The 129,263-nt window shown below is 40.4% G+C and overlaps 13 protein-coding genes and 6 pseudogenes across 24 annotated transcripts; 10 read left to right on the top strand and 9 right to left on the bottom strand.

Moving 5' to 3' along the window:
* Nucleotides 1-9,378: 9,378 nt before the first annotated feature.
* On the bottom strand, nt 9,379-13,184 carry LOC115665928 (cysteine-rich receptor-like protein kinase 26; annotated as a pseudogene).
* Nucleotides 13,185-23,593: 10,409 nt separating this feature from the next.
* LOC130135247 (cysteine-rich receptor-like protein kinase 10) lies at nt 23,594-24,695 on the bottom strand (the record flags this gene model as incomplete). Its single annotated transcript, XM_056303895.1, has 3 exons — nt 23,594-24,029; nt 24,158-24,308; nt 24,445-24,695. Coding segments are annotated over 3 exons (738 nt in total), but the record flags the coding sequence as incomplete, so codon positions are not given.
* Nucleotides 24,696-25,767: 1,072 nt separating this feature from the next.
* Nucleotides 25,768-26,507, bottom strand: LOC130135197 (cysteine-rich receptor-like protein kinase 8). The gene is made up of 3 exons (XM_056303744.1): nt 26,419-26,507; nt 26,206-26,282; nt 25,768-26,006 (listed from the first exon to the last, which is right to left on the bottom strand). The coding sequence occupies exons 1-3, from the start codon at nt 26,505-26,507 to the stop codon at nt 25,768-25,770; spliced, it is 405 nt and encodes a 134-aa protein (XP_056159719.1).
* A 557-nt stretch (nt 26,508-27,064) lies between these two features.
* On the top strand, nt 27,065-27,837 carry LOC115667301 (cysteine-rich repeat secretory protein 38-like; annotated as a pseudogene).
* A 449-nt stretch (nt 27,838-28,286) lies between these two features.
* On the top strand, nt 28,287-30,236 carry LOC115667300 (cysteine-rich repeat secretory protein 38-like; annotated as a pseudogene).
* Nucleotides 30,237-38,708: 8,472 nt separating this feature from the next.
* On the top strand, nt 38,709-42,097 carry LOC115677836 (sulfite exporter TauE/SafE family protein 5-like). The gene is made up of 4 exons (XM_030601057.2): nt 38,709-39,530; nt 40,857-40,991; nt 41,090-41,239; nt 41,447-42,097. Exons 1-4 carry the CDS (start codon nt 38,724-38,726, stop codon nt 41,762-41,764), a joined length of 1,410 nt encoding a protein of 469 aa, XP_030456917.2. The 5' UTR covers nt 38,709-38,723; the 3' UTR covers nt 41,765-42,097.
* Nucleotides 42,098-46,378: 4,281 nt separating this feature from the next.
* On the top strand, nt 46,379-50,007 carry LOC115677835 (sulfite exporter TauE/SafE family protein 5-like; annotated as a pseudogene).
* Nucleotides 50,008-56,326: 6,319 nt separating this feature from the next.
* Nucleotides 56,327-59,139, top strand: LOC115677839 (sulfite exporter TauE/SafE family protein 5-like; annotated as a pseudogene).
* Nucleotides 59,140-59,477: 338 nt separating this feature from the next.
* Nucleotides 59,478-61,240, bottom strand: LOC115677838 (thioredoxin-like protein CXXS1). Of its 2 annotated transcripts, none has more exons than XM_030601060.2 (3): nt 61,077-61,240; nt 60,670-60,792; nt 59,478-59,824 (listed from the first exon to the last, which is right to left on the bottom strand). In XM_030601060.2, exons 1-3 carry the CDS (start codon nt 61,176-61,178, stop codon nt 59,672-59,674), a joined length of 378 nt encoding a protein of 125 aa, XP_030456920.1. In that variant the 5' UTR covers nt 61,179-61,240; the 3' UTR covers nt 59,478-59,671. The 2 variants fall into 2 exon arrangements, with proteins under 2 accessions (XP_030456920.1, XP_056159793.1); XM_056303818.1 differs by having other exon boundaries at nt 61,137-61,221.
* A 3,076-nt stretch (nt 61,241-64,316) lies between these two features.
* Nucleotides 64,317-65,903, top strand: LOC115677837 (oxygen-evolving enhancer protein 3-2, chloroplastic-like). Its single transcript, XM_030601059.2, has 3 exons — nt 64,317-64,720; nt 65,324-65,619; nt 65,722-65,903. Exons 1-3 carry the CDS (start codon nt 64,420-64,422, stop codon nt 65,818-65,820), a joined length of 696 nt encoding a protein of 231 aa, XP_030456919.1. The 5' UTR covers nt 64,317-64,419; the 3' UTR covers nt 65,821-65,903.
* Nucleotides 65,904-68,668: 2,765 nt separating this feature from the next.
* On the bottom strand, nt 68,669-70,203 carry LOC115677930 (GLABROUS1 enhancer-binding protein-like). Its single transcript, XM_030601172.2, has one exon. It carries the CDS (start codon nt 70,150-70,152, stop codon nt 68,848-68,850), a length of 1,305 nt encoding a protein of 434 aa, XP_030457032.2. The 5' UTR covers nt 70,153-70,203; the 3' UTR covers nt 68,669-68,847.
* A 1,461-nt stretch (nt 70,204-71,664) lies between these two features.
* Nucleotides 71,665-103,081, top strand: LOC115677882 (protein HEAT-STRESS-ASSOCIATED 32). Of its 10 annotated transcripts, none has more exons than XR_008814705.1 (8): nt 71,665-71,883; nt 72,354-72,545; nt 72,638-72,848; nt 73,643-73,863; nt 73,956-74,084; nt 74,592-74,692; nt 75,353-75,983; nt 102,917-103,081. XR_008814705.1 is itself a non-coding variant. In XM_030601125.2 (5 exons), exons 1-5 carry the CDS (start codon nt 71,761-71,763, stop codon nt 74,064-74,066), a joined length of 858 nt encoding a protein of 285 aa, XP_030456985.1. In that variant the 5' UTR covers nt 71,666-71,760; the 3' UTR covers nt 74,067-74,224. The 10 variants fall into 10 exon arrangements, 1 of the variants encoding a protein (XP_030456985.1); XR_008814704.1 differs by having other exon boundaries at nt 75,323-75,983; XR_008814701.1 differs by having other exon boundaries at nt 75,179-75,983.
* Nucleotides 77,876-80,528, bottom strand: LOC115677792 (chorismate mutase 2-like; annotated as a pseudogene).
* Nucleotides 88,022-88,825, top strand: LOC130135196 (secreted RxLR effector protein 161-like). Its single transcript, XM_056303743.1, has 2 exons — nt 88,022-88,439; nt 88,557-88,825. The coding sequence occupies exons 1-2, from the start codon at nt 88,022-88,024 to the stop codon at nt 88,823-88,825; spliced, it is 687 nt and encodes a 228-aa protein (XP_056159718.1).
* Nucleotides 92,745-93,687, bottom strand: LOC115677790 (B3 domain-containing protein At4g34400-like). The gene is made up of 2 exons (XM_056303742.1): nt 93,268-93,687; nt 92,745-92,999 (listed from the first exon to the last, which is right to left on the bottom strand). Exons 1-2 carry the CDS (start codon nt 93,685-93,687, stop codon nt 92,745-92,747), a joined length of 675 nt encoding a protein of 224 aa, XP_056159717.1.
* Nucleotides 96,256-97,169, bottom strand: LOC115677883 (magnesium-chelatase subunit ChlD, chloroplastic-like). Its single transcript, XM_056303876.1, has 2 exons — nt 96,697-97,169; nt 96,256-96,610 (listed from the first exon to the last, which is right to left on the bottom strand). Exons 1-2 carry the CDS (start codon nt 96,874-96,876, stop codon nt 96,470-96,472), a joined length of 321 nt encoding a protein of 106 aa, XP_056159851.1. The 5' UTR covers nt 96,877-97,169; the 3' UTR covers nt 96,256-96,469.
* Nucleotides 97,470-99,342, bottom strand: LOC115677789 (magnesium-chelatase subunit ChlD, chloroplastic-like). Its single transcript, XM_056303875.1, has 3 exons — nt 99,164-99,342; nt 98,973-99,096; nt 97,470-98,342 (listed from the first exon to the last, which is right to left on the bottom strand). The coding sequence occupies exons 1-3, from the start codon at nt 99,301-99,303 to the stop codon at nt 98,193-98,195; spliced, it is 414 nt and encodes a 137-aa protein (XP_056159850.1). The 5' UTR covers nt 99,304-99,342; the 3' UTR covers nt 97,470-98,192.
* Nucleotides 103,082-104,050: 969 nt separating the features above from the next.
* On the top strand, nt 104,051-106,354 carry LOC115677962 (uncharacterized). Of its 2 annotated transcripts, XM_056303923.1 has the most exons (3): nt 104,051-104,921; nt 105,169-105,782; nt 105,927-106,354. In XM_056303923.1, exons 1-3 carry the CDS (start codon nt 104,300-104,302, stop codon nt 105,939-105,941), a joined length of 1,251 nt encoding a protein of 416 aa, XP_056159898.1. In that variant the 5' UTR covers nt 104,051-104,299; the 3' UTR covers nt 105,942-106,354. The 2 variants fall into 2 exon arrangements, with proteins under 2 accessions (XP_056159898.1, XP_030457076.2); XM_030601216.2 differs by lacking the exon at nt 105,927-106,354 and having other exon boundaries at nt 104,052-104,921; nt 105,169-105,925.
* Nucleotides 106,355-111,515: 5,161 nt separating this feature from the next.
* On the top strand, nt 111,516-113,948 carry LOC115677966 (anthocyanidin reductase ((2S)-flavan-3-ol-forming)). Its single transcript, XM_056303724.1, has 6 exons — nt 111,516-111,792; nt 112,316-112,482; nt 112,573-112,773; nt 112,868-113,027; nt 113,168-113,381; nt 113,498-113,948. Exons 1-6 carry the CDS (start codon nt 111,666-111,668, stop codon nt 113,640-113,642), a joined length of 1,014 nt encoding a protein of 337 aa, XP_056159699.1. The 5' UTR covers nt 111,516-111,665; the 3' UTR covers nt 113,643-113,948.
* Nucleotides 113,949-129,263: the final 15,315 nt, after the last annotated feature.

Here is a 129,263-nt window from a genome sequence, read left to right as displayed (position 1 = left end):
AAAATGAACTATTGTGCTTTAAATTGAATTGAAAGCACAATAGTTCATTATTCACGAGAACAAGTCTCCATCTACCTGTTCTCGATACTGTGCTCTCTACTTATTTTCGAATTTTAAAAGTTATTTATCTCAATATCAACTGTTCGATATTAATCTTGTCTAATCTTGTCTTTCACTCATCATTTTTCTCTATCAATAGGCATCTTACTAACTTAATACAATAATATTGTAAACTAGTTTTAATATAACTAATATTATTAATTGTAACATATATTCCCCTTTCAGATCCACTATCATGATCTCTGCTTTTGGGCTAATTCCAACTTGCCGTCTGTAGTTTCATGGTTTTCTCGGTCAATGCCGCGTTATTTCTTTGCTCAGTCAACACCGTATACTTTGGTTTTTTGTCTCAGTCCGACTCAAAATTCTTCACATACTCAATTTCCGATCATTCGGCCAATTAGTCGGCTTACACTGTTTTTTATCGATATAATTGTCCAAAAAATGATAAACCTATTGCTCAACGGACAATTTAGTTCTAAACTTTTTATTTTGGCTAATTTAGTCCTAAACCATTTGACAATTTACTAATTTAGTTTTTCTGATCAATTTTGATCGGAAATCGCTCACGTAGGCGTCGGCTATCTTATGTCGCACAGTCAGCATTGTCGTAGAAGATTTTTGCAATTTTTTATTAAAATTTTTAAAGATTTTTGCAATGGCCGGTTACTGGCCACGGGTAGAATAATTCGATTACAAAGTAACTCCAACACAAGTGCCACTCATCCAACGGTGATTGTGTAAGAATTTTTTCTACATGAATAGTGGACGTAACAATAATTCGAATGATTAACATGTAAATTTGACTAAGTAGTAGTTTTGTTTTTTGATCGGGTAGTAAGTGGTAGTTTAAGAAGGAACAAATTGTGAATCCATTACCTTTTCTAAATCACGCACTTCACAAATTTCCGTTCACATTTAAGTATATGAATATGTCGGTTGCTATTCATCTTTTATTTGAACATTAGCTTTAAGTAATTGAAATCAGACTTTGACTATAAAAGTAACAATCTCAAGCCCAATCTGCAGAAGGCTATGAAGTCTAACTTTTGAACTTCTTCACAGAATTTCTAGGACACTTATTAAACAACTAATAATTAGAGAAATTTTGCAGTTTCAAAATGCTTTCTCGTGTTATATAAAGTTTTGAAAAATAGAAGTTATTCCATATAAAATATGCTTAATTGAATGTTTCGAAGGCACTCGTTAACATGGCTCTTAATATAAAAATAAAGATATGTCTAGATCTCAATAGTCAAGAAAAGTTTATACTAGCGATGTTTCTAAGGATTCATCTCACAATCTTCTGTTGTCTTTCCTTTATATTAAAAAAAAAAGGCTGCAGTTTTGATTCCTGAAATTTGCACTCGAAATTGCGTAAATCATCCATTTTGTAAATGAAAGATATTATGGTAAACGAACCTAAATTATCATAAATCCCACCTTGCCTCTTCCAATCACCCAGTAACAATTTCGTCATGTCTGTTATCCTCTCTCTCTTTTCAATCATCGCGGCTATTGTTTGACGAATGTGAATGCCCGTCATACAAGTTAGGAGTAAGAACAACGTTCAACTGATATGACCGGAAAATAGAGCAAAGAAAGCAACAGCACTGGAAGATTTCATGAGCAAAGACTTTGACTGAACAAAAGCTCTATAAAAACAAAAGGAGAGAAGAGAGCGAATGGACGAGAGATGTTCGACCGTCATGTCAGGAAAATTGAGCAAAGAAAGCAACAGCACTGGAGGATTTCACGAGCAAAGACTTTGACTGACCAAAATCTCTATAAAAACAAAAGGAGAGAAGAGAATGAAAGGACGAGAGATGTTCAACTAGTCATGGCCACGGTTCAGGAACCGCCGGTTCCAGTTTAGAACTGGTGGTTCCAGTTCCTGTTCGGAACCGTCCGGTTCCGGGCCGGTTCCGGTTCCGAGCCGGAACCGGCCCGGTTCAGGGTCGGTTTAGGTCCGGTTCCGGTTCCGGGCCGGTTCATTCCGGTCCCGGTCCCGGTTCCGGTTCCTACCGGTTCCGGTTCATAATTTAAAATTTTTTAAAAAAATTATTAAATAAAAAAAATAATGAAATTATGAAATAATGAATTATTCAATATAAATTGTAATCAAAATGTAAATTGTAATCAAATTTGGGGACAAAAAGAGAGAATGAGGGGGCTTGAACTTAATAAATTATCATTAAGCGCCTTACAATTCGTTACAATGATCTATAAAAAAAAAATGAGCACAATATATATGCCCTAAAATGACCCAAAAACCTAAGCCTATCCGAACCCCCGCATTCCGTGTGCAGGGGTCACATGTCGTCGGATTATACTTCGGTTTCCCTAAGCCCACGTGGGCGTGCCCGGTATGAGAAACAAGGGTCCCCGAAATATTTGCCAACTCCAACAGTTCTTTTATCCTCAGTCGTCGCTACCCGTTCCGGTTCCGGTACCGGTGGTATCTCCGTCGTTAAAGAATTCGGATTCATTATTCCGATCTATCTCTTGTTGTCGGTATTGAGCCTTCGTCCAATCATCGACACAAGCTTGCATCTCCACTGATTCCGGAGCTAATCTTGAACGATGTTCGTCCATAATATTACCTCCCGCACTGAATGCTTGTTCGACGGCAACTGTGGAACAAGGGGTTGCAAAATTTTGTTTTGCAATAAGAGAAAGGATTGGGTATTGGCTTGCATGCTTCTTCCACCAATCCAAAATTAAAAAAACATGTACTACCTTCGGATTCGGAATCAGTAAACTCAAAGGAGACGGTTAGATAAATCTCTAATTCAGAAATATTTCCTATTGCTCCATTTTGTTTTTTGTGTCTGTTTAATAAAAGTTGGTACCCTCTACTAATTTTACCTGTACTCTCATTTTGTGTCTCGGTAGATTGAGAAGATCCAATATCACCGAAATTATATTTAGTAGAAAATTCATTATATAATTCTATTACTACGTTTTTAACCTCACGTACTATGGTTGTAACATTTATCGCATCATAATGTAAATATTGATAATACGTATGCAAACAATCACTTAAACCATCTAATTTGCAAAGCGGATAAAAAACACAAGCAACTAAATAAATAATGGGAATTTCGCCATAATAATGTAGCCACTTCATTTTCATTGTTACTATAGTATGTTGTAATTCAATATCATTTTCATATTCGTCAAAAATTCCGACAATATTAATACACTCTAATAAAAATAAATGCGTAGTAGGATAATAAACACCGGATAAAGTATAAGTTGCATCATTAAAAACCTTTAAAATATCTAAAAAAATTTTGCAAATACCCCACTTTTGTGGGTATAAATTAATCTAAGGTATATTATTAGAAATGAATGCATATAATAAATCTTTATATTCATAAGATTCACCAAGCAAGTGAAAAGTAGAATTCCAACGAATTGGAACATCTCTTGGAAATCTTTTTGGCTTTCTGGCATTTTTTCTACAAAATTTACCCCATTCTCTCATTTTTTGGTGATGTTTCCATAAAAATTGAATCGCCGTTTTTATTAGTTCAAGAAAAATATCAAGAGTTTTCAAACCATCTTGTACACATAAATTTAAAACATGACAAGCACATCTAACGTGAAAAAATTTCCCGCCAAAAGCGGGTTTACAAATATTTTCTAAATCGGCAATTGAAGCGGTATTTGCCGCGGCATTATCAAAACCAATTGAAAAAATTTTGTTAAGCAAATAATATTCTTCTAAAATTTGCCTAATCATTCTATAAATATTATTTGCCGTATGCTTATCATCGAAAACTCTAAATGCAACAATTCTTTTTTGAATACTCCAATCGTCATCTATCCAATGACATGTTATGCCCATGTAAGAATGCGTTTGCCAATGATCACTCCAAATATCACTACCTATATGCACGCGTCCATTAAATTGCATAAAAAAGTTTTGTAAATCCTTTTTTTCCATTTCTGTAAAGATCTTTAATTATTCGTTTAAGTGAATTTCTAGGAACACGTTTTGCTTGTGGAGCACATGCTTTTTGTACAAATTGATTAAAACCAAATCTTTCTCCAAAACTAAATGATAAATGCTCAACAGAAACAAATTTACCTAATTCTTCCTTATAAGTTTTTTCATTAAAATGAAATAAAGGGGAAGTGTTAGGATTGACGTACCCGGAAATTTGTTGTTGCCTGATATCGATTCCCGCTTGGGTTGGATGTTTGCTCCTAAGATGTCGTTTGAATGTTCCATATCCTTGTCCACCTGTATATTTATATATTTTCCCACAATGTTTACAAATATATCATACCTTTTTTCACCAATATCAAACCTTTCCATTTTCGTGAAGTGATCCCAAATGTCAGATGTAAGTTCCTGCTCCGCCTCCTTTGTTGTAGATATTTGGGCAGGAGGATGAAAACTTTCTTGCGTCGGGACGCGCTCCACATCGGGAAAAATGTTGATTTCATCATCTTGAAAATCTGCATAATCACGAGAATCAAAAGAATGATGTGATTCCGTCATGATATTCTTACCTTTGCCAGTTTGCACTCGACTTCCACTTGCCATTTTTCGAGTGGATTGAGAGAATTGAGCAGATTGATTGGGAGAATTAAGAGAGAATTGCGCGGTTGAGAAAATTGAGAGAATTTAAGAGAATTTGAGAAAATTTAGAGTATTGAGAAAATTTGAGAGAAGAGAATTTGAGAGAATTTGAGAGAATTGAGACTTGAGAGTATTAAGAGAATATGAGAGAATTTTAGAGAATTTATAAGAAAAAAAAATGAGAAGAAAATTTAGGATAAAAAAAAAAGCTAGATAACCGTTGCATTGCAACGGTTATCTTTTTAATTTTTAATTTTTTTTTTAATTTTTTTTACTTTTGGGGCTTTTGCCCGTTGCCAAGGCAGCCTTTCTGGCAACGGGCCGCAGCAAGGCCTGCAGACGTGCAGGCCCTGCTGTAGGTTTTTTTTTTTTTTTTAAATTTTTGGAACCGGGCCCGGAACTGGCGGTTCCGGGCCGGTTCCAAAATTTCTGGAACCGGAACCGGGCCCGTAGGCCACGGGCCGGATCCAGTTCCGAACCGCGAGCCCGATCAACGGGCCGGGCCCGGGTTTGACCGAGCCGATTCCGGGCCGAAACCGGCCCGTGGCCATGACTATGTTCAACTGTTATGTTGGGAAAATTGAGCAAATAAAACGCTTAGCTGACTGTCTGCACCTCACAATTTCCCAAAGAAACTGGATGACTTCTTTGTCCGGTTTCCTAGGGAAATCAAAATCCCACTCCGTGGGATTTGGTTCCCATAAGTAACAAAAAGTAAGTTTAAAGGGAAAAAAACCGAAAATTATCAATGATCAAAATTTAAATAATCACAATATCGAAACGATATTTAGTTGATTTAATTCTTAAAGAAAATTGATTAACTAACGGCACCGATACTCTAAACATTTTGTTATTTTGGATTTCTAAGACTCAGTTAGAAAAATTCTCACCATTTTTAGACAACCGAAATGATTTAACTGAAGCTTTTTTAATATTGCGCCTTTAGCAAATGCAATGGAAAATTGCACGTAACAGTTCATAAATATATAGATTGATGACTATTGGATTTATCAAGTAAATTTGTCAGTTTGCAGTCAAAGGCAAAAGAGCTCGATAAAATTAAGAGAATTGGTAAGTCTTTCTTTTCTCCCTATAAAGAGATATTAACTTTTATTTCGTAGTGTAAATAATAGAGTTTTTTTGTTGTTGTATATGTTAATGCACCAAACAAAGAAAATTGTAAATCCATAGAATATATTATCTGTGTCGTGAATATTTACTTTCCTCATTGCGTTGATAATGATATATAACTTTTTTTATATATTTTCAAGTTAAAATTTTCTGTTCAGATTCTCATAGATTTTTTCCTAGGAGGACATCACTAAATTTGTTTTCTCAATATGACATCCATTGGAACTGATGCTCTTCCATGGCTGTTTTCTCCGGTTGCCCACCCCTTGCAAGATGAAACGTGCGACTCTCCTCGCACCGTTACTAGAAGAAAATGACGGCTCCGTTACGCTAGAAAGGTCCTTCATGAATACCTTTCACATTAATTAGGAACGAAACTTGTCTGCAATTTCTAAGTTTTTGACATTTTTAGCGAGTATCGTAAAAAAAAAAAATGAACCATTGTGCTTTAGATTGAATTGAAAGCATAACAGTTCATTATTCACGAGAACTAGTCTCCATCCTAAGCATTTCTATCGATACAATGCTCCCTACTTATTTTCAGATTTTAAAAGTTATTTATCTTAGTACCAACTGTTCGATATTAATCTTGTCTAACCTTGTCTTTCACTCATCATTTTTCTCTATCAATAGGCATCTTACTAACTTAATGCAATAATATTGTAAACTAGTTTTAATATAACTAACATTACTAATTGTAACATATATTCTCCATTCAGATCCATTATCATCATCTCTGCTCTTGGGCTAATTCCAACTTGCCCTTTGTATTTTCGTGGTTGTCTCAGTCAATGCCTCGTCATTTCTCTGCTCAGTCAACACCGTATACTTTGGTTTTTTTTCAGTCCGACCCAAAATTCTTCACATGCTCAATTTCCGTTCATTTGGCAAAATAGTCGGCTTACATTGTTTTTCATCGAGATAATTGTTCAACAAATCCTAAACCTATGGTGCAACGGACAATTCAATCCGAAACTTTTTATTTTGGCCAATTTAGTCTTAAACTTTTTGACGATTTACCAATTTAATTCTTCTGGCCAATTATGATCGGAAATTGCTCATGTAGGCGCCAGCTATCTTACATGGCACACCCGGCACTGTCGTAGAAGATTTTGCATATTTTTTATTAAAATTTTCTGAATTTCTTTTATTATCATTTTTTATTTTTTCTTATTCTGTTTTCTTTCTTTTGTTTTGTTTTTCCTTTTCTTTTCTTTTTTTCTTTTCCTTTTCGCTTGTAGCCAGCTCAACAATGGCCGGCGATCGGCCATGGGTAGAATAATTCAATTACAAAGTAAGTCCAAACACAAGCGCCGCTCATCCAACGATGATTGTGTAAGAATTTTTCTACAAGAATAGTGGACGCAACAATAATTCGAATGAGTAACATGTACATTTTACTAAGTGGTAGTTTAAGAAGGAACAAATTGTGAATCCAGTAGCTTTTCTAAATCATGCACTTCACAAATTTCCGTTCACATTTAAGTATATGAATATGTCGGTCGCTATTCATCTTTTATTTGAACATTAGGTTTAAGTATTTGAAATCAGACTTTGACTATAAAAGTAACAATCTCAAGCCCAATCTGCAAAAGGCTATGAAGTCTGACATTTGAACTTCTTCACAGAATTTCCGGGACACTTATTGAACAACCAACAATTAGAGAAATTTTGCAGTTTCGAAATGCATTCTCGTGTTATGTAAAGTTTTGAAAATAGAAGTTATTCCATATAAAATATGCTTAATAAACTCGTTAACATGACTCTTAATATAAAAATAAAGATATATCTAGATCTCAACCGTCAAGAAAAATTTATACTGGCGATGTTTCTAAGGATTCATCTCACAGCCTTCTGTTATCTTTCCTTTATATTGAGAAAAAAAGCGGCGGTTTTGATTCCTGAAATTTGCACATGAAATTCCGCAAATGATTTATTTTGCAAATGAAAGATGATATGGTAAACGAACCTAAATGATCATAAACCTTTACAACAATTTCATCATATCTGTTATCCTCTCTCTCTCTCTTTTCAATCATCGCCACTATTGTCTGACGAGTGTGAATGCCCTTTACACAAGTTGGGAGTAAGAAGCAACAGCACTGGATGTTTTTATGAGCAAAGACTTTGACCGAACAAAATCTCTACAAATACAAGAGGAGAGGAGAGGGAGGGGACGAGAGATGTTCAAGTGTCACGTCAGGAAAATAGAGCAAAGAAAGCAACAGCACTGGAAGATATCACGAGCAAAGTCTTTGACCTACCAAAATCTCTATAAAAATAAGGATTAATATAACGAAAAATTTTAAAGCTTTACATATATGACAAATTTATCCTCAATTAATTTTCGTTAAATTTTATTGTCAAATTGCTAAGTTGAATGATGCGTGACAGTTGATGGGTGTACCGATTTAGGATTTTACCCCTCATTTTGTCACAATTTTACCAGTTTGTGATTTTTTGTAGTATTAATCCAATTTAACGGAGGATAAATTTATCACAAGTATACCAATTTAGGGTTTTCGGTAGTCAAAAAATTAGTTAGGGGTAAATTTGTCACAGGTATATTAGTTTAGGATTTTTTGTAGTAAAAAAAATTAGTTTAGGATAAATTTATTATATGTGTACTAATTTGGGATTTTCGTGGTATTAACTCTAAAAACAAAAAGAGAAAAGAGAGTGAGAGGACGAGAGATGTTTATCTGTTATGTCAGGAAAATAGAGCAAAGAAAGCAATAGCACTGGAAGATTTCACGAGCAAAGACTTTGACTGAACAAAATCTCTATAAAAACAAGGATTAATACCACGAAAAACTCCAAACTGATACACTTATGACAGTTTATCCTAAACTAATTTTATGACCACCAAAAATTGAACTAGTATATTTGTGACAAATTTACCCTTTGTTAAATTAGATTAATACAAAAAAAATCACAAATTAGTATACCTGTGACAATCAAAGGGTAAAATCTTAAACAGGTACATCCGTCAACTGCTACGTGTCATTTAACTTAGTAATTTGATGATAAAATTTAACGGAAATTAATAGAGAGTGAATTTGTCATGGATGTACCAATTTAGGGTTTTTAGTAGTCAAAAAATTAATTTGAGGTAAATTTATCACAGGTATATCAGTTTGGGATTTTTCATGATATTAACCCTAAAAGCAAAGGGAGAGAAGAGAGTGAAAGGACAAGAGATGTTCAACTGTCGGCTCATAGAAATCCTTGTCATGTGAAATTTGCATATCTACCTGTGCAATTTCTACTTTATTTTTTTTTTTTTGGTTAGAATACTTTAGTTTTTATTTTTTGTCAAAGTTAGAATACTTTAGTTTGATAGGTGCTGGCATTGCTCAGTCTTGACATCAAAATCAATAAGTATATCGATACAACCAATTAATAAGCTCTTTTCTTTTGCGTCAATCTAAATAGAATTTGAACTAAAGATATAATGTGATTCTATTCATATATTTATAATTGCAAGGAAATATTTTACGTATGTATTGACATTTGCATCTTATCCAATATTCAACGCATTGATATCACCCCGTAGTTGACTCGTGGGAAGTTTCGTAGACATAAAGAAAATGAATTTAACACAATGGAACAGAAGAAGCACACATGTCTAGGCTCTAATATGTGATCATCGAGGGTATAACTCAGTGATGGAAGCCTCGTTCACTGATTCTTGGATTTGTCTGTTTCTGGATTGATCCGAATGAGTTGCTGTCCCCCGCAACGCTGTGTCAGATTCAGGGATACTGTGCATAATGAATGCAGGTCGTGATGGTACTGGCATGGTGGTGGAGTAACTATTGAGCATCAAAACCACTGCACCCATGGTTGGTCTCTCGGCCTCGATTTCTTGAACACACAACAATCCAACATGAATGCACCTCAACTTTTCGGTCCTCGAACCATTGGCCAAATTAGGATCTATGAGATTTGAGGGGGTCCCTTCCCTCCAACTGCTCCATGCCTGCAATGAATCACAAACGCAAACTCGGTATGGTAAAAATAGTTGCTCGACTTATTCAAGTTAGGGTCCACCACTCTTTTCCAGTGATTCTTTGGGGGAAGGAGAGTGATTGAAGGATATTTTCTTACATAGCTAAGAAGGTCCTCCGTGGTATCCCCGTTGCAGAAGCGGCTACTTTTTTTACCACTTACAATCTCTAGTAGCAACACCCCAAAACTAAAGACATCTTACTTGACTGAGAACGATCCATGCATCACATACTCTAGAGCCATGTACCCACTACATCACAGGAATAATGAGCACTTTCAACACAATTCCAATAATTATGCCGTGCCTTATCTGCAATCTGTTCAGATTATATGGAGAGTAGTATAGGAATTAACCGGATTTATTTAAGATATTCTGCTATCCGTTACTTCCTAAGTGCCGACAATCTTGCTTGTGGCGTTTTGAGTTTGATCCACCATAAATAGCCTTCTTGTACCAAAATCTGAAATTTTGGGGGTCATCTCTGCCTCTAGCAAAATATTGCTCGCTTTAAGATCCCGATGAATGATTCGGAGTCGAGAATCCTCATGAAGCTAAAGAAGCCCACGAGCAATGCCTCCTATTATCTTTCGATGCCTTTCGCAATCCAGCTACCTATGCCTAATGGGATCTGCATAGCATATTCGCGATAGGTTATAGCTGATGGAACTAATGCAAGGTGGCTTTCTAAATGCAAATTAGCAAAATGCACTTCAATAACTCTTGAATCGGATGATGCTGGAACAGAATTGCATGACCATACCATATATAAAGTGGTCCAGGCTTGAGTTTGGTACGAATTCATATATAAGATGCCTTTCTCTTCCCACCAGGCAAAAACCTAAGAGCCTAACCAAATTCCGGTGTTGAAGCCTTGCAACCAAGAGGACCTCGTTCTTAAATTCTTGATCACCTTGTCCCAAATCTGCAAACAGCCTTTTTACTGCTACAACTTTTCCATCGGCCAATGTTCCCTGAAAAAGAATGCGAAAGGCAGCCATATACATGTGAATGTTTCAAATTCTCTCGTTATTTTAGGAATAAACAATTTGTAGTGATTAGCTTGTAAACTGTGCCAAATCCACCTTGTCCCAGCTTATTTGCGTCAGAGAAGTCATTTGTTGCCGCTCTAATGGTATTCAAGTCGTACTGCAGGGATTTTGCAGTTCTGATTTCATCTACAGGTAAAGCTACAAAGTGGAAAATCCAAAGTTGCTTATTGTATAATTCCACATTATCAGTACGCTAGATTTAACAGTTAAGAGTAAATCATTCTTACTTAACAGTAAATCCATTCAAAGAAAATTTTGTCCTCTGGGTGAAGGTAGCAAATAAAAGGTTTTCCAGATCAATCAAGGAACTTTGATATCTATAGCCCACATTGAATCTGTCCTCGTTTTAATCAGAAATCACCGACCTCTGAATTTGTGAAATGTTACTGGCTTTTGCACATGAAGACTGAACCTATTGGCTGCTAATCTATTTCACATAGGTTGTATTCACCCAGTATTTTATGAAAATCAGTTACGCGAAAGTAATCAGAACTTACGTTCAAATTTTTTCTCCAATCTTCTGGACCTCAAACTGATGCATAATATTCCAGCAATTAAAAGAGATAATCCAACAGCTGGGATTGTGATAATGAGGGCAATACGACCGAAGTTAGTATCCTTTCCTGAAAAAGGAAGAGCTCTTATGTTAGACAAGAAACTCACAGAGGGCAGCGTGTAGACCCAATAACCAAAAATAGTTTTTACGAGGGGTTGCACATTTGAAGCGGTCCTTGGTGTTATTCTATCAGTTTTCCGATGAAATTACTTTAGACAGTGATACTTAAACTGAAAGAAAGAAAGACTCATGATGCATCAGAAATCTCATTAATTTCTCGTCTGCTAGTTATTTCATGCTTATATCTCATTCAAGAGGAAACATAAGTGTCTCAGGAACTTATTACACTCCGAATCAAAAGTTGAATTACATCATGCTTTAAAATCCACTTAATGTGACCATACTCAGAGAGGAGCAGGGGAAGGAGGGGAAGGAGACTTACAACCCCTAGTCTCTTGTTCCTAGGAGGAGCTCAATGAAGTTAAACTTGCCCAAACTTATTATTATGTTTGTCCTACAGACAATTGAAAACACAAATAGAATGCTCTGGCATAGGTAACTGAACATTAAAAGGAAGTACCTTTAGTGGATGTGTTATTCGTTGAAGTCGGTGTAGGAGAAACTGGCGACTGTGGTGCTAGTGGTGGTGATGGTGGTGGCTCATAAGCCGAAGGATCAAAAAAGGGGTATACTTCAAACCTAAGATTGCAACTGGGAGTAATAACCCTCCCTCCTTGTTTCTGATTACAACACCGAGGAATTTGTCCGATAATGCTCACCAAACAATCGTCGCAATGTTGCTGCGACAAGTCTGGAGTGCACTGCACAAATCCAAACAGAGTTTGGAAGTTTGGAGCCATCGCGTTCCCCGCGGCAAATTTCCTCGTCGAATTGCCATTTGCAGCTCGGTCTCTCAAACCATCCGTCAGATTTCTCAGATCCTAGAAAACAGAACCAAAACTATAAGCTACTGTCAGGACAAGAAAACAAGAATCAGTACTTCGTCATGACCCAAACCGTAAAATCCTACTCAATCTTTAATGCAATATGAATTGTTAGCTGCTACCCAAGAATGATACCTAAAACCAAATGCTCCCGTGAGCTCATAATACCCTGAAAAGCTATGTGCCAATCCCAATGGCTTACCGGAAACACAAAGTTCAAGAATTCAAGGAGCATGCCCTCTGCTTTCATGGAACAACAACTGATTCATGCAAGTCCTTTTCAATGAAACATGTTGATCATAAGCATGTGAGAATTAGCTTCCAGTTCTTGAACCTGATTGAACTGATCGACGTTGCCGGTGACGTTGTAGGTAGGCGAACCGTCCACGACCCCGAAAATGGATTGGTTCGAGTACCGGAGCATGCAGTAGTCGTACCAGAGGATCGCCTCCTTCTGCACCGGGCACTGGCGGGCGATCTCGGCAGCGGCATCGTTCAGGCAGCTCTGGCAGTCGGCGGCCCTGACGTCGCCCCCGGCAGAGGGCGATGGCGTTGACGGTGTCGGGGCTCCGGCCGGCGGAGAGGTTGTAGAATCCCTAGTCGGCGTCGTTCGCGTTTGCGGCGGCGGCCGCGGAGGCAAGGAGGGCGCTGAGGCTGGCCGCGTAGGTGCCGTTGGCGGTGAAGTTGCCGGTGCTCCCGCCGGCGACGAACAGAGGGTCGGCGCCGTGGACGGAGGCGGTGAGTGCGAGGAGCGGGAGGACGACGGCGACGGCGACGACGGAACGCGGCGGAGCGACCATCGGAAAGCTCGTCGGAGTGTTCCAGTTCCGTCGGAGAGAGAGAGAGAGAGCGGGGGGGGTTGTGATTCGGTGCGGAAAGCCACACGGCTTTGAAACCGATTAGCACTGACCGTTGACATCTGACCGTTGACTCCGACTGGCAAAGAGAAAGCCCGAAATGACAGGGGAAATTACTATTCTGACACTACGACGATTGCGACGGGAGTCCATATTGGATATCAAAGAGAGAGAATCGTACGCGTTCTTCTTGTTTGCATCCGTTGGGGTCAATTCTTTGCGCTTCCTAGAAGATTAGACATCGAAAATTCCGAAACCCGATCGGATTAGGACTGTGTTTGTTTCGCGAGAAAAATTTGACAAATAGAGGTCGCACAGAAGAAATAAAAGGAATAGAATGTGGCTCCGACGTTATGTCAGAAGGTCCAATCTGAAAACAGGTGAAGGAAGAACATACATATATAAAGAGTATGTAAATCTCATAAACAAGCAGGGTGAGAGACTATAACACAAGTACCTTCCATACTGTCCTCAAAAAGTACAAGTCGCACATAGCTCGGGTAAGTAGAAATCCAATAATCTATCGAGATAAGATCCTGAGTGATGGTACTCTGTAAAGGTAATGTTATGTATGCTCAACAACTCATATTTTCAATATGTTATTCAAAACTAGGAATCAATCCCTCGTTTCTCTTCTTCCTTGGCAAGTTGCGAGGAATTGAATACCATGATTGCCAGACAATTGAAATTGTTTGCTTCGAAAAATGGCAGGAGTGTCCAATTTCATGACCAAACACTTTGAATTTTTCGCCTGGCACGACCTCGACCGATGAACCCCTTCTTTCTAGAAACAGCTCATCAGAGTGAGCAAGCAAGAGAGAAAGTAGTGTCAAAGCTAATTGCACAAGAAGGGCAAGGAAAACTTGTGTTTCTTCTTCCGCTCTCAGTTTCTATAAGTTGGTTTTGAAACTTGGTTTCCTTCTCTTGGTTTTGATCCTTCGAGCCATGCCATGCCATGCAAAACAAGAGGGTCTACTACGACAAGTTATGTATATGTGTGTGTGTGTCTTGATTAGGGTCAACTACACATCTCAATTTGGGTCTTATCCTCACATTTATGGACTTCTAATTAGCTTTTTTTCCATATTAGATTTAGCATATGCGAGTTTTCAGGGGGAGCAAGTCCAAGCGATCCGGTTTCGAGCCTTAGATGCCATTGTTATTTAAAGAATGTATCTGCTGCTATTGTCGGAGGCCCCTTGTCGGAATAAAAGGTGGTAAATCGATAAGACATCCTAAATATGTTACTCCAAAACATTAGAACATAAAAATTCAGGTTCGTTTCGTTAGTCTTTCCCTAGTTAAGGGAACACGTTGTCTTAAACATGGACAATTCAACACCATACCCTTCAATATACGAATCATGTCGCAAATTGTACTACAAATCAGTACTATTATAGCATAGGAACATAATACAGGCTGACGTATCTAATTAATAATCCTTGTGAGAATCTACCAAAAAAGTTCTAAATATATTGCAATTGTGTTAATTCAGTCATAAGCCTTTTTTTGCGCCAATTTAATCCTAAATATTTTTCACTTGTGTCAATTTAGTCTATCTGGCCAATTTTGGCTGACCAGCGCTAACATGGACGTCGGCTAGCACCGGCCGTCTAGCCGACGCAAATGTGCCAATTTTTTAAATATTTTTTTGAATATTTTTTATTATATTTTTATTTTTATTTTTATTTTTCCTTTTCTTCCCCATAGTGGCCAGCGAGGGCCGCAAAGCCCTTGCCGGCCATGGGTGAAGTCGGCCTCGCCCACGAATAGTGAGTAGGGGTGTGCAAAAGAATCGGGAACCGCCCGGAACCAGACCGGACCGGTCCGGAATCGGTGGTTCCTAAGGGAACTGGTCCGGTTCCCGGTTCCAATTTAATGGAACCGATGGGTACCAGTTCGGTTTCCAATTTCAAGTGTGGAATCGCCCACCCGCCCATCTAGATCGGGCCGGTAATATAATAATATATTATATATTTATTTAATTTTTATTTATAAAAAAAAAGAGAGAAATCCGAATACCCTAAACGCACGAGACATTCAATACTTGAAGTTCAAAGTTTGTATCAGTAGCAATTTTTAAGTGCCATTTAGTCTTTTGAATTAATTATCAGGATGGTGATCATCTTTTTCTTCAGGGAGTGCTGATGATCCTCATGCATGTGGTTATTTCGCAGATCATAGGGGACCATATGCGAGCAATTGTATATCTCATCTCGGACGGAGTGATCCCGTCGAACATAGGAAGAGGATATGTAGTTAGGCATCTTATTCGAAGGGTTGTACGTACTGGCAGGTTACTAGGAATAAAGGGGTGATGGCAGAGAAAATCTTGAAGGGGCATTTTTACCATGACTTCTACATCAAACCATTTTAGATGGAAGGCTCACTTGTCACTTGGACAAGAGAGAGAAATTGTGAAATCAAATGCCAAAGGACAATTCTGTACGCTGAAGATACATCATACACGTGCATTAAGGTCAAAGTGGAAGTAGCATACGCACCAACGGGCGGGGATTAGACCGACGTATTTTCTAATTTTTCCAGGAAACTTGGTGGGATTGGTTTCATGGACCCACCCGGAAACCAAACCGCCAGTCCGGTCCAGTTCCCGGGTGGGTCCATAGAACCAACGGGCAGTTTCCGGTTCCAATTTTTTGGAACCGGTCCTTAGTGGGCGGTTCCCAGTTTTAGGGTGGGAACCGTTGTCGCGACCTAAATTTCTCAGGCTAATGGATTATTAAGTTTAAGCTTAACTCGGGCCCTCCTAAGCCTTACCAATTCGCTACTTAGTGTTTAAGTTTTTAACATGCAAAAGTTTTCATGCTTGGAGTCGCCACTAATCTATTTGTAGTAGGTCAATTAAAAACTTAAATAAAACATAGGGAGATATGTTTTATTCCTACGAACCAGAGATTCGAAACTCGGGGACTTGATTATGCTAGATCTAGTCTAACGCCCTTTTGGTACCTTTTCTTTTCAAAAAAAAAATATTTATGCAGACAGTCTGGATCCATTTTATTACCTAATCACTAATATGTGAGGTGTTCATGCGGGTACACAAACCACCAATTTAACATCCAAGAAAACAATAAATAGATTGCAAGATTAGAAGAATGACGTACCTTAAAGCAACGCAAGCATCTGCATTGTTAGTGGAAAATCACACAGACAATTCTAATATGATTTCTAATTAACAAAGCAAGGCACTCAAGGTGTTCTTTAGGGTTTGCGCTTTATTAAAATGCAAACTAACATATATGCAATGATGTGCAAAAATTGACATGTAATTAATGCAGCCTAACTTGCGAACTATATGACATGCGACAACGTGACTTAATTCTAATGACGGAAAACAATGTGTTTTTTTTTATATTTTTCCAATGAAATTCGAAATTAAAAATACTTATTACCTGAGCATGCAATGTTTAATTGAAGAAACAAATTAATCTATTCTAGAGCAATATTTTTGGTATTTTTATTTAAATTCGAAATAAAAAAAAACTCTAATTAAGAATGCAATCTATCCTAATCTATCCTAAAGTAACTCATTCTTTTTGGGATTTTCATTGAAATTCGGAATCTAAAAATAACCTAAATAATCTATTAGGATTAGAATAACACCTAATTTAAACTAGGAAATAAATTATCTTAAGTCCTAATTTAAATTAAATAATTATCCTATCTTCTAGATATATTTAGGATCCCCTAAACATGCAAAACTTCTAATTGAAGTCCTAACTAGCATATTTTTTGGATTTTCTTTATTTAAAAGGAAAGCAAACAAACAAAGATAACAATTGCACTCAAACAATCCACGCAATCCGCAAGATTCTTCTTATCAAATTTGAATTAGGAAAAGAAATCAAACTAACGGTCATATCTATAGGGTTATAGATATCGATGGAAAGTTGATTGTTCGAATTTGGAAAGCGAATAAAATCTATTATCGTATCTGTCGCGACCTAAATTTTCTCAGGCTAATGGATTGTTAGGACTAAGCCTAACTCGGGCCCTCCCATAGGCCTACCAATTCGCAACTTAGGGTTTAAGTTTTTTAACATGCAAAAGTTTTCATGCTTGGAGTCGCCACTAATCTATTTGTGGTAGGTCGATTAGAAACCTAAATAAAACATAGGGAGATATGTTTTATTCCTACGAACCAGAGATTCTAAGCTCGGGGACTTGATTACACTAGATCTAGTCTAACGCCCTTTCGATACCTTTTCTTTTCAAAAAATGTTTATGCATGCAGTCTGGATCCATTTTAACTTAGTCACTAGCATGTGAGGTGATCATGCGGATGCGCAAACCACCAAAGTAACACCCAATAATCAAAACATTAAATAAATTGCAAGATTGGAAGAATTACTTACCTCGAAGTAGAGGTGGCCACGGTTCGGAACCGACGGTTCCGGTTCGTGGCCAAGTGTGAACCGGAACCGGTTCCGGGCCGGTTCCAATTTTTTTTTCTGTTTTTTTTCTTTTCCTTTTCCTTTTCTTTTTTTTTCTTCCTCCGTGGCCGGCCATAGCCGAGGCCGGCGCAGAGGTCGCCGGCCTCAGGCGAGGCCGAGCCTTGCCGGCGTCGGGCGAGGCCGGCCTCGCCCGGCCCGGGCGAGGCCGGCCTCGCCCGACGCCGGCAAGGCCGAGCCTCGCCCGGTTGCGGCGAGGCCGAGCCTCGCCGGGCGTCCGGGCGAGCCGAGCCTCGCCGGCGCCGGCGAGCCGGCCTCGCCTGCCCGCGAAGGCCGCCTCGCCTAACGCCGGCGAGGGCCCCTCGCCCGGCGCCGGCGACCTCCGCGCGGCCCGCCATGGCCGGTCGCAAAGGAAGAAAAAAAAATTAAAATATAAATTATAATTTTAAAAAACAGAAACAAGGAAAAAGACAAAAGAGAAAAAGGAAAAACAGAAAAGGAAAAGGAAAAGAAAAAGAAGAAAAACAGAAAAGGAAAAACAGAAATGAAAATAAAAAAAATACTATTCTTGTGATAGAACATTATTCAATATAAATTGTGATTAAAATGTAAATTGTACTCAAATTTGGGGACAAAAAGACAAGAGAGAAAGAGAGGGCTTCAACTTAATAAATTATCATTAAGCACATTACAATTCGTTACAACGATCTTAAAAAAAAAGGAGTACAATATATATACCCTAAAATTATCCCAAAACCTAAGCATTCCGTGCGCAGGGGACCAGAGGTCACATATCGTCGGATTATATTTCGGTTTCCCTAAGCTCACGTGGGCGTACCCGGTATGAGAAACAAGAGTTCCCGAAATATTTGCCAACTCCAATAGTTCTTTTACCCTCAATCGTCACTACCCGTTCCAAGTGCATCGATACCGGTAGCGGTAGTATCTCCGTCGTTAAAGAATTCGGATTCATTATTCCGATCTATCTCTTGTTGCCGGTATTGAGCCTTCGTCCAATCAGCAACACAAGCTTGCATCTCCACTGATTCTGGATCTAATCTTGAACGATGTTCGTTCAAAATATTACCTCCGGCACTGAATGCTTGTTCGACCGCAACTGTGGAACAAGGGGTTGAAAAAATCTGTTTTGCAATAAGAGAAAGGATTGGGTATTGGCTTGCGTGCCTCTTCCACCAATCCAAAATAAAAAAATCTGTACCACCTTCGGCTTCAGTAAACTCAAATAAAATGGTTAGATAACTCTCTAATTCAGAAATATTTCCTATTACTCCCTTTTGTTTTTTTTGTCTATGTAATAAAAGTTGGTACCCTCTACTAATTTTACCTGTATTGTCATTTTGTATCTCCGTAGATTGAGAAGATGTAATATCACCTAAATTATATTTAGTATAAAATTCATTATATAATTCTATTACTACGTTTTTAACCTCACGTACTATGGTTGTAACATTTGTCACATCATAATGTAAACATTGATAATACGCACGCAAAAAATCATTTAAGCCATCCAATTTGCAACGCGGATCAAAAACACAAGCAACTAAATAAATCATGGGAATTTCACTATAATAATGAAGCCATTTCATTTTCATTGCAACTATAGTATGTTGTAATTCAACATCATTTTCATATTCATCAAAAGTTCCGACTATATTAGTACACTCTACTAAAAATAAATGTGTAGTAGGATAATAAACACCAGACAAAGTATAAGTTGCATCATTAAAAACCTTTAAAAGATCTAAAAATTTTTGGCAAATATGCCACTCTTGTGGGTATAAATTAATCTGAGGTATATTATTAGAAATGAATGCACATAATAAATCTTTATATGCTAAAGATTCACTAAGCAAGTGGAAAGTAGAATTCCAACGAGTTGGAACATCTCTTGGAAATCTTTTTGGCTTTTTGCCATTTTCTCTACAAAATCTACCCCATTCTTTCATTTTTTGGGGATGTTTCCATAAAAATTGAATCGCCGTTTTTATTGGTTGAAGAAAAATATCAAGAGTTTTCAAACCATCTTGTACACATAAATTTAAAACATGACAAGCACATCTAATGTGAAAAAATTTTCCGCCAAAAGCGGGTTTACAAATATTTTTTAACTCGGCAATTGAAGCGGTATTTGCTGCGGCATTATCAAAACCAATTGAAAAAATTTTGTTAAGCAAATAATATTCTTCTAAAACTTGCCTAATTATTCTATAAATATTATTTGCCGTATGATGATCATCGAAAACTCTAAATGCAATAACTCTTTTTTGAATAGTCCACTCGTCATCTATCCAATGACATGTTATGCCCATGTAAGAATGATTTTGCCAATGATCACTCCAAATATCGCTACCTATATGCACGCATCCATTAAATTGCATAAAAAAGTTTTGTAAATCATTTTTTCCATTTTTGTAAAGATCTTTAATTACTCGTTTAATTGAATTTCTAGGAACACGTTTTGCTTGTGGAGCACATGCTTTTTGTACAAATTCATTAAAACCAAATCTTTCTCCAAAATTAAATGCTAAATGCTCAACGGAAATAAATTTGCCTAATTCTTCCTTATAAGTTTTTTCATTAAAACAAAATAAATGGGAAGTGTTAGGATTGACGTACCCGGAAATTTGTTGTTGCCCGATATCGATTCCCGTTTCGGTTGGATGTTTGCTCATAAGATGTCGTTTAAATGTTCTATATCCTTGTCCACCTGTATATTTATATATTTTTCCACAATATTTACAAATTATATCATACCTTTTTTGACCGATATCAAACCTTTCCATTTTCGTGAAGTGATTCCAAATGTCAGATGTAAATTCCCGTTCCGCTTCCTTTGTTGTAGATATTTCAGCAGGGGGATGAAAACTTTCTTGCGTCGGGACGCGCTCCACATCGCGAAAAATGTTGATTTCATCATCTTGAAAATCTGCATATTCACGAGGATCAAAAGAATGATGGGATTCCGTCGCGATATTCTTACCTTTGCCAGTTGGCACTCGACTTCCACTTGCCATTTTTCGAATGGATTGAGAGAATTGAGCGGATTAATTGGGAGAATTAAGAAAGAATTGCGTGGATTGAGAAAATTGAGAGAATTTCAGAGAATTTGAGAGAATTTCGAGTATTGAGAAAATTTGAGACTTGAGAGAAGAGAATTGGAGAGAATTTGAGAGAATTGTGTGTGTATTGTGAGAATTTGAGAGAATTTATAGGAAAAAAATAGAAGAAAATTTAGAATTAAAAATAAAAAACATAACCGTTGCAAAATTGCAACGGTTATGTGTTTTTTTTTTAATAAAAACGCCCGTTGGGGCGTAGCCGTTGCCCCAACGGGCTGCAAGGTGCAAGCCCGCAGCAGGGCCTGCACGTCTGCAGGCCCTGCTGCGGATAAATTTTTTTTTTTTTTTTTTTTTTGGGTTTGGCCGTTGCCTGGCAACGGGCTGCTGCTGCTGCAGCATGGCCTGCAATGCAGGCTGTGCTGCAGCCTGCCTGCAACTTTTTTTTTTTTTTTAAAAATTTTTGTTATTTATTTATTTTTTTCGCAGAACCGGCCCGGAACCGGCGGTTCCGGGCCGGTTCAAATTTTTCTGGAACCGGAACCGGGCCCGTATGCCACGGCCCGGTTCCGGTTCCGGTTCCGAACCGCGGGCCCGGGTTTGACCGGGCCGGTTCCGGTCCGGTTCCGGGCCAAAACCGGCCCGTGGCCACCTCTAAATAGTGGACGTAACAATAATTCGAATGACTAACATGTAAATTTGACTAAGTAGTAGTTTTTGGTTTTTTTGATCGGGTACTAAGTGGTAGTTTAAGAAGGAACAAATTGTGAATCCACTACCTTTTCTAAATCACGCACTTCACAAATTTCCGTTCACATTTAAGTATATGAATATGTCGGTCGCTATTCATCTTTTATTTGAACATTAGGTTTAAGTATTTGAAATCAGACTTTGACTGTAAAAGTAACAATCTCAAGCCCAATCTGCAAAAGGCTATGAAGTCTGACATTTGAACTTCTTCACAGAATTTCCAGGACACTTATTGAACAACTAATAATTAGAGAAATTTTGCAGTTTCGAAATGCTTTCTCGTGCTATGTAAAGTTTTGAAAATAGAAGTTATTCCATATAAAATATGCTTAATAAACTCGTTAACATGACTCTTAATATAATAATAAAGATATGTCTAGATCTCAATCGCCAAGAAAAGTTTATACTGGCGATGTTTCTAAGGATTCGTCTCATAATATTCTGTTCTCTTTCCTTTATATTGAGAAAAAAAGGCGGCGATTTTGATTCCTGAAATTTGCACCCGAAATTCCGTAAATTATCCGTTTTGTAAATGAAAGATATTATGGTAAACGAACCTAAATTATCATAAATCCCACCTTGCCTCTTCCACTCACCCAACAACAATTTCATCATATCTGTTGTCCTCTCTCTCTCTCTTTTCAATCATCGCCACTATTGTTTGACGAGTGTGAATGCCCTTTACACAAGTTGGGAGTAAGAAAGCAACAGCACTGGATGTTTTTATGAGCAAAGACTTTGACTGAACAAAATCTCTACAAAAACAAAAGGAGAGAAGAGAGGGAGAGGACGAGAGATGTTCAAGTGTCACGTCAGGAAAATAGAGCAAAGAAAGCAACAGCACTGGAAGATATCACGAGCAAAGTCTTTGACCGACCAAAATCTCTATAAAAATAAGGATTAATATAACGAAACACCTTAAACCTTTACGTATATGATAAATTTATCCTCAATTAATTTTCTTAAATTTTATTATCAAATTGCTAAGTTGAATTATGCGTGACAGTTGATGGGTGTACCGATTTAGGGTTTTATTCCTCATTTTGTCACAATTTTACCAGTTTGTGATTTTTTGTAGTATTAATCCAATTTAACGGAGGATAAATTTATCACAAGTATACCGGTTTAGGGTTTTTGGTGGTCAAAAAATTAGTTAGGGGTAAATTTATCACAGGTGTACCAGTTTAGGATTTTTTGTAGTAAAAAAATTAGTTTAGGATAAATTTATCATGTGTATTAATTTGGGATTTTCATGGTATTAACTCTAAAAACAAAAAGAGAAAAGAGAGTGAGAGGACGAGAGATGTTTATCTGTTATGTCAGGAAAATAGAGCAAACAAAGCATTAGCATTGGAAGATTTCACGAGCAAAGACTTTGACTGAACAAAATCTCTATAAAAATAAGGATTAATACCACGAAAAACTCTAAACTGATACACTTATGACAGTTTATCCTAAACTAATTTTATGACCACCAAAAATCGAACTAGTATATTTGTGACAAATTTACCCTTTGTTAAATTAGATTAATACAAAAAAATCACAAATTAGTACACTTGTGACAATCAAAGGGTAAAATCTTAAACAGGTACATCCGTCAACTGCTACGTGTCATTTAACTTAGTAATTTGATGGTAAAATTTAACGGAAATTAATGGAGAGTGAATTTGTCATGGATGTACCAATTTAGGGTTTTTAGTAGTCAAAAAATTAATTTTGGGTAAATTTATCACAGGTATATCAGTTTGGGATTTTTCATGATATTAACCCTAAAAGCAAAGTGAGAGAAGAGAGAGAAAGGACGAGAGATGTTCAACTGTCGGCTCATAGAAATCCTTGTCACGTGAAATTTGCATATCTACTTGTGCAATTTCTACTTTTTTTTTTTGGTTAGAATACTTTTTTTTTTATTTTTTGTCAAAGTTAGAATACTTTAGTTTGATAGGTGCTGGCATTGCTCAGTCTTGACATCAAAATCAATAAGTATATCGATACAACCAATTAATAAGCTATTTTCTTTTGCGTCAATCTAAATAGAATTTGAACTAAAGAGTATATCATGCGATTCTATTCATATATTTATAATTGCAAGGAAATATTTTACGTACGTATTGACATTTGCATCTTATCCAATATTCGACGCATTGATATCACCCCGTAGTTGACTCGTGGGAAGTTTTGTATACATAAAGAAAATGAATTTAACACAATGGAACAGAAGAAGCACACATGTCTAGGCTCCAATATGTGATCATCGAGGGTATAACTCAGTGATGGAAGCCTCGTTCACTGATTCTTGGATTTGTCTGTTTTCGGATTGATCCGAATGAGTTGCCGTCTCCCGCGACGCTATGTCAAATTCAGAGATACTGTGCATAATGAATGCAGGTCGTGATGGTACTGGCATGGTGGTGGAGTAACTATTGAGCATCAAAACCACCGCACCCATGGTTGGTCTCTCGGCCTCAATTTCTTGAACACACAGCAATCCAACATGAATGCACCTCAACATTTCGGTCCTCGAACCATTGGCCAGGTTAGGATCTATGAGATTTGAGGGGGTCCCTTCCCTCCAACTCCTCCATGCCTGCAATGAATCACAAACGCAAACTCAGTATGGTAAAAACAATTACTCGACTCATTCAAGTTCGAGTCCACCAATCTTTTCCGGTAATTCTTTGGGGGAAGGAGAGTGATTGAAAGATATTTTCTTACATAGATAAGAAGGTCCTCTGTGGTATCCCCATTGCAGAAGCGGCTACTTTTTTGACCACTAATAATCTCTAGTAGCAACACCCCAAAACTAAAGACATCTGACTTGACTGAGAACAATCCATGCATTGCATACTCTAGAGCCATGTACCCACTGCATCACAAAAATAATGAGCACTTTCAACACACTTCCATTTAATATGATGTGCCTTTATATCTGCTAGCTATTCAGATTATATGGAGAAGAGCACAGGAAATTTATTTTAAGATATTCTGCTACCATTACTTACTAAGTGCCAACAACCCTGCTTGTGGCGCCTTGAGTTTGATCCACCACAAATAGCCTTGCTGTACCAAAATCTGAAATTTTAGGGGTCATCTCCGCGTCAAGCAAAATATTGCTCGCTTTAAGATCCCGATGAATGATTCGAAGTTGAGAATCCTCGTGAAGATAAAGAAGCCCACGAGCAATGCCTCCTATTATCTTTTGACGCCTTTCCCAATCCAGCTGCCTACGCCTAACAGGATCTGCATAGCATATTGTAATTAAACAAAATTATATGTAAATTACTAGACATTTAATTTCATGCACAAAACATTCACTAAATTGCATGATAGGGCAAAATTGGAAATTAACATGGCTAAAGGCAAAATAGTAATTCAGTGGCCAAGGGCAAAATAGGAATTTCACGTAATGTGCACGACCCCTGCACGCTACCTACACGCACAACTCAAATGCTCCCCAATCAATGCCATCCAATCGGGAAACAATCCATGCATTGCATACTCTGGAGCCATGTACCCACTGCATCACAAAAATAATGAGCACTTTCAACACACTTCCATTTAATATGATGTGCATTTATATCTGCTAGCTATTCAGATTATATGGAGAAGAGCACAGGAAATTTATTTTAAGATATTCTGCTACCATTACTTACTAAGTGCCAATAGCCCTGCTTGTGGCGCCTTGAGTTTGATCCACCACAAATAGCCTTGCTGTACCAAAATCTAAAATTTTAGGGGTCATCTCCGCGTCAAGCAAAATATTGCTCGCTTTAAGATCCCGATGAATGATTCGAAGTTGAGAATCCTCGTGAAGATAAAGAAGCCCACGAGCAATGCCTCCTATTATCTTTTGACGCCTTTCCCAATCCAGCTGCCTACGCCGAACAGGATCTGCATAGCATATTGTAATTAAAAAAAATTACATGTAAATTACTAGACATTTAATTTCATGCACAAAACATTCACTAAATTGCATGATAGGGCAAAATTGGAAATTAACATGGCTAAAGGCAAAATAGTAATTCAGTGGCCAAGGGCAAAATAGGAATTTCACGTAAAGTGCACGACCCCTGCACGCTACCTACACGCTACCTGCACGCTACCTACGCGCACAACTCAAATGCTCCCTAATCAATGCCATCCAATCGGGAAACAATTCATGCATTGCATACTCTGGAGTCATGCACCCACTGCATCACAAAAATAATGAACACTTTCAACACACTTCCATTTAATATGATGTGCCTTTATATCTGCTAGCTATTCAAATTATATGGAGAAGAGCACAGGAAATTTATTTTAAGATATTCTGCTACTATTACTTACTAAGTGCCAACAGCCCTGCTTGTGACGCCTTGAGTTTGATCCACCACAAATAGCCTTGCTGTACCAAAATCTGAAATTTTAGGGGTCATCTCCACGTCAAGCAAAATATTACTCGCTTTAAGATCCCGATGAATGATTCGAAGTTGAGAATCCTCGTGAAGATAAAGAAGCCCACGAGCAATGCCTCCTATTATCTTTCGACGCCTTTCCCAATCCAGCTGCCTACGCCTAACAGGATCTGCATAGCATATTGTAATTTAAGAAATTATATGTAAATCACTAGACATTTAATTTCATGCACAAAACATTCACTAAATTGCATGATAGGGCAAAATTGGAAATTAACATGGCCAAAGGAAAAATAGTAATTCAGTGGCCAAGGGCAAAATAGGAATTTCACGTAATGTGCACGACCCTTGCACGCTACCTGCACGCACAACTCAAATGCTCCCCAATCAATGCCGTCCATTCGGGAAACAATCCATGCATTGCATACTCTAGAGCCATGTACCCACTGCATCACAAAAATAATGAGCACTTTCAACACACTTCCATTTAATATGATGTGCCTTTATATCTGCTAGCTATTCAGATTATATGGAGAAGAGCACAGGAAATTTATTTTAAGATATTCTGCTACCATTACTTACTAAGTGCCAACAACCCTGCTTGTGGCGCCTTGAGTTTGATCCACCACAAATAGCCTTGCTGTACCAAAATCTGAAATTTTAGAGGTCATCTCCGCGTCAAGCAAAATATTGCTCGCTTTAAGATCCCGATGAATGATTCGAAGTTGAGAATCCTCGTGAAGATAAAGAAGCCCACGAGCAATGCCTCCTATTATCTTTTGACGCCTTTCCCAATCCAGCTGCCTACACCTAACAGGATCTGCATAGCATATTGTAATTAAAAAAATTATATGTAAATCACTAGACATTTAATTTCATGCAAAACATTCACTAAATTGCATGATAGGGCAAAATTGGAAATTAACATGGCCAAAGGTAAAATAGTAATTCAGTGGCCAAGGGCAAAATAGGAATTTCACGTAATGTGCACGACCCCTGCACGCTACCTGCACGCACAACTCAAATGCTCCCCAATCAATGCCGTCCAATCGGGAAACGATCATATGGTGTGACAAGTGTATATGCCAACTTCTTTGAAGAAATACTTTTACGAAGTATGGAGGATTCTATGCACAGGACGAGCTTGAAGGAGAGAAGAGCACACAATGGATTCCAAAACGAAAGCAGTGAGGTGCATATCATTTCCAATGAATCTGTGTGGTAAGAAATGACTTCGCTGAAGAAATCTATGCCTTTTGTTGTTGTCGTCGCGTTTGTGCTCATCGAATTCAAACCCATCACTGGCCAACGAACCTACAATTACCATGTCTGTTCAAGCTCCTCCAATGACACAGCAAACTCTAATTTCAGTTCCAATCTTGCCTCACTTTTAGATTCTTTATCCTTTGAAGCATCCCTTAACCATAGCTTCTACAAGAACAGCTCCAGCGGCATCTTTAGCTCTTCCTCTGCCGGGGAGATGTTCCGAGCAGCCCCCGCCAGTCCTGCATCGAGAATGCGACTCAGACGCTCCCCAATCGATGCCCGTCCAACCAGGAAGCGATCATATGGTACAACGAGTGCATGCTGCACTACTCGAATGCCGACTTCTTTGGAGTAATGGCGACATACCCGAGGGTCTTCATGTGGAATGTCCAAAACAACACATCGCCCAATGAACCTGATGTCAACGCTCTAGCTTTGATATACAATCTTGTGGCTAATGTTCCATATACTACTACGATGTATGGAGTGCTTGAATCCGACGAAGGTGATAGTTCACAGCAAAGATATGGACTTGGGCAGTGTAGTAGAGACATCAACAGTACTCAGTGCATCGCTTGTTTGGCTCAGCTGACAGAGGATATCAAGCAGTGCTGTGAAGGGAAAAGGGGTTGGCGAATTCTGAGCCAAAGAATTTTTATTATATTAGTATGGTTAATTACAATCAATGTCTATTTTCAATATATGATCCAAAGGTTCTTAGTATATATAATTTAAGATAATCAAAGATGTTGTAGCTAATCACAATCTCTAATTAAAAAAAATTATATGTAAATCACTAGACATTTAATTTCATGCACAAAACATTCACTAAATTGCATGATAGGGCAAAACTGGAAATTAACATGGCCAAAGGCAAAATAGTAATTCAGTGGCCAAGAGCAAAATAGGAATTTCACGTAATGTGCACGACCCCTGCACGCTACCTGCACGTGTTGTACAACTCAAACGCTCCCCAATCAATGCCGTCCAATCGGGAAATAATCATATGGTGTGACAAGTGTATGCCGCACTACTCGGATGCCAACTTCTTTGAAGAAATACTTTTACGAAGCATGGAGGATTCTGTGCACAGGACGAGCTTGAAGGAGAGAAGAGCACACAATGGATTCCAAAACGAAAGCAGTGAGGTGCATATCATTTCCAATGAATCTGTGTGGTAAGAAATGACTTCGCTGAAGAAATCTATGCCCTTTGTTGTTGTCGTCGCGTTTGTGCTCATCGAATTCAAACCCATCACTGGCCAACAAACCTACAATTACCATGTCTATTCAAGCTCCTCCAATGACACAACAAACTCTACTTTCAGTTCCAATCTTGCCTCACTTTTAGATTCTTTATCCTTTGAAGCATCCCTCAACCATAGCTTCTACAAGAACGGCTCCAGCGGCATCTTTGGCCTCTTCCTCTGCCAGGGCGATGTTTCGAGCAGCTCCTGCCAGTCCTGCATCAAGAATGCGACTCAAACGCTCCCCAATCGATGCCCGTCCAACCAGGAAGCGATCATATGGTACAACGAGTGCATGCTGCACTACTCGGATGCCGACTTCTTTGGAGTATTGGCGACATACCCGAGGGTCTTCATGTGGAATGTCCAAAACAACACATCGCCCAATGAACCTGATGTCAACGCTCTAGCTTTGATATACAATCTTGTGGCTAATATTCCATATACTACTACGATGTATGGAGTGCTTGAATCCGACGGAGGTGATGGCTCACAGCAAAGATATGGACTTGTGCAGTGTAGTAGAGACATCAACAGTACTCAGTGTAGCGCTTGTTTGGCTCAGCTGACAGAGAATATCAAGCAGTGCTGTGAAGGGAAAAGGGGTTGGCGAATTCTGAGCCCGAGCTATAATCTCCGATATGAGGATTACCTTTTCTATTAGCAGCAAGTGGCTTCACTTCAACCGGTTCCAAGTGCGACACCGCCTTCATCTACAAATAAAGGTCAATACTCGGAAATGCATATGCGATGTAAAGCAGGCTCGTTCCTAGGACTAGAAAAGTATAAGATGATTTGGTGTACAAGTTATGAGTCATAGAATTAACCACTCTTGATGCTTAGAAAGTGTACGATTAGTCTAGTTTACGTATTCATGGACATTTGTTTACCCTTCCTCTGCCCTAACTGTAGGCTCTGATGTAAGATTCACTGAGTTTAAAGCAAAATTAGTTGTGTCCAACGAACGAGTTTAGGGAATGTCTTGCTAGGCAGAGGAGGAGTTTGTTATTTGCCCATGTAAAACCTTAGACAGGGTCAATGTCAGTAATTTGGTTTTCCGGATCTATGGTTGATTCAATTCTCTATATGGAAAATTCTGGTATCAACTGTTAGTAAATGTGTGCCTTTTGTTGCTATAAATTGTTTGTGTTGAACTCCAACCACAGCGGCTAGAGAATCACTTCCTTTAGGCTCACTTTCTGTCTTTCAAATTCATCCACAATTAGGACTATAGTCCCGTCAGTGTTAGCATTGTTTCTGATCCCCAGTTTGATGCGCTAATTGAAAGCAGGAAAGAGAGGAAAAAACACGACGAAGATTATAGCCATCACTCTGTCATTGATTTCAGCAGTGGCAGCACTTCTGGTGTCTTGTTACTTCTCATCCAGGCGTAGAAAGAGTCAGCAAGGAGGTTCATGTAATGGACAATCCATTAATGGGTAACACTAGTTTAGTCTTACTCTAACGCATAGTGATTATACAGATGGAGAAACAAGTGAAGAAATACTTTTACGAAGCATGGAGGATTCTGTGTACAGGACGACGTCAAGACACGACTCAAACGCTCCCCAATCAATACCCATCCAACCAGGAAACGATCATATGGTACGACGAGTGCATTTCGCACTACGCGAATGCCGACTTCTTTGGAGTGATGGCGACATACCCAAGGGTCTTCATGTGGAATGTCTAGAGCAACACATCGCCCAATGAACCGGATGTCAACACTATGGCTTTGATATACAATACTATGATGTATGGAGTGAATGAATCTGATGGAGGCGACGGCTCACAACAAAGATATGGACTTGTGCAGTGTAGTAGAGACATCAATAGTACTCAGTGCAGCTCTTGTTTGGCTCAGCCGACGGAGGATATTAAGCAGTGATGTGAAGGGAAAAGGGGTTGGCAAATTCTGAGGCCGAGCTGTAATCTCCGATCCGAGGATTACCTTTTCTATCAGCAATTGGCGGCTTCACCTCAACCGGTTCCGAGTGCGACCCCACCTTCATCTGCAGATAAAGGTCAATGCTCATAAAAGCTTATACAATGTAAAGCAGGCTCGTTCCTAGGACTGGAAAACTACAAGATGATTTGGTGCACAAGCTATGAGTCATAGAACTAACCAATCTTGATGTTTAGAAAGTGCACAATTAGTCTTGTTCACGTGGTCATGGACATTCGTTAACTCTTCCTCTGCCCTAACTTTGTTTGCGTGGTCATTGTGTTTAAAGCAGAATTATTTTTATCTATGGAACGAGTTCAGGACATGTCATGCTAGGCAAAGGAGAAGTTTGTTATTGGCCCATGTAAAACCTTAGACTGGATCAACATCAGTAATTTGGTTTTCCGGATTTATGGTAGATTCAATTCTGGTCACTATGTGCCCGGATATATGAAAATTTCAGGTATCAACTGTTAGTAAATGTGTGCCTTTCGTCGCTGTAAATTTGTTTGTGCTGAACTCCAATAATAGTGGCTAGAGAATCACTTCCTTTAGGCTCACTCCGTGTTGTTCAAATTCATCCGCAATTAGGACTGTAGATCCGAATTTAGGCCTACTATGTCGATGGTCATCCTCATGGTCAGGAGTGAATCGGACCTTCCTCACCCAAAATCGCCTCCCTTCTCTATAGGAAGATCTTTCATGTCAGAGCAAATCTTCCACCGGCACAAGCATCGGATGCCTCTCTTTTGATAAATCTTCTGCAAGTACATCTAACTAATCATTGCTAATCTTGCAACAACCTTCTACGGACGAAGTCTTCCTAGAACTTCAGTGTCACTTCGCCGAAAAGGCCATTATTTCGATATATAACAAAATTTTGTGTGCTAAAGTCAATGAGATTTAATTTTTCCAATCTTATTTACATGTATATTCACCTCCTCGATCTAATATGACGGGCCGGATTTTCTTAGCTGAATTTCATGTGACATATAGGTCCATCAAATGAGTGGGTCGGATTAAGTTTGGGTTGGGTCGAATATGGTCCCACCCATATTGACTCATATAACCCATTTTCACTCAATGCAATTTTTATGACCTATACCCGACCCGTACTCGACCCGTACTCGACCTGACCCGTATTACCAAAACACATTAATATTCTAGGAAAACTTATGCCGACCCATTTAACTTATTTTAAGCTTTTCACATGTATATGTTTTATGGATAAAAACTTCACATCATGTTAAGCAATAAAAAGTTAGTAAATAAAATAAAAAATGTAAAAAACCTATAAATTGAAATATGTTTTAATTTTTGGATAATGCGATCAATCATGCATCCAGGGAAACGTATGTTTTATTTTTGGATAAATCCGACGTGAAAATTATAATTATGCCTTTACCCAAAAAAAAATTATAATTATGCGTAAAAACCGGTAAAGAGAAACAAAGTCAAAAATGAGAAGTTACAATGACATTCCTTTTTTTTCCTTAAAAAAAAACAAGGAAAAACCGAACAAACACAAAGGCTCCGTTCGTTTGGCGGAAAATATTCTCCTTTTGGAAAATATTTTCCCGGAAGTCATTTTCTTGGAAAATGTTTTCCCGGAACATAAATTTCCGGTGTTCGGCGACCAATATGAAAAAGTTTCAATAAATATTTTTCACCGGCGACCGGTGGCGGCGGCCTGCCGCAGCCCGGCGGCAGCCCGCGGCGGCAGCGGCGGGTGGCAGCGGTGGCGGCCGGCCGGCGGCCGACGGGCGGTGGCGGCAGCCGGCGGCGCACTGGCCAGCAGCCGGCAGGCCGGCAGCCGAGCGGCTAGCATGTGCGCAGCAGCGAGGCAGCGACCCGGCGGCCCAGCCGCGGCACTGATGGCGGGCGGTCGGCGGCCTGGCAGCGGAGGGCGGGCGGCGACCGGCGGCCAACGGTGGTGACCGGCGATCAACTTCCTCTCCTACGGAAAACATTTTCCCTCCCATGGGCAATTTTGCCTTCAATTTGGGGAAAATGATTTCCTCTTTAACTCCGTCGTTTGGCGGAAAATATTCTCCTTTTGGAAAATATTTTCCCAAGTCATTTTCCCGGAAAATGTTTTCCTGAACATAATTTTTCGGTTCGCGACCAATATGAAAAAGTTTCGGAAAATATTTTTCCGCGACGATCGTGCAAGGCGTCCGGTGGCCGGCGACCGGCGGCATGGCCAGCCGCGGCTGCGCAGCCGCGCGGCAGCGCGGCCCAGCGACCTTAGTGAAGAAGAAGAAGAAGAAGAAGCTCAGGAAAATGATTTCCGCTTTTGAAGAAGCGGAAGTCATTTTCCGTAAACTTAGGCTATTTTGTGAGGGGGGAAGGAAAATATTTTCCCGCGGAAAACGTTTTCCGCCCCCCGAACATCGGAAAACCCGGAGAATATTTTCCGGGACAATATTTTCTGCCAAACGAACGGAGCCAAAATGTTGTCGGTACACCTCCCTCTCTCTCTCTCTCTCTCTCATCTCTCTCTCCTTCCATGTAAATCTCCATCTTCAATCTTCTTCAGCTGCTCACTCTCCTCTCCCTCTCTCTCTCTTGCTTTCTTCTTGTTCAAGGCAACGGCCAATGGCTCTCTCGGCGACGTCAGTCCATTTCTAGATCCTGAAGCTCCTCTCTTCCTCACTCGAGTCCGGATCTTCCGCGTCGCTCTGGTCACCCCCGATCCCGAATCACGCCCTCACTCGGGTTGGGATCTTCGGCGGCGGCGGCCACTTCTACTCGCGGAAGCGTTGGAGCCCCACCGCGTCCTCGAGGAGGTTACCACCCAGTCGAGCGGTCGTCGGCTCGGTCCGAGTCGACCCACCAGTCGTCGTCGTCCTCGAATAGCGACATCGTTCGATTGGGGACGGCGTCTCGCGGCGGCGGCGGCGGCGGCGAGTGCAACCAGGAGACGATCGGAGGCGGAGGGACGGAAGAAGCGGAGAGGGGGCGGCGAGATTCGAGGGCGAGAGAGAGGCGAGGAGCGGTGGTGCTGCTGCTTCGTCTACAGAAGGGGAAAGAGAAGAGAGTAAGTTTGGGTTGAAAGTGGGTTTATTACTTAACCCCACTGAAGCCCATATTTTTTGGCCTTTCTCTTTCTTTAGAACCCATTATTTTGACCCATACTATAAGTTTAAGCTGACCCATTTTCATAAATATGAGTTAAACTATAGATTTATGATCAATTTTGATAGCCATAGTGACATAACATACGAGTCTAAATGGTAATCAGTGAGGTCGCAGCTTTACCATACTTCTCGAATACGAAGCGGGTCCAGCACACGATACAACAAAGGATTAAGACAAAATGAGCATATAGAAAGTGCCTGTCATAAAGTAAGAGACGAGGCAGACCAGAAATGACAATGACCCTTTTGGACATGTGGTCCAATCTCGTGCTCCCAAACCTTAGCCTCATGCAAAAGTATAATTCGAAGCACTTGGGGAAAAAAAGGTAGGAATGCGCCGGAAGTTGTGTAGGTTTTGCTTTTCATGTAAAGGTCCTTGGTCTCGATCATTTCCCAAAGAAAGGAGTTTCCGCAAAATCTCAAAAATCTAATCTTCGAAGGGACACAGTAGCAATTGAGCTATGCGAGAGAAAACCTCACCTATCGATGGCAAAATTTCTGTAACTTTTGTGTGAATTACGACCATTTAGATAAGAATTACGACAAAATACATGTAATTAGATCACACCCGGTGACGAATGGGGGATCGATCCCCAGTGGACCATAGAAGGTCCCAAAAAAGAATAATTTCACATGTTCTAGCGACGGAGTGAAAAGTGGTGGGGAAAAGGGTTTAAAATGTGTACGGAAAGAGAAAAATTTATCAATATTGTAGTGACTTAGAGAAAGTGAAATTAAATATTTTGGTACAAAAGAGGCTTAAGTACAAATTGAGAATTTGAGGAAAGTACGAGATCACTTGATAGATATCTTGACTATTTAAATTATGGTTTGGTGCATTCTATAAGAAAACCTATTGATGGCTCATTTTTTACAAGTGTTCGGTTTTTTGTGGAACTTTCTGAAGTTTGTCCTTTTTGAAAAGGACAATCATTTGATTTGGTTTTGCATAGTGTATATATATAATACATAGTATAGGTATTTATTGAATAAGTTACATTGTATTTTTTTTTGTAAGGTTTTTTAAATTTTTTTTTTGGGTAAGTTACAGTGGAGAAAATCAATTGTGATTTACTTAATCTAGTAGGATAAGTCCAGATAAATTATTTCACTGTTTCTCGCGGAGTCTTACTTATCCACCATAGCTTTCAAATCGTTGTTAAAGTTAGGGGACAAAACTGAGGTCGTGCTTCCAATTATAGTATAAGGTCATGTCATCAAGACAAAAAGATAATGACCAAATTATCTTCTTCTTTTTTAATGAGACATCAAATGTAAAGGATGTTCAGCGTGTGGAGTGTCGTTAACCATTACAATTTGAAACAAAAAATATAATACCTTGTTTTGAATCCAAAGTGTATATGCCTCATTCATTTGCCATAAAGAAAAAAAAAACCCCACACTCATAGACGCGCATTTTTTAAGTCTTATTTTGATATATTTGTTTAGAACATGAACACAGATTTGTGAGACAATTAATTTAAAATGACCCGTATACATTTTAAAAATAGTTATTGCTGGTCCTTGGGCCTAGATTTTGCTCAGGTAAACTTAAAAAACCGTCAGAAAAAAGCCAACATGAATTTTATCTTTCTGGGACCGAACTGACTTATAATATCTCTCTCCCTAAAATATGAATTTTAAGATAAGAACCATATCATCCTCCTCAAGTGAGCAACCCCTGTGTGGCAGTCGCTCTTACCAATACACTATACGGGTGAGCAAAATAACCAGACCGGACCAAAATGGCCGATTATGGGCGGTCCCGTAGGAGCCAATCCGGTTCCTAGTTCCAGTAACTTGAAATCAATCAGTATCAGTCTAATTTCCGGTTCCAAGTGTGGACTCATCCATCCGGACCACCCTGATCGGATCGATATATATGTCATGTCACAAAGGAATCCATGCGTATTTCGTGCACTGAATCGCGGGAATGCCTTCTATGATTATTTAAAAACTTCATCATCTTTTGTCTTTATTGTCCCAGCTGATCTTTTAGTTCTGCCTACAAATTTGTCCTAAAAGCATCCCGTTAATTACACTTATAAGAAGTTAAACCAGATAAATCCCATCTACGCTGAAGAAAGTCAAAATGTTGCTTTATTAAACCTTAATATGATGCTAGCATAAGAATTGAGCAAACTATATAATTACAAACGCTTCAACATTTACCAGTTTCGGTTGCAAGTAAGAGATCTTCCGTTGTTTTTGTTTTGTTAAAAACTTCAGCAACTAATAGATGCTGCTAAACAAAATGATGATCATTTATGTGGTCGTGTTTCTTGAAAACTCTTAGGACAATATGATGATTACTATGTAATGGCCGATTCCATGGACCCACCCAGGAACCGAATGAACCGGTGTCCGGTCCCCGAGTAGGTAGGGAACTAGTGGACTGTTCCCGGTTCCCAGTTTATGAAACCAATCCTTCGTGGTGTCCCCAATTCTAGGCCCCTACTACACAATCCTCTCTCTCTAGATTTAAGAAGAACCGTCGCATTTTTCAGTCAATTGGACAAGTTAGATTTATCAAGAAAAAAACCATTACATGGAGTGAAAAAGGCAGAACTTTCAAGGTTTCCAAGATGTTTTATACAAAAAGGAAGATAAAAATAATCAAAGGATCCCAAAATGAAAAGCTCATCAGTTCACTACTTGTGATGGGTGATGATATGACTCTTGCGTACTTGACAGCATCAACATAAGCCACTCCCTAGTCACCTTCCTCCATGCTAATGCCCCCAAGCAATGGCGACCACTACGTCACTTCCCGACCCATGCTCTCTCTGTCTCTCAAAAACAACTAGATGTTTGTAGAATATACCTCTCTCTCTCTCTCTCTCTCTCTCTCTCTCTCTCTCTCTCTCTCTCTCTCTCTCTCTTTTGGTGCATAATACTTGACCAAAAAAAAAAATTAGGTGCGTAATTGACATCGGAGCGCTACATCAGCATCAGGTGTGCAAATAAGAATGTAACACCAATATCCAGATTGTCTAAGCAAGCATTTTTTCCATCCAACTCCATACTTTGCGTGGAGCTTTATAAGAGAAGGATTATAAAAACTACATGGACCCTTTTGCAAGAAAAAAGAAGAAAAATAATTTTGGTTTTCAAGCAAAAACACAAAAACTGCTGGTGTGATACTTAAGGGTGAGTAATGGTCGAGGTTCAATTTGGGAACCGGCATTGCCAACCCGATTCTATGCTGGTTCCAACGATAACTAGGTAGGTTCTAGGGTTTGAAACCTAGGAACCGACCATGTTCGGTTCGACCCCTATATCAATCTTGAACCCATGCTTTTTGTTTAGAAATGGAACCGGCTAGGTCGATTCCCGAGAAAAATCGATCCTGAATAAATTTTGAACCGGTGAGAATACTTTTGAAAAATAATTGTTCCATTAAAAAAAGTTAACAACTCAAATAAGGAAAAAGACTTCCAAAGACAAAATTTCAACTCAAAATGAAAAAAAAATAGTTATTTTAACGTTAATGTACCGAAACTTAAGAAAATGGAGAACAAGCAACAGATGGTTCGGTTCCAAGTTAGTTTTAGAGTAGATTTAATTCTCAATTCCAAATTTTCTGAAATCAATCCATCGGCTCCATTTCGGGTTTCGACGTGCTCTCACTAAGGATAGCATCCTGTCTAATAATAAAGTAAAAACGTTAGAGTGAAAAATAAAAGTAAAAATCATTCGCCCCCGCAGAATTATATAACTCTACAACAAAAAACTTTCTCATCTCCTACCTTCTCTCTCCTAATCCATCTAAATTCTCTCTCTCTCTCTCTCTCTCTCTCTCTCTCTCTCTCGCCATAGGCCAAGCTTCAACCGTCCCATCAGGAGCAGCCCTCCCGCTTCAAGGAGTCTCAATTGCAGTCCTGGACAACCTTTTCATTAAGGACAAAAGCCACTAAAAACAAAATCATTGAACGGTGAACATATTTACTTTAAATTTTTTTTAATAATATCAAAACTCTCAAAATATTTTTGTATATCACATTTACCTTCTGTCAAAATTCTGTTAACAAAATCATTAAAATTTTACCTACAAATACTCCAAAAACAAACAGTGCTGACATGACGCCTACGTGACTATAAAACGACGTTATTTTGATTGAAAAATCATCTAACAGAACATTGACGGATGGCAAATATGTCACATAGGTACAAATTTTGAATTTGTTATATCACAAAAAAAAAGCTTTAGGATAAATCCGTCGCGATAAAAATAATTTAGGATTTTCAATATCACAAAAAGTGTTCGTAATAAATGTGTCCAGTCAAAATAGTTTTGAATTTTTTTGCAACTTTTACCCTCACATTAATTACATACCAAAAGATAACACAAATCTCTCTCTCTTTCTTCAATGATTTTTTCATTAATTACATCATAAAAGATACACAAATATCTCTCTCGAATGATTTTTTACTAACTTTGAGACTTTTCACTCATCGAAAGTAAACAGGAAAGTTCACAATCCTGGAAGTGGACAGAGCTTCATCGTTTTAGTAGCGGTAAGCGATTTCCGATCCAGTCCGAACAAACTCAAGAATCGGAAATTGGACCAGGAGGACCGGTTCCCAATTTCTAAGATCGGGGACCGGACCGGCTTGTCTTGGGACCGCGGACCGGTCTAATCCGGTCCCATTCCAATTGGACCAATCACTTATTGGTAAAAGGTAAGTGGGAATTTGAGAAATTATATTAGGCTTTTCTGTTTTTTTTCAAAAATGTTAAAAAGTAAATAAATATATATATGAAAAAATTAAAAATATACATTTATCGGTCCGATCCGGTCCGGTTCCCACCCTAGAACCGGGAATTGGATCGCTTGGAAACCAGTTTTACTTTAAGGAATCGGAAACCGGATTGATATTCTCTAGAACCAGACCAAATCGGTCAGTTCAATCTTGTCCGGTCCGGTCCGATCCCAATTTAGACGGTCCATCTTGCTCGCCCCTACGTTTTAGCATAGACGAATTGCATGATTTGTGTTTTTTTTTTGTCCTCACCAAACTTTGGCATGATTTGCTTTTTCCTTACCAAACTTGGATGTATTATCCCAGCTGTTAGCCTCCCCACTTTCCCATTCTTTAATAATTACTTCACTTTCTGCTGTGCTGATAACCAATCATAATCACTTTTTAACTATTTTTTTTTATTTACTCGCCTTCTGTCGGTTTCGTCACTAATGCCAGGCAAAGTACCAAAAGATCCTTCCCTACCTCCCGTGTATAAAGAGTGTGCAGGTTCATTTCTATGGTCCACTGACCAAAGTCCCTCAACATGAACAGTGCATTCCTACTCTCAGCCCTCTTCTTCTTCTTCTTCACAATCCTAAGCGTTTCACATGCTCAAGGAGGGGGACCCATCTCAAGTATCACGAGAAGTCATGATCTTTCCAGCCAAACTCATCAATGGAGACACACCCAGATGACGAAACCACAAGAGACCCATGTCAAGTTTAAGTCTTTTCCACCTCCAATGGTGCAAGCAGGTGTCTTGTGCTTCGTAGCAGCTGCTGTTTCGAGCGCAGGTGGGATTGGTGGAGGTGGACTTTTCATACCAATTCTCGCTATAGTTGCAGGCCTTGAGCTCAAGACAGCCTCGAGCTTCTCAGCTTTCATGGTCACTGGTGGTTCCATTGCGAATGTCATCTGCAACTTGATCATCAAGAGCCCCAAGTTTGGTGGCAAGTGCTTGATTGACTATGACATTGCACTCCTCTCGGAGCCATGCATGTTGTTGGGAGTCAGTATAGGTGTCATATGCAATGTTGTCTTCCCCGAGTGGCTCATCACGATACTATTCACAGTCTTTCTTGCTTGGTCCACCTTTAAGACCTGCAAAAATGGGGTCTCGTATTGGAAACTGGAGTCAGAGGAAGCGAGAGAGATAGTACACTTGGAAAAAGGGTCTGTGCGAGAGGGGGGTTTTGATGGGTCAGAGGAAGCCAAAATTGCAAAAAAGCCTCTTTTGGGTGTTGAACCAAAATGTCAAGAAAAGTTTCCTTGGATGAAATTGGGGGTTTTGGTTCTGGTCTGGTTTTCATTCTTCCTCGTGTATGTACTTCGTGGAAACCGAAATGGACAGGTTTGTTTCTTCTGTTACACTTTTTTTGTTTTGTTTCATCTCCTTCAACTCCATCATCGTAGATGATGCTAAAGAATCATCATGTCCCTGTGACTGAATTATGTAAATGAATACAGCATACCAAAAGATATATCCATGTTATCTTCATGTTCAGAATATAGAGGCGGATCATGCTGGATCTTTTTGCCTTGTTCTTATCTAGTGAGTCACCTTCCATTGATTTTTTAAGTAACTGGTAATCAGGATGTTTATGGATTTATCTCAATAATGATATTGTCTCAGACGTGAAAAGAATTTTGTGGATAAACTTGTTGCTCATGCAGGGGACATTTGGTCATGTTACAGAGCAGCAAATTTGTTCCTTTGTGTTGTATAATTCAGGGATGACTTGCTTGATTCTTGAATGTGGGACTAATGTAGGTCTAGATTTGTAATATTCTAATCCACCGTGTAAATCCTGTGAACTCAGGTAATATAAGATTCTGAATGTCAGAAGTTTAAAATTTTATTATTATTTTAGATATACATGAACATTTTCTTCTTTTTCTTCTTTTTTTTTTTTTGCTTTTCAAACAGATTACTGGAGGTTGATGTTTGATCAAGCAAAAGAGGATTGATAGATAGACTTGAAGCTTAAGATGAAAATCTTATACTACAAAACAAAGCCAAGTATTAAGAAGCCCCACAGATATCTCCAAAGAAGATAAAGAAATTAGATTCATTATTCCTTATCTTTGTCCTTTTGACAGATCTTTTGTCATTCATTCTGGTGTTATGTTGAAAGCTTTTTCTTTTTTCTTTTCTTTTTCTAAACTGAAGTATGTCATTCCACTCATATAGTGTACTTGTCTATGGATGGTGGTGACTCGCGAGCTTGCTATAAATCAATTTTGAAGTGTCAACTGATGGAAGTAAACTACATGGACTTTAATATCAGTATTAGTTGCTTTCAGTGAATGCAACTTGGAAGATGCTTTGTGCTAGCAAATTGAACCTAGAAAGAAACCAACAAATAAGCTGCGGTATTTACAATCTCGGATGTTGCCATGAAATTACTATATTGATACCATGGTCCTCCATTCTTGTCTTGTATGAGAAATGACCTCTTTGTGATGATGGGACCACTCATCTTAGGTCCACTGCACCATTTTTGCTTAAACTTTACAGCACACTAACCTGCCGCAAAATTTTCTCTCTTCTTTTTTCTTTTCTTTTTCCTGAGCAAATCCTTGCAAAGATTCTTCATATGACTGTCCTTCAATATTATCTTTTCCTCCAACTTTATGCTACAGATTTAACGTGCATGATTTTTGAAATCATGTGCAGAGTATCATCACAATTGAACCATGTGGTCCAGGATATTGGATACTCTCATCTGTTCAGATTCCACTAGCTGGGGTCTTCACTTCATGGATTCTTTTCAGGAAAGAAAGCATTCAACATCAAGTTTCGAGCCAGCAGGTGTTTAATTATATACAGAAAGAGATTAATAAGAACTGTAAAAGTTGTAAATTAGCTCGATTACTTGAAGTTCATTAAGATGTGGTTCTTTTTTTAAGGACATTGATGACCCAAACAGAGAAGGACCAACCAACAGGCTTATTTTTCCGGTAATGGCACTGTTAGCTGGACTTCTGGGCGGAATTTTCGGAATAGGCGGTGGAATGCTTATAAGCCCACTCCTCCTGCAAGTGGGAATTGCACCTGAGGTAACTTCTTGGTCAAAATATCAATTGCTACTCTACCGTTTCCTCGTACGAGCTGGCAGAAATTATTAGGTGAAGTCACGTTAATGTTTAGCATCATAGACTAAGCCAATTGTACCTGTAAGGTCCGTATCCTATATGAAAGACCGAATCTGTTAGGCCGAGCCCAATTCAGATTTTGTTTGCCATAACCTGCACTTCATCTTGCAGATTACAGCAGCGACTTGCTCGTTCATGGTTTTCTTCTCGTCCACAATGTCGGCACTCCAGTATATCCTATTGGGGATGGAGCACACAGACATCGCCCTGATATTTTCCTTCATCTGCTTCGTCGCATCACTTCTGGGAATAATCGTAGTTCAGAGGGCCATAAGAGAGTACGGGAGGGCCTCGCTCATCGTGTTCTCCGTCAGCATTGTGATGGCTTTGAGTACGGTTCTCATCACCGGATTCGGAGCTGTTGAGATCTGGAATGACTACATTTCAGGTAAGTATATGGGATTCAAACCTCCCTGTCGACGACTCTAGCGCATGGAATTTTCGCTAAGCGCACTCGCTGTAAAAGTTAGAAACAGCTCGTTTCTCTTCAACTAGTAAGGAATAGGGAGAGATAGGCATACTCTCATCTCAGTTGGGACGACGCCAACACATTTGAGCATGTCTCTCTATAGGAGACTGTTCCAACAGACTAGTTTTACTATCTCCGGTATTTTATTGTGTAACAATGGGAGCGGAAGGGCCGTGCATGGAGCTTTCTTGACCTGGAAAGATGATCCTTTGTAAAATAGTGTAAGACGAGTATGATAATCCTTGCCATGAGATTGACTTTTCAATATTAAGCACGATGGAGCATTCATACAATTCCGCGACGTATCTTATCACTCAAAACTCGAAACCAATCTGGTACCCCGATCGAAATAGAATTATAAAGGGAGTTATTTTTATTCAATCGTCTCTTTTTGGATTTGTTTAGTTGAATATTTTATGTTGGATACTGAAGGCACCAATGATAACCATTCTGTTTCCCGGAACAGGTTTGGAACAAAAATCCGTTTGATAAAATAATTTCATTTTTTTATTTCTAGGACAAATTTTGGCCTAGAAATAGATTTGGAATAGAAATGAGAAGTTAAAATTTTCTACTTTTCTATTGGAACAGAATTAGAAAAAACAACTATCTCTTATTGTTCATTCTTCTTGCCCGCCGCCCCCACGACCCCGCTCGCCTACGCCGCCGTCGTGCGTGGCCGTGCGCCCCTCTGCTTGCACTGCTGCCGCCACCCCTCACCGGCCGGCCACCAGAAACAGAAATTTAAGAATAACTTATCAAGCGAATTTCTATTCCGGGAATAGAAATTTTGTATTGTTATCAAACGTTAGACTTGTTAAACGGGTGAGTCAGGTCAGGTTTGAGTCGAGTCATAAATGGTCCGGCCCAAATTGACTCATTAACTCATTTATAACCCATTTATTTATAATGTCACCCGACCCGACCCGATCCATACTCGACCCATACTCGACCCAACCCATATTGCTAAAACACTCATATATTTAACTCAATATAGGAAAACTTATTTTTATGACTTTTTTTAAAAATTATACTACTAAAACATTTTCATGCAATACAATTTTTAATTATATTTTTTATTTTATTAATTTTAATTTTTTTAAAATCCAATTTTTAAAATTTTAAAATTTTTAATCTTTCCTTTATTTTTGGCCTGTGGCCGGCCACCGGCCATGGGCGAGGATGAGCTCGTCGAAGGCCGGCGAAACTCGAGCTCGCTAATCTGACGAGGCTGAGGCCTCGCCGGCCTCAGGCGAGACTCGAGCTTGCCCGATTCCGGCGAGCCAGATCGGCGAGGCCTCGGGCTCGCCGGAATAGGGCGAGGTCATTCCTCCCTTGTGGCCGGTCGCTGATCGCTGGCCATCGCTGTGATTGGCCACCGGCCGAAAAGAGAAAGAGAAAAGAAATAAAATTAAAAAAAAAGAAAGAAAAGAAAAGAAAAAATAAAAATAAAAATTTCGATTTTTAAAAGAATATTTTTATAAAAAGGGGGTGGGTTTAATGAGTGGGTTGGAAATAGGTTCCACACTCAATCCATTAAAACCCATTTATGATAGACTTAAAATTTTAAAATCTATTTAAGATGGGCTTTTCAAAGTTGTATTGACTCTTTTTTTTTTAATGGGTCATATATGGGTTTTAAGATCCATTTAACAGGTCTATCAAATACTACTTTTTGTTTAAAAACTCGTCCGGGGAATAAGGTTGGGGACGAGAAATATTGTCATTCACGTCCTGAGTAATCACATAGTTCCCCAGTTATTTTGATCTGTAGTAAGTGATTCCAGAAACCAAAGGAATGCACAGGAGACACTGACTATGACACGAGACTCCCATCTTCAGAGGTTACTTCATTTGCATATAGAGGGTAGACTTTAATTTCTACGTAGCATTCAGTTAATAGATCAATACATTGTGAAGATTGATGCATGACGTTCTCGCAAACTAGCAATGGACGAAACACTTGGATGTCAACAATTTATCGAGAGATGATGTTTCGAAAACTCAAACTGCAGCGCGGAGAGATGGGCAAGGATGAATGCTGTCGATGAAACTCCGAGGACAGAGGTAAAAGATGGCTGAACTTGTGGCAACCCGCTATTAAAACATTCGACGATTACAATATCGATGATACCGCAAAACGAATTTAATTTACGAAGAACAACATGCTTGCAAGTACCAACACCATGGCAGACTCAAGACCCCAAACTTTCACAAAGATCCAAACGTGCGGTGTCCGCCCTGTCGGGGGCAAGATGCTGTCACTAAGAGGAGAAAAAAAGACAGCACTACACAAAAGTGAAGGCAGGAGAATCACCTCTTATACTTTTCAAAATCTCGATAAGATAGTGATCACGCCCAGTCAAATCGGTCCTTGACATTTAGTCACCCGTTCAATAACCGCGCACGTTTGTTTCGAGTCTACTCCATCCTCCTCCTTCGCAGGATCTCTTTGTTTCTTCAATCAATACCAAGCCCACGTCACGATCCTAGACCTTTCACATCGATAAGATGTAGTTGTCTAGGGAAGTGGTCGAGCATTCGACTCCTTTTAAGAAAACGTGTACCGCTCGAAATTTATAATCAAGTCCCGACTTCCTTTCGTTCGAAGAAGAGGATACGTATATTTTGTAAAAGGGAGCCGCCTTTGGTCCTTAAGCCTAGATTTTGCTAAAGTGGATTTAACACCATTAAAAAAAAACAAAAACAGATGTCGACATGAATTTTCTCGTTTTGAGACTAAACCGACATCACTATGTGTTTGAGTGACCATATAAGAGAAAATCTTTTTTCATGGAGTAAAAAAAAATGCAAAACCTAGTTTTCCAAGAAAAGGAAGATAAAAAAAGGTAAATATCACGAAAAATTTCAAATTATTTCACTTATAATAAATTTACCCCGAACTAATGTTTTGACCACCTCAAACTTCATATTAGTACACATGTGACAAATTTACCAGTGTTTATTTTCGTTAAATTTTACTGTTAAATTGCTAAATTGAATGACTCGTGACAATTGACGGGATGTACCAGTTTAAGATTTTACCCCTTCGTTCTTCACATATTTACTATTTATGATTTTTCGTAATATTAATTCATAAAAAAATGAATTAAAGGATACAAAATACATTGGAGACCGCTGACAACTCACCTTCCTCAATGGATGCTATCTAGACCCTAAGCGACGTTGACTGCCACGTCACTCCTCAACCCCATGCTGCTGCTGCTGCTGCACCAGGAGCGGTCCTGTCCAGTGATTGGTCGCCACGTGTGCCATTCCGTCGATGTGGCATGAAGACGGCTGGGGGCTACACGGAGAAACGTGAGGAAGCGGGGGCACTTGTCAATCTGAGAAGTGGGCCCCCGCCTGGACACTTGGCAACCAATTACTGGACTGGACTGTGGCCTACGTGGCACTCCCGGAGCACGCAACCAATGCGGGTGTGTATCTCTCTATCTCTCAAAATGTGTGTGTGAGTGAGTGGGCATGATATAAGAACATCGTGACCATTTCTTCTCGCGGTCGTGGGCTCAACCGACGCACGATTAGTTGTTTTTGTGTGTGTCTCTCTCTATGTATGTATGTTTTTTTTTTTCTCTCCGTATTGTTAATTTCCTTTTACTGTAACTAATTCGGTGCATGCTTGGCACCACGAGAGCCTCATCAGCGTCACGAGTGCACATAAGAATGTTACATAAACATCCAGATCGTCCTGATCAAGCATTTTTGCCGTATGACTCCCTTACTTCGTGCGGAGCACCGAAAAAAGTAGATGGGCCATTTTAAAACGAAGAAAGAGGAGCGACAATATTGGTTCTTGCGCAAAAATCTTGAGACTACTAGTGTGGCGGCTAAGGGTGAGTAATGTTGCAGGTTCAGGGAACCGGCTTTCGAAGAATCACGTAGTTTCGGTGGTTTAAAATCTGGGAACTTGACTAGGTTCGATCCAATTCCTCGATTGAGTCTTGCAGCCGTCAATTCTATCCAGGAACTTAAATGGCCAGGCCATGGTCGGATCCCTAGCTAACTCGAAATTGAATCGTCTCTGACCCAGTGAACATATTTTGACAAAAGAAAATCCATTACTAACAAGTTGGCAACTCAAAATAATAATATAGAAAAGGCTTTCAAAGACAAACGTTTAAACTGAAAATTTAAAAAAAAAAAAGATTAGTTATTGTGTTTTGATATATTTGAAACAAAAAACAAATTGAAAGGCGAGTTCCCGGTTCTATCGGGCAGCCAATTAGGTTCCAAGTTAGTTCTCGAGTGGACCAATTCAACTCCCAAGTCTAGATTTTTTCAGAATCAATCCCTTGATTTTGTTTTCGATTCAAGCTCTAAACTCGACCATGCTCATCCCAATGGTAGCACTATCCTTAAAAATTAAAATGAAGTAGAAGGGTCAATTCAACCAAAAAAAGAGAAAAGTAGAAGGGCCAAAACAGGAATAAAAACAAAAACAAAAGAAAAACAAAAATAAGTCCAACCTTCTCTCTCCAAATCCATCTAGATCTCTCTCCATCTCTAGCCATAACCGAAGCATCAACCGTCCCTCGCAACATTCTCTCCATCTCTTGAATTTTTAAGTCTTCGAGAGTAAACAGAAGTTCGAGGAATTGCATGTTTTTGCTTTTCCCTTCACTTCAATAATTACTTTCACTCCTTGCTGTGCTAGTAGTTGGTAATGATCACGTTCTGCATTTATTTGTTTACTCACTTTTTGTTGGTTCCCCCACTAATGCCATGCAGAAGATCAAGTATCCCTCTCAACCGCTGTATATCAGGAGAGTGCAGTTTTTAGTTTCTGTCCATTCACCAAGCTCTCTCAATATGAAGAATCAGAGACTCTCCGCTCCGTTCCTACCCTCAGCCATCTTCTTCTTCTTCTTCTTCTTCTTCACGATCCTAGGCCTTTCCCATGCCAATGGAAGGGAACCCATCTCAGGAATCACCAAAAGTCACGATCTTTGCAACCAAACTCATCAATGCAGACACACCCAGATGACGAAATCTCAAGAGACTCACGTCAAGTTGGAGTCTTTTTCACCTCCGGTGGTGCAAGCTGGTGTCTTGTGCTTCGTAGCATCTGCAATTTCGAGCGCGGGTGGGATTGGTGGAGGTGGGCTTTTCATACCGATTCTGACTATAGCTGCAGACCTCCAGCTCAAGACAGCCTCGAGCTTCTCGGCTTTCATGGTCACTGGCGTGTCGATTGCGAATGTCATCTGCAACTTGACCATCAAGAGCGCCAAGTTTGGTGGCAAGTGCTTGATTGACTATGACATTGCACTCCTCTCAGAGCCATGCATGTTGTTGGGAGTCAGTATAGGGGTCATATGCCATGTTATCTTCCCCGAGTGGCTCATCACGATACTATTTGCAGTCTTTCTTGCTTGGTCCACCTTTAAAACCTGCAAAAAAGGGGTCTCGTATTGGAAACTGGAGTCAGAGGAAGGGAGAGAGAGTACACTTGGAAAATGGGTCTGTGAGAGAGGGAGGTTTTGGTCGGTCAGAGGAAGCCAACATTGCAAAACAGCCTCTTTTGCGCGTTGAACCAAAATGTCAAGAAAAGTTTCCATGGATGAAATTGGGGGTTTTGGTTCTGGTCTGGTTTTCATTCTTCCTTGTGTATATTCTTCGTGGAAATCGAAATGGACAGGTTTGTTTCTTCTGTTACATTTTTTATGTTGTTTTTTTTTATCTCCTTTAACTCCGTCATCATCTTGATAATGCTAAATAAGTTATCATGTCACCTGTTATCATGTCCCTGTGACTGAATTAGGTGAATGAATACAGTATACGAAAAGATCTGTCCATTTTGTTTTCATTCTCATTATTTTTTTTCAATTACAGATCATTCTCAATATATAGACAGATCATACTAGATCTTATTGCCTAGTTCTTATCTAGTGATTCGCCTTCAACTGAATTTTTAAGTAACTCATGATTAGGATGCTTGTGGATGTATCTTCAAAATAATATTTTCTCAGTCGTGAAAAGAATTTTGTGGAAAAACTTGTTGCTCATACCGGGGACATTAAGTCATGTTACAGAACAGTAAATTTGATTCCTTTGTGTTCCATAATTCAGGGATGACTCGCTTGATTCTTAAATGTAGGATTCATGTGGGTCTAGATTTGTAATATTCTAATCTACCGTGTAATTTCTGTGAACTCGGGTAACATAAGGTTCTACAGGTCAGAAGTTTGAAAATTTTTGATTATTTAGATATACACATACAATTTTTTTTGGCTTTTTAAACAGATTACTGGAAGTTGATGTTTGATCACATTTGGATGGGCAAAAGAGGATTGATAGAGTTGAGGCTTAAGATGAAAATTTTTTACTACAAAACAAAGCCAAGTATTGAGAATCAACAGCTCCACAGATATCTCCAAAGAAGATAAAGAAATTAGATCCATTATTCCTTGCTTTTGTCTCCTTAGAAGGGTCCTTTCAACAGATCTTTGGTCATTCATTCTGGTGTTATACTGAAAGCTTTTTCTTTCTTCTTTTCCTTTTCCAAAATTGAAGTGTCTCATTCCACTCATATAGAGTACATGTTTATGGATGGGGACTCCTTAGCTTGCTCTAAATCAATTTTTAGGTGTCAACTGATGGAAGTAAACTACATAGACTTCAATATTCAGTTTGAGTTGCTTTCGGTGAATGCAACTTGGAAGATGCTTAATTAAACCTAGGAAGAAACCCACAAATAAGCTCTAGCATCGCAATCTCGGATGTTGCCATCAAATTACTATATTGATACGATGGTCCTCCTTTCTTGTCTTGGATTCACATAACACTTACCAGAAATGGCCGCTTTATGATGATGGTACCACTCATCTTTGGTCAACAGCACCATTTCTTGCTTAAACTTTACCTCACACTAACTTGCCGCTAAATTTTCTTTTCTTTTGCCACGTTCCTGAGTAAATCCTTGCAAAGATTATTCATATTACTGTCCTGCAATACTATCTTTTCCTCCAACTTTATACTACAGATTTAATGTGCATGATGTTTTAAATTATGTGCAGAGTATCATCCCAATGGAGCCCTGTGGTCCAGGATATTGGTTACTCTCATCTGTTCAGATGCCACTAGCTGTGGCCTTTACTTCATGGATTCTTTTCAGGAAAGAAAGCATTCAACATCAAGTTTCAAGCCAGCAGGTGGTTGGTTAAATGTAGAAAAAGTTCAATAAGAAGTGTAGAAGTTATTGTAATAAATTAGCTCAATTGCTTAAAGCTCATTAAGATGTGGTTCTTTCTTAATGGACATTGATGACCAGAACAGAGAAGGACCACCCAACAGGCTTATTTTTCCGGTAATGGCGCTGTTAGCTGGACTTCTGGGTGGAATTTTCGGAATAGGCGGTGGAATGCTTATAAGCCCACTCCTCCTGCAAGTGGGAATTGCCCCTGAGGTAACTTCTTTGTCAAAATATCATTTGCGACTCTACCTGTCCTCACAAGAGCTGCGAGAAATTATTAGGTGAAGTCGCTTTAATGTTTAGCATCATAGACTAAGCCAATGGTAGAAAACCTGCGAGGTCTATATCCTATGTTATGGCTCCCACCCACTTCGGATCATACCGTTTCTGAAATGCCAACCCCAATTCATATGTTGTTAGCCATAACCTGCACTTCATCTTGCAGGTTACAGCAGCGACTTGCTCGTTCATGGTTTTCTTCTCGTCCACAATGTCGGTGCTCCAGTATATCCTATTGGGGATGGAGCACACGGAGACCGCCCTGACATTTTCCTTCATCTGCTTCGTCGCGTCACTTCTGGGAATAATTGTGGTTCAGAGGGCCATAAGAGAATACGGGAGGGCCTCTCTGATCGTGTTCTCTGTCGGCATTGTGATGGCTTTGAGTACGGTTCTCATCACCGGGTTCGGAGCTGTTGAGGTCTGGAACGACTACATTTCAGGCAAGTATATGGGATTCAAACCTCCCTGTTGACGACACTAGCGCACGGAATTTTGGCTAACGCGGTAAAAGTTAGAAACAATTCGTTTGAGAGTTAGGCATAATCTCAGCGAATTCACGTATTGACGTATCCAATTTGTGGGATGAGGCCAGCGTGTTTGAACATGTCTCTCTACAGGAGAGTGTTCCAATAGATTAGTTTTACGATGTCAGTGAATTTTCTTGTGTAAAGATGGGAGTGGAAGGGCCGTGCATGGAGATTTCTTGACCTGGAAAGATGATCCTTTTTGAAATCTTGTAAGACAAGTATGATAATCTTTGCCATGAGATTGACCTTTGAATATTAAGCACAATGGAGCATTCATGCAATTCCGTGACGTATCTTATCGCTCAAAATTAGATATCAATCCCGATGCCCTCATTGAAATAGACTTATAAAGGGAATTGCTTTTATTCAACCATCTCTTTTTTTTATTTATTCAGTCGAATATCTTATGTTAGATACTAAGTAATTGCATAGCGCCCCAATTATTTTGATCTTTTTTATGCGATTGAAGAGTAGTAATGCTATGTTTAATAGTTAGGATAAAATTCAGGATAGGATAAAATTTATTATATCCCGTGCTTGGTTTGTGCTCAAGACAAGATAAAGTCGGATATAAGAGGGACATAACCTGGATTAATTATCTAATGGGGGAGGTGGAATAAAAGTCGAATATAAGAAGGACATAACCTGGATTAATTTATCTAATGGGGGAGGTGGAATAAAAGTGGATATGATTTTTAATATCCATAATATAAAAGTTATTTTTCTCCAATAACAAACTTCTTAAATTAATAAAATTAAAATAATATTTGAATATAAATAATATTTGATTTCTAATATAAAAAAAATTCAAAACAACAACTTCATTTTTATTTATTCCTATTTTTATTTATATTTCGAATTTCTTTCTATCTTATGATATACATTCAACATATATAAATATATATTTTAATATTTATATTTATTACATATTTTAGGTATTTTAGTATTTTAGGTATATTAGTATAGTTTACTATTTAATAAAATTTTATTAGAGAATGATGGAAGGGGAAAGAGGGAAAAATAATGGACATGATAGATGTGAAAATGTCCGGCTTTACCGCGATTAACCAAACAGTTTATAGGATATAGCAAAAAACAGGTCTCGTGTTGGAAACTAGAGTCAGAGCAAGGGAGAGAGATAGTAAATGAATATTGGATACTCATGCTGGGGACATTTAGTCATGTTACAGAGCTGCAATGTTAGCTTGAAAATGAATATTTTCTCGGAAGCAAGAAGAACTCTGTAGAAAAACTTTGTTGCTCATGCGGGGGACATTTAGGTGCTGCATGAAAACCATTCTGGTTCTGTCCAGAACTGATTTTTTGTTCCCAAAATCAGTTTTGGACTAGAAACCCGTTTGGTAACGCAATTTCATTTTTCTATTTCCGGGACAAGTTTGCTTCCAAACTCGATTAAACCAGAAATGAGAACCAAAAAAAGTTGGTTTTCATTTACGGAACAAAAGTGAGAACCATTTACGAGGAATTCATTTTCTTCAACACACATATTCATATGGAAGTCACGATCTTTGAGGTGAGAAAAAAAAAGCAAAAAATCAAAAATTTCAAAACTTAACAGAATGGTTTAGAATATGTGGCTACCCACTTTCAGTGAAATTTAAATTTTTTTAGGTACCGAAAAAAATAAATAAAAATAAAAAATTTCAAAATTTCACAAAATGGCTTAGAAAACCTATGGCCACCCACTTTGAGCAAAATTTAATTTTTTTAGTTGCCAAAAAAAAATTCTAAAATTTAAAAACTTCACAGAATATCTTAGAATATCTGTGGCCACCCAATTTGAGGGAAATTTTATTTTTTTAGGTGCCGAAAAAAATAAAAAAAAAAGCAAAAAATAAAAAATTTCAAAACTTCACAGAATAGCTTAGAATACTTGTGGCCATCCACTTTGAGTGAAATTTTAATTTTTTAGGTGCGAAAAAAATAAAAATAATAAAAAATTTCAAAACTTCACAGAATAGGCTTAAAATACTGTAGTACACCACTTTGAGTGAAATTTAAATTTTATTATATGCCAAAAAAAATAAAAATAAGCAAAAAAGTAAAAATTTCAAAACTTTACAGAATGGCTTAAAATACCTGTGGCCACCCACTTTGAGCGAAATTTTATTTTTTTAGGTGCCGAAATAAATAAAAAAAAAATTCAAAACTTCACAAAATGGCTTAGAATACCTGTGGCCATCCACTTTAAGTGAAATTTAAATTTTTTTAGGTGCCGAAAAATATAAAAAACTTCACATAATTGCTTAGAATACCTGTAGTACCGCTTTGAGTGAAATTTAATTTTTTTTAGGTGTCGAAAAAAAAAAAAAAAAAAAAGCAAAAAGAAAAATTTTCAAAACTTCACAGTGTGGCTTAGAATACATGTGGCCATCCACTTTGAGTGAAATTTAATTTTCTTTAGGAACCAAAAAAAATCAAAAATACCATTTGGGCATCTAAAAAAAAATTAAATTTTACTCAAAGTGGGTGGTTAGAGGTATTGTAAGTCATCCTGTGAAGTTTTGAAATTTTTAATTTTTTATGTTTTTTTTCACCTAAAAAAATTTAAATTTCACTCAAAGTGGATGGCCACATGTATTCTAAGTCATTCTGTGAAGTTTTGAAATTTTTGATTTTTTGCTTTTTTTTCACCTCCAAAAATTAAAATTTCACTTAAAGTGGGTGGCGACAGGTATTCTAAGCCATTTTGTAAAGTTTTGAAATTTTTGAGTTTTTGAATTTTTTTGGGCACCTTAAAAAATTTAAATTTCACTCAAAGTGGGTGGCCACATGTATTCTAAACTATTCTGTGAAGTTTTGAATTTTTTGATTTTTTGATTTTTTTTGGGCACCTAAAATAATTTAAATTTCACTAAAAGTGGTGGTCACAGTATTCTAAGCGATTACGTGAAGTTTTGAAATTTTGATTTCTTGATTTTTTTGAAAAAATTCAACAAATTTCCTATTTTCCCGAAATCTAAATTTTTTTATTTTCTCGACATTTTGATGATTTTTTCTGGAATTTTTCAATTTTTTGGGATTTTTTGAATTTTTTTTAAAGATTTTTATGAATTTTTCGGATTTTTTATTTCATTTCTAAAAAAATGGATTTTTGTTCCTGGAAATAGAATTTTCTGTTGTTTATCAAACGGGTTTTTATTTCAGGAAATAGAAATTTTGTGCTGTTATCAAACGGGTTTCTGTTCTAGAAATAGAAATTTTTTGTCATTATCAAACGGGTTTTTTTTTCTCAGAAACTCATCCAGGAACCAGAAATAGAAAAATCTATTTCTGGTTCAGGAACTCATTCCGGAACAGAATGGTTATCATTCGCTACCTTAGGTATTACAGAACTGCAAATTTGTTTCTCTTGTGTTCTATGATTGAGGGATGACTCGCTTGATTCTTACATGTGGGACTCGTTTGGGTCTAGATTATAACATTTCAATGCACTGTGTAAATCTTTTATTTATTTTAGACATTACATATGCATTTCTTTCTTTTTGATTTTTTAAAGAAATTGCTGGAAGTCACGGTTTGATCACATTGGAAAGAGCAAACGAGGATTGATAGACTAGAGGCTTAAAATGAAAAAGATTTTACTACAAAACAAGGCCATGTATTAAGAATCAAGAGCTTCACAGATATCTCCGAAGAAATAACGGAATTAGATCCGTTATTCCTTGTTTTTTGTCTCCTTAGAAGGGTCCTTTGAACAGGTCTTTGCCATTCATTCTGGTGTTATATTGAAAGCCTTTTGTCTCGAGTACATGTTTATGGATGGTGCTATCTTTTGATAAGATTCAATTGTACTTGGTATGCAATGTGTAATGTGCCCCCCCCCTTGGAGCCATGTTAATAACACAAAAGGAAATTTTACATTTCAAGAGGTTTTTTCGGGTTCACATATGTGTGGAGGTAGAGATATTTCAATAATTAATTCCTAATTTCGGCGAATTTCAATTTTTAACTCAATAAAAGAGAGATCTGTTTCTATTGCTCCCGAGTAACCCAGCCCCATGGGGTTTTGTAATGCGGTTGGATCACAAGATAATACATCTAAAGTTGTTGATCAAAACGCTTTTAAAAGTATGTATGCCACGAGACAACTAATTACGATTGGGAAAAACCATCCCCAAAGGGGATTACATATCTCTCGAGAGCTAGCGACGAATGACAAGAAAAGATGCGAAATGGGCAATATCGATGCCGAAGCAAACCGTGCCAGATATAAAGACGACCCGTAGAAGCTCGGATCCACAAGTTACGCGTCCCTGACGACTGTTAGCTACGCAAGTCCTTCCGATCGAAAATAAAAAAAAAAAATCATGCGAGTCCCACGAGAAATCTAATTGCATTCAAATAACGTGATCGCACGCGGATATGTGAATCCTAATCTAAGCAAAGAATTTTCCGGGGCCCCGAACAGCATCGGGAGGCGGGGCCCGATCAGAATTTTAAGATCAGTAAAAGAGCTCCCTTCCCATCATCCTTGGCTCACCCTCGCTCAGGAAGAGAGTGCGTGGATTGGTCTAGTGGGTGGGTTGGACATGTGTTCCAAACTCAACCATTTAAACCCATTTATCTTTAAGCTTTAAAATTTAAAACCCATTTAAAGTTGATTCTTTAAAATTAAAGTGACCCATATATGACCCATTTATTTTTAAATGGGTCATATATGGGTTTAAGACCCATTTTGACACCTCTACTGTTTAGCTTGCTCTTGATCGGTTTTTAAAGCCGAAACTGATGGAAGTATACTAAAAACATAGACTTCAATATTCGGCTTGAGTTGGTTTCAGTGAATGCAACTTGGAATATGCTTTATGCTGGCAAATCAAACCTAGGAAGAAACCAACAAATAAGCTCAAGTATCACGATCTCTAATTTTACCGTGAAATCACTATATCGATCCCATGGACCGCCTCTCTTGTCTTGCGTTCATATAATACTTGCCGGAAATGGCCGGCTTATGATGATGAAACCACTCATCTTAGATCCACTGCACCATTTCTTGCTTGAAGTTTTACATTACACTAACTTCCTGCTCGATTTTCTTTTCTTTTCTGTTTATTTTTCCGTGTTCCCGTGTAAATCCTTGCAAAGATTCTTCAGATGACTGTCCTGCAATATTATCTTTTCCTCCACATTTTACTACAGATTGAATACTCTCATCCGTTCAGATTCCTCTAGCTGTGGCCTTTACTTCGTGGACTCTTATCAGGAAAAAAAGCATTCAACATCAAGTTTCAAGTCAGCAGGTGTTTGGTTATATATAATTGTTATTGTAATAAATTAGCTTAATATGAATGAACTAGAAGCTCGTAAAGATTGGGTTCCTTTTTTATAAGACATCGAAGGCGTATAATAGGATAAAAATATCAAATATACATAGCTTGTCAGGTAATCGATTTTACTTTTCCGTTTCTCGTGTCGGTAAAAGTTTCAAAGTTCAAAATTTTTCGAGCAAACTCAACATGAACTATGTTTAATATCAAAGATTATGCGAAGAGCCATGTGGTCATTTGACTTCTAGCCTGCATCATAGGTGCGTGTATCTTCATCAATTGTTGAGACCTTAACCTAGTCGATGTTACGTCGTCATTGAAGTCTGAAAGCCACATTCCAATAGAGGAAATCTATTTGGTATTGGAAATTCTCGAAACTGAATCTACACCCTCAAGTGTACCAGGGGCTATTAACAACTGAAACTTAAAAAAAAAAAATGGAGGACAAGTTTCTAGTTCTACTAGCCGACCGCTTCGGTTCCAAGTTAGCTCTCAGGTGGACCAATTCGGTTCCCAAATCTAGATTTTCTAGCATCAAATCCTTGATTCGGTTTCTGATTCCTGCTTTGGAACAGGACCCCCTGGGACCATGCTCACTCTAGTGGTAGAATTACTAGAGTTTTTTTTGGTCAGAGAATTACTAGAGTTTGACAACAGAAAAACCTTCTCGTTTCCTACCTTCTTTTCTCTCCAAATCCATCTAAGTCTCTCTCTCTCTCTCTCTCTCTCTCTCTAGCCATAACGGAAGCTTCAACCGAGTCTCTCAGGAACAGCCGCCCTGGTTCAAAGAGTCATAATTGCGGCCTCCACAACCTCTTCATTTGTTAAATACTGAAAAAAAGATAAAAATCTCTCTATCTCTTGAACAGTTTGTGGACTAACTTTGAGACTGTTAAGTCATCGAAAGTAAACAGAAGTTCACAATTCTTGTAGTGGACACAGACTGACCAGTTCATAAGTAAAAATCCCTCAGGAGCAGCCATGTTTTAGCATTGACGAATTGCATGATTAGCTTTTCAATGATATTAACGAAGCATGGTAGTCTCACCACTTCCACATTCTTTTATAATTACTTCCCTTGTTGCTGTGCTTGTAACTTTCTGTTTGGTCCCTCAATAATGCCATGCAGATGACCAAAGATCCTTCTCAACCTTGTCTATGGAGAGTGCAGTTTCAGTTTTTGTCCATTCCTCGAGCTCTCTCAATATGAAGAATCAGAGAGACTCTGCTCAATTCCTACTCTGAGCCATCTTCTTCTTCTTCACGATCCTAAGCCTTCCTCATGCTAAAGGAAGGGAACCCATCTCAAGAATCACAAAAAGTCATGATCTTTCCTACCAAACTCATCAATGGAGGCACACCCATATGACGAAATCTCAAGAAATTAATGTCAAGTTCAAGCTTTTTTCTCCTCCAATGGTGCAAGCAGGTGTCTTGTGCTTCATAGCAGCTGCTATTTCAAGCGCTGGTGGGATTGGTGGAGGTGGGCTTTTCATACCAATTCTTGCTATAATTGCAGGCCTCCAGCTCAAGACAGCCTCAAGCTTCTCAGCTTTCATGGTCACTGGTGTGTCAATTGCTAATGTCATCTGCTACTTGATTATCAGGAGCCCCAAGTTTGGTGACAAGTGCTTGATCGACTATGACATTGCACTACTGTCCGAACCACGACTGTTGTTGGGAGTGAGTATTGGGTTCATATGCAATGTTGTCTTCCCTGAGTGGCTCATCACCATACTATTTGCAGTCTTTCTTGCTTGGTCCAACCTTAAGACCTGCAAAAAAGGGGTCTCGTATTGGAAACTGGAGTCAGAGCAAGGAATGGAGATAGTAAACTTGGAAAAAGGGTCTGCGAGAGGTGGGTTTTGATGGGTCAGAGGAAGCCGAAATTTCAAAAGAGCCTGTTTTGCGTGATGAACGAAAATGTCAAGAAACGTCCCCATGGATGAAATTGGGGGCATTGGTTCTGGTCTGGTTTTCATTCTTCTCGGTGCATATTCTTCGTGGAAATTGATACGGACAGGTGTGTTTCGTCTGTTACGCTTATTTTTTGTTGTTGTTTTGCTGTGATCTCCTTTAACTCGATCATCTTAGTTAAGGCTAAGGATGTTTCATGTCCCTGCGACTGAATTATGTGAATGTATACCGTACTCCAAAAGATCTAACCATGTTATCTTCACTGTCATTATTTATTATTCAATTGCAGATCATGTTCAATATATAGGCAGATCATGCCAGATCATTTCGCCTTGTTCTTATGTAGTGGGTCACTTTCAACTGAACTTCCAAGTGATTGACAAACGGGACGTTGGTACGTTTATCTTGAAAATGATATTTTCTTGGAGGCAAGAAGAACTCTGTAGAAAACATTGTTGCTCATGCAGGGGACATTTAGTCATGTTACAGAACCGCAAATTTGTTTCTCTGAACCGAGTCTTTTATCATTCATCCTAGTGTTACATCGAAAGCTTTTACTTCTACCTTTACTCTTTCCAAAATTGAACTCGATGTATCTCTCTCCCTTCAGATCTCCCTTCAGAGGGAGTACACGTTTATGGAGGGTGACTTCAGCTTGCTCTAAGTCAATTTTAAAGCCACAACTGATGGAAGTAAACTAAACTACATGGCCTTCGATATTTCCATTCGAGTTGGTTTCGGCGAATGCAACTTGGAACATGCCTTGTGCTAGCAAATCGAACCTAGGAAGAAACCAACAGATAAGCTCAAGCATCACAATCTCGAATTTTGCCATGAAATCACTATATCGATCCCATGGACCGCCTCTCTTGTCTTGTATTCATATCACACTTACCGGAAATGGCCGGCTTATGATGATGATTACCACTCATCTTAGGTCCACTGCACCATTCCTTGCCAAAAGTTTACATTACACTGACTTCCCGCTAGATTTTCATTCCTTTCCCCTTTTTTTTTCCTCTCTGCGTTCCTGAGTAACTCCTTGCAAAGATTCTTCACATGACTGCCCTGCAATATTATCTTCTCCTCCAACTTTTTACTACAGTTTTAATGTGCATGATTTTTGAAGATATGTGCAGACAAATACCCCAGTGGAGCCCTGAGGTCCAGATTATTGGATACTCTCATCCCTTCAGATTCCACTAGCTGTGGCCTTTACTGCGTGGACTCTTTTCAGGAAAGAAAGCATTCAACATCAAGCTTCAAGCCAGCAGGTGGTTGGTAACATACATAAGAGAGATGCGAACCATCAAAGTTGAAGTAATAAATTAGCTTATTATGAATGAACTAGAATCTCATTACGATGTGGTTCTTCTTTTACAGGACATCGATGGCCCTAGCAGAGAAGGACCAGCCAACATCCTTATTTTTTCCGGTAATGGCACTGTTAGCTGGACTTCTGGGCGGAATTTTCGGAATAGGCGGTGGAATGCTTATAAGCCCGCTCCTCCTGCGAGTCGGAATCCTGAGGTAACTTCTTGGTCACGTATTATTTGCGACTCTACCTTTTCCTCGCATGAGCTGGGAGATTACTAGGTAACGGTACCGTAACGTCTAGCATCACAGACAAGGCGAATCGTAGAAAACTGGTCAGGTCCGTGTCCTATTTTATGGGCCACGCCAACGACGGATCGTACCATTTCTGAAATGCCAAATCTGTTAGGCTGAGCCTAATTCAAATTCTGTTAGCCATAACCCGCAGTTCGTCTTGCAGGTTACAGCAGCGACTTGCTCGTTCATGGTTTTCTCCTCGTCCACCATGTCGGCGCTGCAGTATCTCCTATCTGGGATGGAGCACACAGATCGCCCTGATATTTTCCCTCGCCTGCTTCGTCGCGTCGCTTCTGGAAATTATTGTGGTGCAGAGGGCCATAAGATAACATGGGAGGGCCTCGCTCATCGTGTTCTCCGGGAGCATTGTGATGGCTCTAAGCACGGTTCTCGTCACCGCGTTCACGGTTCTCGTCACCGGGTTCAGAGCCGTTGAGATCTGAAAGGACTACATTTCAGGCAAGTATATGGGATTCAAACCTCCTTGCTGACGATGCTACTTTTGCGCTTAAGATTTCGCGAAGCGCGGACACCATGAAAGGTAAATCGGCCGATTTCCCTACAACTAATATGGAATAGGGAGAGTTAGGCATTTGTTCACTCATGACAAGAGACAGACATGGACACGACACTCCCATCCAAAGAAATAACTTCATTTGCAGTTGAAAGATCAATCCATTGTGAAGGGCGATATGCACGACATTCTCCGGAAAGTATTGAGTAAATATGCAGACGGAGTTCGTATATTTACCCTGTTCTGTAATAATCACACGGCTTCACAAGGGATGAGTAGAGATCGGCACATGACGAACGCTGTCGATGAAATTCCAAAGACGAAGGTAGAAGATCATTGAACTTGTGGCAACCCACCATTAAAACATTTGACACTTACAAGATCGATGATACCACAAGTCGAATTTACAAACAGCAAGCTCGTAAATATTAACACCACGGCACTCAGACCACAAATCTTACAAAGACCAAAATGCACGGTGTCCGCCCTGTCAGGGCGAGAAGCTGTTACTAGGCAACGCTTGTGCGAAAGGACTGCACGAAACCATCTATCCTTTTCCTTATCTCTTCCGGATTTGCACCCACTAGCTTGTCGACTGGAGTTCCGTCCTTCATCAGTAAAAATGTCGGCATGGCTTTTACCTCCATTCTAGTCGCCACCTCCTACGGAAAGCAAACCTCAAAAAATTGATGTCTCCTCACAGGCAAAGGCTCGGTAAATACATATTGATTAGCCAAAGAAAAAGTGACAAGATTTTTCAAAAGCATCACAGACTTGCTATGCCTAAAAGCCTTATCTGCTCTTCATTCGTCGATGATCAAGAAGACAAACTTTGCGATGCATAAGTACCCTTTATCTTTTTTCCCCTCAATTACATATCAGAAGAGACATGTGATTGTTGGAACGTGAGCTTATAAAGCCCGGCATGCCAATTTCAAAAGCCTTAGCTACTTTGAACAGTCACAAACCAGACATCAGACGTTCTAAATCATAAATGGGAAAAAAGAAACACGCCTGCGAGAAATTTCAGCAACTATGCATCCCGGGTTGAATGTTTTAATTGCTTTCCAAAGAATCTGAAACAGTTTCACCGCAGATCAAGAATGAACTCCCAAATTTTTCACAATGGAGTTGTTCTAATACTACAGCAAACATCCAGATTTAAGTTGCAGCAGAAAGCATAGAGTTATCAAATGGGAAAAAACTCTCCAAGAGGTCGGAGAAAACGCTTGTTGCTTGAATGAAAACCATAATCCCATCCCTTAGTTAAAACAAAACAAATTCTAATCTTGCTAGACAAGAAAAAAATCTCATACACTACACTTCCCTATAAATACTATGTCACGTACTTATGTACAAGAAGAAAATAGTACAAACACCTGATGATGTCAATGATATCCCAAGTCTACACTTTGGATATAGCCAATGATGGATTCCATTCTATTGTAACGAGCTAAAACTCAAATTCTCCTGCACAATTACTCTGAGAGAAAAAGTTAAGTGTTACCTTAACATCGTCAACATCAACCGTGAGGAACAGAACATCTGGGAACGTCGAGGCCAGCTCCTCAAAGAACGGGTTCATGGCCACCGAAGGCATGCACCAAGCAGCAGTGAAGTGCACCACCACCTGTATCAACACCCATCACGCAGCCCCACAAAAATCACATCGACCAACCACACAACTTCATCGAAATTCACCGCCCAAATAAAGTTTCAATGTCAAATCCATTAAACTAAAACTCAATACGCAAATCAAGGAATGAAACAGGGATTGGAGCAAGTAGCAGTCATCAGGAGGCAAAAAGCTCGGAACTTTGACAACACCCAAGTCGAAATGTTTCTGAATTACGACAGAGAAGACCCAACAGCACGAGAAGACGCAGAAAAAAAGAAGAAGAAAAAACACTATACAGGGCAGGCTTGAGCGTTGGCCGGAGCCAAGTAGGAATCCCACGACTCGGGCGACTCGACTTTCACGACCCGGGACTTGTTCTGCTGCTCTTGCCCTTCCATTCTTTGCTAGTTCTGATTTTCTTCTCCTGCCTCCTTCAAGAGATCATATGTCTTCTTCCCTGAGATTTCATCTTATTTTAAGCAAGAGCTCATGCCTTTTTTCTTAGTTCTAATTGGAGAGAGGAAGGGAAGGAGGGGGACCCACTTCTGGATATGCATTAGGAATTGGGAAGGAATTTTGATTCCCAGCACCATCCTTGGGGCGCCCGCCTTATTGTCCCTTCTCAGGACCATGGCCCACTTCATCTTCTTTGGTGGGCCCCAACGGCCCACTTGCTCGTCAATCCTTCAATCTGTCTTGAGTAACGGGAGTGACCATAGTTTCAGAATAGACAGAGAACCAAATCGATAGGAACCTGTTCAATTTCGGGTATCGATAGAAACCTATTTAGTTTTAGGTTATAGGGTATGCTAGATAGATTTCAAGTTCTAAAAATTGGGAAACTTGTTTTGACGGGTGGGTTCTAGATTTTGGGTAAGTGGAACATGAAACAAGTTTTTGTGTCTTTCTTGGTATGTCTTCGCATGATCTTGTTGTATTTCACGGCGTTCGATGATGAGTGTATAATTTGTAACCACTAATATGAACTTCCATTTTATGACTGAGACTTATACTTTGTTAATATTTCATATTCTTCGTGTGTCTAAATATAAGTTGTGGTCAGCAAATTGTAGCAGCAAGTAGTGGTCATTAAAGGTAATGATTCATTACAATCATTCCATTAATAATACAAGTAGAAACCTAGATAAATCCTGGAACCTTTGACAAGATAGGTTCCATGTTTTAGAATATGCATAGTAGGTTCCGAGTTCCAAAAAATGAGGAACCTATTCCGATAATAGGTTCCAGCTTCTACATGGAACCTATTCAGAATCTCAAACTGCTCATCCTTATTGCGTAATGATGGCTTAATGAAACTATTTACTTAGATCATAAACGTAATTTTGCAAACTGATTTGTCATGCTATAAAGTGGATACATCTAAATGATAAATAAAATCATATCCAAGCATTTCGGTAGAAACCCATTACATCACCTTTCAAATTTAATTTTTGATAAACCGATCATTTGACTTTATTGGAATTATTGATTTCACGCTTATATGTTTGCTTTTTCTTTAGTTAAAATGTAAGGATGTCGTTCGATTCTTGATAGGTTTTGTTAGGGCGTGTCTCGAATCGTGTGTGAACTCTTTTTAGAGGTGATGACGGAATTTGATTAATGTGTGCTTTGAGCCTTGTTTTTGAGGTTCGAGATTAGTTTTCGTACCATAAGGTTGAGAAATGGATCGTGTGGACACAAATTATGTAGTAATCCTCATGTTAATCTATACATATATATATATATATATATATATATATGTGTGTGTGTGTGTGTGTGTGTGTGTGTGTGTGTGTGTGTGTGTGTGTGTATAATGTATGAAAAGAGAAAATGTTAAATTTAGTTCAGTGAAAAATCAAATTATCTGTTTATTATCTCAGCATATTTTCAGTTCTCTGTCGACAATTTAAGCAATTTTGCCCCAGTTTATGCAAGCAAAGAGTGTCAAAAAGTATTTATCATTTTTATTATTTTATGGATACGTGTAAGTATTAGCTACCATCAGCCATTTAAATACAATTAAGTTCATCCAATGAAGCCACAGCTGTTCTCCAGCGGCCATTTTCTGCAGCTGCTGTTATTGTCATGGCATTGGTCCATCTCCACTTTCCTAATTGAAAAATGCATCTTAGAAGGAGAAACATTCAACATTCTTATAAAAAATGATTGGAAATTAGTACCCCATTTCCCTCTTCCCAAGGCAATTTCCTTGTATGAGCTCACTGTGGATCCCACAAGTAAGGTTTACATCATCAATGATTGTGTCCAATTTGGTCAAGTAGACATGATTTTAGGTATAATTAAATAGATTCACAGAATTTTTGTATAAGTTTTGCGCTAGAATTTTTTTTAGGCGTTATGTCATTTACTTTTTTAAGGCCTACTGATAATCAGGTATATAATGTTGTGTGTCAATTTTGTAGAAAGATGGGTCTTAATATAGATGTCATTACAGACTGTTTTAATGCTTTGAGATCTTGTAAATCACTTGAAAGGAGCATCTTGATGAAGAGTTGAGGCTGGGCCAGACCATGATAGAGTACCCAGGAAATATAATTCACTCTGGATTGCAGCTATACAGTAATCTGGATTTCATATTTCTCATCTTACAAGATGATGGTGATGATGGCAAAAGGCATTGGGCAAAGACCCAAGTGTTTTGATTATAGACCATGGCTAGGCCCATCAGTTAAGTGGCCTGCTTCTGCATCGATCAGATAGCCCAATTCATTCTTTGTTGAAGCCGACCTAACCCAGCTCCAAGTTTGGATTCCTAAAGAGAAAGATGGAAAGAACAGAAAGATAGGTCTTGTTTCTTGTTTGTGATTGGCTCAGTCATTACTAGATATCTTCATCATCTCTTCAATCTTTGAGCTGCTGCTAATTGAGCATGATTAATCCCCTTGGTGATGCTTACTGTGGGTTTGCACACTGGCGTCTTCTTCAACAGTTTAAAAACTTGCGCCGGCATGTATGAAAGTTCTGCTAAACAGGATGCTTGTTTTTTTGGATGATAGTTTAAAGATTATAACATTAAACTTTTGTGGACCTACAGTTTCCCAAGTCATTTCTCTGCCTAACATGGATTTGTAGACATTCTTGGTTCCCTCTGCTTTTGATTTTGATCTTACAGGAACTTTGTACCCAAAACATTTTATGATTCAGACCCAGTTCCTCAATTTCATTTTTTGAGTAGATGTCTCCTGAAGAAAGAGTAATTCAAGAATTTCATATGGCAGGTGAGAGAACATGGAGAGAGACTATTGATAGTGACACAATCAGCATGAGAGCTCAGGAAAGCAAAATTCACAGTTGTGACTGTTTGATGTCCTGAACCAAAATCATTCCCAGTCCACGTGTCGAAATACAAGCAGCCCATTTCCCCAACCCAATCCCACCTGTCAAATTAAGATACCCTCATAATCCACGTGGCAGCGGGGGAGTGGCCAGGACCATATCCAAGTTATCCAAGCAGGAAAATGGCAGATAAGGTGGTGTCCCAGATCACTCCACACCACATAACCTCATGGCCTATTGAAGAAACTTCATCCGATTCACAGAAATATATTTCCTCATTTGACCCCCTTGAATCAAAACTTGCTTAGCAACAGCACTTGAGAATTGTTATTGAAGGCGAATATGGCCCAAGCTATCGCTTCAATGGCTGGCTTACGTGGCTCCTCTCAGGCGGTGCTGGAAGGCAGCCTCCAGCTTAGCAGCTCGACCCGCCTGAGCGTTGGCGGTGGAAACCGGGTTGGCTTGGCCAGGCCTGGCTTCAGCATTAGAGCTCAACAGGGCTCTGCCGAGGCCGAGACTAGCCGGAGGGCAGTTCTCAGTCTGGTCGCCACCGCTTTGGCTTCGGGCTCTTTTGTCCAAGCAGTGTTGGCCGAAGCCAAGTCAATCAAGGTAGGCGGGCCTCCCCCACCATCCGGTGGACTGCGTAAGTCTCCTGCCTTTTTCTCTTCTTCTCTCGGTCTTCATATGGGAGCATTGCTGATAAATCTTGTTCGAGAACTACACCAAAAATGTTGCATTGCACTAAAATTGTTCCCTTACAATTGCTTCTCTGGTGAAAAGGAATGTGACCAGTGTTGACAGACAGAATAACAGCTAGCAAGCTATGCAGTGTTCTTCACATACCCGGTTAATTTTGGAGACTAGAACCAACTTGTATGATTATGCTATGGTTGCGATTTAATGTGCGATTAGATGTAGAGATGTATCTGATATGCATATTTGGCATACTGCTTTGAAGCATTGAGTTCCTACTTGATGGAACTGTTGCTTTAGACAGGTCCCTAAGTTCAGGCCAAAATTCGAAAAAATTGAGATTCAACTCAGCTCTATTCACGTTCACTAATGGTCACATCAACCCGGTATTAGAATAGTGACTGAATTAGTGCTCGTGTTCTTGCATTGTTCAGCGAGATTGTGTTTTCTCTTTAACCTTGATGACTATAGACTGCAAATATAAGGAAGAACTGTAGAATTCAAAGTTGTGGCTTAACGAATAACGGCAGTGAAATTCCTTCTCTTTATGTAGCTGGAACCCTGAACTCTGATCAGCCAAGAGATCTCGACCTTCCATTGAAGGACAGATTCTTCATTCAGCCACTGTCCCCGACACAGGCAGCAGCCAGGGCAAAGGAGTCAGCCAAGGAAATTGTTAACGTGAAGTCGTTCATAGACAAGAAGGCGTGGCCGTACGTCCAGAACGATCTCCGCCTCAGGGCCGAGTACCTCCGCTTCGACCTCAATACTGTCATTGCCACGAAACCCAAGGAGGAGAAGAAGTCGCTCAAGGAACTCACTGGCAAGCTCTTCCAGACCATCAGCAATGTGAGTCGACAGAAAAATATCTCGAAACATGTCTTGCTCATTCAGTTCGCCTATGAAAATATCTGACTAATGCGATTTTAATTTCGTGTGCTTTTTGGGTAGTTGGACCATGCGGCGAAGATCAAGAGCACCCCAGAAGCAGAGAAATACTATGCTGAGACTGTATCTACCCTTAATGATGTTCTTGCCAAGCTTGGCTAAATCAAGTTTGTGTACTTGTCACCCTTTACTGGACACTTTGTTACCTAAGGCTATTTGAAGGATTTCTTTTACTATCTGGATAATACCCTGTTTTCTTCTTCTTCACTATTGCTACGATTTCGTTTTCTCGAAGATGAATTTGAGAACTCCTGTACTCCATGCTCAGAGAGAGAAAGAGAGAGAGTTGTACTAGAGAGACCAGCTTTTACTTGTGAAGCATTTCATACCAACATGGAGAACAAGCCCATTCATTCAAAATTAACACAAAAATCGGCATCATGCTGAAGCTTAAATCCTATCAACTCTTTTTGTGCAACAGATTCATAGACTATCGCAAGGCGCACGATTAGAAAGGATCCCGATGTGAGCCTTTTCAAGCTGTAGGGATTGTGGCGTCAACGTAGCTCACATGGTTGAACGTGAAGCAGCCGGAAACCCGCAATCTCATGAGCCAAATTTTTTACTATTTGCATTATCTCGTGCCTTCATTGCGTTAACTTAGGTGTAACTTCATATCCACCATCAAGATTTTGAGGCAGGGTTCAGCCAGGTTGGCTCTGTAGTCCTTCGCGACCTCCTGTCAACCGATGAAGTTGACAAGCTCGGCATGCTTGTCCATCAATCTTATTTTGCTGATTGCGGCCATGGAAAACATTGTAGTAAGTCGCATAAGCAAGAGGCATGCCATATAATCGGGCAAGTCTCGCTGAATGTCATTTCGTCGTCCTTGGTATGCGATCGTTTGTCCATGTTATAGCAGATCTCCATAGCAATGCGCCACAATAGCAGGCGCTGATCATACTCCACATACTCCACATCCTCGACGTATATCCGCTAGCAATGTGCCGCAGTACCGCTGTCTATACACTGATAACTTGAATGAACGAAAGACAGCGTCATCCAAAACGTTATGTTGCACCCCTCCAAATATCAGTCTAATGCAATTTCTCTATTTCTGTATTCTACTATTTTGCATGGATATATTTCGCTATGAAATTGGTAGAACTGGTCCGAATGATTGTGTCCTATCGCATTCTAAACTTTCTGAGGCATCTCTTCAAAGAACATGAGAAAAATGGAGGCAAAGATTACTTTTAACAAAGAAGTAATCTCGTTGGATACATTGCTTGATGCCCAAGAAGCTGGTTGAAGAAAGTGTGAGATGACTTCAGCATCGACCATTTTGATGGTACGGTGGATGCAATCACTGCTTATCCATGCAATCTTCAAAGAATTGAATTCAAAACTAAAGGGTCGAGGGTCACACTCGTTTTCGACGTCGATTCAATCAAACTCCGAGAGAATAGAGGAATGCTGAAAGACACTATTCTTTAGCGTACTCGAGGCGAGTGAAGAATACTAGTTGAGAAATAGCACCTGAATATTTCCTTTGTCTGGTTTGTTTTGTGATTGTGAATACCTCGTGTTTCTACTTTGCTGTAACATGTTCTACATTATGTAAGCAAGCATTATATTGTCAATATATAAATGGTTTAGCATGCTGCTCTATATTGGATGTGCTAAATTCAGTGGGATTTCCTCTGTGGAACTATGAATTATGCACAATGTTGTCAAGGATGATGACTAAACATAGTAACTCTGTAGAAAGTAAAGTATGTCGTGCTGATGATACTGTCCCGTAATATCTCTTTATTTGGTAACTAATCATAGCTCCAACAAAGAATGACATAACTGACTTGAACAAGAGTGAAAAACTGAATGGTGATAGCTTTGATTTCTGATACCAAAAAGTGCAATTTGTGCTGAAAGAACAAGCAGTGACAGAGATATGAACCAAATCATGGATGACCCTAACGAGGGAGCCGCTCAAGCTAGGAGAGATCAAAAGACATTTAGAGCCTGGAAGACAGAATATCGCAGCTCATGCTACACATTGGTTAGCTGTACGCAAGATGATATCATAAGAGAGTTGGAGCGTTTCTCTAACGATCGTGAGATGCGTGCGGCTTGCACTGAAAGAGAGGTAAATCTCTCCATAGACATTAGGCTACCACAGCCTCAATAGAGCAACCAGCATTTGTTTCAAATCCAGAGATAAAGAAATCTTCCAACTCACACCAACATATATTAGCAAGGATTTGTGTCCTGGTTGAACTATATGTCCATGGCTTTCCTCAAGCTAAACAACTACGAATCTAAGCAGTGGTCAAGCAACATCAACCTCAATACAGCAACCAGCATTTGTTTCAAATTCTGAGATTAAAGACATCTTCCAACTCATACTGACAGATATTAGCAAAGGTTTTTTGTCCTTGTTGCACTATATGTCCATGGCTTTTCTCAAGCTAATCGACTACAAATCTAGCACTGGTCAAATGCACTTACACCTTTGAACAACGAGCACAAAGTAACCTTCAGCCAACCTAGTATCCATTATCCACCAAAGGACCATTTGAAAACGATGCAAGACAAAACCAAAACCCAAGCTTTTGCATGATCTCACCTAATTCATGTCCTGTTCAATCTAATCTCATTTGTATAATCTGTTGTATACCCCTGATTCATACGCTTGCTTTAGACTATGGATGTTCAGCCCAACAAAATAGCAGGACTAGGATGTTAAGAAATCTCTATGCTTCTTACAAGCCCAATGAGTGATCCGATAGAACAATATGATAGAAATGTTTGCTAATCAAAATAATAAACGGACCAAACAATCCCGATTTACAGGAGACGAAGCAATGCATCAGCAACATAACTTGCCTCAGAAACCAACACAAGCGATCACGACATCAGTGTCGAGAGAAAGGATGACAACAAACCAGCTTGCTCGTGACCGAGAACCAGCAGATAGTAATAGCAGGGCACTAGCAACAGGCCAAAGCAATTGGAGAATATAATCAAACTTAAGAGGACATGCTAAAATCCAAAGTTTACATGCATTGAACTTACGAATCGATCGAAAAAGAGTACCTTGATGAACCCAAAACCAAAGTAAACAAAATATATCGCCTACACATATTTTGCACACTACTATCCATAAAAAAGAACCGCGGCAGTCCCATCCTACTTTCCAGCAGCCCGCTCATGAGCCTCTAAAACAAGATTGGTTTGATCTCTAATCAATGCGGCCCTCTCCGCCAACACTCGCATTTGAGCCAACTGTACTTTCCTCCATCTTTCCTTCAACTGCTCCTTCCTCGCCTCATCCACCATCTCCCACCCTTTCTTCAAAAAGTCCTGATCCAAGCCAATTTCAGACATTTGCAACAATTTATCACAGGACAGCATGCTTACTGTATCACTACGCCCGGATGGTATTCGTTCACCATTCTCCTTAGGCCTCTCCGGCGATGTCTCCAACTTCGACTTGGGCGCAGGGACGACCTTGCCAGCAGTCGAGGTCTTACTCTTCTTAGCGGTACCATTGGCCTTCGGCATAGGCGTCTGTTCGCCGCTTCCACCCGCAATGCCGTTCTTATTAGAACCCCAAATTTTCTTGGACAATTCGAAAACTTTCTGCTCATGGGGCTTCGAGAAAGCCCTATCCTCACCATCCTTCCCCTTCCCTTCATTGTTAGTGTACTTCTTCTTCAGAACCCGGATCTTGTTCGCCAACTGAGAATCCGTAAACTCTTGCCCGAGTGATTTCCTGACGTAATGATGAAACGCGTTACCGTTGGTCGTAGGGTCCATCCCTTTCTTCTCTCGGAAATCGATCATGCCCTGCAACAGCGCTAGCTCGTCACTGCCGCCCCATATTCTCTGGAACATCGGCTTCTTCGACTCCTCCCCAGATTTCAGCACGGACCCATTCTCGACAACCTCCTTCTTCCTCCCCTTCTTCGAGTCCTTCGGCGTCGGCTCGTCCGTCTCCACCTTCCGCCTCGCCAAGGGCTGCTGCTGCTTCAAGGAGGAGGGGGAAGGCTCCGGCCTCTGCTTCTTCGCTGGCGGCGGGGTCGGGGTCTCGTTCTTCTCCATGGGCTTCGAGGTTATGGGCTTCACGGTGTAGCGGCGCGACTGCGACCCGGAGTCCGACTCCTCCTCGGATTCCTCCTCCTCGGACCCGGACCCGGACCCGGACGACGAAGACCCTTCTCCAGATTTCTGCTGCTGCTGCGGCGGCGGCGGCGGAGAGGACGACTTGGGCGGCGGCGGCGGCGGCGGCTTTTTCTGCTCCTCGTCGTCGTCGTCGTCGTCCTCCTCGTCGTCGGTTGAGTCCTCGGAATCCGACGACTCTCCAGATTCCCGCCGCCCTCCTCCTTCTTCCTCCACCGCCGCTCCGGCGGCGGCGGGGACCTCGTCGTCGTCGTCGTCAGAGGAGGAATCAGGCGGCGGATCCGCCGACGGAAGAGGACGTTTCGGGGCCATGAGCGCCCGCGCGAGAAACAGACGGACTTTAGGGTTTAGCGTTTGGTCGAAGCTGGGCGAGGTATCGGAGAGGTCGGAGACGGTGCGCAAATATATATAGGGGCAGAAAGGGAAAATAAAAAAAAGGAAACAAAAATAGTTTTCTTTTCTCTCTTTTTCGTCAGCAAATTTATTTTTATTTATTTATTTCCTGATTTTATTAGTGACTTTCTAGTAACCCATCATTATTTTTTTAAGCTATAGTTCTGTCAAATTGGCTATTTAATTTGCGCTCCTATGAGAGCCAGCCAATGTGGCTTGTCCTTGTTCCTGTGGGGCGAGTTCTACGGATATATTCATTATTTTAATATGTCGGTACTCGCACGCCTCGCACCCCTAATTCATCTTGTTTCCATATTGTTTTCCCTAGAAAGAGGGAATACCCCCTGAAAACTTTACATCTCGAAAATCCCGAGATCCGAATGAGGCTCGAGATGAAGCCTTTTAAAGGTCTTGCTATGGATCCTATCAAGATGCCTATTGAAGGTCTTTTTTCATGGCAAATTGATGACCAACTATAATTTAACCCATTGATTCGTGAATTCATAATAATGTCATCTAGTTTTTATCTAATTAGAATGATCGGTAAACTGTAGTTAGAATGCTATGAAAATAGCGAAACTAGATGGCGATCTATCGGTTTGTTATTGTTAGTAAGACATGAATTTCGTTTGGATAATTAAATATCGTTTTTGTTAATTTCATACTAGAGTTGAACAAGCACTATGTCGTGTGCACAGAGCTGTCTAACATTCAAAACGAGAAACGTAATAAATTGAGAGTTGGCGGAGAAAAGTAGTTACTTTTTAATTGTTAATTTGTTTCACGAATGGAAAGACTAAAAGGTCGAGATAATAAGCGAGAACGGACTAGCTTTGGTGTCTTTTCGATTTGCCTTTGATAGAACCAACCGACGGACAAATTAGGATATCATTAGTGCAACTATGAATCTCACGGGGAGTCTTGATCCCGGCTCGTTACGAAACGTGGGCTGCATGGCATTTTTCAACGCCTGATAGGTGTGCCGGCTCTTGTCTTATAGACAAAGCAGCTAATTGTCGGGTAATAGCGCTGCCATGTTGGACTAAATCAATCAATTAATGCCACATAGCTAGCCTAACGAAATCGATCCATCAATTCACGTATTGAATTATACAAATCGAGAGAGAAATTGCAAACATCATATAAAAACGCAAAAAAAAAAGAAGAAGAAAAAAACCCCCGAGTTCACGGAGTGCCACGTGTAATGCGCTCGGGCCGCGATACGTAAAAAACCGAAACGACGCCGCACCGCACCGGGGGTCGCGTCGGTGGGGCCCGCTCCGAGCTGGACATGCACGGGATGGGCCCCGCGCGCGCCACGCGGCGGGCAAACCGCACTTACGAATTTTTTACGGACCGTTCGACGGACGGAAGGCGCGTTTTCTAGAATCGCCTCCCATCTTCTTCTTCTTCTTCTTCTTCTTCTTCCCCCTCCGATCGAAGGCCGCTGCAAGCTGCTGTCAACTGGAAGCTCGCCCGCGCGGGATCGTTCGCTCGCTCGCTCGCTCGCCGGAGGATCGGGGGAGGATGTCGGCCTACCGGTGGAAGAGCTTCGCGGAGGACGAGGACCGCCCCGAGAAGCCCCGGCGGCACGGCGTCACGGAGATCAGGGGCCCTCACTACTCCTTCCTCAACCAGAACCTCCTCCAGGTTCTTCCTCCCCCCCGCATCGCGGTTTCTCTTTGTCTTCCCTTCCCCTCCCTCGCTGCTTATCCGAGTCGAGTCGGTTCGGTCCGTGCGGCGCCGATCGAGCGCCGGCGGCGGCGGCTCCTCTGCCGGAACTTGTCCGATTCCGTCGCCGCGGATTCCGAGATGGTTCGGTCGAGGCAAGATCGGAGGTTGGTGCGTGCTGCGGCGGATTAGTTCTGGAAGCTGTTTCTTTAGTTGGATTCCTCCTTTTGTGGAGGTCGAAGGAGGAGAAAGCCTCTCGGCGGTTCAGCGAGGGAGGATTGTTGTCGGCAAAATAAGAAAGGAATTCGGCGATACTCTTAACTGCGTAGGGGAAGCTGCGGCACGTTAAGATATTCGATTGTATCGAAGAATGCTTGCTTTGGTTAAAGCTAATCTACGATCTCGAGGAGTTACTTTACTGTTAGTGAGTAATGCGTCGTGCAATGCAGGATATTTTCGAGTCGATGGGGCCATTTGTCGATGGGTTGAAGTTCTCCGGGGGCTCGCACAGTCTGATGCCCAAGTCTTTTGTCAAGGAGATTACCGATATAGCGCACGAGCATAACGTGTATGTAAGCACCGGGGATTGGGCCGAGCATTTGCTGCGCCAGGGTCCGTCGGCTTTCAAAGAATATGTTCAGGTGAGATGCACAGGAGAGGTTCTTTCCTTTTCCTTTTTCGAAGGTTTTGTGTGTGGTACTGATGCAGTAGGCTGCTCATGGATACTAATCAGGAGTGTAAGCAGTTGGGGTTCGACACGGTCGAGCTAAATGTCGGGACTCTGGAAATCCCAGAAGACACTCTGCTGAGATTCGTGCGAACTGTTAAGAGTGGTGGTCTTAGAGCCAAGCCACTGTTTGCAGTGAAGTTTAACAAATCTGACATCCCTAGAGCTGGTGATAGAGCCTTTGGGGCATATGTAGTTCCAGAGCCTCGAAGTTCCGGTAAGGAGCGACTTATTTATATTTGCATAGTTTACCCAGTGCAATATTGGTTATTTATGATGTGTGATGAGCAACTTTATACCAGTGATACATAGATGCACATTTTCTTACGTAGATGGTGAAGCACACTAACGATTATGGTTGTGAAATGAGCAACCGCTGTGATCACTGGAATGATTTGGAGAGGATGTGAAGTCCTGTCTTGGTATTCTTGCTAATGTCTCGATGAAATCAACATCTTAACTGGATGATCGTACTTGTGAAAAGTAGGTTTGAAAGCCATATGTCTCACATTTTTGGTGCCTAGCGGTTTTGTGTAATGAAAATCCTTTATGATGGTAAAGATGTACCTTTAATATTGTGGGAGAACTTCAGGTGAGTTTGCTTGTCTTTGCAAGTTGGTTGGTCAGTTGCTGCATCTTGCTTGATATGTATGATTGGGTTTCACGGGCTTAAACTCACTTATTGCCTAAACTTAGTATGTATGAATATGAGCTCTAGAACTTCAACATTACGTGTTACATATGTTGTTTTTTTTGGAAGATCCATGTGTCTGGTTATTCCCCACTTCTTTGCACCATAATAGATAGCAAGATTTTATTCTTCTAATGATGTAATTTGTATCCTTTAGACTATTGAGTTTTAAGGAAGGTTTAAATAGTATGCACACATCACGGGAATCATTGTTAAAGTACTTCTATAATCATGCTATCGTTTGTGAAGAAGTGACACTTTATTTGGATTTAAATAAGATATCTCACATCTGCTTGCTTTTGTGGGTTCTGCTTCTGTAGAATTCATCGAAGATGTTGATCTCTTGATCAGAAGGGCAGAGAGATGCTTGGAAGCTGGGGCAGACATGATAATGATAGATCCTGATGATGTCTGCGATGCTGATGCTGTCCGATCAGACATTATCGCGAAGATTGTAGGACGTCTAGGTCTTGAGAAAACCATGTTTGAAGCATCAAATGCTAGAACCTCGGAGTGGTTCATCCAACGCTATGGTCCCAGGGTATGTACATACTGGAATGCAGACTGTGCTTTTGGATCGCTTTCACATTTCTTCGATGATCACTGTCTGTTTTTCGCATGCAATATTTTCAGGTTAACCTTTTTGTCGATCACTCTCAAGTCATGGATTTGGAGTGTCTCAGAGGGCGCAAGCTGGGTAAAAACCATTCATCGGTTCTTGGATCCTCCTACTTTCTGTTCTGAATAGGAGATTGTAAAGATGTGTGTACCTTGTCGGAAACTTCCTTTGTTAGGGTATTCTGCTGTTCTGTGTGTTGTACCATTGGCTGTGACGCAACAAATATGATCAGAGTGTAACATTATCCTGTTTAATTAGTAATAGCTCTCTCTCTCTCTCTCTCTCTCTCTCTCTCTGGCGTTTCTTTTTAATCTCCTCGAGCATGTTGTGGTTATAGCAGGGTTCTTTCAATTGTCTTTATACAGTTGCCCGCAATTCACTCAGGTTGGTTATATAATGTGTGGTAATGTGTTGATTTGCGAAAGTTAAATTTTGTCCATCTTGAAATCTCTCGCCTAAAACATTGAAGTATTGCAAGTTGGTCCATCTGAAACCACATCTTTTGTAACGAGAAATCAGTTGTGCTTTTACTTGTCCATCCTACGGTCTGCGAACACGGTGCATCACTTCGTAATTTGTACTGAAAGTATCTAATTAACTGATGTTTACAGCTTAACCATGTTCTGCAATCGAAAGTGCAGAAGTAGTAGATAAGTTTGTCTATTGATATGGAAGAAGGAAAGCTTAATTTAAAAGACCACCCGGGGCCAACCAAGACGATGTCAGTCACCAAGTCTCTCTTCAGCTGTAAGTGTACCGGCCCTTTTCTCTCTTAATGGGTTTTTCCATTGTACGAAGGGCAGTCATTCCCAGAAGTCCGAAATCGATCCAAGGAGCTACTAGTCGTCCCTTTCATATATCATGGGGGCCATCCGCCAAGAAAGAATATAAGTTTAGAGGTAGTTCTCTATCGTAGTTTTAGCCCGCACTGGTTCGCGTTTCATGCGTTTTGTAATATTATAAGACGCGTTTGCATACTTTTGTCATTCGTTAACACATCTGTTCACAAACATCTGCATGTGCACTTCTAGGCATAGAATGATTGGTCAGATCGCTTTTGTTCTTGTGGTTGACCAGTATAGTTGTTCTGCTCGATAGCGTCTGTTCTCCTATAACATTAGTGTCATTAGTAAGGGGCTGCCGCCAGATATTTTGTTCCTTCTACCTTTCCTGCGCCTGCTTATGGTGTGCCGTTTTTGGTCTAACGGAGGTGGTACTTGTGCTTACCATTACTCAGATCAAGAATGATTACTGGCCGCCCTAGCACTAGAAGAACAATTGGGTTGGGACAAGTAGCAGTTTAGATTAATCCAGCAACCCTGATCATCGGAAACTATTTTCTCCGTTAACGAACGGCTGTTTTCTTGAGTACAATGACTAGGTGGACCGCACGACTGGGTCGTGCATGCAGGAATGTGTCGTCCTGATCAAATGAACAAAGAACATGACAATTCAACTCTCTCCCTACAAAGAAGAAGCGGAGGAATCTGAGCATGTGCTCCATCCATCTGTTCTTGATGGCGAGTAAAGGCATTACTGGTAAGGAATCTATTTCTCAGAAGTCTAGACCGATTACCCTCAACTTCTGATTGAGCAGAGGCTGGTTTCGTATACTCTACTTCTCTTGCTATTTGGATAATATCTCTGAATCACTATAGTCCTTAAGATTGGGTATAAACTAACAAGGCAGGCCCTAGTCTGCTCCTGATCAGTGCCGTTCGACGCGCAGAGACGAGTCATCCGAGCTTCCGTCTCATGCGTGAAAGAGTCGCATTTCAAATTCGACCGAGTAGATGGGACTGAGTCTAAGGGCGTTGAAACGTCGAGCGAGCCGACACAAGTTTTCCAATGAATGGATGACTACGTCAATCAATCCGAAAGATGCAAACAAAAACGTTAGGAAGCTCGAGTGGGACTTCAACGATTAAGTAACGCAAGAAAACAAACTTAGTTGCGATGTGGTTATGGCGTAACCAGGTGACAACTAGAGACTGTTTTGGCTTTTGTAAGGGGGGGCCTGTCCGTGAGATGCTGACCAGCAGGTTGTTGGCGATACCTTGGGTCTACGCTAAGCTGCTACCCCCTTTGTCTTTTGATTTAGAATGTCACCTCGTCACATGTTAAGGAATACTCCCTCTTGACGATGTATATGCACGTTCTACAATCAACTAGGTGAAAACATATTAGCCGTGATTGAGTTTATAGCTTCTATGTTAGTGCGAAAAACGAGCCACTGAACGCAATAATGCATGGCATGGAATAAGGAAATTAATTGGTTTGTTCAGGTTCATCTATCCAAGGACGGAGGCCGCTCCCAAGCTTCATGCCTCTCGCGACATTGGTTTTTCTAATCCATGTATTCACTAGGAGTCACCACTAGCCGTTGTTAAGGGTCGGCTAAGAACCCTAATCGAGACGCGGGAGCGTCGCCTATGCGCAACCAGAGATTCTTAGGACGGGTTAGGTCTGAAATTCGGACCGGCTTCTAGGACCCGGTCCAAATAGGGTCCTAGTCTGACGGACTTGGGCTATTACACCAATTCAGGCCCAAGTTGCTAATTTCCCTTCTTCTTCTTCTAATCACTCTAAACCCGATCGTTACTCAGCCCACACGCTCAGCCCATGCTTCACAATACCTCCAGCCCACAACCCATCATTATTATACCTCATTTTTATACTTTATGTTTTTCCTTTTTCTTTCATTTTCTTTTCTATTTCTTTTATTCTTTTCCGGTCTTCTTCCTCACACTCATTGCCTTCATGGTTTTCTCACCACCAGGATTCCAACTTCGAGCTTCACCGGAGCAGACCTTCTCCGACCATCGGCCACCACTTCCAGTCAACTCGCTATTCTGACCGACGCCAAATCACCGCCGGTCACTAACTGGCCGACGGTTTCTATGCTGCCGGGCTAACTCCGGCGAGGGATTTCCGAACTCCGAAATCATATGTCCTGACATTCTATCAAATTCTAACACGTAGAACACGCATATACACTTCAAAGAGCGAGAAATGGACTTTACTGGAGCGGCGTCTAACCGCCGGTAAGGGGGATTGATTGTCCGGCGAGGGAACGTTCGTCCATGGCCGACTCGGAAAAATGATGTGCCACAAAATCGCAGGAAAAACACAGATGAAACGCGAGGATCAGACGCAGTTCAGCAATGTCAAAACAATCAATCGTTAAACAAAACTCTGAACATCGATTTCCTAAAAAAAGGATTCCGGTGCTTCATTCAGACATTTTGTCGAGCAGTTAATATGCAACTCAAAATATTAGCTTCAGATTCAGATTCAATGTCATTCATATCCTAGAATCAACAGTATTTGACATCTCATTTTCACAAGTTTGGTCTAAGATTTCCATCGATCTAGTCCGATGGTCTCTGGCTCAGTAAATCGGGACAAAACAGAGCCTAGGATAGAGATTTACCTGACCAGAAATGGAACTTCAATCAACGACGGCAAGGGGAGTCTGGCTAAGCTTTTGTTTTTTTGGGCAAAAGGAAAAGAGAAGAGAGGAAGAGGGGCCTGGTTCGGCCGGCCCCGGCCCGGTTCTTTTTTTTTTGGGCAAAACCGAGGTGTCAACAACCGTGTCATCTACGGTGTTAAGCTTGGCAATTGTTGGTGTTTTCTTTTTGCCTAGCAGAGCTTCTCCAATTTAGATTTCTCTACTTCTTGTTGTGTTTTTGTTTGGAAAGAGAACATTATAGTTACCAATTCTGTTGGATCCGACCAGTCGGGTCTGGTCCCCGGTTCCTAGAAATTGGGAACCCGTCCTCCCGGTCAGGTTCCCTTTTCCTAGGTAGGACCAGACTGGATCGGGAACCGATCATCCCTAATTTCGATTGTATATATGCATGATAAAAAAGATCCCGATTTTTATTCATTAACAGATGCTGAAACGTAAACCCTGCCTTAACAAACATGATCTCTAATCATGATCCGAATAAATGCCTTCTTCGTAATTGCCATCGAGGCTCACCTCCTGCCCAAACAACATTGTCTTCTTGCCGACCCTCTTCTTCACCTTCTCCCTACGCCCTCAAAGGTCAGCAACTTCATCAGAGCATCTCTATCGTGGAATGAGCAAGACCACATCCATTGAGTCGTTGGCTTAGAGAATGTAAGTTCAGGAGGGGACGAGGAGTTTAGAGTAAATCCAAAAGCTGTTGACTCTGTAATTCCATGGCTATTCACTGCTTGTTTAAAGCTGAAAATCACACTATGCCAAAGTTGGCCAATTGCGTATTGTTTGGTTCCCTTCAAACATTACCGAACTTGGCAAAAACTAGGTATTCGGTCACAGTATTGGCACCCAGTAGTTTTCTTTCTTTGCGACGTATTTCGTCCCAGAAAAGACAGTAGAATTTTACTCAACGACTAAACATAAAAGATCGACATACCTGGGAACGAATTGCAGACTCATACTCTTGAGGAGCATGCTTAAATTTAACCTCAGCCACGAATTTTCCATAATCGATCCTTCTAGAGAGGGCCTGCAAGGCAGTAGTCAACATCAGTCCACATAATCCCAGCAGTACTGAAGTCCAAATATCATTAGGGTGGATCAACTTCGTCTGTGATCATGTTCTTTGGCACGAGCAGTAGCATCTTGTTTTCGCGTAGTTGGATCAATCAAAGATCGACCTTTTCACATTCCAGTCATTTAGTCACTATCTACAAACTACAAAGTAAGTGCACATAAGATGATTACGCCTTTCAAGATATTGCATTGTTACTTCACCAATTAATTGAAACACCTTGCCTTACGAAAAATAGTTTAATCAACATCATGTAATTTAGTATCGTGTTGGTCAATACTTTTAACCACTTCCAATTGGGTATATTAAAATGTTGTATATTGAAATACTTATGGAGGGATGGAGACCGTAAATGCCCCGCTGAATCCTTTTCATTACTCTAACAAGAACCCTGGACACTCCTAAAGAGAGCTTAAAATCTCCAGCCTTTCAAGAACTTATGTTTCTCGTCAAAAACAGAAAAAGGTCTCCTTTATTAAGACTACATACAATATGTTCAGTACTTTAATCACTAGTGATAATTTCATCGGCACTCTTACCAGCAATAATGCAAGATCACTGCCAGCCCTAGAGGCATAGTTGCCATCATCACTAGGGACATTAATCAGTGGAAGCAGTTGATCAAAACACACTTGCCATATAGTACTGTTTACATTAATCGAAGCAGCTGCAGGATGCCAACTCTGTAATTGGGATCAGTCCAACAAATCTAAAGACAGTAGGGATGCAATGCATTCATCCTGAGCTGTCTGATGGAGAGGGCAAACCAAAGAGCTGGAAAAGAGAATTGCCTTTGGATAGTTGAAAGCCGGCACAAGTGAGGTTGGTAAGCCATCAGGGAAGATAGGATGTTCTTCTGGGTTTTCACTGTTTCATACCGGGTCATGTTCAGTAAAACAAGCATCTGGATTCTAGACGAGGATATACAAAACTAGCTAGTCAAGCAATTTTACGTTCAGAAAACTGGAAAGGAGACACCATTGTGGACATTTCATTTGCAATCATAAAATCATTTCCCATGTTTGGTGCAATCCAAGATAGGATTCAAATTTTTTGACAATCTCAATTGCTCAAAGAGGTGATACTTTCCAAATCTAGGGCAACATCCTCTTGACGTAATCTCGCACGGCCGAGACTAGCACCATTTTGAGCGATCACCATTTTCGCCGGAGCTCCTCCTCCTCCTCCTTTGAAATCTTGCGATTGTTAGCACTGAGATTCAGATCTGAGTAGAGGATGGGATCGGATGTCGAAGCATCACGGCAAAATCAAGTGACCACCGTTTAGGAACAACGTACAAATGCCCAAAATTTCGTGCCTTTTGGTTTTTTTCTTCTTCTTTTTCAAAGACAACTTTTCGGATCGATCCATCGATTTCGAGTTATTCATCAACGACAACCAATTCAGTTCGACAGTCATTGGAGGACAATCGGCTGGACGGCAATGACGATCAGCGTTGGTCAGAAACGACGATGATTGCGCACGGTGGTTAGGAGTGATAGGCTGTTGTGGCGGCGGTCCTTGCGTGATGGCTGGCGAAGATGAACTCCATCACTCCATCACTCCATCATTGGAATTTGCAAGACTTGAGTTATATAGCTTGAGTTGGTAAAGGTTCTTATCTAATTTGGAGTGGAATTCTCGTTTCATTGGGTGGTATTCAGAAGTATCTATGTGGATAAACTGTGGTCTGGTACGGTTAATGATGTAGCTAGAGAATAATGAGGAATTTGGCTCTTTTATAACTTTTTTTTGGCCAAAACAAACTTCACAGAGGTTTGACAATAATGATGAGGTGGACGTGTTGTTCTATGGCAGGTACGGTTAATGACGTAGCTAGAGAATAATGACGAATTTGGTTCTTTTATAACTGTTTTTTGGCCAAAACAAACTTCACAGAGGTTTCTCTTTACAATCAGCATCAAGTGAAATCTGTAAAGCAGAAGGAATATTAGTCATCAAATCTTCCGTAAGAGTTCTGTCTCTTGCATGAGTTGCCATCCAATTGGCGGGCTGATTAGCCGATCTCCGAACACCATTCATTGAACGTTTTCAAAGCTTCTTGTCCGTGATGTCCTGGACTATCAATTCGATTTTCGAGTTGCATGGAATATTTTGAACTACAAACTTCTAAAACTTTGCTCGACGTCTGTTTCAATATTGAGCTTACTACTACCTTCTTTAGCAGCTTTTGAAGACCATTTTGAATTGCAAGAGATTTAACGACTTCCACATCATTTTCCTGAACCGCAACCGCATGCCACCTAGCAAAACTTCCGTTTCATCACAAGCGGCTACTTATATCCTCCCTTTACCAGATTCCACGATTAAACCACCATCACAATTCATTTCACCACACTGCTCCATAATCAGACTTCCTCCAAACCTGCAGCTCCCCTTCTTTCTTCTGAAGTTCTCTAGTTTGCTTGGTCTTTGTCTAGGCTTTGATCTGGAAGAACTCCTCCATTGTAGAGCTCACTGAAGCAAAGTCTTCAAATGTTTAGGAATCCTTCCTTGAGAGGTTGCCTCGCATCTATTTTTCCATATATACCAACAAACAAACCCTCCTTTAGAAAAGGAACGCATCTTTGCTTCCCTTTTTTGTCCATGTTCATTGAGCAACTTTAACAACCATCTGTCAAGGGTTTGCATACCCGATCCTGAGTTTTGAGTTATGAGACCCAACCTAACACACATAACCAAACACGTTGACTCCATGGTCAAAGCAATAACATGTGCTCCACAATTTCCTCCTCCCTACAAATGAGCATGCTGCACTCTCCTTAATTCTCCTGATAACTAAGTTTTTTCCAACGGCAAAAACATTTGGCACAATCTCCATATTAAGGGCATTACTCTTTTGGTGGGCATTGATGGTCCAAATCATTTTCCATACTGTATTGTCTATTAAATGATGAAAAAGATGGGATTCTGTTTAGCTCTTATCATCCTTCCCATTGTAAAATCATGTACTTCTTTTGCTGTTTGTTCTCCTTGTTTCTCTAGTGACAATTGAGTCGATCTTCAGACATTCTAGCACATAGAGAGATTGCCGATATGGAGGTTAAGCTCGTGGCTGCTTTATTAATGGCACAATGCCGTTCACTCTAGCTGCTATCTGAATAGAGGTTGCCTGTTGAAATGTAATATTCTATTTACTTGTCCATCATGGACAGGAATTTGATGTCATATAATGTGAAATCGTTCTTCCTTTCCCCATGGGACTAGACTCTCAAACTCGATATCTGCCATTGATTGTGGAGAGGCAACAAGCAACAGCAATCTGACGGTACTTGTTTTACTAAAAAAAAAACGCAAGTATCGTCAGCAATCTGACGGTACTTGTTTTGCTAAAGAAAAAACACGAAAGCATCGTCAGCAATCTGACGGTACTTGTCAACGGCTTGGGTATTGACTCGGACCTTTCTGAGTTCCAGAGGACAAGATACTGGAGCTCCGCACCAGTCAGAATGGGTTTCTGCACGACAACCTTCTCAAGAGCATTAATTACACGTTGGCTTCTGAGATGTTTTCTGAGACGGTCAGTATTGCGTATTGGCAATGGCATCCGCAAGGAGGAGATGAGGAGCGTTCAAGTGAGGCTATCGAAGTTGAAGAAAAGACTCGATGCTGATATAGAATCTCTGAAGGCGAATGCGGAGGGGCATGAACTTGTGTTCCAAGAGGAGGCTAGTGCTCCATGGTGACAATGAATCTGTAAGAATGTACTTCTGTGAAATGTCCTTTTCATTAGTGGACGCGGTTGCAAGATCACATTATTGGGGCCATTGTAATTTAGTGTAATATCGCCGATGGTTACAACTGCATTCATAATGGCAAGAGAGTTTAAAAAAGATCGATGCTCCATGTTTGTTTTTTTGTTTTTTTTTTTGGTGAAGACACCATTCTCATCTCTATGTTTTGAAAGTTGAATAATCACATGGAGGGATATGTTTTGCTGCTTAGGTGAGGGTGATTTGGGTCAGATCAGCACCTGGCTGGGATCAGATCTTGGGTTGTGGCATTGAGTAACCGGGATCACGGCTGTTTTACTTGATAAGGGCTTTGAGATGGCAGACCAATATGAGGAAACTTGAACAATATCATTTTTTCCAAAAGAAATTAGGCTAGACATGTATTGCGGAGAATGATTGACAAGGCAAGGCAGAGCAAATTATCACTTGGGAACTCCATTAACACAAGCATATCGGCAGATATGTAGTGTCTATATAGGTACAGGCATATGAGACTCACGTTTAACTTGGTGCTTTCTTTGTTAACACTCGGTAGCATGTAGTTGGTAACCTTGGTGTGATTGCACCTCCAGTGGTGTCGCACTGGGCATTGTCAATTCAGGACTCTCACTCATATCAACCTCTGGACCCGAGACTCTTTCCGGTGTGAATGCATGAAGCAGCCGGGCAAGAATAAGTTGCATCACCTGTAGGCCAAACGAGACCCCAGGACACATTGTCCTACCAGAACCAAATCTTATATATTCAAAAGAATGACCTCTAACATCCACATGAACCTGGTCGGCCTCTCTGGCTGAAAATCTGCTACGCGTGACCAGATTCGGGGTCACGTTGCCGCATCCACGAGTAAACCATAAGGCGTGTACCTGCAGGGACATGGAAGCCGGCTACGATGCAGTCTTCCATGGCTTCCCTTTGTACAGAAAGTGGCAGTACAGGGCAACGACGCAGTGTTTCCTTGACTACAGCTTGTAAGTAGGATAAGCTCTTTATGTCCGATTCTTCCACTTGGTGGTGCTTGCCAACTTGGACATCCAGCTAATCTTGGGCCCTTTTTAGCTAGTGGTGGTTGTTTAGGAGAAGGGACAGTGCCCATGTAAGAGTCAACACTGTGGAGTCATTGCCTCCCAAGATCACACTCTGCAATATAAATGGGTGAGTATCATTTCCCACTGGTTAGTTTTGTGCTCTTCCGTAGTAAATTAAACAGATTTGGGTAAGAGTCCGAAAGTTTGTAAAATGAGGAATATAATGATCTTCAAATATTTAAGCATTGCAATGTTTTGTTATTCTTCCTTTTCTTTTCGATAAGAGCATTGAAATGTTTTATGCTGATATAACATTGTATGGGCAATATATTGCCACTTGGAGATATTCAAGAAGTCTAAATGATAAGTTATTTTGGAAATTATTGACCGAGGAGCTCTCTTTTTTTCTCGATTTGTTCCTTCGGAATGACATCACAAGAGTGTAATGATTAATTTATATGTCTACAATGGCATAGATATATTGCAGGAATGGATTGCGACCCTTCAAAGCATGGATTTTCTCAAGTGGCTAGACTTTGCTCGTCGTGTGGGAGGTTATAACATGGAGTCGTGTTTAAATTTTCTTATAAAGGGATTTTCGCAATCACATACTTCGATTTTTTCATTAACTCGTTCTTTTGACTGAAAACTAGGAGTCCGAACTCGGACCCATACGGCTAGCAGTCTTAAAGACTAAAAAGATAAAGAAAAACTGATCAAGAAGTTTTTGCAGTGAAAAGTAAAATAGGTGTACCAAGCAAAGTGGCCTTGATAATAGTTTCAGCCTCTTGAACAGAGTAATTCCCATCTTCCAATTCCATAGTAGAGACGCAAGTTGCAAGAACTGAAGAACGGAATAAAAAAGCAGTCCAACATTTGTTTTCAACTGATAACACAACAACAACAAAATTAAAGTCCCGAATCAGATTGGGTGCCACGAGCTGGGGTTTTCAGGTTCTTGCGCCTCTTGCTATGTGAATTTTTAGTGATACGACAGGTGACGCTTGTTAGAAATTAAACCAAATTCATGAATGTCGAGACTATCGATGAGTTGTCAAGTTGAGGTTGAAGTTGTCGAGCGATTACCTTGATGTCGATAATGACGATGACTGTTCAGTACATGAGTCTTTATTATATTGTTGCTTTCCAAGCGTCTCTTCGTGTCTCGATATCTAGTTAATGTTTTGAGAGTTCCCAGGAGTCTATCTTATTGCGATGTTGGTCTTATTTATGAGTCATTTAAGAGTTTGTTCAATAGTCATGTAGCTAGTCTATATAAAGGTATGTGTTGTAATTACGTTGATAATGGGAGACAAGGTGAAAGAAATCAAAGTAGAAGTCTATTGATCTCCTCTTCCTTGTGTGTCTTGAGTAGAGAATATCTTCACCTTCAAATTATCTCCTATCAAATTGGTATCAGAGCTTACGGTTTGTGATCATGGCCTCAACAAACAATCAGCTTCCTCTACAATACCCTCGTCTTACCAAAGAAAATTATGGTAATTGGGATGCCAGAATGAAAGCCTTACTCGACGCCTATGGTGTGTGGGAAGTTGTCAACACTGGCTATGATGAGCCAGAGGACGACGCCGCGTTGAATCAAAACCAGAGGAATGCCTTGGAGAAAGTTCGAGCAAAAGATCAATATGCCCTATCAATCATCTATCAAGCTTTAGATGGTTTGATGTTCGAGAAGGTGTTGAATGCTTCTACTTCGAAGAAAGCATGGGAGATTCTTTGCAACACACACCAAGGAGTTGAAAAAGTTCAGAAGATTCGCCTTCAAACTTTGAGAGGTAAATTCGAGGCAATCCGTATGAAAGAATTTGAATTGATTGCCGATTATTTCACAAGAGTATTGACAATTGTCAACCAAATGAAAAGAAATGGAGAAGATGTTGAAGATGTTCGTGTTGTCGAGAAGATTCTTCGATCCTTAGACAAAAAGTACGACTATATTGACGTTGCAATTGAAGAGTCCAAAGACCTTGATGCCATGACGATCGATGAGCTCATGGGTTCTTTGCAAGCCCATGAAGAAAGATTTAAAAGAAACAAGAATGAGCCAGTGGAGGAAGTACTCCAAACTCGGTTGACCATCCGAGATGATAAGGAGCAAAGTAGAGATCCCGTGAAAACTCGTGGGACTCATCAAGATCGAGGTCAAGGGCGAGGTCGCTTTCAAGGAAGAGGTCGTGGACGAAGCAATGGAGATATTGCTCGACATGACGGAAGATACCAAAATAAAAAAGGTGCTCATGGGAGAGGACAGAACTCGAGAGGGCAATTGTATGATACATCTAAAATTCGATGTTATCATTGCAATAAACTTGGCCATTATGCTTTTAACTGTTGGAACAAAGAGAGTAGCGGAGCAAACGATAAGACGAGCTTGGTAAATGATGCCAATCAAGTTCTTTTATTGGCATTCAAAGAATATGAAGAAAGAAAAAATGATACGTGGTACTTGGATACTAGTGCAAGCAACCACATGTGTGGAAGAAAGGAGATGTTTGCCGAATTGGATGAGACAATCAAAGGGAAAGTCTCGTTCGGTGATGATTCTAAAATTCTCGTTGAAGGCAAAGGTACAATTTTGATTTGTCTGAAGAATGGTGCACATCAGTTTATTTCTAATGTTTATTATGTTTCAAATATGTCAAGTAATATTTTGAGTTTGGGACAACTTCTTGAGAAAGGTTATACTATCCACATGAAAGATCTTAGCCTTATGCTAAGAGACCCAAATAATAAACTGATTGCAAATGTGAAGATGTCAAAGAATCGGATGTTTCTTCTCAATATAAAAAGTGAAATGGCTCGATGTTTAAAGGCATGCGTAGATGATCCTTCATGGCTGTGGCATTTGAGGTTTGATCATCTCAATTTTGGCGGACTCAATTTGCTTTCTCGAAGAAAGATGGTTTATGGCTTACCACGTATTGATCATCCTGATTAATTATGTGAAGGGTGCGTAATTGGCAAGCATTCCAAAACAAGCTTTCCAAGGGAAGCAACTTATCGAGCAAAGAAGCCACTTGAGTTGATTCAATCTAATGTGTGTGGCCCAATCACTCCTCAAACATATGGTAATCGCCGATACTTTGTTACATTAATTGATGATTTTACTTGAAAAAACTGGGTGTATTTCTTGAAGGAGAAATCGGAAGTGTTTGATACGTTCAAACAATTCAAGAGGTTAGTTGAAAAAGAGAGTGACGATTTCATCAAAGCCATGAGAACCGATCGTGGAGGAGAATTCATTTCCGCCACATTTAACAAATTCTGTGAAGATCATGGAATTCAACGTTTCTTGGCGACTCCATATTCTCCACAACAAAATGGCATGGCTGAACGGAAAAATAGAACCATTCTCGACATGGTTCGAAGCATGTTGAAAAGCAAGAATTTGCCCAAAGAGCTTTAGGGTGAAGCTGTTATGTGTGCTGTCTATCTTCAAAATAGATGTCCCACAAATGGACTTGAAGGTGTAACTCCACAAGAGGCATGGAGCGGGAGAACACCAAGTGTTTCTCACTTGAAAATTTTTGGGAGCATTGCCTATGCTCATATCCTGGACCAAAGAAGATCGAAGTTAGAAGACAAGAGCAAAAAGCTCATTTTCATTGGGAATGATACCTCATCCAAAGCTTATCGATTATTTGATCTTAACACTTTGAAAGTATATATAAGCAGAGATGTCAAGTTTGATGAAGAAGGCATATGACAAGACAATCCTGAAGACGAAACAAATGCTCGTGATAATTCAAGACAAATGGAGTTGAAGGATCTCTCTTCACTCTCTTCTCCGATATCTTCTTGAAGTTCATCACCACCAACCTCTTTAACTGGTGTCGATGAACCGTTAGTGCCGAGATCGAGGAGATTGTTTGAAATTTATGAAGCTACCGATGAGCTTCACCTTGCATGCCTTTTTGCAGATTTTGCACCGCTTGTCTATGATGATGCTGCCAAAGAAGAAAAATGGAGAAAAGCCATGAATGAAGAAATTGAAGCCATCAAGAAGAATCAAACATGGGAACTTGCGGTTCTTCCGAAGGACAAGAAATCGATCGGTGTGAAATGGGTGTATAAAGCCAAGAAAAACGAGAAAGGAGAAGTGATAAGGTATAAGGCCATGTTAGTTGCGAAGAGATACAAGCAAAAGGCTGGAATCGACTATGATGAGGTTTTTGCCCCTGTTATTCGCATGGAAACGATTAGATTAATAATTTCTATTGCATCTCAAAATCATTGGCAAATCTATCAAATGGATGTCAAATCGGCATTTTTAAATGGCATCCTTGATGAAGAAATTTATGTCAAGCAACTCGAGGGGTTTATTGTGAAAGGTTATGAAGATAAAGTGCTGAGGTTGAAGAAAGCTCTATGTGAGCTTAAACAAGCACCGAGAGTGTGGAATTCCAGAATCGATGCCTATTTCAAGACAAATGATTTCTCTCAATGTCTATACGAACATGCACTTTATTTGAAGCATGAAAAAGGTGATGTTTTATTGGCATGTTTATATGTCGATGATCTTGTTTTTACAGGAAATAATCCATCGATGATCGATGCATTTAAGGCGTCGATGGTGAAAGAATTTGAGATAACGGATAATGGTCTCATGAATTATTTTCTTGGCATCGAAGTGAAGCAAAGTGCTGAAGGAATTTTTATTTCCAAAAAAGGATATGCAGAAAATATCCTTGAAAAATTGAACATGAAAAATTGTACGCCGGTCAATACACCGATGGAGTGTGGAACCAAGCTTTCAAAGTTTGATGAAGGTGTAGATGTGGATCCAACATATTATGGAAGCTTGATTGGAAGCTTGAGATACTTGACTTGTACGAGACCAGATATCATGTATAGTGTAGGAATCGTGAGTCGATACATGGAGAAACCAAAGTCGACTCATCTTAAAGCTGCAAAAAGGATACTTTGCTACATCAAAATTACTATCGATCATGACTTACACTACACTCAGTCTAAATCATTTCAGCTTAGAGCTTATTCAGACAGTGATTATGTTGGAGATATCGATGATCGAAAAAGCACTACAGACTTTGTATTTTTCTTGTGTGACACTGCTTTTACATGGTCATCAAAGAAGCAACCCAGTGTTACTCTATCAACGTGTGAAGCTGAATATGTAGCGGCGTCCTCATGTATTTGTCATGCGATATGATTGAGAAGGTTACTCAAAGAGATTCATATGGAGTAAGTGAAATTAATAGAGATTTTTATCGATAATGTTTCTGAGATTGCTTTGGTGAAAAATCCAGTTTTTTATGAACGAAGCAAACATATCGATGTTCGATATCACTTCATTCGAGAGCAAGTAAAAGAGAAAGAAATCGAAATTTCTCATGTGAAGTCTGAAGACCAAGTAGCCGATATTTTTACAAAACCTCTCAAGGTCGATGCATTTTGGAAGTTGAAGAGCTTACTTGGAATGATCGATGGAAGAGAATTTGGTTTAAGGGGAAGTGTTAGAAATCAAACCAAATTCATGAATGTCGAGACTATAGATAAGTTGTCGAGTCAAGGTTGAAGTTGTCAAGCAATTACCTCGCTATTGATAATGACGATGACTGTTCGGTGCATGAGTCTTTATTATATTGTTGCTTTCCAAGCGTCTCTTCGCGTCTCGATATCTAGTTAATATTTTGAGAGTTCCCAGGAGTCTATCTCATTGGAATGTTGATCTTATTTATGAGTCATTTAAGAGTTTGTTCAATAGTCATGTAACTAGTCTCTATAAAGGTATGTGTTGTAATTACGTTGACAATGGGAGACAAGATGAAAGAAATCAAAGTAGAAGTCTATTGATCTCCTCTTCCTTGTGTGTCTTGAGTAGAGAATATCTTCACCTTCAAATTATCTCCCATCAACACTTCCTTCCTTCATAAACTCACATATACACCAGTCGTTTTTCTGTAAATTGTAATGGCAACATAAGGGCCCCCGGCCGCTGATCCAAGTGCGGCCGTCCTCCCACACCTTAACTGTTCCTTTCCATCTCGTGCCGTTAGGATCTTCGAACTCAACATTCTTAGGTAACTTCAGTATGAAGACTCCGAACTGTTTGAACACATATTGCGGAATGCACTGCAACAAGACAGGTGAATGCAATGAAGACTATGGATAATTCTAAGACAAAATCTATATTTTAAAAAATAAGTATTATGCAATGATCATTCCATAGATCAAGAAAGAGTGAGCATTGCAGCAAATTGACAAACTGCGGATCCATGAAGGCAAGAGAAAAACATTCGCAACAAGATCACAATTCAAGAGGATATACTATGCAAAAACGGAAAGCGGGATGGAAGAACAAGCATACCAAGCTATAATTTCTGGTAGTCCGCATCCCAGTCACGAAGTATGGATTGTGGAAGTCGACGTACCTCCCCACATCGAACGGATATTTATCAACAGCTTTTCTCTCTTCAACCGTCGCTATAACATTAAGAGAGTCGAACAAATGAAGAGATCTATGTACACCCAATATAATCGAAACGTGCTGAAAATTAAAAAATCTTGAATAATTTCTATCACCATCATTTTTTGACCACTTCCTCCGATTGTCACGTTCCTCTTCATATCCTGATGATCCTCCTCCTCCTCATCATCATCGGCGCCTCTGGTGTACTCCTCGACTTCAACTTCTTGTCCTTCCTCCTCAGGATGGGCGCACTCTTTCTTCTCGCACTCAGAGTCCTCCTCTTTGCCCTTGTTATCGACGTCGTCTTCGTTACGCTCCCTAACTTCAACTTCTTCTCCTACCTCATCGGGATGGTGCACTCTTTCTTCTCGCGTCAAGAATTCCCATAGAGAAGAACTCTCAACACACCTTGACTCTGGTAGCGGAATCCCATAATGTCCAAACTCTCTAACAAGTTGTCCCTATAATATTTGGATAAAAAAAAGGAAAAAAAGAAAGTGTTGACTCAGTCAACAAAGGAGTAGTTGGGAGCTCGGTTAAAAGGGAGACCGAGAGCTCCCTCGGCAAGAAACAGAGGAAGAAAGGGAAAAAGGGAAAAGAAGAAGAAGAAGAAGAAGAAAGAGAGAGGGTTTGGTGTCACAGGGTCTCGTCAAGCCAATTCAACTTCATATTGCATCGCTCGGTAAGCACTCGTGCCTCTCGTTCGTCCGATCAGAGAAGTTTTCAGATTTAAAGTTTAAATTCGGAATTTTGGGAAATTCAAGCCACGAAGTTCGATTTTTGAGTCATTGAGCTGCGTATATATATAGAATTGGTAGTTGAAGGTGTCGTGGAGCCGTGGGATTTTACGGATCTTGATTTGAATTTACCGTTTGCCCAAAACAAAATTTTGAAGTTTTCCCCGTGAGGTGAACAGTAAAAGTCCGGCAACCTTCAGGCTATATTTCGTCGGTTTTCAGCTCAATTTTGGGATGGCCAAGCTAGGGGTTTTGTAATACTTTGAACGGGCTTTCTTTTGACTATAAGTTTGCTAGGATCGGAGTTCGATGGAGAAAGTTATAGCACAATCAAGATTCGCGTTCAAGTTTCACGTTGTGGATAATTTTGAATATCGCTTCGGTTGTGAGTTTTGTTAGCGCGTAGGAGTTTTTTCGTTAGCGTTTAAGCGTCGTTTAGCCATTTCGTAGTTACCGTAGTATTTTACTTGGTTTTGACGTCGATTCTCGGTTAATTATTAGGATTACGAGATTGTCGGTTCGAGTCAGTGTCGTTGTTTGATTTTTGGGGATTCCAGGTGAGTGGTGCTATCTCTTCTATGAAATTCTAAACTCATGTCTTGAAAGCGGATGAGACTCGATATATAATGAGTTGTGAAAGAACATATTTGTTGTATAAAAGTATGGATCGGGCATTTACTATATTTTGGTATTTGTAAATGGTTTAAGATATATTTTGGGAACGGTGTTGCGAAACGAGGTATATTTATTGATTTGAAATTGGTATGTGAAATGTATTATGGTTTGAGGCTACGTCCTTAGAGTGGAAGGGCGGCGGTGTCATCCCCCATCCTAGTAGGTTTCGGGGGTGTGACATCTTGTGGTATTAGAGCTTAGGATATGATTTTTGGGGTACAGAGTCTATGGGACGTTGTGAGGTAGTGCGCTAGGGTGTTTGTTTCTTTTAAGGCCTAGGTGACTGTTGATTCTGATTCAGAGAAGTATGTTTCGCCCTGTAAGAGATAAGAAAGGCAAGCGAGTTGTTACCTAGTATCTTAAGGTTCTCGAGCAGAAGACAAAAGAGAGAGAAAAAGGGAAAATTGCGACCCTTCAAAGCATGGATTTCCTCAAGTGGCTAGACTTTGCTCGTCGTGTGGGAGGTTATAACATGGAGTCGTGTTTAAATTTTCTTATGAAGAGATTTTCGCTATCACATACTTCGATTTCTACATTAACTCGTTCTTTTGACTAAAAACTAAGAGCCCAGTCTCGGACCCGTACGGCTAGCAGTCTTAAAGACTAAAAAGATAAAGAAAAACTAATCAAGAAGTTTTTGCAATGAAAAGTAAAATAGGTGTACCAAGCAAAGTGGCATTGATAATAGTTTCAACCACTTGAACAGAGTAATTCCCATCTTCCAATTCCATAGTAGAGACGCAAGTTGCAAGAACTGAAGAACGGAATAAAAAAGCAATCCAACATTTGTTTTCAACTTATAACACAACAACAACAAAATTAAAGTTCCGAATCAGATTGGGTGCCACGAGCTGGGGTTTTCAGGTTCTTGCGCCTCTTGCTACGTGAATTTTAATAAGGCGACGGGTGACACTTTCTTCCTTCAGAAACTCACATATACACCAATTGTTCTTTTGTAAATTGTAATGGCGACATAAGGGCCCCCAGCCGCTGATCTAAGTGTGGCCATCCTCCCACACCTTAATTGTTCCTTTTCATCTCGTGCCGTTTTCGAACTCAACATTCTTAGGTAACTTCAGTCCGAAGACTTCGAATAGTTTGAACACAATGCGGAATGCATTGCAATAAGACAGGTGAATGTAATGAAGATTATGGATAATTTTAAGACAAAATCTATATTTTAAAAAATAAGTATTCTGTAATGATCATTCCATAGATCAAGAAAGAGTGAGCATTGCAGCAAATTGACAAACTGCGGATCTACAAAGGCAAGAGAAAAACATTCACAACAAGATTGCACTTCAAGAGGATATACTATGCAAAAACGAAAAGCGGGATGGAAGAGCAAGAATACCAAGCTATTTTTTCTAGTAGTCCGCATCCCAGTCACGAAGTATGGATTGTGGAAGTCGACGTGCCTCCCCACATCGAACAAATATTTATCATCAGCTTTCCTCTCTTCAACCGTCACTATAACATTAAGAGAGTCGAACAAACGAAGAGATCTATGTACATATAATCGAAACGTGCTGAAAATTAAAAAATCTTGAATAATTTCTATCACCATCGTTTTTCGACCACTTCCTCCGATTGTCACGTTCCACCTCATCATCCTAATGATCCTCCTCCTCCTCATCATCATGGGCGTCTCCGATGCACTCACCAACTTCAACTTCTTGTCCTACCTTCTCAGGATGGGCGCACTCTTTCCTCTCGCACTCAAAGTCCTCCTCCTTATCCTTTTTGTCGACGTCGTCTCCGTTACGCTCCCCGACTTCAACTTCTTCTCTTACCTCGTCGGGATGGGCGCACTCTTTATTCTCGCGACATGAATTCCCATAGAGAATAACTCTCAACACACCTTGATTCTGGTAGCGGAACACCATAATGTTCAAACTCTCTAATAAGTTGTCCCGAACAAATTTTTGCCAGCCATCTTCAAAGTAACGTGCCCCCCTCCAAAATCGCGTTCACACGCCATTCCCGCCTCTCCGTGGGACGCGTGAGGAGGATCTCTTCCAACAGTGACTCGTCTAGCCATACCAGGAAACTTTTAGGGACGCGCTGTAGTGAACAACCATATGTGAGTTACGATTTGTTGAGTTAAAAACAGTTCATAAGAGAGAGTTATCTCACCATTCTTTGAGAGTCCTTCTCTAGGTTGTACACTTGGATGAAATATTCTTGTCCTACCTCCTCAAGATAGGCGCACTCTTTCTTCTCACACTCAGAGTCCTCCTCCTCCTCCTTGTTGTCGTCGTCGTCTCTGTTGCACTCCTTGACTTCAACTTCTTCTCCTACTTCCTCGGGATGGGAGCACCTTTTCTTCTCGCGCCAAGAGTCCCCATAGAGAACTACTCTTAACACATCTTGACTCTGGTAGCGGAACACCATAACGTCAAAACTCTTCACCAAGTTGTCCCGAACAAAGTTTTGCCAGCCATCTTCAAAGTAAATGTCCCCTCCTTCCAAAATCGCGTTCACACACCATGCCAGCCCCTCCGTGGGACACGTGAGGAGGATATCTCCCAACAGTGACTCGTCTAGCTGCACCATGAAACTTTTAGGGACGCGCTGCAATGAACTGTCATATGTGAGTCACCATTTGTTGAGTTAAAAATAGTTCATAAGAGAGAGAGTTATCTCACCATTCTTTGAGAGTACTCTGGCTTGTACATTCGGAAAAAATGTTTTTCGTTGTCACTCTCCATCTTCCTTTTGTTAGCAAATAGAGGGGAGTATTCTCTCTGTCTCTAAGGGAATGCGACTAGGCAGAGGGGAGTATTCTCCCAGCGCGAGTTAGCAGGCAAAGGCGAGTATTCTAGAGGGGAGTTAATATCCTTTACCGTCTCATTTTTTTTTCCAAAATTTTACTATCTCTTTTGTTGTTTGCCTGTTGGTCAACAATTTCATTTATTGTCGATGTTGACAACTACCCATCGATACTTAGTCTCTTAGGAAACGCGACCAGGTAGAGGGGAGTATTCTAGAGGGGAGTTCATATCATTTACTGTCTCAATTTTTTTTTTTAAATTTTACTGTCCATTTGTTGTTTGTCTGTTGGTCAACAATCTCATTTATTGTCGATGTTGACGACTACCCGTCCACATTCAGTCTCAGTGAATGCGACCGGGTAGAGGGGGGGTATTTTCTCAGCGCAAGTTAGCAGGCAGAGGCGAGTATTCTAGAGGGGAGTTCATATCATTTATTGTCTCATTTTTTTTTCGAAATTTTACTGTTGGTCAACAATCTCATTTATTGTCGATGCTGACGACTACCCGTCCACACTTAGTGTCTCTAAATGAAGTTACAAGCCAAATAGATGGGAAACTATCGACAATGTACAACTCTATAGGAGTGAGCAAAGAACTGACCAAACCGGCCTAGAATCGGCGATTCTTATGGGGACTGATCCGGTTCCCGATTTCAATAAATTGGAATCTGTGAATATCAGTCCGGTCCTGATTGGCGGATCGGACCGATATATATACATATATATTTAAAGAAAAAACAATGCCCATATACTGATTTACTCTAAAGTGTTAAAATATTCCATTTTATTCAATTAAGAGAAGATAATTGGAATCTTGTGGAATCCATTATTCCTGTCTAATAAAAGGAATATCCCTAATTTGGGGTAATCAAACGCCGCATTTTCGGGGAACTGATAGTTGAAAAACTGGTTGTTTTTCTACTCTTCTTAGTTCATTATCTGTTGCTTAAGTATCGGTTGGCCCAAAAAAAAAACGTTCGTGTTGGTAAATAAAAAGAAAAAAAATTAATTTTATCTACTTCATTTACAGTTTTAATGCCTTTTTTTTTAACTTGGAAAAAGCAAATTTTTTTTTGGGAAGGACCTCGATCATGCCCATTCCCATGTTGCTATTATTATTATTATTATTATTATTATTATTATTATTATTTCACCAACGCACAATTTTAGTATTAATTGATGAATGCAATTTTTTTGAGATGGAACCAAATGTCCAAATGGGAACATTTATCCTGAAATCACAGTATCATTTCGTGTTTGATAAGTAAGACCTCATGCATATTTCTTTATTATTCTTACCATTTCCTTTGCAAAGAAATACCCACATAGAAACGAGGTTCACCATGATATTAATTAATTAATGCAATTTTGTAGGGAGTGGAGACCGGTTCGGTCCGATTCCCGGGTGGATAAGGGGAATCAACGGGCGATTTCCGATTTTAATTTTTCGAAATCGATCTTTAGTGAGTGATTTTCGATTTGAAGATAGAAATCGCCCACTCAGTTCATGCTCACTCCTACGAACTCTACGGCCTCCCACGCCTAAAATAAGATGGGAAACTATCGTGCTGGAGACGTCTTGCGTAAACTTCTAGGAAATTTCGCGGTTGAAGTCAACTCAGATGGGTGGTTCAGTTTTAACCGCCGGGCATCACCAATCGCCAGAGACTACCACCAAGGGTTAGTGGGCTGTCTCATCGCTTTAAAGCCATTAGCTGACCCAAGAAAGAAGTACCATCTTCACTGTTTCCATTTTGTTTCCACCCATTTGAATTCCTTCCATACATGTGTGCTCACATATGCTTCTCCGAGAAAGCTCCGCGGCGACATATGCCGTTTTTTAGGGCTTTTTGAAGGTGGTAGTCCGATCTTAAACGAAGGAAACTCGCTTCACAGTAAAATACGCGGGAGAAAGAATTTGAGAGATCCTTGTTTGCTAATTTGAAATTTTTATGTTTTGTTGAAGAGCGAAAAGAGCACCCATTTGTCCTGCTTAAAAAATTATCCCATATGCTTGTCTTATACCTTTTGTCTTTCAATTCACCTACCTTGTTCTTGTAGCCAAACAATTCCATGAAGCATCGCATACAATTCCTAGAAACCGCCGAGCATTTTCGGAATTTTCGCTCGGGTCATATTTCGAGGGTAATTGCGTGAATTCGTTATACATGTTAGGTGTATAACATGTAATAGATAATGAAGGCTTGTAGACAAAATCCATGGTTGCGTACTTTGTATTATGAATTCACGTAATAGGCTTGGAGAAGAATTGGTCTTGCATATCTCCGCAGATGTAACTACAAATATCAACGCTACCAATAAATGATGCTTAATCATCCCCAACTTCCAAAAACTTAACGGGTAATTAACAGTGGATGGCAATTAGACTAAGCCACTAAGGAGTACAGAGAAGAAAACCAACTCGAAGCAAGCTTCCGCACCATGCATACAAACTTAGCAAAGAGCAAGATTTTCCATAAGATATTAAATAGGCGCACCAGTAACTTTTGCGAGCATGGGCTTTATATACCGGCCTCTATCCTCAGAAAATACAACATTCTTTGCTCAACCAGCCTTCCCTCGACGTCTCTGCGCTTGCTGAGCAAAGAAGAGGAGCTTCTCATCAACTAAACCACCTCCGGCATCAACAATGAACTCCTCAGGTATCTGTTCTTGCTGCTGTTCGTTCTCTTCATCATTCTCATCCTGGTCCCAAGGAGAATTGCATCTCTAGGTAAACCGATACGATAGTTTCGTCACAATTATGCAATGGTATAGAAAGAAAAACAGACCTCTTGATCTTCCTCTTCATTTTGCTCCTCCCCAGAACCCTGATTTTGTGGAGGAGGTGGTGGAGGAGGCTGTTGGTCCTTTTGTTCTGGTGGGTTCTCACTAACAATTGAACGAGGAAGGATCACAAGCTCCACCTGTATTCCACAGCATATTGCAGAAGAGTTTACACCTTGCTGCATAATGAAATTGCTGTGATAATTACGAGGGATGACTCATTCAATGTAATGCATATGCATTTGCAGATGGCAACATATTTAGGATCTTATAAATACTAACTCTGAGAAATAAGGTGTTATTTCTTCTGAAGTAAATATTATTTTGTGGGAGAACATCCTCATGATCTTGAGCTAAATAAGCTGTGGTACTCTTATCCATATGAAACAGAGAGTCTTATAAACCTCTACTACATGCATCATAAAAAACCAGAATGAACTCATGGAAGTGGACCGAAAATTGATGCCAGTGAGCCGAAATTAACAGTTGAAATGAGGAGAAGAATTTCTTGAACTTTTTAAGGCAATCTGATCTGCTTATGAAATGACCCATGGTCCGTCTGACATGGTGCTCATAAGTTCAAAAAATCAGAAATGGACGAAGTATTCTACGATAATGGATCTCAGAGAAACCAGGAAAACTGTGTGTTTCAGATGGATACTCAACAGCTTTTTTAAGGCCATCCACATTTCAGTAGGTGTGTAGTATAGCCACTGAGCAAGAAGGAACTCAACGGACAGCTAACTCCATAACTCTTTATCAGAACAGCCAAGTTCATATCTGATTTTACTTTCTAGGGAAAAGAAACTCGCATATCTGTTGATGCGAAGAGGCCAATAGTGCTTCACTCATTTATTTCTTGCTGCCGTTTGTGCTATAAAAGCCACATGATTTAGGTTCTTATTTTTCCTCCCCAGGGAAATGGAGTTTCTATGACAGCATCCAGCAACCTCCACCTACAACTACAAGTTTCCCGCATAAGTTTCTACAGCTTTTGTCCTTATTAGTTATCTGGATTGAGCACTTAATGCCATCTGCAACCTAAGCACAAGAAATGGCAAATTAATAAAGCAGAAAACTCAAAACCACAGGTTTTCTGAGAGGCATTACACATGCAAGAAAACTTGTCAAACGATTATACAACACAAAAATCATCAGTAGTTTCACAGCACACAAAGCCAATTTCTAAACAAGAAAAATACACATTTCTGAGGCTTCTAGCATGAGGAGGAATTAATTTCTTGCAAATCAGAAAAATGAGAAGGCATTAGAAGCCTTTGCCAAGTTTAACAGTTGAGAAGCTGCACTGCTAATTTGAGGAACTACAAGCATGGAAGAATCAGGCCATGCCCTTGTAGCCTAATGATATCACCGACTCTACTTGTTTAAGAAAAACAGAATCTACCAGAATTAGTGTCATAAAAGGTGAAGGACGAGGAGGAGGAGCTGGAAGCATACTCTATGGACCTTTACACTCTTTGTTTACACAAAGCCATCAGACTTAGAATCCAAAAATACAGAAATATAATAAGCTAACAAAGAGTCCAGATGTCAGAACCTGACAACCACCTCGAAAGGCTTCCATCACTAAGTACTTCAACTGCTCTCTACTGATTGTGACATCTTTCAGATACTCTCTAGCCAAAATGATCTAAATGTGACCCGAATACCAGTAGTTAATTAATAAGCATCTCATCTCAAAACATTGCTACTCAAATAAACAAAAATATCAGTACTAAAGAGTACGATGACAAATATGGCTTCACAATTGAGTAAAATAAGCACTGCTAGATCTAACAGGAGCTCATAAATTGGAGAAGAAATTTCATAAATCAATTATATCTACTTCGCAGATGATAAGTAAGTGAAAGTATGTCCAAGACCAACGCAGATTCAATAAATTAAACCACATCAAAAGTGTTTCCAAGATCGACACACAAAACAAAAAACAGACTATCAAGCAATCTTTGGTTGATGTCTATGCGAAGAAAATTCCATTTCTAGAGTTACATCTCAAAATATGAGATGCAAACATAACTTCTGAACTTTGCCACCAATTACAAGGTCAATTATCCGTAGGTCTTAGCATCTTCTATCCTAAAATCAATGTCGAAAGACTTGATGCATGACTTGTTCCACTGATTAATATCTCACATACATAAGAAAAAAATGAAATATACCCAACTTTACACATAAGTGCAGAAGGGGGGATAAAGAGATAAGTAAATATTTTAATCAACTAGGCAGAACTGCATGCAATGCTAGTTTATTGGATATTTACCTGAGTGTTTGCATAGTCTGTTTCCTCCTCCACCATCTTGAAAACCTCATTAGCATGCTCCTGGAACTTGGTTGCAATATCAACTGCAGCAACACGATCTTCAAAGCTCATAGGAAGATCTGCGCTGAAACAGAAGTGTGTCATTAGTGGACAAAGGAGGATAAGTTAGAGAACTAGAGCAGAGGGTTTACCTCAAATTTATGGCGATGCGGTCTAGAAGGTGTTCTCGCACAGCACCCTCCTCCGGGTTATAAGTAGCGATTAGAAGAGGGTTGCATGGATGTTTAAAGCTTGTTCCCTCTCTTTCCACTGTGTTAACTCCTTCAGTCATCGTTTGTCAGCAACAAATTGACCCAATTCATCTCCGCAGAAGTTTGCATAAGTTAATATTGTTGATGAAGCATTTTCAAGCTTTATTGATTTAAACATTTTTCTGCGCGCATGAATAAGAACATGGAGGTCAAACTGCTTAGATATCACCAACAACCATTAAACAGACTACAGTAACTTCCTTGCTGGAAACAAACAAGATGCTGTTAAAGCTGCAAATATATATTTACTTGCGAAACTAAGATGTTACAAGCATGAGCAACCAAGAGCAAGAACTGAACACGTTGATCTCCTAAATAGGTGGTTCAAAAAGCAGCATAAAAAACTGACAGCTTTCCCCTCCTAGTTCTCATTGCTAGTCAAGGACGAAATAATGATATGCACACCACAATTGGAAGAGCCATCACATTTTGTAGTGGAATTCCTAGATCATGGAGACGTAAACAACTTTGTAAATTGCAGACAGGTGATCAAAACCTTTACTACCAGAGTAGACTCCACCGCAGTCTATCCATTTCGAACAAATGTTGCTTGCAATTTACATGTGCCAGCACTTTACACATAGTTTTCTCAAGGAACATTGTGCTTGAAAGTGATATCCATTTGCAACCATTAATTGAGCAGTAATGCAGGGATCATAGGGTACTCCACCCCAGTAATGCCTCAATACATATACAATCTCAAGATCCAAACAAATCTCTTATGAAAGACCTGACCCGCAAAGGGGGACAGAAAGTTTACCCTGCAATCAGGTCGACAGCATTAGAGGATGTTGAGATCTCCATAGACTCCAGATTAGGGCATGAGAACGCAATGCAAGCCCGCATCGTCGCAACTACATCACTGCGAAAGCCAACCAATAAAACAAGAACCGAATCAGTGTCATAAAGCCATAAAAGTTTGACAAAGCTCTAGCACATGAACCGGAATTGACAGTGAGATCCAATCAGGATGGTCACAACTGAGTCACAAGTTCTACTCTTTCCTTAAAGGGTTAATGTACGAATCCTGAAACTCCCCAATTCACGAAAGATTGTCCATAAATGCTGATAAGCAGCATTTCCACTAGTCACAGCATACATTCCTTTTCGTAAATTTTAACTTCAAATTCATTGATCAAACAGTTCGCTTGCGGTAATTAGCTCGTGTATCAACTTTGGTCCTGATCGATAACGCCCAGATGAATACTGTCTCTAGCGTTTTCAGAAGATCAGTGCATCAACATCAACCGATCCTATCCACCTCGTGAAAAAACATCCAATATCCGAACCGCACAGTCCGAATCCATGATTGAGTCCTAACCTTTCCATCCTCAGAGATAGCCTAATGAGCTCAGGGCACTTGTTCAGCACCAATCCAACGAAACAGAGCAGAGCTCTCAGTGGAACCCTGAGCTTCAGACCCTCGGCAGCCCCCCACACCCTCCTCGAGGTCTCCCGCCACCCCTTGCACACTCTCGCCGCCGGGAGAAGCTCCGCCGGCGGCAGCCTCAGGACCTCCCACAAGCACCTAGCGGGCAACCCGCTGGTATCCAAATCAACCAATTTACTCGTCGAAGGAAAGCGCGCGGCGGAGGTGGGAGATCGGGTGGTGCGGGAGGAGGGGCAGTGGGCTGGGGAGGGCGGGCAGAGGAGAAGAGCGAGGACAGAATGAGGGCGAGGGCGGACGCGGAGACATGGATTTGGAGTGTCTCAGAGGGCGCAAGCTGGGTAAAAACCATTCATCGGTTCTTGGATCCTCCTACTTTCTGTTCTGAATAGGAGATTGTAAAGATGTGTGTACCTTGTCGGAAACTTCCTTTGTTACGGTATTCTGCTGTTCTGTGTGTTGTACCATTGGCTGTGACGCAACAAATATGATCAGAGTGTAACATTATCCTGTTTAATTTAGTAATAGCTTTCTCTCTTTCTCTCTCTCTCTCTCTCTGGCATTTCTTTTTAATCTCCTCGTGCGTGTTGGGGTTATAGCAGGGTTCTTTCAATTGTCTTCAGATTGGTTATATAATGTGTGGTAATGTGTTGATTTGCGAAAGTTAAATTTTGTCCATCTTGAAATCTCTCGGCTAAAACATTGAAGTATTGCAAGTTGGTCCATCTAAAACCACATCTTTTGTAACGAGAAATCAGTTGTGCTTTTACTTGTCCATCCTACGGTCTGCGAACACGGTGCATCACTTCGTAATTTGTACTGAAAGTGTCTAATTAACTGATGTTTACAGCTTAACTATGTTCTGCAATCGAAAGTGCAGAAGTAGTAGATAAGTTTGTCCATTAACATGGAAGAAGGAAAGCTTAATTTGAAAGACCACCCGGGGCCATCCAAGACGATGTCAGTCACCAAGTCTCTCTTCAGCTGTAAGTACGCCGGCCCTTTTCTCTTTTAATGGGTTTCTCCATTGTACGAAGGGCAGTCATTCCCAGAAGTCCGAAATCGATCCAAGGAGCTACTAGTGGCCCCTTTCATAAAATATCATGGGTGCCATCCACCAAGAAAGAATAAAAGTTTAGAGGTAGTTCTCTATGGTAGTTTTAGCCCACACTGGTTCGTGTTTCATGCGTTTTGTCGTATTATAATCAGACGCGTTTGCATGCTTTTGTCATTCGTTAACGCAACTGTTCACAAACATCTGCATGTGCACTTCTAGGCATAGAATGATTGGTCAGATCGCTTTTGTTCTTGTGGTTGACCGGTATAATTGTTCTACTCGATGGCGTCTGTTCTCTTATAACATTAGTGTCATTAGTAAGGGGCTGCCGCCGGATATTTTGTTCCTTTTACCTTTCCTGCGCCTGCATTTGGTGTGCCTATTTTGGTCTAACGGAGGTGGTACCTGTGCTTACCACGACTCAGATCAAGAATGATTACTGTCCGCCTTAGCACTAGAAGATCAACTGGGTTGGGACAACTAGCAGTTTAGATTAATCCAGCAACCTTGATCATCGGAAACTATTTTCTCCATTAACGAACGGCTGTTTTCTTGAGTAGAATGACTAGGTGGACTGCCCTACGGGGTCGTGCATGCTGCAACGTTTAATTGCGGATCAAGTGATCGAAGAACATGACAATTCTACTCTCTCCATACAAAAAAGAAGAGGAGGAATCTGGGTATGTGCTCCATCTATTCTTGATGGTAAGGAATCTATTACCCTCTACTTCTGATTGAGCAGAGGCTGGTTTCGTATACTCTACTTCTCTTGCTATTTAGACAAGATCTCCGAATCACTATAGTCCTTAAGATTGCGTATAAACTAACAAGGTAGGCCTAGTCTGCTCCTGATTAGTGCCGTTCGATGCGCGGAGACAAGAGTCTCCGAGCTTCCGTCTCATGCGTGAAAGAGTCGCATTCCAAATTCGACCGAGAAGATGGGACTGAGTCTAAGGGCGTTGAAACGTCGAGCGAGCCAACACAAGTTTGCCAATGAACAGACGACTACATCAATCAATCCGAAAGACGCAAACAAAAACGTTAGGCAGCTCGAGTGGGACTTCAACGATTAAGTAACACAAGAAAACAAACTTTAGTTCCGATGTGGTTATGGCGTAACCAGGTGACAACTAGAGACTGTTTTGGCTTTTGTAAGGGGGGGCCATGTCCGTGAGATGCTGACCAGCAGGTTGTTGGTGATCCTTTGGGTCTACGCTAAGCTGCTACCCCGTTTGTCGTTGATTTAGAATGTCCCCTTGTCACATGTTAAGGAATACCCCACTTAACGATGTATATGCACGTTCTACAATCAACTTGGTGAAAACACATTAGCCGTAATCGAGTTTATAGCTTCTATGTTGGTGCGAAAAACGAGCCACTGAACGCAATAATGCATGGCATGGAATAAGGAAATTAATTGGATGCCGTATCTACGTGATTCAGTCGGCGGGGATGTCACAGAGATTAAATTCTTGCTCTTAGTTACTCAAACACTTTCGGTATTCCTAATCACGTTCAATAATTAATATAACTTTTAGCCCTCATAATTTTTCATGAAATAATCTATTTATCTTATAAAGGGATTCGCAAAATCTTACCCGCAAACTTTTATACTAATTAAATTTCCTTATTATAATATAGTGATTGGATTCAAGATAGGAAAACCATTTTTTGAAAATCTACTCAAATTAGGAAAGCACTCGTTAGAAATCTAATTGGATTGGAATGGGTTTTATTTTTTTCTTTTTTTGACTGAGGATTGGGTTTTTTTTTTTTTTGGGGTCAAAGGATCGGATTTCCTTTACAAATTCAAACTCGAGGACATTTTTTACATGTGTAATTTGAGAGTCTCATAACACACTGTCCATCTAGTGTAAAGAAACGCTCAATGAAGCCAAGATGCTTCATTGGAATATAGCGAACGAATTATTCTCAGCATGGAGTTTTTTTATATAAGTTTGTCGACATGTACACGTGTCCACTTCTTAACCGCTAAGCCAACCCTGTGGTCGGAGAAAACAATTAGAATGATAATTGAATAGCAAAGCGAACATTCCCGCGGAGGATTTGGAATTCGAGAAAGTACACATTGTGCTTAGCTCATTTACAGTATTAAGTTAGTTCTACTTGATCTAAATCCGGCTTGGTATAGTACTGTGCACATACAGCCGATCTAGCCATATTAATCAATTCAATTGGAATGATGAACAGGTCATTCTCAATTGACACCAAATTTTCCATAAATGAACAGTGCTCGTTTGTAATCACCAAAAAATCATGACATCTATGTACACAAGTTTTTCTATAATAAGTTCCTCGTCTCTCTCAAAGGCTTTCTATATAAGCAGACGACATCCCTAAATGCTTGCTGGTCCTAACAAGGCATGTTTTTCCCTCCTTGCCCGGATCACATCTCTTTATTGCTTCAACTTGTGCACAGGGTGATGGCAAGCCAGGACTCTCTCACTCTGCCTTGCTCGACCCTTTCTGTATTTCAAGGTTTGGAATTGGAGTCGTGAAAGAGAAACGCCAAAAGAAGAGCACAAGAGCAGCGAGTGAGGGATCGACAAAGATGCCTGCAGTTTGGTTTGCCCTCAAGAGATCACTGGACTGCAAGTCAAATCATCGGTCGGATGCTCATGAACCAAGGCTGAGGAGCCTCAACAGCATCATCACAAGAAGGCCAAGGTGCGGCTGCTCGAAGTCGATATCGCATCTCCGAGATGTTGTTCATGGAAGCAAGAGGCACGCTCAGAAGCCACCAAGCTGTAGCCCAAGATCCATTGCCAGCAGCGAGTTCATCAACCCCATAACCCATGAAGTGGTCTTCAATAACTCGAAATGCGAAATTAAGATCATGGGTGTCGGAGGCAAAGTCGGTGGGAATCATAGCAGGAGCGATTCGAATTCATCGACTTTTGTCGGGACACTTCATCCTGGAACACCTGGTCCTAGGGGCCAGTACATGGTTCCAAGCAGTTACAGTTCCCCGAGGTCGATGAGTACTCCTTCGAGGAGGATTGGCAGCAGTTCGTCCACGTCTGTCAGTTGCAGAAGCGGCGGTTTCCCAAAGTCCAGGAGTATTGTAGGCCCTGATGCTCATGTTGGATCTTTGGTTCTCACGTGCCACAAGTGCGGCGAGCGATTCAAGAAGTTGGATGCTGTTGAAGCTCATCATCTCTCCAAACATGCTGGTAAATTACCTTGAGCCACATGATCATATCTGTTTCTGCACTGCCTTTGCAGTTTCTCATTCTCTGGTAGATAGATGTATAATCGTGTATTTAATTTGGGGTAGTCTGAATGAACTGGGGATTGAACTTCTGGTTTTAAGCTATCTGAGGATGGAAAATCAGCAAAGGACAGAACTGGGTGTGGTGAGGAGTCTCTTAACCTCAACTGTCAATTTGTTAATGTGATTGCAACTTTTTCTTTTTCCAGTAACTGAACTAAGTGATGGAGATTCATCCAAAAAAATAGTGGAAATAATTTGCCAAACAAGCTGGTTGAAGTCTGAGTACAGCAGCTGTGGACAGATTGAGAGAGTCTTGAAAGTCCACAACATGCAAAAGACCCTCGCCCGGTTTGAAGAATATCGAGAGATGGTCAAGATCAGAGCCAGCAAGTTATCCAAGAAGCACTCCCGTTGTTTGGCCGATGGAAATGAGCTCCTAAGATTCCACAGCACAATCGTGGCTTGCTCGCTCGGCGTCGGTTCTTCCGCCCTATGTAATCTCAACAATTGTGGTGTTTGTCGAATTTTGAGACACGGGTTTCCTTCGAAGAAGGAATTGGCTGGTGGTGCAGGGATATTCACTTCATCCACGAGCGCAAGAGCCATCGAATCAATTAAATTAGGTGAAGGAGATGAGTGCCTCAGGAAGGCTCTGCTGGTTTGCAGAGTAATTGCTGGGAGAGTCCACAAGCCTCTAGAAAACATTCATGAAATGGCGAGCCAATCTGGGTTCGACTCATTGGCCGGGAAAGTGGGTCAGTTCTCAAGCATCGAAGAACTTTATATATGGAATCCGAAAGCTCTCTTGCCTTGCTTTGTGGTAATTTGCAAACCCTGAAACGAAATTGAAGTGGGGGCTATAAAAGAAAATTCTTCCAGTTTCCAGTCGTATATGGTTCTTCTGCAACATTTGTCATTCTTCTTCCTATAGATGCAATAATAATATTGACTCTATTCTTATCAGGTTCATCAACACTAAACGGTTCTTCACTTTCGCTGTTCTTCTGTGCTTGAGAAGTTGTCTTCCGGTACCGAGTATTGTCAAGTATAACCAAAGACTGTTTGAATAAGTAGGTTTCTATTAGGAGAACAAAAGCAAGCCCGACTGCAAAAATTTTGTCAGCTTGAATATGTTTGTACAAAATTTAGAACATAAAGCTCTCATGATAATCGCGAAATTAAGCAACTTAATGGATGAACAATTTAATATACATAATCCACGAAGATCTTTGGGGTATTAGAGTATGTAATGTCCTGAGTCGATGCAGAGTTCTGTTTCTTGCATTAACTGCCGTATCTTTGGTCGTCGGATGAGCCTTTCTGTCCAGTCTGGAAATTGTTGGCCTCCTGTTTTAGGTGAAGTATTCATTTATATCATCGATCTTCTCTCTCTGCCTGTGATGCCACGCTACTTACCTTTCGATACACTATGAAAGATGAATTGCACTTCCGTGGAAAAGAACATGGTCGACGTGTTATGCTTCTGCACCGTCGTCAACGGTTAAGTTAAATCGACCTTATAATTTATCAGCAAGTGCTTTAGGCAATACCTTTTATAAGGATTGCGCGTGAACTTCAGTAGATCGTGCTGTGACTCATAGTTGCTACATCGGCAGCGCCTTCGAAATTCGCAAACCGGCCCTGACTAAAGGCGACCATCAGCAAGTGGCGTACTTAAAAAGTTCGATTGGCCATCCATCTGGATGGAAAATGTTGATCACCGAGGATTGTAACGGAGGGGAAACTCCAAGAGGTTGTGAATGCATTTAAAGATGGTTTCTTTCAGTGGACCCGCTCGGCATGTGCCCTCGACTTTGCAAATGCTGAAAGGTCTTTCGGCAATGTCCATGCTAAAAGATAGAGAGGGAGGGACCATCTTATCCCGATATATAAGCTAGTAAGGAGAAGAGAGAAGCAAGAGCAGTTCGGATATTTAATGGCAATACCCATCTCTCTCTCTCTCTCTCTCTCTCTCTCTATAGTTGTTTGTGCCAACTGTGAATTCTTTGCCTCTTATTTGCTGTCATTTTCATGTCATCTGTCTGAGTTTCTAGCTGTGCATGTTCCCTTCTTAATTCCTTCCCTTTCAAACAGTGATGAAGAGCTCTGCTTCATTGCATGGAATATGTCCTAGAATATGAAGACCTGATAAATGGGCCATAAGACAAGGCAAATGTTGAGGAACTATGATGGATAGTTAGCATTTGGATCACAATACAGCTCAAACTTCCAAGCTCCATAAGGAACTAACAAAAAATAATAATTTCGATTTTCAAAATATTTATTACACAAGAAAAAAATGGTGCATTGAAAACTATAAATATTTAGGCATAAATGTTTTGCGACTAACAAATTAGAAGTAAAGAGACAGCTTTTTATCATTAATAACTTTTCATCGTAAGAACCGCTTTTCCTCATTAACTAACTTTGCCTCTAGGTAAAGGTCAAATCACTTCAACGAGTGGCTCATTCTAAACATACCGATTCTAATTAAAAAAAGTATATATTCAAATGCTTGTCGAATCATAAAGACAAGGAGCATCAACTTTTAAATTCATGACAATTTGATATTTCAATCAATCACTAGCATCATCTTGCCATCTCCCGTTACATCAATTGCAATTTACAACCTAACAATGCAATTATAATGAACGTTTGGGGTTCATGTTAGGTTTCAGTTTGCAAAACTTTACAAAATCGGCAAGTATTTCGCCTATTCTCCTCTATAACTTGAAGTAAACTACAAAAATCAACAAAAGGAAAAATTCTGTTTGACTTTGATTTTGGCCTAATTGGAGTCGTATGGGTTTCGGTTTCTCTTGAACACCCCCAGCACTACTTCAACTAATAGAACACCCTTAGCAGAATGTTCATGTTGTGGGATTATCAAGATCACATCATTAAAGGGGTTGAAAATCACATATTTTTTAAGCTACTGCCAATTGAGGCCCTAGGATTTTATTTGTTTATTTATGTAATTTTTTTTCCCTTTCAACATATCTTGAGTTGGGCTTCAGCTAAATCGGATTTGGGAGGCTTGATTTAGGCCTGGATGTGAATTTGACGAGCCCGCTTACATATCTCAAGTCCGCTTCGAACCCAAGTTGGGTCCTCGAATGGGTATTCTAGAATTGTCTCAGATGCATTTACTAGATCACGTGCATATTTGAATTGTACTGTTTTAAAGTTCACATTGAATAAATTAACAATTTGGTGACGATATTGCACCTTGAATTAGAGTTCAAAGATTATTTGTGCTATTTTCTCACTTGTTTTCGTCACTCTAAATATTTATGTATTAATGCATAGGGCAAAGTAAAAAACAGTAATAATCTCCATCAGAGTCAAGACCATAATCGTAATTATTTTGACGACAACATCACCATCAAAAGGTGTCATTTTTATGCTTTAACTATAGTGCCAAAGACAAAATTGTGGACAAGAAGCCAAAGACCATGAGATGAAGACACGTGGCTACTTCTGGAATATCTGCTTCTTGTTGATCCAAATAATTGGGCTCGCAACGTCACTTCACTTGGTAAACCTCGAACTTATCAAAAATCTCGCTAACTTTGTAGATTAAGCGAAATGTGAGCTTAAATGCGAGAAGGTAGTCCAAACACGAGACTGTTTTTCTGTTTTTGGCATTTGAAAGCGTGCGAATCAGAGACTTCACATTGAAAACTAATTTGAAATGTCACAGCATGTTGCAGAAATAAAAGAGCTCATCAGAAGCAAAGATTGGAAAAAGGTTTTAGAAGGAAAAAAAAAATCAATTTCAGGAGAGAAAATCCGGACCAAAATTGGGCCGAAAGAAAGAAATTCTTAGGACCAAGTTGGGTCAACATCTTGGGTTTGGCTCATTCGCTCTCATCACTGTATAATAACGCCAATATTAGTTGAAGGGACGCTGATAGATATCGGCCTGATTCCAAAAGAAGCATCGATTTTATCTTGAGTAATAATTTTGGTTCAAATTTTTTTTTGTCTCATAAAAGTCATAAACTTTCACTTAAATGTCAAATATGGCCTAAAAAATTTGAAAATTTGGCATCACAATAGCCAGATTTGAGACTCAAGTAAAAGTTTATACTTTTTATTGAGACAAAAAAAAGTTCGGGCCATAATTTTCACTCAAAGTAAAGTTGGTGTTTTTTATGGAATTAGTCAGATAAATATCAGCATGCGTATTTAAAATATTTTTCCACATTACAGAAGTATAGGACCATCTATCTATTTATCCAATAATTTATTTATTTATATTCTTTTCTAGAAAAGGTATCTTAAAAATATTGCATTTAGGTGCATTGTCATATCAGCACGAAAAAAGCATCCTCCTGCTGAGAAGCTCACCTAACATGAAGTTGTTCACGTGATGCTCCTCTACCCGGTTGAGTCGACAACTACCCACCTTGCATTGCAACAAAAACCCTAAGCTTCACCCTTTTGTGCATGCTGTGCTATATTTACTTTCTGTTTTTTATCCCCAGCTAAGTATGGAGATCAGTTGATTACATATCAATACATCATTAGTGTGCATACGAGAACTTAGTAATAATAGATGGATGATGCCAAATGCATCTGCGGAAGGGAAAGTTTGAGTTGTGAATCCAAATCGCCTACACAAATTTCGAAAAAAAAAATGATTGTAGATAAGATAATTTGTCCCGGACGACGTCCTCGAAAAATGCAAATATGACTATTCTTTGAATCTGTTTCGCCAAAAGGGTGATGAAATATTTTTTAAGAATATGGATGGATGGATGGATATGAATCGATAAATAATGTGAATGGTCTTTTATTGATTTTGGATAGGAAAATTATTGAGAAGGAATTTAAAAGAACGACATTGGAAACAATCGTTGCCAGTGATGTAAAATGCAAGAGGATATAGCAAAAGGATAAATTTGCATAAGATGTTGGGTTCTTTGATTGATTGGAGGCGTTTACAAAGAATACACTTGGGTATCTATATCACTCTATAGACGATTACATACAACGGTTATTAAATTTGAATAAAGAAATAATTTCCTAATCCTATTGGGGGTTGCAAGACCTTACACAATCTCATATTATCTAGCAACACTTATAATCAAGACGCTATAAAAATCCTAAAATAGTGGTACGGCCAAACAATTATGTTTTTGTGCCGATTGCTCATTATCGATGACTTTGTCAATCAACTTCCTAAGTCTTGATGATGGCTCTCGTCAATAACTTTCATGTCGTGTGTTGTCAATTGTTCTGTTCATTGACAACTTTTTGTTTTCGCCAAATTCTGCTTGCATCGACTAAGTCTGTCACTTGTCAATAATAACAAAAAGTTGGTCGTTTTTAGCCGTTAATATAATCATTTAAAAAGAATATGTGGGGTCAATGAGAAAATTGCAATACGATCGAACTGAGCCGAATGAACAATCTAATACTTATGCTCCATTTGTTTCACGGAAAACAATTTTCTCCTTTTCTGGCGTTTGGTTCGCTTAGGAAAATGAGTTAACGGAAAACCCATACTTAAGTTCAATAAAATGATTTCCTCTTTAAAAAATAAAAAATCATTTTCCAAGACTAGGTCTCCGGCGCCCCGGCTTGGATCCATTGAGGCTAGGCCCGCGACCCCAGTGCCTATAGCCGATCCCTGGTGCCCGCGCTTGGGTTCATCAAGGCAGAGCCCGAAACCTTGGTGCCTGTGCTTAATGCCTCAACACTCGGGCCTAGGGAGATCCCGGTACTTGAGATAAGATCCCCAACACCCTGACCCAAGTCCACAAAGGCTGTGCTCGAGTCTATTGAGGCCGGGCACGGGTCCCTAGTGCCCACGCTTAGGTCCATCTAGGCCGCACGCGGGACCCAAGTGCTCGTGCCTCAATCCTAGCACCTGGGTCTGGTTCCATCAAGGCCGAACTTGGGACTCTAGTGCCCATACTCAGTTCCTTGACTGCCAATGCACAGGTTATTAGCGTTCGAATAGTGTATGTTTATCTAAGAAAATTAAATCAGATTTTTTATGCCAAACAACGGAAAAATATTTTCTAATTCAATTTCAAGTTTTAGCCAAATACTGAAAAATAATTCCTTAAAATTAATTTTCAGAAATATTTTTTTTGTGAAACAAATTGAGTTTTAAATTCATTTGTTTTTTTGAATGAGAAGCTGGATGATCTTGTCAAACTATATTGAAATCTGAACTCCATATAATCTCTAAGTCCGTTTAAGCTCTTACATAGCTTGACCCGGGTACAGTGGACACTCAGCACTTAAATTCCCAACCTTAATAATTAGGTGCAGTCCAATAAAAAATCAAACTGTGACGTCACTTTGATGTAGACAGTCCATGTCTGCATCTGATATCTAGTTTTTATTATTCTTCTCTTTTTTGTCAGCAAAAAAAGGAATTCAGTTCAATTCATTAAGGTTTAAATCTCAATGCATGGGAGAGCTTTGAGTTGTAGGTGAATGTACGGGAGAAGTCACGTGCTCACCTTCTTCCCTCAGGTTAGATGGGGGAAGAGCATGAGAAGGACACAACCCACTCGCCTACTTAAGAAAACCGAACTCACCCCAAGAATTACTGCCCAATACCCACCATTGGAGATTCTTCTCCTTCTACTTCTGCTGCTGTTGCTGTTTGTTTTGCCTTCAAGGGCATCCAAAAGTCCACAGAGAGAGAGAGAGAGAGAGAGAGAGAGAGAGAGAGAGAGAGATGGCTACCGAGATTGTGGGGAACAAGAAGGCGTGTGTCATTGGAGGGACAGGTTTCGTGGCTTCTTTGCTGGTCAAGCTTTTGCTTGAGAAGGGCTATGCTGTGAATACCACTGTCAGGGACCCAGGTTGATCTCTCTCTTTTTTACTTTTTCTCCTGAAAAACGTATGAAAATCAAGTATTTTCTCCATCTGCTTGGTCTGTTGGTACAGGGGAATGCTCTGTTTTTGTGGCATATTCATTCCTTGATTGCTGATTAGTTCAAGCCTCCCATTTGTTTGGGAAAATGCCTATACCCTGCGAAACGAGGGAAAATTTCATTTCGCTCCCTTCAAACTATTGCCAATTTAACCATAGATGAAACCAAGTTCTTGCATTTAGCTCAATATGAACAACCCGACTCGGGTTGTCAATACTCTAGTGTGCATTGCGCATGATCAAGGAGGATGGCAAACATAATAAAAATTGGAAGCAACGTGGTTCCGACTTTAAAGGCTGCGTTTTAGTAATTTGGTAGTGCTCACAGAGAACTGAAGTATGCTCATACTCCAGCAACATGACATGTCTTGATTGCGTGGAAGCTGCGGAACTAATGAATTAGGCGCTGAAGTTGGAACGGTTCGTTGATTTGCTATTTTACATTGTTGCAGATAATCAAAAGAGGGTGTGCCATCTCCATGAGCTCCAGAACCTGGGTGACCTCAAGATTTTCAGGGCGGATCTCACTGATGAATCGAGCTTCGATGCTCCTATAGCTGGCTGCGACTTCGTCTTCCATGTCGCGACCCCGGTCAACTTTGCTTCCCAAGACCCCGAGGTATGTAATAAGTGCATAATTTGGGGCTTACTGGAATTTCCAATGAGACGTTTTATTGGTTCTGAAACAGCATTTGCTCTGATTTTACAGAATGACATGATCAAGCCGGCAATCCAGGGAGTCCTGAATGTCCTCAAAGCCTGTGCTAAAGCGAAGACGGTGAAACGCGTCGTGTTGACTTCATCAGCAGCTGCAGTTTCAATCAACAATATTCAGGAAACGGGTTTGGTCATGGATGAGAAGAACTGGACAGACGCCGAGTTCTTGACCGCTGTGAAGCCGCCTACCTGGGTAAAATCAGTTGGCCATAGATGCAGATTTGACTTTTGAGCTGTTGAAGAAGACAAATTGAAATAGATGGGCCTTTCAATTTCACTATTTTCAGGGGTACCCTGCTTCCAAGATGCTGGCGGAGAAGGCAGCGTGGAAATTCGCGGAGGAAAATGATATCGAACTTATAACTGTCATCCCAACCCTCATGGCTGGCCGCTCTCTCACTCTGGATGTCCCCAGCAGTGTCTGTCTCGCAATGTCTCTGCTAACAGGTCCGAAACCGTCCACAGTACTATAAGTTCGCTCACTTGGGAGGCCGGACAGGACCGATCCCATGTCGGAACAAAACTAATCACAGAAAAGCACAAGAGAAGCGTGCTTGTCCTAATGCCTCTGATATTTCTTTTTACAGGAAACGAGTTCTTGATGAACGGCCTGAAAGGCATGCAAATGCTGTCGGGTTCTATTTCCATCGCGCATGTTGAGGACGTCTGCCGCGCCCACATTTTCGTGGCTGAGAAGGAATCTGCTTCTGGGCGATACATCTGCTGCGCTGCTAACACCAGTGTTCCAGAACTCGCAAAGTTCCTGAACAAAAGATACCCGCAATACAAAGCCCCAACAGAGTAAGTCACTACCAATGTTGATCAAAACTTTCTGGTATATTTGTATGCACAGGTTCTGGACATCCAATGATCCAATCTGGTTGTCGTTCTGATTTTGGGCCGATTGCCGCATGCAGATTCGGGGATCTCCCATCCAGGCCCAAGTTGATAATCTCTTCAGAGAAGCTAATCAAGGAGGGCTTCACCTACAAGTACAGCATTGAGGACATCTATGACCAATCTGTCGAATACTTCAAGGAGAAGGGACTGTTGCAGGTGTAGTAATTTCTGTCGGCACTGCGGTTTCTGCATAAATCAAAGCAATGCTTGACCGGGAAGATGATGAAAGAATAACAGGTCATTGAGATCTATCAGTGAGCTTGTTCTAATTGAATGATGCATGGATATGAATCGAAAAGTGTAGCTCTTGCATCTTTCTTAAACCATGAACTGGGGGAGATTGCAACAAGTCATCTTTTAGTTATCCCCGAATGTTTGCTTTAGTGGCTGCGAACTTAATAAATGATGCCACGTTTCAAAATGGGACTCTTTACTAAATGCAATGTATCTGTTGGTTCTGTCAGAGAAGTTGAGTTACCTCTACTGCATCCGTGAGCTTAGTTTGTCACTTTATCTTTCGTGGTAATCGACAATGACACGATATGTGTAACCACGATAATATGCATCCTGATTCAGAACTTTGTGAATAACCTCCGAAAATCAAACACAATGAGAGGAGACACAATATGAAATGAAATGAATCACATGCGAAATTATAGAAAATCCCCTTTAAGATCAAACAATTCTATCGAATTGAGTATGCTTATACGTGTGATAGCATCTACTATACCAGGAATATCAATGAACCATATTATCGCAATTGCTCCAATTATCCTGTTTTAGAATTTAGAGTTTAGGGTTTATCAGAATAAGTAGGCCCAACAAATTCGAAGCTAATTCCTAAACCATCGATTATTTCCTGAAAGCGATGTCCTAGCGTCTAGCAGGTTGATGAATTGGTAGCTCCAAGTTCTAAGTTCTGCTTGCATAAACATAAAGGCGCAAAAAGAGATCAAGTAAAAGTCCAGCTCTGTCAATCCCACAGGCCCTCCCTTTCTGTGCATTCCTGCCTGAGATCCACCGCATTATTTTGCATCTATCTATATAGTTTGGACAAAAGGCTTCGGACAATCTCAGCACATTTCAATCTTTTATGAGGTCCAATGTCTTCCAAGTCCTAACTACAGTGCTGGATTCAATTCTTCTCATTAGTACTGAAGTGACATTACAATCTTTCGAAGTATAGGGAGGGCCGTTGTGGGATAGAGAAGTCCAAAAGATTAGAGGGAGCCCATGAAGATGGCCAATGATGTTCTTAAAGGCCCACCTTTTGGGATTTAGGCCGACCATAAGCAATCATAGAGCTCAGTTGGGCAGCGGGCCGTAGATCTTATTGTGGTCTCTAGGCTCCCTCCTAAGCGAACCATGTGGCGCCACGTGAGACATACTAAATCACTGATTGTGATTTGCACGATTCGGCTAGGTGAAAAAGTTTCGAGAACCAACCTCCTAAAAAGCATAATATGCCTTCCCACAAGTGTGAACCATGCGAAGGACAGGGTAAAATGACAAATTATACTTCAAGTTTATATAAATGAAACATATGAAGATCGAGGTGACCATGGCTTGGCGGCGTGGATGGGCTGCGCCATTCCCGATCAACCAAAAGGGCAACATGGGCAGGCCTAGGCTAAAATTCCGTTCTTGAACCAAGACCTACCCACTTTAGGCCGCCCAATCAATGTTACGTGGAGCAGTGAATAACTTTTCATCATTGGGATTGTGATAGGACGTTGTGTAGTAGGGGTGTCCATTGGTCTAGTCCAACGCAGGAATCGGATCAGATCGTATCAAATCGGCTAGTTCCAGGGAGTTAATTTGGGAATCAGTCGGTATCCCAATTCTTGGAGAGGAACAGGACCGATTGGACCAAACCTGCAGAACCCACCCAAAGAATATTAGTTTTTGAATTTTTTTCTTCAGTAAGGGCAAAAAGTACATATTATTTGTGGGAGTAATCTCTTCAACTACTAGTAACTTCCCGTGATTAGTAATTTCGTCATACGCTAAAGAAACGTTCAATATATTTAGGAACTTTTGAGAAATAAAATAAAAATTTAAAAAAATTTAGGTTTATTTACACTGATATGACATTCATAGCAAATAATAGACATAATAATATGTGAAAATATATGGATTTATTACTGTGATTCACTAAACAGTAAATAAGATATAGCAAATTCCTTGAATTTCATATCATGTCCTATCTAATTCTATCATGACTAAAAATCCAGACGACCAAACGCAGCCTAAGATTTTACCTAATCAAAGTCCAGGCAATAGATAGAGATGTGCTGGGATTCATATGTGCTATAGATGCAATTTAGTATCTAAGAACAACTAGTCAAAGTCCAAGCTCATGTATTGTATGTGCAAATTTGTATCTAAGATTAAGTAGCCAAATTCCGGGCTGTTGAAAATATGTCTGAAGTTTGAGTCCAAAAAGAAAACTTTTTAAATTTAAATAGGTTTCCTATTTGAGTAGTTACCAAGTTTGAGCAGGTTTCTTTTTTTGAATCCAACTCTTGTCTATATATAAGAAGTGTGGCTTCCTGTGAAGAGTATCGAATGGCGATTTCTTCGTGAATTACACCCCGAGAGTTTTTAGTGTTGAATCAAATTAAATCTTGTAAGTAAGATTTGTGAATTCTTTCGTGAGAGTGAGAGATAATTTCATGAGTAATTGTAAGGCTAAATACTGTGTGCGGTTATTAGTGTAATTAGGGGGCTGAGAAACACTGAAAATATTTGAATGACTTGAGTGTGGTTGTAATATTTGTTATATCGCTTGATCTATGTTGGAATTTTTTGCTGCTATCCCCGTAGATGTAAGTCATATCACCGTTCGATTTATTTTACTCTTCTATCGATTGTAGCATTCGATCGCTTGTTTCAGCAACACAAGCAATGAAGATATGTGTTGAAATTCGCATGTATTATAGTTGCAAATTGATAACTTAGATTAACTATTCAAAGTCCAAACACATGTAGGTTGGCGGCTTGAATCCAACCCAATTTGAGGTTGAGCGGTGGTGGCGCTTTGCACCAAACCTGATTCGCAATGTAGAGATAGTTACAGCGGAGTAGAAACTCACTTGTGAAGACCGAAGTCCTTGGAGTCGAAGTCATTTCTCTAAATGCAAAGTCATTCTCTCACATCTCTCCCAAACGTAACCAAAGTGTTGTAATATTAACATGGAAACTAACATGATCTTGCAATTAAATCAATGCGAGAGAATCGGAGAAATAAACAAGGAACGATAAATGATACCATAAATTTAAGTGGTTCAGTGTGAGTGTTGGAACCTACTTTACAGGGAGAGCCAGCAGTAAATAATCTACTATAATCGGAGAATCAGATTTATAATTACTTATACGCTTGAGTGTTTTTCACACCCGAATTATACACAAGCTCAAATGTTTACGGATAAATAACTCAATTGGGCGTAAAACTCGTAGCCGCCAAGTGTTGAAACCCCAAAGCAAAGGCTTTGCGTACGGCTATCCAAGACAACGCACGCTTCTTTATCTTTTTCCCTTGTGTGTCATCCAAAAGGAGAGCTAGAGAAACGGCCACAAAGAAAGAAATAGATCCCTTTCACGGTCAAACCCACGTTGACCGACCACTATTCAGAAAAGAAGTGATGTCTACTTTTTTTTCTTTCCTCTTGCACAAAGACTTCTTTTCCACCCCATAAATAAATAAATATTTATACACTAAGGCTCCGTTCATTTGGCGGAAAATATTCTCCTTTTGGAAAATATTTTTCCGGAAGTCATTTTTCTGGAAAATGTTTTCCCGGAACATAATTTTCCGGCGTTTGGCGATCAATATGAAAAAGTTTCGGAAAATATTTTTCGCCGGCGACCGGTGGCGGCCGGCGACCGTGACCGGGGCGAGCGGCGGGCGGCGGTGGCGGCGGGCGACCGGCGGCGGCGGCGGGCGGTGGCGGGCGGGCGGCCGCGGCGGCGGCGGCGACGGCGGCGGCCGGCGGCCAACGGCGGTGACCGCGATCAACTTCCTCTCCCGCGGAAAACATTTTCCCTCCCATGGGCAATTTTGCCTTCAATTTGGGGGAAAATGATTTCCTCTTTGTGAAAAGAGGAAATCATTTTCCTCAAAACAATGAAGGATTTGGGGGTGGGGAAGGAAAATGTTTTCCCACGGAAAACATTTTCCGCCCCCGAACACCGGAAAACGCAGAAAATGTTTTCCGGAAAAATGTTTTTCCGCAAATGAACACAGCCTAAGGATGTGCTCGTTCCGCGAAAAATAAGTAATTTATAAAGTATTTTTCGAAAAATGATTGCTTATATCGTTTAGAAAGATTAGTCAATAGAAAATATTTTCATCATCGATAATAATCTATGCTTGACTATTTTCGTGGGTGATGAAAAAATTTTCCATTCATTCATTTGTCTAAACGATATAAGCGATTATTTTTCGGAAAATATTTTTCAAATCATTCATTTTCTGCCAAGCGAACGCACCTTAAATGAGCCTCTTATGTTGTCCTGTAGTGGCAGAGAGCTTCCTTCTTTCTTGTGCAGATATAATTGTAAGACCCTTCGTTGCAAACCAGTTAAGGAAACAACTTCATTAAATTAATACTAATCCAAATAAAAAAGTTTTCTAACAAAAAAATAAAAAAAATAAAAAAGTGTATACGGGCTCAAACTCCAGACATAATATGACATTAAGCGTGACAACGAATATGCAAAACAGCCCTTCACTGGTTAACATCATATCTTCAAGATCATTAGGCTGATCATATAAGGCTAAGATATGGCTCAACTAATTAAAGACCTTTTTCCGAACACGTATATTCCCAACTTAGAATTAAAATTAAGAGATTAATTAATTGACCACTCAGTTCCATCTTTATAAAACCTGACTTTACAACTTATTAAATAAGATGTAATTGAATTGTTGAGCCGCTGACCGCATATTTGTTGGGATTTTGGAACCAAAATCCCATAGAATTGAATGAGAAGTGTGTGGGTGAAAGTGTCCCACATAGGGTAGAAGAGAGATGGGAGATGGGTTCAAATAGTTGAGCCTCACAAATGGGTTTGGGCCCCAAGGGGTACCCCACTTTTGTGGAAGAGAGAGGACCTACGTCAAGCTAGGTCGGTCCACCTCCCGCGCGCCGCCGCCGCCGTCCGTCCGGCCGGTTCGGTTCCGGGTCCACTCTCTATCGGTTTTTATTTTTTTCGAACAGACACGTTGTTTAGAATTTATTTATTTGGACAAATAAACATGTATGTTCGTGAGGTTCGGTTCGCCCGAACAGAAAACCGAAGCCCTTCTCGCGACTGTTCATGAACCGAACCGGTTCAAGCGAACCTTCGCTACTATTCACGAAAACTCGCGACTCTTCATTTTTCGTCACTTGAATAAGACCGAACAGTTTAGTTCGGAATACAAATATCACTTTGTGGCATTCATTTTTTCCCGACGCACTCTACGCATATTCACTTCATCATTGTCATTTGGTGCGATTGTTCTGCAAAATTGCGTTCGTTGGAGTCCTCCGAATACGTGCCGCTTCGGAGGAACGAGATCCGTTCTATCCTCGGGAGACGATTGTCCAATATCCTCGGGTGCGATTGAGGGGCCAAATTCGTCTTAAGGACACGACGTTAATTCGTTGGGCTCGGATCAACATTCCGCTTATTTGGTTTGTACTGCTTTCAGGTTAGTTTTTTCCTAACGTTTGATTTTAATTTCTGATATACGAACTTAGCCGACTACAATCTTAAGACGAATTCTTGCTTCGGTTCTGTTCGTATATTCTTATGCGTTGTTCATATCAAATATCATATTGCCGTTTCTTTAATTCGAACTTTTGTATAGTTCGTATGTTCCTTGTCATATCGTATAGAATACGATTCTATTTGCACATTCTGTTCGTTAACGAATTTTTCGAATATTGTTCATATTAGAAATTTTCAATTCTGTTCGTGAATATGGTATGTGTTTATATTTCAGAAATGGCTTCGACTTCGGTTAATCCTGTTCCGAATCACGGAGAAAAGCCAGAAAAGTTCAATGGTACGGATTTTAAGAGATGGCAACAAAAGATGTTGTTCTATCTCACGACCTTGAACTTGGCTAGATTCCTCAATGAGGATGGTCCTAAATTGGACGTTGGAGAGACAAATAAAGAAAAGCTTGCTGCTGTGGACGCATGGAATCATTCTGACTTCCTGTGTCGCAACTATGTCCTCAACGGTCTGGACAATACTCTCTATAACGTATATAGTCCGCTAAAAACGGCTAAAGAGTTATGGGATAGTCTGGACAAGAAATACAAAACCGAAGATGCCGGATTGAAGAAATTCATTGTCGGTAAATTTCTGGACTTCAAGATGGTTGATTCAAAGACCGTCTTAAGTCAGGTTCAAGAGCTTCAAGTGATTATGCATGATATTCATGCTGAAGGAATGACTCTAAGTGAGACATTTCAAGTGGCTGCATTCATTGAAAAATTGCCACCATCCTGGAGAGATTTCAAGAATTATCTCAAACACAAGAGAAAGGAGTTGTCACTTGAAGACTTGATTGTTCGGTTGAGGATAGAGGAAGACAATAGAAATTCCGAAAAGAAAGTTGGCAGCAATTTGGCGGTCTCAAGGGTCAATGTTGTTGAAGAAGGATCAAAACCCAACAAGAAGAGAAAAATGACTAGCAAGTCTGGAGAGGGATTCACCCAAGGCCTGAAGAAGTTCGTTGGCAAGTGCTTCAACTGTGGCAAGTCTGGACATCGAGCCAAAGACTGCAGAGCCAAGAAAAGACAGAAAACTCAGGCTAATGTGGTGGAAGAAATTTCCAATGGTGTTGATGATATCAATCTAACTGCCATGATATCCGAGTGTAATATGGTGGGAAATCCCAAGGAGTGGTGGATTGATACTGGAGCAACTCGTCATATTTGCGCCAATAAATCAATGTTCTCATCTTACATGCCTATGGAAGGTGATGAAAAACTCTACATGGGTAATTCATCGACCTCTAAGGTTGAAGGTGTTGGAAAGGTTGCTCTAAAGATGACATCTGGGAAAGTTGTGACACTAAATAATGTGCTACATGTGCCAGACATACGCAAGAATTTAGTGTCCGGATCTCTTCTTAGCAAGAATGGCTTCAAGTTGGTTTTTGTATCCGATAAGTTTGTACTCTCCAAGAATGAGATGTATGTAGGAAAGGGTTACCTCAGTGATGGTCTTTTCAAGTTAAATGTAATGACTGTTGTACCCAATGTTGTTATGAATAAAGCTGTTTCTGCTTATGTGCTTGAGTCTCCTAATTTATGGCATGATAGATTAGGACACGTTAACTATAAGTCGATAAAGAAATTAATGAACATGGGATTATTGCCAAAATTCGAATGTTCTAGTGAGAAATGCCAAGTGTGTGTTGAATCTAAATTTTCTAAGCCTCCTTTTCATTCTGTAGACAATAGAGTCTCAGAACCTTTAGATTTAATACACACAGATATATGCGATATGAAATCAATACCGTCAAGAGGTGGTAATAAGTATTTTATCACATTTATAGATGACTGCTCGAGGTATTGTTATGTTTATTTGCTTAGTAGCAAAGATGAGGCTGTGAATGCTTTTAGAATTTATAAGTCCGAAGTTGAAACTCAGTTGAATAAGAAAGTTAAAATGATAAGAAGTGACAGAGGAGGTGAATATGAATTTCCTTTTGAGGAAATTTGTACTGAGTTTGGTATCGTTCACCAAATGACTCCTCCTTATACGCCGCAATCTAATGGAGTGGCAGAAAGGAAAAACCGGTCTTTAAAGGAAACAATGAATGCATTGTTGAATAGTTCCGGTTTACCACAGAATTTGTGGGGGGAAGCTGTTTTGACGGCGAATTTTATTTTAAATAGAGTGCCCCACAGAAAAACACAACAAACTCCCTATGAGAAATGGAAAGGCAGATTGCCTAACTTGAATTATCTCAAAGTGTGGGGGTGTTTGGCTAAGGTTGCGGTTCCTAAGCCTAAAAAGGTTAAGATAGGGCCAAAGACTGTTGATTGTGTTTTTATCGGATATGCTCAGAATAGCAATGCATATCGTTTTCTTGTTCACAAGTCAGAGATCCCAGATATACATGTTAATACGATAATTGAATCAAGGGACGCTTCGTTCTTTGAAAATATATTTCCGTATAACATAGTATATGAGCCAATTGATAATAATAAGAGGTCTCGAGATACTATATCTAGAAATGATCCAATTGAGGATGAACCTAGACGTAGTAAAAGACAAAGGACTTCCACGTCTTTTGGACCTGATTTCTTCACGTATCTGTTAGAGAATGAGCCTCGGACATTCAAAGAAGCTGTGACTTCGCCAGAAGCCCCGTTCTGGAAAGAAGCTATCAATAGTGAAGTTGAATCCATCTTGTCAAACCATACATGGGAATTGGTTGACCTTCCTCCTGGTAATAAACCACTACAATGTAAGTGGATTTTCAAGAGGAAAATGAAAGTGGATGGTGCTATTGATAAATATAAGGCTAGGCTTGTAGTAAAAGGATACAAGCAACGAGAAGGTCTTGATTATTTTGATACTTATTCACCTGTTACTAGAATTACATCCATAAGGATGCTAATTGCCATAGCAGCGGTGTATAAGCTTGAAATCCATCAAATGGATGTTAAGACGGCCTTCTTAAACGGAGATTTGGAAGAAGAAATATATTTGGAACAACCCGAAGGGTTCATTGTTCCAAGTCAAGAGAAGAAAGTATGTCGGCTTATCAAGTCACTCTATGGATTGAAACAAGCACCGAAACAATGGCATGCTAAATTCGACCAAGTCATGTTGTCGAATGGTTTCAAGATCAATGAGTGTGATAAATGTGTATATGTTAAGAACACTCATAATGGTTTTGCCATTTTGTGCTTATATGTAGATGACATGCTTATAATGGGCAGCGATAGTGAGGTTGTTAAGGCGACCAAACGCATGCTCACAAGTAAATTTGATATGAAAGATATGGGGGTTGCAGATGTTATTTTAGGAGTTAAAATCCATAAAACATATGGAGGATTAACTCTATCACAATCCCATTATATTGAGACGATTCTTGGAAAGTGCAAGAATCTAGATATTGTACCGGTAAAGACTCCTATAGATGTTAATTTACATCTTTCGAAGAATACTGGTGAAAGTAAGGCTCAAAATGAGTATGCTAGTATACTAGGCAGTTTAATGTATGTCATGAACTGTACTAGGCCGGACATAGCTTGTGCGGTTAGCAAGCTAAGTCGATTTACAGTTAGTCCAAATGAAAATCATTGGAAAGCAATGAAACGTTTATTGGGCTACTTAAAGCATACTCAAGATTATGCTTTGCATTACACAGAATATCCAGCGGTACTTGAAGGATACTGTGATGCAAATTGGATAACCGGCACTAAAGACACAAAATCGACAAGTGGATATGTATTCACACTTGGGGGAGCGGCAGTGTCTTGGAAATCATCCAAACAAACTTGTATTGCTAGATCCACTATGGAATCAGAATTTATTGCTTTGGATAAAGCCGGTGAAGAAGCAGAGTGGCTTCGAAATTTCTTGGAAGATATTCCTAATTGGCCTAAACCAGTGCCCGCTGTATGTATACATTGTGACAGTCAAGCGGCAATAGGAAGAGCAAGGAATGTCATGTATAACGGTAAGTCTCGACACATACGTCGAAGACATGACACAGTAAGACAACTTCTCTCTAGTGGAATTATCACCATTGACTATGTGAAGTCAAAAGATAATATTGCGGATCCATTGACAAAAGGCCTAACTGGAGAGATGGTTGCAAAAACATCAAGGGGAATGGGTTTAAGGCCTATAAACAAGTCATCATAGCGGAAACCCTACCTAGTTGACTGGAGATCCCAAGATCTAGGTTCAAAGGGACAACTAAGTTATGAAGACAGTGTAGAGTACTGTTAAATTTTTACTCATTCCCTGATGAAGACAGTACTAATATGTGAAGGTTAAGCAAAAGCTTTTAATGATTCTGAATTGAGTATGTGATATACTATATGTTCAGAAATCACCTATGTGAGTGTGAAGTGAGGGCCGCTTCTGTGAGAATTGAAAAGGCCGAATTCTCTAAAACACTCATGAGACCAGGCGGTGTTCATGGCCAAAACGAACACAACAGTGAGAACCAATTTTGTTCGAGAAACAGTTGTGTGATTTCTATTGTCTAGGCTTACACCAAAGGTCGACAGTTCAAAGACATCAAGTCTACTGATTGACTGAGTAAGTCCGATAGGTTTCACTAAGGAAAGTTCAAGGTCTCAGACTACTTATCCTGATGCAACGTTTTCTCATGGAATAATCGCACATTGCATCTCATGCATACACAAAGAGTCATGATATCTGAACTTCTCATTCATGTGGGGGATTGTTGGGATTTTGGAACCAAAATCCCATAGAATTGAATGAGAAGTGTGTGGGTGAAAGTGTCCCACATAGGGTAGAAGAGAGATGGGAGATGGGTTCAAATAGTTGAGCCTCACAAATGGGTTTGGGCCCCAAGGGGTACCCCACTTTTGTGGAAGAGAGAGGACCTACGTCAAGCTAGGTCGGTCCACCTCCCGCGCGCGCGCCGCCGCCGCCGCCGTCCGTCCGGCCGGCTCGGCTCGGTTCGGTTCCGGGTCCACTCTCTATCGGTTTTTATTTTTTTTCGAACAGACACGTTGTTTAGAATTTATTTATTTATTTATTTATTTTTGGACAAATAAACATGTATGTTCGTGAGGTTCGGTTCGCCCAACAAAACCGAAGCCCTTCTCGCGATGTTCATGAACCGAACCGGTTCAAGCGAACCTTCGCTACTATTCACGAAAACTCGCGACTCTTCATTTTTCGTCACTTGAATAAGACCGAACAGTTTAGTTCGGAATACAAATATCACTTTGTGGCATTCATTTTTTCCCGACGCACTCTACGCATATTCACTTCATCATTGTCATTTGGTGCGATTGTTCTGCAAAATTGCGTTCGTTGGAGTCCTCCGAATACGTGCCGCTTCGGAGGAACGAGATCCGTTCTATCCTGGGAGACGATTGTCCAATATCCTCGGGTACTGATTGAGGGGCCAAATTCGTCTTAAGGACACGACGTTAATTCGTTGGGCTCGGATCAACATTCTGCTTATTTGGTTGTACTGCTTTCAGGTTAGTTTTTTCCTAACGTTTGATTTTAATTTCTGATATACGAACTTAGCCGACTACAATATTTAGGTTTTTACATACGGAAATGAGAGTTTTGAAGTTCTACACTGTCAAATTGGAATTTTCTTTCTATTCGGTCCAATTAACCAAACGCGCGTACATGCTTACGTCTCTTTCTTTCTGTTCTATAATTGAATTGTTGAGACGTTGAACACAAACTTATGTTTTTACATACGGAAATGAGAGTTTTGAAGTTCTACACTGTCAAATTGGAATTTTCTTTCCGTCCGGTCCAATTAACTAAACGCACGTACACGCTTACGTCTCTTTCTTGTCTTACTAGAGACCCGACGTTGTGGTGGCATGAAAAGTCTTTGAGCTTCTTGTAGGATATTTCCGAAGGAGAACTCACTATATAGACTCAGTTTATGTGGACCGATACCATCATGATCATCGAATCTTTCTAGAGGGTCGCTAATAATCTTGCTTGTCCAATGAAAGCTCGGCCAACGGACTCTATTGTGCATCACGTTCACATTTGGCTTATTATACACGTGGGGTCCCAAGCTTCCGAGTGAGTACGTGATCAAGAGAAATGCAAATGGTGCACCCCGGACCGTGTGGTGGAAAATTTGATTTGTAAAGTCAGAGGAGTGTGGAATTAGCCAGGTGAAGTGCGAATATCAGTAGAAGGCAGGTGCCAAGGCAATTCCAGTTACGTAGCCATCAACTGATATGCATAATTCTGGAGGGGCCTGTCAGAATTCATGACGACCCCGCACATATATATCCCACGAAAATCATGGCATATCTCTTTTACACTCCCAGGGTGACTTTTCGTGGCTCCAATTCAGCAGGACACGGCAGTGCTGACACTCCCATGTGATGCGCAGACTCATTCCACTGTTGTTGCAAGCTTATTTGTTGACATCGGGATTGATTGCACAACCGTTTATTCTAAAGAACAAGTATGTTCACTTGCGTCACTTAAAACATTAACTTTTTGTGTTTTGGAAAACCTTAGAGATATTTCGAAAGCATCGAAAATGATTCGTGTTTCGGGAACTTTTGGATGTCATATCTCAAATGCTAAAATGATGGGGAAGAGAAGTAGGAGGCGAATGGAGGGAGACAACGACGCTTATTGTTATAGAAATATATGATATTTCCTTTGATTCTCTATATTTTTTAGTGTTGTGCATATTTTTCTTATTGATTATGCATAACCGTGATTGATTTTGATTGATACTTTATTATCGTGATACCTTAGCTAGTCATATAATAAAAGCCTATAAATAGATTCATGTACTTTTTTTCATAACTCATTGAAATATACAGAAATTTCACATTTCTCTTCCGCATATCTTATCTTGATATAAGACTTAGGTGATCTTGAGGAAATTTTGAGTGCAACGGGTGCATCCTGAGTGTGCTCTCGAAGCCAATCTCGTATCTCGTCATTCTCGTTTTCAATAACAACTAACATCCCCCTTTTCTTTCTATGGAAAATGATGGGAAATATTCTAAATATCTCTAAGGCATCCCCTTGCCGCGACAGATTCCTACTCGACCGTAGTATCTGCCGCGACTACAGCCTCCTGGGGTGGGGGCTCTGAAACATTTGTTGGGTCATTGCGAAATGGCAATGGGGGCTGGCGGAGTTGGCGGGGAGGTGGAGGCTTGGTTGGGCACGCTCGCGTCCGATGGTCGGGGTGGTGGTTGACCGGCCGTCGTGTACTGTGCGGCCGCTGGTGGGAGTCGTTTTCTTCGCAGGTATCATGCTTTTTACGGGGGAAGAACAGCATTAGTGCCAAAACTTGTGTACGGAGGCCACTTTGGTGCCAAAAGTTTCAATCGGATCACTTAAGTGCTAAAAGTTGTGAAAAACGATTACTTAAGTGCCACTTCGCTGGAAATCCGACGTGGCATTTTTTTTATTAATTTCTCAAGCTGATGTGGCTCGCCGGAGGCTGATGTGGCATTTTTTTTCCGTTTCTTTCTTTTTTCCTTTCTTTTCTTTTTTTTTTTCCTTTTCTTTCTTTTTTCCTTTCTTTACTTTTTTTTCTTTTCTTTCTTCTTATTTCCGATGGCCGGCGTCCGCTTGCACCGCCACTGGCCATGGCTGGCCTCGCCGGCGTCGCCTTCCTCCGGGCGAGGCCCGGCGAGGCCGCCGTGGCCTCGAGCGAGGCCGGCCTCGCCGGATCCGGGCGAGGCGAGCCTCGTGGGATCTGCGAGGCGAGCCCTCGCCGGGGCTCGCATACGCCCGGGCGAGGATCGAGGTCGCTTGGGGGCGAGCCCGGGCGAGGCTCGCCTCGCAGATCCGGCGAGGCCGGCCCTCGCCCGAGGCCACGGCTGCCTCGCCGGGCGTCGCCTTCCTCCGGCGGGACCGGCGAGGTGGCCGTGGCCTCGGCCGAGGCCGGCCTCGCCGGATCTAGCGAGCGAGCCTCGCAGGGGCTCTCGCCCCGCCCGGGCGAGGGTCGAGGTCGCTTTGGGCGGGCGAGCCCCGGCGAGGGCTCTCCGCAGATCCGGCGAGGCCGGCCCTCGCCGAGGCCACGGCCGCCTCGCCGGAGGAAGGCGACGCCCGCGGGCCGGCCATGGCCGGTGGGCGGCCTCGGCCACCGGCCATGGTAGAAGAAGAAGAAGACAGAAATGAAAAAAGAAACGAAAGAAAACAAAAAAGAAAAAAGAAAAGAAAGAAAAAAATCAGAAAAAAAATATTTAAAAAATTGAATTATACACATGGAAATGCTATGTGTCATTAAAATTTAAATATAAAAGCTACGTATTAAATTTGGTCGGAATTTCTCGCCGTTGGCACTTAAGTGATCGTTTTTTCTCCGATTTGGCACTTAAGTGATCGCCGGCGTAAACTTTTGGCACTTAAGTGATCCAAATGAAACTTTTGGCATCAAAGTGGCCTCCGTACACAAGTTTTGGCACCAATGCTGTTCTTCCCCCTGCTTTTTACTCTGCAAAATAGCTACAGGAGAGACAGAAAGCTCGCTTGTAAAGCTCAGAGTCCTTGGAGACAAAGCCTTTGGTCTAAATGCACGGTCATTCTCTCAAGCCTCTTCCAAACGCACCATAAGTGTGGCAACAGATATGGAAAAGTACACCCAATTAGTTGACAACTTGCCTTCAAGATCAGCATGGATCGTACAAGGTTAAGATCAGGGGTGTCAGAAAGAACCGAACAGTTAACACCCCTAGTTAAGATATGGCTCCACTAATTAAACCCCTTTTGCGAACATGTCTATTCCCAAATTAGAATTAAAATTAAGAGATTTAATTCAATAACAACTTGGTTGCATCTATGCAAAGCCCTCTATGTGACATTACAACTTGTTAAATAAGCAGTAATTGAATTGCCGAGACAGTGAATGCAAACTTAGGTTCTTATGACGGCCGATTGAATATGGAAACGAGAGTTTTTTAAGTTCTACAAAGTTAAATTTGTAACTTGCTTCTCTTGCGACCTAATCAATTAAACTCAAGTAGACGCTTATGTCTCTTTATTGTCTGAATGAAGACTCGACATTGCGTGATTTGAAAAATCTTGGAGCTTCGCCGAGGATAGTTCCGAATGACAACTTATTGTATAGACTTAGTTTACGCCGGATTCTTTCCCGAAAGGTTGCCAATAATGTTAAGATCAGGGGTGTCAAAAAGAACCAAACGGTTAACACCCCTAGTGAAGATATGGCTCAACTAATCAAACCCCTTTTGCGAACATGTCTATTCCCAATTTAGAATTAAAATTAAGAGATTTAATTCAATAACAACTTGGTAGCATCTATGCAAAGCCCTCTATGTGACATTACAACTTGTTAAATAAGCAGTAATTGAATTGCCAAGACAGTGAACGCAAACTTAGGTTCTTATGACGACCGATCGAATATGGAAACGTCAGTTTTGAATTTCTATGAAGTTAAATTTGTAACTTGCTTCTCTTGCGACCTAATCAATTAAACTCAAGTAGACGCTTACGTCTCTTTCTTGTCTTAATAAAGACTCGGCAACAATTGATTTGAAAAATCTTGAAGCTTCCCCGAGGATAGTTTCGAATGACAACTTATTGTATAGACTTAGTTTATGTCGGATTCTTTCCCGAAAGGTCACCAATAATGTTGCTTGTCCAATGAAAGCTCAGCCAAATAGGATCTATTGTGCATCACGTTTTCATTTGGCTTCTTCTACATGTGTGGATGACAGATAGTCACTCGATTCACCGCGCTAGATTAGATTATCAGCTGAATGTGGCCATAACGCGTGGCACACAATCCAATGGATACGTAGGTTGCCCAGACGTTTCGATTTCAGGCTGCTACGTTTGCGTAGCCATGAATGGACAAGCATCTTCTGGAAGGGGGAACTTGGACGCCTGTCGCAATCCAACGTCGGATCGAAGCGCTCATGAAAACAGTGGCACATTTCTCTCACACTTCTAGGATGACTTTTCTGTGGCTCCAGTTCAGCAGGACACGACAGCACCGACACTCCCACGTGACTCGCGAACTCTTTCCAAAGTTTTTGGCATACCTTCGAGATTAAGTGCATAACCGTTTATTCTAAGAAT

This window comes from Syzygium oleosum, unplaced genomic scaffold (genome assembly GCF_021117445.2).
Source record: "Syzygium oleosum isolate NSW1041296 unplaced genomic scaffold, Sole_v2.1 Sole_v2.29, whole genome shotgun sequence".
Classification (NCBI taxonomy): domain Eukaryota; kingdom Viridiplantae; phylum Streptophyta; class Magnoliopsida; order Myrtales; family Myrtaceae; genus Syzygium; species Syzygium oleosum.
This window is presented reverse-complemented; position numbering and strand designations above follow the sequence as displayed.

Coding starts and splice junctions, on each gene's coding strand:
- LOC130135197 (XM_056303744.1), bottom strand. CDS start 26,507: ATGACCTCTAAAATTTCAGATTTTGGTACAGCAAGGCTATTTGTGGTG. Junction 26,283..26,418: donor AGCAGGGTTGTTGGCACTTA/GTAAGTAATGGT, acceptor TTTGTGATGCAG/TGGGTACATGGCTCTAGAGT. Junction 26,007..26,205: donor GATTGGGGAGCATTTGAGTT/GTGCGTGCAGGT, acceptor TATGCTATGCAG/ATCCTGTTAGGCGTAGGCAG.
- LOC115677836 (XM_030601057.2), top strand. CDS start 38,724: ATGAACAGTGCATTCCTACTCTCAGCCCTCTTCTTCTTCTTCTTCACA. Junction 39,531..40,856: donor GTGGAAACCGAAATGGACAG/GTTTGTTTCTTC, acceptor AATCATGTGCAG/AGTATCATCACAATTGAACC. Junction 41,240..41,446: donor AAGTGGGAATTGCACCTGAG/GTAACTTCTTGG, acceptor TTCATCTTGCAG/ATTACAGCAGCGACTTGCTC.
- LOC115677838 (XM_030601060.2), bottom strand. CDS start 61,178: ATGGAAGGGCAAGAGCAGCAGAACAAGTCCCGGGTCGTGAAAGTCGAG. Junction 60,793..61,076: donor CCAACGCTCAAGCCTGCCCT/GTATAGTGTTTT, acceptor GTGTTGATACAG/GTGGTGGTGCACTTCACTGC. Junction 59,825..60,669: donor TTGATGTTGACGATGTTAAG/GTAACACTTAAC, acceptor TGCTTTCCGTAG/GAGGTGGCGACTAGAATGGA.
- LOC115677837 (XM_030601059.2), top strand. CDS start 64,420: ATGGCCCAAGCTATCGCTTCAATGGCTGGCTTACGTGGCTCCTCTCAG. Junction 64,721..65,323: donor CCCACCATCCGGTGGACTGC/GTAAGTCTCCTG, acceptor CTCTTTATGTAG/CTGGAACCCTGAACTCTGAT. Junction 65,620..65,721: donor TCTTCCAGACCATCAGCAAT/GTGAGTCGACAG, acceptor CTTTTTGGGTAG/TTGGACCATGCGGCGAAGAT.
- LOC115677930 (XM_030601172.2), bottom strand. CDS start 70,152: ATGGCCCCGAAACGTCCTCTTCCGTCGGCGGATCCGCCGCCTGATTCC.
- LOC115677882 (XM_030601125.2), top strand. CDS start 71,761: ATGTCGGCCTACCGGTGGAAGAGCTTCGCGGAGGACGAGGACCGCCCC. Junction 72,546..72,637: donor CTTTCAAAGAATATGTTCAG/GTGAGATGCACA, acceptor GATACTAATCAG/GAGTGTAAGCAGTTGGGGTT. Junction 72,849..73,642: donor TCCAGAGCCTCGAAGTTCCG/GTAAGGAGCGAC, acceptor CTGCTTCTGTAG/AATTCATCGAAGATGTTGAT.
- LOC130135196 (XM_056303743.1), top strand. CDS start 88,022: ATGGAGTGTGGAACCAAGCTTTCAAAGTTTGATGAAGGTGTAGATGTG. Junction 88,440..88,556: donor ATATGTAGCGGCGTCCTCAT/GTATTTGTCATG, acceptor TGAAAAATCCAG/TTTTTTATGAACGAAGCAAA.
- LOC115677790 (XM_056303742.1), bottom strand. CDS start 93,687: ATGGTGCAGCTAGACGAGTCACTGTTGGGAGATATCCTCCTCACGTGT. Junction 93,000..93,267: donor AGAAGGACTCTCAAAGAATG/GTGAGATAACTC, acceptor TTCCGCTACCAG/AATCAAGGTGTGTTGAGAGT.
- LOC115677883 (XM_056303876.1), bottom strand. CDS start 96,876: ATGCAGCAAGGTGTAAACTCTTCTGCAATATGCTGTGGAATACAGGTG. Junction 96,611..96,696: donor ATGAAGAGGAAGATCAAGAG/GTCTGTTTTTCT, acceptor CCTTGGGACCAG/GATGAGAATGATGAAGAGAA.
- LOC115677789 (XM_056303875.1), bottom strand. CDS start 99,303: ATGACTGAAGGAGTTAACACAGTGGAAAGAGAGGGAACAAGCTTTAAA. Junction 99,097..99,163: donor CGCATCGCCATAAATTTGAG/GTAAACCCTCTG, acceptor CTTCTGTTTCAG/CGCAGATCTTCCTATGAGCT. Junction 98,343..98,972: donor CAGACTATGCAAACACTCAG/GTAAATATCCAA, acceptor GGTCACATTTAG/ATCATTTTGGCTAGAGAGTA.
- LOC115677962 (XM_030601216.2), top strand. CDS start 104,300: ATGCCTGCAGTTTGGTTTGCCCTCAAGAGATCACTGGACTGCAAGTCA. Junction 104,922..105,168: donor TCATCTCTCCAAACATGCTG/GTAAATTACCTT, acceptor TTCTTTTTCCAG/TAACTGAACTAAGTGATGGA.
- LOC115677966 (XM_056303724.1), top strand. CDS start 111,666: ATGGCTACCGAGATTGTGGGGAACAAGAAGGCGTGTGTCATTGGAGGG. Junction 111,793..112,315: donor TACCACTGTCAGGGACCCAG/GTTGATCTCTCT, acceptor ACATTGTTGCAG/ATAATCAAAAGAGGGTGTGC. Junction 112,774..112,867: donor CTGTGAAGCCGCCTACCTGG/GTAAAATCAGTT, acceptor CACTATTTTCAG/GGGTACCCTGCTTCCAAGAT.